Below are 123,050 nucleotides of genomic sequence, written 5' to 3'. Positions count from 1 at the left end.
GACGGGCTGTGCTTCCAAGAATGACAAAGATAAATAATGTGCCTTTTTGGCCTCCTAGAAATATTCAGAGTACGAGAAGTGATTGAAAGCTATGAGAATGCTTACCACAAAAGGAGTCCAAAGATAGGGTTGTGCGTGTTTTTTAAAGTACCAGAGCAAAGGGGTTAAGATGAAAATCCTCTTAGGTGATTTGTAAATATTTCCTCTAATAAATGGTTGAGATGACCCCTGAAGGATGAGTTTAAGGAGGAGACACTCAGAGTAGTAACTTTTTGGCAAATGTGTGCTTCTTTGAAGTAAATTAGTACTAGAAAAGTTTTCATAAAACAGTCTGAAATAGATATGAACAACGTTAATACTTAATCTCTAATCTCATAAAGCATAATGTCGTAAAATTTCAAGTTAGATATATTTAATACCTTCGATTATATCCAGTAGAATTCCTATTTCCTCAACTAATAGGAAGTCCCTCCTGGTTACCATGGACTCCTTCGCCTTAGATCAGCCAGGATCCCACCAGAGAGACGTTAAATCAGGATCTCTGGAGTGGGGCTCAGGCATTGCTATTTTTGTGCACGTTCTCCAGATAATTTTAATGTGCAGCCAGGGTTGCAAACCACCAGGCTAAATTGCAGCTAGGCAATCTTGGTCTTCCTGATAGCTGACTTCTCTTTTCTGGTTCAATAAATAAGAATGTTCCAATATTATTTTTTATTAGCTTCCACTTTACTAAGTATTTACTATTGTGCCAGGCACGGTGCCAAGCATTCTTTTTTTTTTTTTCATTATCTCATCTAATTTTCCTAGCTACCACTGTGGTAGGAGCTAAGTTTCTAAGTAACTTGCCCAGTTACCGCCCCATTTGGGAGCCCAAGAAATTACCCACCGCGCAACGCGGCTTCTCTCCTGTAATTCAGTCCTGATATGGAACGTCTGGGAACACCGATGTCCCAGCAGCTATAAATAAACGTTATCTGAAAATAGCAACTGCGAACAGGTGGCAAAATGACATCGGAACACGCAGGGAGGACGCCGGGAGCTAGAAGCGACAATGCAGGGTTGACCTGGCAACTCACCATGCCCAATTCCTGGGCCCTCCAACCCTCCCCCCCCCCCCCCCCCCAGCCTTTTCACCACCCTTAGCCCCACTTCTCAGGCTCGCTAGTCTTTGCTGGCCAATTTCAGGGCTAGAACAACCTTGAAATCCTAGGCGGGGAAAGCCAATCTGGGCACTTCTCAAATCCGTAGCTGAAGTTGAGCGATTCAGTCATTACAGGAAACGGGCAAAAGCCCTTCTGGAGCCATCAACCCACCCAACTCCCCCGGAGCCGAGAACAAGTGCGCTCTCCAGAGCCTCAGGCGGGAGCTCCCGCCCCTGCAGCGAAGCGCCAGAGGTGGGACGCGTGGCCGGAGGCGCCCAACCCGCTCCTGCCCGAGGGGGCGGGGAGGGTGATTGCAGGAGCGGCACTTCAGATCCCGGGCGCGCGGTCGCCTGCCGCAGCAAGGGCGTGACCACAGTGTAGCTGTCGGGGAGGAGGCGGCCGGCCCCACCCCGGTGCACAAATGCCGATTTCACCGAAGGCACGGAGGCGGGCACCGCGGCTCAGGCCGGGGCGCGTGGCTGCCAGCGCCCCCTTTACGCCCAGCGCCGCCGACCCGGGAGTTCCCCGTCGGTGCAGGTCTGGTGCAGCCTGCGCGCGGCACGCAGCGCCCGGTTGCCATGGCAACCCCACGCGCCCGGCGGAGCTCGCCGGCGCCGCGGGACTCGGCCGCGGCCGGAAGTGACGCGTCTCACCTGCGGAGCGAGGGCGGGCTGGCGCGGAGGTGCAGAGGTGCCGCAGCTGGCAGCCAGTCGGGAGCGCGCGAGGCGCCGGGAGACCCGCAGCGCCGGCCGCAGCCCCTACCCCTGCAGACGCCGCGCACCGCCCGGCCGCCACCATGGCGCTTCTGCGGTGCTTCCTGCTCCTGTGCGGAGTCGCTGGTGAGTGGAGGCGGTGCGGTGCCCGCTGTCCCCCTGGCCCGGCCAGCCCCGGGGCGCTCGTGCCGGCGGCCACCCGGGAACAATGAGGCGTGGGGGAGGGGGCGGGCGCGATTTGGGGGCGCTGCGGCACGGGTGGCCGTGCGGGTGGAACCGCACCGGCTGATTTTGCCGGGCTGGGCGCGCGAGCCGAGAAGGTGGAGGGGCTCCGGAGGGGGCCATGCGGGGGCGTGGGGTGTCTGGCGTGGAGGCGGCGTTGGCGGAGCGGGGGTCCGAGCCCCAGGATGAGGGGCGCGGTGGAGGGCCCCTCCCCGGGGGGCGCGCCGCGAGTGGGTGGGCGCGGCGCGCTGGGTCTGCGCCCGGCATTGCTCCGGCTCCATTCTTTGTGGCCGGTGCGGGCTCCGCTGTATTTGCTCGTGCCCTTCCCTCGTTGGCGGCCGTGTCGTGTCCGTCCAGGGTTAGCCGATTTCAAAAGCCCAGGGCGGCGAGTGTTCAGGTGTGGACGCGTCCAAACGCCATGATTAAATGGACACGGAGCCCGGGATCGTCCAAGGGGGTTCTTCTAGGAACGAGGCGCTGAGTGCACGGGACCCCTCGGCGAGCCCGGCGCGCGCTGTGCACTGGGCGGTAACTCCACGGAGTCGGCGGTGGGAAATCAAAAGCAGGTTCCTGCGAAAATGCGGTATTGCCTTCCGCAGTCTCGGGGCAAAGTGCGTAGGGAAATTCATAACCTCATGATGAACCTCATTTTGAAGATAAGATGGGGTGATGACCAGTACAGGCAATTCCTAAAGGGTTTGCCAAGTATATTTTTCAGCTGTGCCTTTCTCCGGACGGAAAAGAGAAGAAGGCATTTAAAAAATCGTGTGCCATTAAGAAACAGCATTATTTGGTACTGGAAAACACGGATCTATTTCCTTGTTAGTGTTTTAACCGACTGATGTCAAAATAAGCATTTGTCTCATTTTGTAACCAAATGATTCATTAAAAAAAAAAAAATTTAATGGGAGGGACCCTAGGAGACGCACGTTGTGTAGCCTCCGGAAGGATAATTTTTGTAAGTGCTCGAAAGCAGGGTCAGGTGGCCTTTTCTGTGGGGATGGCTCTCGACTTCCTGCTGAAATGTTAATTCCATTGTTGGACGCCACAGCTGTGAGCATTACTCATGGGATCCACGTTCTATTAACAAGTCTAATCTTCGATGTGAGTCTACAGCACTACCTCCACCTTTTTGATACATATCATTTAGCCTTGTCTGAAATTTCCAAAGCAGAGCTTTCTGGAAAAGAGGAAGGGTCGGTAACCAGTTTACATGGTCCGTTCCCATTTTTGTTTTGTCAAGGGCTAAACTGCAGTTGAAGCTGAGCACACGGTGTTTGTGTTCTCTGTGGGGGAAAAGATATTACAGGCTGCATCTAAACCAGAAAACTGGAAGAACATTTTTTCAGGGGTATTTGGGTAATTGGATTTTTCTGGATGCCTCACTTTGGTAGGCACAATCTCAACCAAGGGTATTTTGATACACATAGGCCATTCTGCTCATCAAGTGTACAGTAGGGTACAGCGAACATCTAGCTAAACTGAACAACTTTTTTTTTTTTAATCCTCACCTGAGGATATTTTTCCATTGATTTTTTTAGAGAGAGTGGAAGAGAGATGGGAAGACAGAGAAGGAACATTGATATGAGAGAAACACATTGATTGGTTGCCTGGCGGGGGAGGAGTCTGCAACCACAGTATGTGCCCTTGACTGAACTCAGGACCCTTCAGTCCGGGGCGGGATGCTCTATCCACTGAACCTGAACGGCGAGGGCCAGACAACTATTTTTTTTTTAAAGAAGAATTCTTTTTTGAAGGGGGCAGTAAATATATTTTATTGATTTTTTACAGAGAGGAAGGGCGAGGGAATAGAGAGTTAGAAACATCGATGAGAGAGAAACATCGACCAGCTGCCTCCTGCACACTCCCTACTGGAGATGTGCCCGCAACCAAGGTACATGCCCTTGACCAGAATTGAACCTGGGACCCTTCAGTCCGCAGGCTGATGCTCTATCCACTGAGCCAAACCGGTTAGGGCCAGACAACTATTTTTAATTTTCCACCATAGGAGACAACTCAGAAACTATGTAATTGATGTATGGTTTTGTGTATTTCTTCAGCTACTTCTTGCTACTTCAGAAATTTATTGTTACGAACTCAAGTTGAGTGGTAGCATAATCCTGCAATTGACAAAACAAGATGGGGACTTAATATGTTGTAAAAATTGCAGTGCTGTGAGTGGTAGAGCTTCCTCTGGAGCTAGCTGTCTGTGTGGGTTGTAAGGAGTTTGGTGCCAAACTCTGGCTGCTGGTAGAACTCCTTTTGATGCATTTTAATTGCCAAACTAGCAACAAGTCATACTACAGTACTGGTAGTGGCAGTAGTAGTAGAGCAGTAGGAATGAATGGTAGCAAAACTAAAGCCTTGATTGAGCAGTTATTAAATATCAGGCATTGTTCTAGGGCAGTGGTCGGCAAACTGCAGCTCGGCAAACTGCGGCTCGCGAGCCACATGCGGCTCTTTGGCCCCTTGAGGGTGGCTCTTCCACAAAATACTGACTTCTGCGCACGGGCCACGAAGTTTCAATTGCACTGTATGTGTGCACCCACACGTGGTATTTTGTGGAAGAGCCACCCTCAAGGGGCCAAAGAGCCGCATGTGGCTCTCGAGCCGCAGTTTGCCGACCACGTTTCTAGGGGCTTCACATATATTAAATCTATTTAGCAACCGTAGAGGGTATGTATTATAATGATCCCTGTTTACAGGTGTGGAAACTGAGGCACAGAGTGGTTCTGTAACTTGCCACAATCACAAATTTCCTTCTTCATTCTTGCTCTTATAACTATGCTTTTCTGCCTCTAAAAGCAGCTACTTTCTTCTTTTAAAAATTTTTTATTGATTGATTTGAGAGAGCGAGAGAAATATTGATTTGTTGTTCTACTTAGATATGCATTCATTGGTTGATTCTTGTATGTGCCCTGACTGGAAATCGAATCCACAACCCTGTATTGGGACGATGCTCTAACTACCTGAGCTTCCAAGCCAGGGCATACTTTCTTCTTTGATTACTCTAATCCACATCCTAAATTTCTATTACTGGTTATTAGTCATTTATTAAGAACGTGCTGTTGGCTTGGCTGTGTGCCCAGTATGAAGGTTTTTATTATTAGCCCTTTAAGTCCTTTATCTTTGTTGAAAGCATGAGGATCCGGGGCTTAGACTGGTGTTGCAGACTAACGTGGCTCAGGCACCTGCAGAGCAGCCCCTGGGCATCTTGTTAAAGTTTGGTTGCCGCTGTTTTCCACCCTGTCAACGTGAGTGGAACAAAAATGTGCTGGTCGATGATTCTGGTCTCCCAATCACTCGTTAGCCATTTGATGGAGCAGGCCTCTGTCCTCCTGTGTGCCTCAGTCACTTTATGTGTGAAGAATGGGGACCCCACTGCCCTAGCCGGTTTGGCTCAGTGGATAGAGTATCAGCCTGTGGACTGAAGGGTCCCAGGTTTGATTCCAGTCAAGGGCACATGCAGGGGTTGCGGGCTCGATCCCCAGTGTGGGGTGTGCAGGAGGCAGCCGGTTAATGATTCTCATCATTGATGTTTCTTTCTCTCTCTCTCTCTCTCTCTCTCTCTCTCTCTCTCTCTCTCTCTCTCTCTCTCTCCCCCCCCTTCCTCTCTCTGAAATCAATTAAAAAAAAAGAAGAATGGGGATCCTACTTAGAGTTGTTGAGGAGCAAAGTGAAATGTTTCTCTTTTTTTTGTTTTCCTGGCATCTTTTCTTTCACATAAAAAAAAAAAAAAGAGATTATTAGATGTGAACTTTACATTTCTGCCATTATACCAACCACCACAGCAAAAGTTGCCTCTTCCTTAAGGGGAGCCACCCTATATTGGCTCCTTAACCTATGTGTTATGGGATCTCCATCAATGACTCCATTTATCTCTCTGCACCAGGTCAGAGGGCAGGGGCATTACCTGTGTGTTCATTGTTATAGTCCCAGGGTTAGCCTGTGGCACGTGGCAGATAGCCAGTGTTCAGCAAATGTTGCGTGACTAAGTTTTTAACCTCTTTGCCACTAGGCTCATGTATATGACGTAGCTCTCATCAGTTCCATTTCTCTTTTTCTCCCTTCTTATCCAGTGGTCCTTGTGGTGATCATTTCACTAGCCCTGAGTCATTCATTCAGTTATTAGGCTGAAGAAGTTAAGCATCTGCTTTCTCTCTGCCCTCATTGTTCTGTCCCACTTCCCCACCCCACTCCCAGCCCCACCCCAGCTTCAATTGCCAAAGATAACAAGGGGTGCCAGATCCATTTATTTTTGTGGGGAGCTCCTTGGCACCTATTGTGGTCCTTTCCCACCCTGCTAACCTGATTTAATCTGCCTTCTACAATAGGTCCCTTCAGTGTCAGCCTTCCCATGATTTGGCTCATGGTCTTCTCAGTCTCCATCTTAATCCGGGGTGACCTTACCTATTCATTACCGTGACCTCTGAAATAGTTTGCTGCTGACTTTAAAAGATTGCCAGCTCAGCCCACCTCTCCTTTGAACTCTGGGCCTCTATTTCCAACTACCTGACGTTCAACTTCCACCTGCATGCACTTCAGAACCCGAGACTCATCTGTTAATTGATCAAATGATCCAATCAGCCACATATTTCTGGCCTACCATGTACTGTCTTGCGCTAGGGGCTCTTACGTTAGTGTAGGACTGCATGGTGTAGAAGGTTTGGTAGGACCTTCCCAGCAGATGGTACAGCTTTTGAAAGACATAGATCTGAAATGGTACGGTGTGCCTTGGGAGTTGAGAAATTCAGTTCATGTAAAGCATCTAGCCAGCACTTCTCAAACTTCTGATGTGCACTTGAGTCATTCTTATAAGGGATTCTGCATTTTAACAAGTTCCCTATGATGTCACTGCTGACCACACTTTGGGTGGATGAAGATCTAAAGGCTTTTCCAAGAGCTTTATTGGGAGATGAGAAATGCTAGACATCTGTCAAGATAAAGTGCACCCCTCACCCCTGACCCCCCACAGCGGCACCAAGAAGCCTGTGGAGGCATTAAAGAAGTGAGGTTTACACTGACATCATTCTCTTGAATGATGCAGAACTCTGCAGCAGTTCCCAGGCAGGCAGACCCGATAGCGCCAACGCAGGACTCTATCTGGGATGACCCGGACATAAGCAGCCTCTGTTGAAACACAGCAGCGTGGTGCCTGGCTTCCTCTTTGATCTGGAAAGTTGTTTTGAGGGAATTGCAGTGGAGCTGGTTGCATGAGTGGCAAGAAGAGGTTGGAGAGAAGCAGTCAGATTTTTGGCTTGAGGGAATGGTGATGTGGCTAGCCTATAAAGAAAAGAACAAAACGTTTTAGGGAGGTGACAATGAGCTTATGTTTGAACAGGTTGTATTTGAGGTGCCTGAGGGGATGAAGGTGAAAAATATCCAGTAAGGAGATGTAAACAAAGGTCTGGATCTTAGGAGAGAGGCGAGCATTAGTGAGAGAGAATTGGGAATCACCGCTGATAGCTGGCATCAGTGTGAGGTTAATCAGGAAAGGCAGGAAGGACTGACTAGAGGAGGTGAAATGGGACATGGGGGAACACCAAGGGCTGGCAAGTCGACACAAGGTGAAAGATGAGGAGTGACCGGGAATGTAGGAGAACTAGAAGGTGCGGGGTTCTCAGACACTGTCACAGAAATAAGGCCAGTGGGTCTTACTCTTAGGAGATTATTAAGAACATTCAGGAAGTTAATCAGTTCCACAGGGAGGACAGTTTTTGTAGGGTTGAGAGTAAAGGCAGATTGTGATAGATGCTGGAGTGGCCTCAGGCGAGTGGAGTGAGAAATGTACTTTGCACTTGCGGTTGCTTTGACAGTGTAGGGCAGTGACTCATGGCCATAATGTCCTGAGTCAGTAGCAGACCCAGGGGAGAAGGTAGAAGAAGCCAGCCCATAAGGACCCCTTTAACTTGCAGCCACCCAGACTTAGAACCTGGTTCCTCATTTCCCTCCGTGGGCCCAGTTTCCTCCTTGTACCTTCAATGTTGGGGTTTCTCAGTTTGTGGCTTCAGCTACCATGTGAGTCTCCGCAGCCTCCAGCCTATTTCTAGTCTGTTCCCAAGCTCTGCCCATCATTTCGAACCACCCACTGTTGACATCTTGGCTTCGACTCCCCACAGGCACCTCCAGTTGAACCTGTCTACATACCACTGTGGCCTCTCACATTCCATGGCATTTGCCGCCACCAAGATGGCCAGGCAGAAATCTGGGTATCTTACCTGACTCTTGCTCTTCTTCTACTTGCTTACATCCAGTCAGTTTCCAAGTCACATGTATCTCTCCAGCCACTGTTCCAGGTTATATCAGTATCTCTGAAGATGGTTGAAATAGCTTCGTCATTGGCATGCTACTACGGGAGCTTACCCTGTGCTCCGGGCACTTCCCACTGCTGGGCATGTGGTGGCATCTGCCAGGTATGCCTTGATCGTGATTGTTTTCCTTTGCCAGGCTGTACATTTTATGAGATCAGGGATTGTCTGTTTATTCTCCCTGGCATTCCCAGTACACGGCACAGTGCATGTTAATTGAATAAACAGGGAAAGGTGTACTAGGCAGGAGTTCATGTTTGTTGACTTGAGAAAAAGACCTAGAGGGGAAGGGAGCATTTGAAGATCAAGAATAGGTATGGCCTTAACTGGTTTGGCTCAGTGGATAGAGCGTCGGCCTGCGGACTGAAGGGTGCCGGGTTTGATTCTGGTCAAGGGCATGTACCTTGCTTGCGGGCACATACCCAGTGGGGAATGTGCAGGAAGCAGCTGAATCGATGTTTCTCTCTCATCGATGTTTCTAACTCTCTATTCCTCTCCCTTCCTCTCTGTAAAAAAATCAATAAAAAGATATTAAAGAAAAAAAAGAATAGGTACATGGAGGAGGTGAGCAGGGCTGGGCCCAGTGTCCTGCACAGGCAGCTTGCTGTGCCAGCTTTGCCACAAGCCACGCCCTCAGTGGTGGGCGAATTTATATCACCTCAGTCTCATTTGTATCTCTCGTTTGTAGCCTGTTATACCCCCCTCCTTGTTTCTACCTTTCCTCATCCTATACAAATCATTATCAGGTAGAATTAAATGAAGTTGAGCATAGAGACTTCGAATTCTTTTTTTAATCCTCACCTGAGGATGTGTTTTCATTGATTTGAGAGAGAGAGAGAGAAACATTGATGTTGCCTCCCATACATGCCCCAACTGGGGATTGAACCAGCAGCCAAGTAGGTATGTGCCCTGACTGGGAATCGAACTCCACAACCTTTTGGTGTATGGAACATTCCAACCAGCTGAGCCACCCAACCAGGGTGAAACTACGAATTTTTTATTTGGTTCAGTTGGTAGCCAGAAAGTTATGTATGTGAACTTTAAAGTAGTTATTAATGCCCGGCCAATGTGGCTTAGTGGTTGAGCATTGACCTATAAACCAGGACGTCATGGTTCAATTCCTGCCTGGGTTGTGGGCTCAATCCCCAGTGTGGGGTGTGCCGGAGGCAACTGATCAATGATTTCTCTCACTGATGTTTCTCTCTCTCCCTCTCCCTTCCTCTCTGAAATCAATAAATATATTTTTTTAAAAAACAACTATGTTTAAAAATAAACGTTAGTAAAGTAATCCAGAAAGTAATTAAAATTTATCTAACTAAAAGGAGCTTATGCTTTTATTTTCCTGTCTTTCACTTATCTGGTATTGTTTAAGGAAACACATCTAATATTCTAGAACAGAGGTTCTTAACCTGTGGATTGCAACCCCTTTGGATGTCGAACAACCCTTTCACAGGGGTCGCCTAAGACCATCCTGCATATCAGATATTTACATTACGGTTCATAACAGTAGCAACGAAAATAATTTTATGGTTGGGTCACAACATGAGGAACTAACTGTAAAGGGCCAGAAGGTTGAGAACCACTGTTCTAGAATAATTGTTAGATTGGTATTGGACTTACATTGATTTCTATTAATGAGTGTGGTGCTGAGTGGAAGTAAAAAGCAGTAAACTTTTCTAGGACTGGCTCCCTACCTTACCGTCTACTTGGTCTCTTCAGTGGTCCTGAAATTACAGGGGAGGAGTGTGAGGGGATGGAGAAGGCCACCCCGGCATGGCGAAGCCGTCTGCACAGGAAGCCAGCAGAGTTCAGGGGCTCTGTTAGTGGTATTTCTTTGTAATTTATACAATTTGTTGAATCCTTCCCTATCTCCATGTAAAAGAGAATGGAAGGAAGTTGAAAATGTTTCTACGTTCAGTGGCAAACTTGTGACTTAAAGAGACATTTTATTTCTCTTATGCTTTCCCATCTCATTGACTTTCTTGACTCACCCATGGCTTCTAATAAAGAGTTAGCCAGCTAGAGTTTAAGCCTTAAAGGCCTTACCTTGACTCAGCAGTGTTTGCAATTTATTTTCACTGTTAGGACGCCCTTAGAACAAAAGACTTGAGGGAAGAAGATAACAGCCTGTTTTTAGGGTAGGTGTGAGATCAGTGGCATGGTTTAGTTTGCCCTTCCGATAGTTGCTGAGAAAAAGGATTAAAGGTCAAATTAACCAGTGTGTTTACATACTGAGACAGTGCGAATTTCTTTGGAAACTGTTAAATCACTTTCATTCTTTTGAAGATTTTTTTTCCCCATTGATTTTGTGAGAGAGTGGAAGGGAGGGGGACAGAGATAAACATCAATGTGAGAGAGACACATTGATTGGTTGCCTTCCACTTGCACCCAACCAGGGCCAGGATCAAACGTACAACCAACCAAGGTACGTGCCCTTGACCAGAATCAAACCCAGGACCCTCCAGTCTGAGGGTCAGTGCCCTGTCCACTGAGCTAAAACGGCTAGAGCCTTTTGAAGATACTTGTTTCCATTTACTTAATTTTTAAAATATTTTTATTGATTTCAGAGAGGAAGGGAGAGGGAGGGAGAGAGAGAAAAACATCAATGATGAGACAATCATTGATTGGCTACCTCCTGCACATGACCCACTGGGGTCTAGCCCACATGTACCTGGACAGGGAATTGAAACATGGCACCTTCTAGTTCATAGGTGGATGCTCAACCACTGAACCACACCAGTCAGGTCCCATTAATGTGTATAGATTTTGAGTAGAAACAACATAACTAATCGTGGTTACTTTTCACCTTCCCATAGGGTAGATGAGAGATTTTTAACCGTGTGCTGCAGGAATCTTTAAAACATGCATCATACCTGACTCTTTAGTCAGGGACACAATCTCTTTTCCCTTAGATTGTCAATTTTTTAAAAAATGGCAACAGACAACACAACAATATGAATGAATGAATCAAAATTATACCTTTTTTTGTCAGACTGACAAAAAATATATATATTTTTGGGTGTGCTGGAGAATTTTAGTAATTAGTTGGTGTGCCATCAGACTAGAAAGGTTGCAAATCACTGGGGTCGACGTATGTTCTTTGTGGGTTTTATAGGTTCCTCCAAAGGAAGGATGCTTTGGCTGCACAGGTGAGATGCTCTCAAGGAACATTCAGATACACGGAGCCCCATGTGCTGAGCCCCGTCTTTGTTAAGTTGTTACAGTGACTCTGCCTGACCCCCCTCAGTCTCTCCATTCCCCAGGGAGAGTGCTGTGAACTCCTGAATACCAGAGGGTTCCCCTGGGCGTTCTCTCTGATAGACCAGACAAAAACTCTCCAGTGCTTTGTTTTGGGGCACTTCTCCAGTTAGAATTGAGAAGCCTTTTTAACCTACTTGGTTGTACAATGTGAAACCTGATTCTTACGGTAACCCTGGGCCAGAAAAGTGATCAGACTTTAGTTTTTAAGACAGTTTCACGTATGTCACTTGAATCCACTCTCCTGACAACATTGGGGTAGGAAGAACACTTCGTATTACTTTTTTTATTTAAAATTTTTTTTTTCTGGTCTTAAGCACCTCTGCAGATGTTATGTAGCAGTGGGATTCAGATGGAATCGGAGCTCTCGGGCTCCTCCTCAGCCCCAACAAGTTATACCTGGTAGGAATATTGAGGCCAGAGTTGTGAAACATTCTATTTGTTTAACCCAAATAAGCTAGTCAGAGAAAGATAAGCATCACACAATCTCCCTCACATGTGGCATCTAATTAAACAAAATAAACTGATGAACAAAATAGATCGAGACATAGAAGCATGGAACAGGCTGTTGAATCTCAGAAGGTGGTGGGTGGGTGGGTGGGAAGAGATCAACCATTGGTTATATGCATAACCAGTGGATACAGACAATTGTGTGGGAAAGGCTTGGGGCAAGGGTGGACTAGAATGAGTCAATGGGGGGAAAAAGAGGGGGACATATGTTATACTTTCAACAATAAAGATGAAAGAAAGAAGAGAAGAATATATTTTGTTTAACCCAAAATAGTTTCATGTGATCTAATTAAACATTAATGAGATTAACTCTTTTTAGAGATCTGTTCAATATTTGACCTTCATCTCAATTTGATCTTCATCTCAAGTGCTCAGTAGCCATATATGGCTAGCACCTACTCTTGGTCAGCATGGGTCTCTAGAACTTGGAGCTTTAGTTCCAGTTACATCCCACCATATCTAGTCTCGGAACATCTACTAACTGAAAAAAGCATGGGTGTGGTGTGCTGCCGAAATAGCTTTGTCAGATGGAACATGCCTTTGGAATTGCTTTCGTGAGATATAAACTAAAAAATAATTATTTGTATTACATGGTATTCCTGTTGGCAACTAGTTAAATAAAATCCCTTGTTTTTTATTTAGTTTCTTATACTCATTAGAGCATTTGTTACTTATATACAAAATTATATCAGCTGTCCTTTTTCAATAGTTATATGCATTTACATTTTAGGCATAAGGCAGAAAAAAACACAAATATATTCACAAAAGTCACATTTTTAGCTTGCCTATGGGGGAATAAATGCATTTATGGAGACAATAAGAATAGAATGGCCCCTGGTGATGTTGCTAGGGAAATTGGAATTCATTTTGGGATATTAGAAAGGAATTAATGCCAAGATTGAGGCAATCAAGTTAGACATGCTTATAACAGGGATGATTTTCTTATTGTAATTAACCCTTTCTTTATTAACTTTGGGATTTTCCATAGAGATAACATTATTTACTCATTTTGGTATTATGTCTATTTCTTTGCTTTTTTATTTTCTGTGATCTCATCTTTATAAGGCACTTCACCCGAGTTTTTCTTTTTTTGCAGCAAGTACTCAGTTATTCCTGTCTCCTGCTAATTAAAGGAAGAGAGCCTGAGGTTTTTATGAGCAAGGAAGCAAAGGCAGATTTCTTAAAATGGAGCGATATAGATTATTCTATGAAGGTGGTGAAAATATTCACCATGGCAACGGATCTGTTTTACCCATAATGCAAAATGCCCTATTTGCATTTGTTTTATCAGAGAATTCTGAAACTAGTATCTCTGTATTAGAGAACACGGGGAAGGTAATATGCTACACAGTTGAAAAAGGGCTGAGACTTAATTTTGATCAGAATGAAAATCTGACTGCTTAAAAAAAGAAGAGAAAAAAGAAATATAAAAATAAATAAGAACAAAAAATTTTGAATTTCCTGAGATGAGTGTGTGTGGGTGAGGGGAATGGGAAGGGCAACAAATACTTAAAATCTGTCTGCATGTCCACATTCTGAACTCCCCTTGTCTGGCTTTCAATTATAATTTACTAGAGGCCCAGTGCATGAATTCGTGCACGGGTGGGGCCCTGGGGTGGCCTGTGGAGATTGGGGTCCCAGCTCACACCCCCTGCCTCACAGCCCCACCTGGCACCCCGCCATGGCCTGGCACCGCCCCCTCACCTCCACCATCCCGCCTGCGGGGGCGATCAGTCAGGGCCGGGGCGGGGGCCCCCCCACTTAGCTCCGTCAGCACCTGGGAGCCGGCTGGCAGTCCTGCCCCCACTGCCGCCGCTGGTTGAGGGGCAGTTGGGCCTTGCTTGCACCCGCCTTGGCCTGGCGCCACCCGCTCACCTGCTCCACCATCCCACTCTGGTCCTGCTCTCGGGGCCCTGCCATATTCCATGCCACCCCCTGCTGGTCAGCATATGTCATAGCAAGTAGAGCTCCTGGTTGAACGACTAGGGGGCAATTTACATATTAGGCTTTTATTATACAGTGGGGCCTTGACTTACGAGTTTAATTCGTTCCGAGACCAAGCTCATTAAGGAGCTCGTTAACTCAAATTACTCTGTCAACTCAATGCAAAAAATCGGCCGAGAGACAGCTGGTATCTCAAAAAACTCGTTAGTCGGGCGACACTCGTAAGTCAAGGCCCCCCTGTATAGGATAGGATTTTTCCCTGGTTCTGATTTATAAATTATATGTTAAATATTTCTTATAGAAAACCTCAATCTCTGTGGGTGAAGTTTGCAGCCAAATAAATAATGTGTACCTATGGGTGAGGTGTTGAAGTAGGTGCTTTGAGAGATATGAGGAAGACATCATTGTGATCCGCTCAGCAACCTTGCACCTGGAGGAAGGAGACAGCTGATTGGGCTGGGCGTCAGATGGTTGCTGGTGAAAATGGGTTCTTGCGGTGTCACAAGAAATTAATGTCAGAGGGCACACGCCTGAGAGAAGTTTAAACGTAGCGGTAAGATTTACTGGGGTGAAGGGAAATTATACACCCTCGGGGAGGGAGAGGGCAGACAGGCTCTAGCAGCAACAGCCCTGAGAATCCCGAGAATCATCCATGTATTTTCTTGGTTTTCCGAATGAGTGAGCTCTCTTTCAACTTATCCAGTCTACCTCCTGGGGTTTTCCCAGGCTTGTGCTGGGCCCTCCCCTTAACCTATCCCTTTCCTAGACCTTCGGGGTGCCATGTCTGCATCCAATCCGACCCTTTTCGCAGGCCAGGCTTCACCCCTGTTTGTTGCCACTTTGGCTGCTACTTTAGGCACCTACTACACATGCCTAGGTAGAAAGACCTTCCCCTGTGCTCTTGGCCTCTACTCTGCTGCACATGTGCCCAGCAAAGGAATTTCCCTCTCTGTCCCCTTCTCAGACTACTCCCGAGGGTGGAGGATGGGGTGGTCTCCCGGGGAGCCTGTGAATACTGCAACTTCCTACTGAAGTAGGCTTAATGTATACAATTCAGCTCCCTGGTTCATTAGGCTTAATGTCTGATTCCCTTTGCTCCCTTCCTTTATTATAACTAGCTAACCGCGCTAGCAAGATCAGATGTGCTATGCAATATAAAGATATATGGTGTTCTGATTATTCTCTTCTCCAGACCATTTTCCCTCCACCTTGTGTACCAACCCTTCAGCATTGAGTCTCCTGCTTCTATCAGACTTCTGGTTGCTTCTCCACATTGACCAAGAAATGTCTTGCCACTGTGGGGGAGCAGGAAACTTTCCTCTGTCCTCAGAGGTTTTTTTCCGGCTGGTCTAACCATTATATCAAGAGAAAACCAAATTTAATACATATGTGTGCATAAGAACCCCACATATGTGAGAGTCAAGAGAGCCCACATACATGAGAGTTCCAAAGACAGAGCGTTAAAATGATGTATAGATGGCAATCTGAGCGAAGGATGACATAAGGTGCCTTGTGGCTTCAGAAGGTCATTGCAGGATGACAAGAAGAGCAGATACTCAGTAATGAGTAGTTTGCTGTCCTATAGCTTGGTATGGGCAAGGCCCTTAATTCAGATTCTTCTATTCCTCTGAGTCCAGAAGGTCTTGGTTTCCTTAGCTCAAGATAATTTGCGTACTACAGAGGCACATCTTGGGGTGACTTGTTCTGAACCTCTATACCTCATGCTCCTGTCTCCTCCCCCAATTCTCCAACACAGCATATCTTGGCATTTTCAGATCTACACTTGTTTACAATTCATTTTTCTAACACCCTTACACTACAGTTTCTTGACCTTTAAAATACAGCGACTTTCTATCCATTTCACTTAGGCAGCTCTCTCCTTACACTTCTTCTTCCTCAGAAATCTTGAACTTCGTTGTCACTGTCTCCTGGCTTTCTTGAGCTTTTGCCACTTTTGCTTCAGTGAGATCTCTGGGCCCTTACTCCTTCCCACAGGCTCTGGTCTCTGGTTACTTTAAAACCAGGATTTCTTCACCAATCCCAGCGTCCCCTGGCCAAACCGCAGCTCCCATCCCTGATGTGGGTCAGTTCCTAATGTTCCTGCCCAAGGACGGGTGCACAGCTGGAGAGAAAGAGCTAAGGCACAGCTGTGGACACTGGTTTCATTGTAATTTGAAGTACATGTATAAAGCACCAGAACAGTATGTTTTTAACAAATAAAAATAACTTACTCTTTCAGCTTTTTTAAACCTTATTTTTAATAGACCTTTTAGTTGAAGTATGACATTTATACATAGGAAAATAGGCAGTCTAGAGCGCTCTTTATACGTGTACAGGTGACAGCATTATCCCAGACTGACACATCTATGCAGTTATCACCCAGATCGAGAAATAGAAATAACCCGCATTTCAGAAGTCCCCTCAGACTCCTCTCAAGTTACTTCCTTCACTCTTCAACAGCATAGGTTAGTGCCAGTGCCGTATAGAAGTGGAATTGTGCAGTATATTTTTTGCGTGCCTTTCACTTACTATCATGCTTGCAGATTATTCACATTGTGTAGCTCTGGTTTACTCATTTTCATTGCTATGTGGTATTCTGTTGTTGGACCCATACCACAATTGATTTACCTATTTTGTTGATTGACATTTTTCCCTCCAGTTTTTCGCTATTGTGAAAATGCTGCTATGACATTCTCATGCATGGGTTTTAGTGCACATGTATGTGCACACATTTCTTACCTATGAATTGAATTTCTGGGGTCCCATAGGTTATATGTTTAGCTGTGGTTGATACTGCCAGTTTTTCAAAGTTAGTCATTCCAGATGACACTTCTACAAATAGTCTATGACAGTTCCAGTTGCTCCACATCCTCAAAAATATTAATATTTTATGTCCTTCTGTTCTAATCTATTTATTTTATCTAATTTGATTTACTGATTTTTGAGAGAGGAAAAGAGGGAGGAGGAGAAAGAGAGAAAGAAGCATCTGTTTTTTTGTTCCACTTACGCATTAATTGGTTGCTTCTTGTATATATGTGCCCTGACCGGAGCTCAAACCCACAACTTTGGTGTGCCAGGATGGCACTCTAACCAAATGAGCTACCCGGCCCGGACCCCTGCATTCTAATTAAAAGGTGTCTAACCTCCCATTTCCTAAGTATCATCCTTTTCTGGGATCTTGATCCTTAAGTCTCCGTTCTATATGTGTTCTGCTATCCTTTTATTGCTCTCTCCTTTTGACTTAAAACATGTTCTACATTTCTCATTTCAGAACAAACTTTCTTTGATCACACATGACACTCCACTGTGTTCTCCTGTCCTTGAGAGCCTCGAAAGTTCCGCAAAAACAGTAGTCAGTCACTTCTGTTTTCACTCAGAAACCTCAGCCTCTGTACTCAGATAAATCCCTTTGCAGCACCCCGCAAAGCCCTCAGTCAATCAGCTTAGGCCTGGGTCACCAGTGATTGCGAAACCTAGCTGATACATTTCAGTGTCATTTATTCCCTAACGGATTCTGAGTTCTTCCTCTATGGACTAAGTGTGAGGGATAAAAAATTGAAAGTTACCTTCCCAATACTACAGGAGTTTATTTCCTAGTAGGAGTGACAGGGTTATAAGATGTCAGTGAACTGTCATACTACTAGACACTGTTTATTGAAAAGATCATATCCGGTCATGCTGGAACTGTTCTAATGCTTTACATGTATTATTTTTACTTAACCCCTACAATGAAAGACGCACTATTACTCTTAATTCCCATTTTATTTTTTTAAAATATGTTTTTATTGATTTTGGGGAGAGGGAGGGAGAGAGAGAGAGAGAGAGAGAGAGAGAGAAACATCAGTGATGAGAGAGAATCATTGATCGGCTGCCTCCTGCAGATGCCCTACTGGGGATCAAGCCCACAACCCAGGCATGTGCACTGACTGGGAATCGAACCATGACCTCCTGGTTCATAGGTCGATGCTCATCCACGGAGCCACACTACACTGGCCAGGCATTAATTCCCATTTTAAAGAAAACATTAAGACTTTAAAAAGATTAGAAACTTGCATGTGGTCAAGCAGTTGGAAAGCTCAGTTTGAAATTGAACCCAGATCTGACTTTTTAAAAAATGTTTTTATTGATTTTTAGAGAGAGAAAGGGAGAGGGTTAGAGAGATAGAAACATCGGTGAGAGAGACAAATTGATTGGCTGCCTCCTGCACACCCCTACTGGGGACCGAGCCTGCAGCCTGGGCATATACCCTGACCGGGAATGAACCAGGAACCTTTGGTCATGGGTCGATGCTGGACCACTGACCAGCTGGGCCAGATCTGACTTTAGAGCCCACACTATTAATGGGCACGACTGCTTCCCGAATTCAGTGTGCTACTGGTTCAGAAATGTCCGCACTGGTGAGGTGAACTCGGAACTGCTGCTCCTGCCTTTTTGAGTTGTGGTTGGGAGAGGAGGTGGTGGATGTCAGGGGAAGGCTTCTTGTGGGTTGATTGATGGGTGGTCTAAAATCAGGGCATATTTAGATCTGCAACAGATAATTGAGTTCAACACCCTTAATTTATGTCTAGCCCTAGAGAAGCAACGTGTCCAAAAGGATCAAGCTTTGACAGTGGATTCCTAGTCTAGTATTTATTTCTCTGTTTAAAAAAAGGTTCACCCAAACTCTTGAGCCACGTACTACCTAAAATGCTCTCTCTTTAGAAATGTGTAAAGGAGAAGAATAGTATAAATTCCAAGCCCTCACCCACCATGGTGATTGGAATGGGGTCTGATGACACACTGTGTTTATAGTGATTTTAAAAATGAGTCCTCTGTGCCCGGGGGTGTTTACTGGTGGACTGCTACTTACAGGGTGAGTGCGGCTTGCGAGCCAGGCTGCCTGCATTTGTGTCTTGTTCCCCTTTCAGTGTCTCCGTTCCTTCATTTTACAGCGGGGATAGCAGTAGTACCTCCCTCAGAGTTGTTATGAGAACTGGAATATTAATATGTTTGAAGTATTTTGAAAGTGCCTGGCCTCAGTCACTCTTGGTTACTATTTATTGTCAAGATGATGATTTCCATTTCCGTTTATTTCCTGGGTGTCTGCTTTTCAATTTCTCCTAGTGGGTGGAGAGCTGGGAATTTATATTAAAAAAAAATGCATAGAAAAGCAAATAAGTATACTTAGTAATGTTAACGTAAAAAAACATTGAAACCTGTAAAAAATTTCTGTGAGTTTATTTGAGCCAGACTGTCGACATATGCCAGGAAGCAGAACCTCAACAAATTGAGATAATGCTCCAGAGAATGGCGGGTTACATCTATGTTTATACATTGCAATCAAAGGAAAGGGACGTAGGTGGGTTACATGAAATCCATTGGTGATAGACTAGAGAGGCAGGAGAAAGCAAAGTTGGGGCGGGGGGATGCGGGGGAGAAGCCCCTGGGATTGGATAAAAAGTAAAATGATGGACACATACTTAGGTGGGTGCAGGAACAATGAACATGATAATGAAGGAATTTGTGGTATCTGTCCTGGCGCCTAGCACATTTGGTTGTGCCCCAGGGGCTCCAGAAAAAGGGAAGTTACAAGTTGTGCAGACATTTCAAAGTGTATGTTATCATAGATGCAAAGACAGATAGGTTCCATTAAGGTAAAGGTTGACCTTTTCAGTGAAGATACAGGTCTAGGATGAAACCACACACGGTAACTGCTTTTAGTTAAAGTTTAATTTCAGACCATCCTTTGTGGTTACTTTAGGTCTCTGAGTTTGCAAGACTGCCATGCAGGCCTCCCCTGAGCTTGTCAGGTTCGTATGTGGCCCCTTTCATCCACAATGTCATTTCTCGTTTTCAACGTATCTGACTATTGTTAGCTCTGTATACATATTAACATACTGTACTGAGTCGCAAACATGGGAGTTAACAACCAAAACTCCTACTGGATAGCAGAGCATAATTTCTAGTGAAAGGGCGAGTCGTCGCGGGGCCTGACCACGCTGCTGGCGGCCTCGGGCACCGACTCCCCAGCCCACGGCGGGAGCCCGGCGCAGGCTGCCGCCCGCCCGCCGCCCCCGGACCAGACCCACGTGGCAGCAGCGGCGGCGGGGCGCGGCTCGTGCCCTCGCCCGAGGAGATGGAGGAGGAGGCGATCGCCGGCGCCCCCGGGAACGAGATGGAGGAAGTGGACTTCCTGTCTGGGCTGGAACTGGTGGATCTGCTGGACCCCCAGCAACCGGACTGGCCCCTGGAGCCCGGGCTCAGCTCGCCCTGGGGGGGGGCTAGGACTGCGCCCTCCATCTTGCCCTGGGTCCTCCATTTTTGGGGCGGCCGCCATGTGCTCAGGAGAGTGCCTTCTTCCCGGAAGCCCAGGCCCCTGCTGGCCACGCCCAGGATTTCTTTAAACTAACCAATGACAATCAAGGGACGTGCGCGCCATAGAGATGACCACATCCTGTGTACCAAGACCCGACTCGCGCCTGGCCAATCGGCGGGGCCCACAGTCCCCTCCCCTGCCCTCACTCCACCCCCCTGTAAAACCCACAATCCCATCAGGCCTCTCTCTCTCGGCCACTGGGCTACCGTTGCATTGGTGAGTGTGGCAGGGGAGCCAAACCTAGGTTTGAAATGAATGACTCTTTGCTTTTGCGTCGGACTCGCTGGCTCCCTGTGGGTTCTTGGGAATCATGAAATCTGGGCACAACACTAGCTTCCTTAAGTGTTTGTTTGTTTGTTTTTAAATCCCCTAGCAGTGTGAAAAGCCTAGCTGGAGTAGGGAACTAGAACTAACTGACGTAAAGCGTTCTTTCTTTTCGCTTTCTAGAAACACTATTTAGATGACGTTTTAAATATTGCTAATCCCAATGTTACTTCCTGGCGAGAAGGAAGGCGGAAACTGGCACAGGTTGGAACTAGCATCTGGTGAGGAGGGAAGGGAAATGATCCAGATTACCTGGTGGTTGGGTTGGCGGAGGCCAGAGTGGCACCAGGTGCTAGACTGGCACATGGTGTTAGACCGTGGGGGTCAGACCCAGACCTGGGTTCAACAGCCTCGGTACTTGAGTTCTGTCTAAGAAAGAATTCAGAGCCCAGACTCAAACTATAAACGGCATTTTATTTAGGAAATCACAGAGATCGAAGGAGTGAGTGGTAGAAGAAATGGGCTCAGGAAACAGGTGTCCTTGGAGGTTAGGACTAAGGAAGGTAAAAGTAATGCTCCGGGAAGGGAAGGAGAGAGGAAGGCAAAGTTAAATCCCCAGGACGGGTAGGGGAGGGAAGGGCATGGGTGTGCTCCTGGAGGGAGAGCACAAGGTCCTCTGGCCTAAGGGCTTTTAAGGGTGGGACTATTAGGGGATGTGATTCTCAACCTTCCTAACGCCTCTTTAATACAGTTCCTCATGTCGTGGTGACTCCTAACCATAAAATTATTTTCGTTGCTGCTTCATAACTGTAATTCTGCTACTGTTATGAGTCATAATGTAAATATCTGATATGCAGGATGTATTTTCATTGTTCTCGACCCACAGGTTGAGAACCGCTGCAATAGATTCTCAGCTTTTCAGGTGTGTCCTTTGAGGGTCATGGTCTCCGATGATTGGTCTGCTGGTCAGCAACAGGGCAGGGGCCATCAGTCAATGCAGCTGGTCTTAAGGCAGCCACAGCATCCCTTGTCTGATTTTGCTGCTTTTCTGAGCCTGGAGCTGAAATACAACTGAGACCCATCTCTTATCTTTAGAAAGGAAAAGGTCGGGGACTAAACTGCATGACTAGCGACATGAAAAATCAGAGGTTACAAACTACGTGATCAGTGATATGACAGGAGAGGATAGGTTATCCTGGGGGCGAGGTTCTTGTTTTCCAGTTTTGTCCCTTGCTAATAGGCATCTGGTGAGTTTCTGTACCTGGCCCATCGTCTTGGCTCTGCTCATGTCTAACTGTCTATATAACACTCTGACTGGGAATTGAACCCACAACCTTTGGTGTATGGGATGATGCTCCAACTGACTGAGCAACCCAGCTAGGGCTTAAGCAGTGTTCCTATGCAAGGTTTCTAACTTTTGTGATCTGAACTCAACAATCTGATGGAATGAACGTGTCCTCTCTGTTTAAAATAGTAAACCCTTAGGACATTCTTTGACATTTCTCAAAAAAACTCAGTGTCTAATTCTTCATCACAGCTGATGTTAAGGTAGTCATAATATACCCCATTCCAAGAAACTAAAGAAATATACAGGACTTTAGGAATTAAATTTAAATTTTCATTTCTAATTTTTCTTTTTGTTGTTGTTGTTATCTTTGGAATGACTCCAGAAATTCTGAGAAGCCACTTATCAGTGGTAATCATTTTCTGCTTGATGTTGTAGAGATAGCTCAGAAATAGCCAGGCAGCTTTTCTTCATCCATAGTTGTGATTTTAGAATAGTCACAACTAAAAGTTTTTCTTAATGTTGTATTTCCCTCATAATTGTATATAATTGTACATAAAGTTGCATATAAAGTTAAAATCATATTAGTTTTTTAATTTATTTTTTGTTATTCCTTACCTGAGGATATTTTTTCCATTGATTTTTAGAGTGGTACAAAGGGGCAAAGACAGAGAGAGACATCGATTTGAGAGAGCGTGCCCTTGACCAGAATCGAACCCGAGACCCTTCAGTTTGCGGGCCACTGCTCTATCCACTGAGCAAAACTAGCTAGGGCTGATCATGTTAGTTTTTTTAAAACCAGATTTGCTAACATCTATTGTAATATGGGTAGTAAAGTAATAAGCAATGGACTGCTCCCATCAGCACGTGACAGGCTGGCTCAGCTCCCTCCCAGCTCTGTCTCCTGTCAGCTTCATTGCTCCACCCCTTTGCTTCCCTGGATACGGGTCTTCCCATGGCCTTCCTGCTTTCCCCACAAGGTCTGGCAGGGCTCTCCTCTCCACCCTCATCACTCCTTCACCTTCCCTCTTCTCTGAGCTCCGCCCTCCATTCTCAGTTTTGTAGTTTTGTGAAACCACAGGGCCAGAGGGCTTACTAAATAAGGCTTGGGGATATACCCTCCAAAGAGAATCTGTTGGGGGAATGAACCTATTTGCTTAAGGGCAGGGAGTGTAAACAGCTGCCTATGAGAGTGTTGTGTAATCTCGGAGGAGGTGGTTAACTCTGCCTGTGGGGATGGGGATAGCCTTTGAGAGGAGGTGAAAGGTGGCGGTTCTGTGATAAGTGGCTGGAGGTGCTCTCAGTGGGAGAAAGTGGGCATTTCAGACGGGAAAACAGGGAAAACATCCACACACACGTGCTCCACAGATGGGGGGGACTTCACACTTCCCCCAGTGCTTCCTCTCATTAACTGTTTTTAACTCTTTAAAGATAAAAGTGTTTTTTATGTATTAAATAAGAATAAAAGGTACTATTACAAAAACAAAGTTGTATTTTATTCTAATTTGAATTTAGAAAAATTTATATGGCTGATGTCATTTAACTTTTAAATTTAATTTAATAAAATAAAAACCCTAAAAGCATAGAGTAATCAGGAAGTTTTAATTGTTGTTGTTTTTAGCAAATTTTCATTCTCATAGTCTTACCTCTATATTTTGGTGCTGTGTCTTGATTCATTTGGGAATGGAAGTTTCATTCTGGACTGTACTCAGATTGTTTTTATCTTACTCAATGCATAAAGTATTACTACCAAGATAAATACAGGCAACAAATTGTCATGGCTATAAAAAGGAGATCTTCAAGTAGCAGGATTCAACTGGCAGATTCATTAATCTTTCAGCATTTCTAAAATTGGTCAACTTTATAATCTAGTCATCGATTTTTTTTCTTCTAATGTACAAGGAACTACAATGGGACATAGAGGTGTCCATAATTTCTCCCAACTGTAATGGAACTAATGATTTAATGATAAATCAACATTATAAAGAATCAGTTAAAAGCACTAGGGAGTATGGGCAGAACATAAGCTCATCTAGAAAATGTGACAAAACCATGTGAGTCAACTTCACAATAAAGTTTACCAGGGAAAAATCTCCAGGATACCATATGCTAAGGCCAGAAGGGTGATACAGATAGCAGAAAGTAAAGTACTGTGAGCACTTGTAGAGAAACAGAAAAAAATCATTCTAGGCTAAGAGGTAGAGGAGTGCTACTTTGGTGAATGAGGTAGGTATGGAACACAGTTTATTAGAAACTAGAGGCCTGGTGCACAGACTCGTGCTGGGGGTTAGGGGGGAGGGCTCAACCTGGCCTGCACCCTCTCACAATCCGGGACCCCTTGGGGGATGTAGCAGTGCAGCCAGGGAAGAGCCTGAGCCAGCGCCTCTCCGCTTGCACTCATCCCGGCCCACTGCGCCTACTGACTTGGAGTCGGGGGAAGTGGCTCCCGCTGTTGCAGCTACGCTCACCAGCCCAGCCCTCAGCCTGGCTTCTGGCTGAGCGGCACTCCCCCTGTGGGAGCACACTGACCACCAGGGGGCAGCTCCTGCATTGAGTGGCTGCCCCCTGATGGTCAGTGCACATCATAGCGACTGGTCGACCGGTCATTCCAGTTGTTCGGTCGTAACAGTCACTTAGGCTTTTATACATATAGATGATAGAAAGTGTGTATTTGGGGATTGAATATTAATTCAGGAGAGACATTTGAGATCATACACATAAATATCAAATCACATAATTTTAAATAGAAATGTTAGATATGAAATGCAGATTGGAGTAGTATGGATTTCTTGGAGGCAATATTAAGCAGTCTATTTGGGCTGAATTAGTGGATTTGGATGGTGTATCGTCATCAATCTTTGCCCAAATTCTAGAGACTTAAAAACAAAAATATGTGTTAGTTCCTGATCCTATGGGTTGCCAGTTTAGGCTAGGCTCAGAGGGGAAGTTCTGGGCTCACTGCAGCTGCCTACAGCTGGTCTGGACTGCGGCTCAGTGTTCTAGGGGGCCTGCATTATGGGCAGTTGCAGCTATTGGTCAGACACCTCAGTTCTCTTCTATGTGATTTGTTTATTCGGTGGCAGATGGCAGGGATTTGAGAGGGCGAGATTGGGAGCAGCAAGGCCTTTTGGGGCCTCACCTCAGAATAGCCGCACTCATGCCGTTTTCTACTGGTCAGTATTAGGCCAGCCTCTGACTTACGGGAGTAGAGAGCCTGTGTCCAGTTTTAATCTGCTATTTAAGGAGTGCACTTAAATGTGATAAAACGCTTAGGATGGCTCCTGAATATAAATGGTCTTGAATGTAATCTGGCTTTTCTTTCATTCTCAATCTTTTGGCTTCTTCAACTTTATTAGCATCTTATTACAAGTGATAGCCAATGTGCTAATGGAAAGGACCATGGGATGGCTAAATCCTCATTTTTGGTTTCTTCTCATTATGGAGAATTAGGATTTGGATTTACTCTAATTTTTCTCTCATGTGTTTATTTTTATGGAGGGAGCAAGGGAAGAGATGGGGAGGAAGCCAGGACCCATGGACAGTGCATGATTTTAGTGCCTTGGGCCTCTTCCAGGTCATAATCCAGCCACGGAAGTTAGTGTGGGTGATGGAGAGTCCTAAATGGGAGAGCTGCTGAAATCTGCTGTTCAGTTGAAACTTTGGTTCTGCATACATTAGATCAGGGGGCCTCAAACTACGGCCCGCGGGCCACATGCAAATACAAATATTGTATTTGTTCCCGTTTTGTTTTTTTACTTCAAAATAAGATATGTGCAGTGTGCATAGGTATTTGTTCATAGTTTTTTTTTGAACTATAGTCCGGCCCTCCAATGGTCTGAGGGACAGTGAACTGGCCCCCTGTTTAAAAAGTTTGAGGACCCCTGGATTAGATGTTTCAAACGTCCTCACAAGGGAAACATAGATTGACAAACTAGTGCTATGCAATCTTTTACATTGTAAATAATAAAAAATTAAGTTTTGTGTGATAGTTCATTTACAGACTAAATCTGCATTTTATACCGAATTGTTAGGTTGTTCAAACTTTGATCTTTCATAAGACATGAGTAGTGAACAGACCTATTTTCATGTGTGAATTGATATGAACAAAATTGCTTTTTTTAAAAAAACAACAAGATGTGAACTGATTGAACTTGGTATTTTTACTCTTATATAGATTAAGAAGTGGTGCCATTTTGCTCAGAGGTTATTTCTACCTTTTATGTGTGTAAAAGATAGTTTTGTTGTAAACCATTCGCAGCAAGAAGGAGACTTTACCTTTATTTTTATTGAATTTATTGGGGTGACATTGGCTAATAAAATTACAGATTTCAGGGATACAATTCTATAATACATCAGTTGTATATTGTATTGTGTTCACAACCCCAACTCAAGAAGAAGGATACTCCTTTTTTAGTACTTACAATGTTTCAGTGGGGTTAAGCTATCTCTTTATGACAGACTCAGTCAGCAGAATCTCTTGGACATTTGTTTGGGGCTCATCTTATTTTGGTGGATTCTTTTCCAGTTTTGTGCGATATAATTGACATACAGCACTGCATAAGTTTAAGATGTACAGCATGATTTGACTTACACATAGTGTGAAATAATAACCACAATAAATTTAGTTAAGATCCATCGGCTCATAGAGATACACAAAAGAAGAAAGAAAAAGGAAAAATAGGTTACTTTCCTTATGATGAGAACTCTTGGGATCTACTCACTTAGCTTAGAAATATTTTCAAGCATTCAATAAAAGTTATGGAATCAAAACAAAAAAGAACACCTTAGAATTAAAAAAGAAAAAAAAAGGTGCCAGAATTCATCAGCATGCGTCCCAGCGATAAGGAACCCCATTGTGTTGATGGCACCAAGGCGAGCATGGCTAATGTCGCCTTGAATTGGCACGACACAGCTGGCCTTTCAGAGACTCCAGCTCAGTTCAGTTTTAAACACCTGCTTGGATATAAACACCCTCTATCCCAGCGGTTCTCAACCTTCTGGCCCTTTAAATACAGTGACCCAACCATAAAATTATTTTCGTTGCTACTTAATGTTATGAAGTAATATTGCTACTGTTATGAATCGTAATGTAAATATCTGATACACAGGATGGTCTTAGGCGACCCCTGTGAAAGGGTCATTCGACCGCCCAAGGGGTCGCGACCCACAGGTTGAGAACCGCTGCTCTATACAGTTGGGAAGTTCTCCGAGCTCTTAAAGGAAATTATATTGAATAAGATATGTTGCCATTCTAATTTTACAAAGGCACAAACTGAAAGCCGGGCACCGTTGAGTTTGAACTCTCTTACTCTGGCCCCAAATCGCATCTTGTTCCCACCGCATCCTCTGTCCCTTCTGAACGGCTGGGTGGGCGGAGAGTTCAGATGCTTAGTTTGTGTGTTTCCTTCTCCAGATGTCACCAGAAGTTTGATTATCACCAGTCCTGACCACATGATTGAAAAGGCCAAAGGGGAAACGGCCTATTTGCCCTGCAAATTTACTCAAGGTCCAGAAGACCAGGGACCGCTGGACATCGAGTGGCTGCTGTCCCCAGCCGATAATCAGAAGGTGGATCAAGTGGTAAGTTGGCCGAGTGCTTGCTCGTTCGCTCAGCAGCTGTCTGTGGAACTTGTCTTCGGTGCCCGTCACTGCGCTGCCCACATAGGCTAGGGGCACGGGAACTTCTGAAAATCAGGATTGTAAAGTGTGGATGAGTCAGGAAGTAGTGGAGCAGACATGATGGCACGGCAGAAATGTGCATAGTGTGTGTTAAGGGTCGGCAAGCAAGTTAGACTTGGTGAAAAGTTGATAGGGCTGAGTTTCTAACTTTTAACACAAGAGTTCTGATACCAGTATAAGGGTCATTAAGTGTAGCAGGGTATAACAGTTACATATTATGCAGAGTCTGTTCTCCATATTTATTTATTATATATTTTAATCCTCTCTGGAGGATATTTTTCCATTGGTTTTGAGAGAGAGAGAGAGAGAGAGAGAGAGAGAAACATCCATGTGAGAGATACATCGATTGTTACCTCCCACAGGTGCCCTGACCCAGGCCAGGGATTGAGCCCACAACTATCAACATATTGTTATAGAAAAATCTTTAATTATAAAATAACTAGAGGCCCAGTGCACAAAAATTTGTGCACTCAGGGGGGAGGGAGTGTCCCTCAGCCCGGTCTGTGCCCTCTCACAGTCTGGGACCCCTCGGGGGATGACCACCTGCTGCCTTAGGCCCGCTCCCCGGGGGATTGGGCCTAAGCTGGCAATCAGACATCCCTCTGGCAGCCAGGCAGCCCTCGGGGGATGCCCACTTGCCAGCGGGGAGCAGACCTAAGCTGCAGTTAGACATCCTTAGTGCTGCTGAGGAGGCAGGAGGGGCTCCCACCACCACTGCTGTACTGGCAGCCATCAGCCTGGCTTGTGGCTGAGCAGAGCTCCTCCATGTGGGAGCGCATTGACCACCAGGGGGCAGCTCCTGCATTGAGCGTCTGCCCCTGGTGGTCAGTGTGTGTCATAGTGACCAGTCATTCCCAGTCTTTCTGCTGTTAGGGTCAGTTTGCATATTACCCTTTTACTATATAGGATAGAGGCCTGGTGCGCGGGGGGGGGGGGGGGGGGGTGGTGCGGCTGGTTTGCCCTGAAGGGTGTCCCGGATCAGGGTGGGGGTCCCGCTTGGGTGCCTGGCCAGCCTGGGTGAGGGGCTGATGGCTGTTTTCAGGCTGGCCACACCCCCTTCAGGGTGGGGGTCCCCACTGGGGTGCCGGGCCAGTCTGGGTGAGGGGCTGAGGGCCGTTTTCAGGCTGGCGGGTAACTGAAGCTCCCAGCCTCTTTTTTTTTCTTTTTTTTTTTTTTTAATTCTGGGATTTATTTACCTTCTATAGCTGTCACTGGAGCTGAGAGCCAGCTCTGAGGCTGTGGCTGGCTGAAAGCAGGTATCTGGGTTTGTTTAGCTACTATAATTGAAACTCTGTTGCCATCACTGATGCTCTAAGCGCTGAGCCCACTGGCGGCTGAAAGCAGGTTTCTGGGTTTGTTTAGCTTCTGTAATTGTAACATTGTTGCATCTGTAACATTGGAGCTCAGAGCTGAGCTGCGGCAGGCAGGGAACCTTGGCTTCCGTCACTGGAGCAAGCAAGCCTCATGCTCGCTTCAGCTGCCTGGCTGCCGGCCGCCATCTTGGTTGGCAGTTAATTTGCATATCTCGCTGATTAGCCAATGGGAAGGGTAGCGAAGTTACGGTTAATTACCATGTTTCTCTATTATTAGATAGGATAAGAGCCTAATGGAAAGCCAAAAGTAGCACAAAGGAGGAAAATTGCCCAGTAATCTCATCTCTAAATAAATATATATGTATATCAATCACCCTTTGCCTTTTTTTTGTTTTTAATATATTTTATTGATTTTTTACAGAGAGGAAGGGAGAGAGATAGAGATTTAGAAACATCGATGAGAGAGAAACATCGATGAGAGAGAAACATCGATCAGCTGCCTCCTGCACATCTCCTACTGGGGATATGCCCGCAACCCAGGTACATGCCCTTGACCGGAATCGAACCCGGGACCCTTCAGTCCGCAGGCCGACGCTCTATCCACTGAGCCAAACCGGTTTCGGCACCCTTTGCCTTTTTATAGTACCAAAATATTTCACTTAATTTAGAATATTGCATATTAGCTTCATCTGACACGTTTAATAAAAAATAAAGTCAATGTTAATAAATTATATTAGACCAGGGAGAAGGAAATAAGTCCACATATTTGGAGGAATATGGTAATACATTTAACCCTTGAGCAACACAAGTTTGAACTGTGCAGTTCCATTATACATAGATTATTTTAATAAATGCTCTAAATGTATTTTATCTTCTTTATGAATTTCTTAATAACATTTTCTTTTCTCTAGTTTACTTTTTTTTTGTAAAAAATACAGTATTGAATGCATATAACATAAAATATGTCCTGATTGACTGACTGTGTTATTGGGAAGGCTTTCGGTCAGTGGAAGACTGTTAGCAGTTAACTTTTTGGGCATTCAGAAGTTATATATGCAGCCCTGGCTGGGTGGCTCATTTGTTTGGATCATTGTCCCGTACACCAAAAGGTTGCAGGTTCAATTCCCGGTTGGGTTGCGTAAAGTGAGGCAACTGATTGATGTTTCTCTCTCCCCCTTCCTCTCTCTCTAAAATAAATTAAAACATATCCACAAGTGAGGATAAAAAAAAAGTTATACGCAAATTTTCTACTCGGTGTGGGGTGGGTGCTGGTAGTCCTAAACCCTGCATTGTTTGAGGGTCAACTATGTACATATTTAGAAGAGAAATTTTATTTTTACTTATGATCCATGTAAAAGAAGGGGTGGGTTATTCAGCCAGTTAATGGCTGAACCAGGGCAGTATGGTAATTACTATTTTTAGCAAATCCAGGCAGTTTGCCCGTGATGTATTTGTGAAGGAAATAATTAAGGTACTTTCCCAAGTTGAGAATGACTAGGGCCACTCCCTCCAAGGACACACCTCTGTCCTGGTTCTGCTGCTGGAAATTCCTTCTCTCTCCCTCAGCAAAGTAAATTGAAATGGACTCATTCTGTCTGCTCAGCCCAGATGCCCTGTTTCCTTCCTCCTTGCCTTCCTCTTCTCACCCCACCCCCCACCCCTTTTCCATGGAGGGCCAGCACCGTTGAACACAGGCTTCTTTCTACCTGAGGCCCTGCGTGCCATCGCGGCCCTGGCAGTGCAGTGCCCATCTCCCTTTCCAGCCCAGGACTCCGCCCTCCTGGTTAAGATGAATGGATGGAGAGTGCGGGTCTTACTTAAATGCTTTTGGCTTAAGACACGTAAGTGAAGCCGTAACAAGGTGCTTCTAGAAACCAAGAAGCCCGGTGTGTGTCCATAGTCTTGTGTGTCTATTCCTGGGAGGGGTGGGAGGCACAGCCTTGCTTCCTGCAGGACTTGTGAGATAGCAGGAAACCAGGGTTTAAGCGTCTACTTTTGGGTTACAAAAATGAGCCTTGGAGTGTAACTCAGTACAATTGGGGCCAAAGAAAGCTAGAAGGGTTAGGGAGAGATGGGTGCAGAAGAGGATGCCTTCATAGAACTTAGCTACATTATATATTAGCTGTGCCCTTTTAATCCTGTGTAATAAAAGCCTAATATGCTAAGTGTCCAGTTGACCGGTCGGCCGTTCAACCAATCCAGGTGTAATATGTTAATGATATGCTAAGGCTGCTCAACTGCTCACTATGATGTGCACTGACCACCAGGGGGCAGACAGTCGATTGGACGACCAGTCGCTATGACGTGCACTGACCACCAGGGGGAAGATGCTCCAACCAGTAGGTTAGCTTGCTGCTGAGGCCCGGCTGATCGGTACTGAGCAAGATGGACTGGACATGCCCTGGAGCCCTCCTGTGGTCCCTCCCCCCGGCACGGGTGGGGTCCCTCAGCCTGGCTTGTACCCTCGCAATCCGGGACCCTTTGGGGGATGTTGGAGAGCTGGTTTCAGCCCAATCCCGCAGGCCAGGCAGAGGGACCCCACTGGTGCACGAATTGGTGCACCAGGCCTCTAGTTTATTTATATTAGCAGGCAGTGTGGTGGGGCACTGGGCTGGAGAAATTTGCATCCTTACTCCTTATATAATCTCTTTAGGCAGTAGACAGCATACCATGGACTGCGTACTTACTCTGTGCTCTGTGGTATTTCATATGCTTTAATTATATGTATTTCAGCCTTAAAACAACACTCTAAAATGAGAATTATTGTTGTACACACGAGGAGGAGAAAACGGAGGCCCGGAGATTTGAATGAACACTCTCAGGGTCACACAGCTGGCAACATTGCCGCTGGGGTTTAAAGCCAGGTCTCTCTGACTTGCCCCCCTTTGCACCTTATGATCCTTTGCACCGTCCTGTACTGCCTCCCATGTTCCAGAAGCCTCTGTTTCCTCAAGTGTGACATGGGAACAAATAAACCTACCTCTCAAGATGGTAATGAGAGTTTTCTGAAATACTGTATGCATAAGTGTTGCAAGCCTACCAGTCATATGGAAATGTTAATAAAATACTGTGCCAGCTCAAAGGGATCTGGTTTGCATCTTAGCTGTGTGACTTTGTAAAAGCTGATCTGGGAGAGTCACAGCTTCCCTGCAGCTAAAGGATCACCGTGGGTAAGACCACCATCCTGCAGGGTTGTGAAGAGAAACCAAAATTGCCTAGTAAGTGTTTGTTAGTTCCCCGTTTCTTAACTGCGGTTCATAACCTTGTCTCCGTGGGAAAAGGCTGTGATAGTTTACAAAGTCGCTACCAGTGGGGACACATCTTATTTGTCAGGCCCTCGTCAAAAGACTACTAAAGTGTGTGAGTAGCAAAATGGGGGATTGAAAGTACTGTAGATTGAACTTTCTGGGGAGCCCATGGTTAAATACAGAGGAACATAGGGCAGCCTCCTTGGAGGAGTTAGTACTGCTGTTGACACATGGGTGTGGCGAGAAGATTGAGCAAATAGAGTAATGGCCGTGTTTACAGAGTAAGTCGGCTGTGCACTTTTCAGCTGTCTACTGTGATTGAGGGCTTCCTCAAAGCAGACACTGAATATATAAATAAGAGATCTTGAGTGAGTTAGGACAGAGGTCAACATGGTAGGAAGGTGACAATACAGAAAGGAACCCAAGTCCCTGCCCTCAATAAATTCCTACAGGAGACATTTCTTTTGATTGTACTCTTTTCCATAATTAACATTATTAAAATTATTTGCTGACTATAATAGACCATAGTCATGTTTCTGGTTATTATTTGCGTTTGGCACCACCGCTCTTTGGCCCTTGGGTCTCAGATGACCCGAATGAAGGATTTCTTAGCACATGTGAAAAATTACAAAGTGTGTTGAATTAAATTTAGTTATACTTAGAGAGGACTATTATCATTCTCTTCCAAGCCAGGTTTAACACAGGATTTTATTTTCCCACTGAGTTTAGCCTTCAGGTATTTCCATTAAACTCAGAAAACACAGTGGAATTAGGAAAGGGTCTTTGCTCTTCTAACAGAAGATTTAAAAGATCCTGTTACCCTGGGCACACATCTTAAGAGGTTTATTTTATGACTTTAACCTATTAGAGTCTAGAACCCTCAGTTATTAAATATTAACCCTCTAGCTTAGTATTAAGACAAAAATGTCTTTTTTGTGTGTGTTTTTGTTAGATTTCACAGGTAAATGATCATAAGCCCTCTTTGGGGGATGGTGATGGTGTGTGCTTGCTTTTAGACACTTGATTGGCATACCTACTGCAGCCTCTGAGCAATAGTTACAGAAATTCACAATTCTGTGTTCTTGTCCAGTTTCACTAACTTCTAATCCAGGGCCATGTTAATCATGTTCGGTCTTCGTGTCTACACTTACAGTGAGAGTGAGTGACCACGCTCAAGGATCATATTGATCCCTCTCCGTTTCCTTAATCTGTGCTTTGAGTAGCTGTGGTTTCCTCGTCTATGTGTTCTTACTGTTTTGGGGGTCCTGCAGTGGCATGGTGTACCTAGAGCTCCTTCAGTAACACAGCTTTTGCTTCATTGTTGTGTTCCTGTCTTATTTTGGTTTTCTTTTAGATTATTTTATATTCTGGAGACAAAATTTACGATGACTACTATCCAGATCTAAAAGGACGAGTACATTTTACCAGTAGTGACCTCAAATCCGGGGATGCTTCAATAAATGTAACAAATTTACAGCTGTCAGATATTGGCACATATCAGTGCAAAGTGAAAAAAGCCCCTGGCGTTGGAAATAAGAAGATTCAGCTGAAAGTTCTTGGTAAGTTATTTTTATTAATGTTACTTATTAACGGGATGAGTTGTCACGGTAGGAGAGTAGCATTTATGTGAGACAAAGCTTAGTTTTTTAGAGTAATAATTTGAAGCATCTGAAGTAACTCTGTCCTCAAATAACATAAAACTAGCCTTTTTTGGATAGAAAAAGTAAGTGACTAGTTTCTTGGTGAAATTCATAAAAGGGTTTGAAAGTAAGTGAAGAGGTTCTGTGATATAGGAAAAGAACCCTGAGCCAGGAGTTAGGGGATCCAGGTTTGTTTTGGTTTTTGGTTCAGATTTGTCCTGAGAATTAAAGAGCATCTTCATTTCCTGGGCTCTAGCCTACCTTTGTGAAACATGACGAGATACGAGATGTACTTGTCATTAAATCTCTGTTTGATCTCATTCAGTTCAAAATTGTTATGTGTACTGTAAACGTTCTCAAACTACAATACCCAGCAAATAAATGAGGTTTCTCTGATGACAAATTAGAGTACAGTGGGGCCTTGACTTACGAGTTTAATTCGTCCCGAGACCAAGCTCATTAAGGAGCTCGTTAAGGAGTTCGTTAACTCAAATTACTCTATCAACTCAATGCAAAAAATCGGCAGAGAGACAGCTGTATCTCAAAAAACTCGTTAGTTGGGACACTCGTAAGTCAAGGCCCCACTGTATTTAGAATGGAGGAGATGGAGTATGGTAAAAGGAATATTGATTTGGGATTCGACCGTTAGACACCAGAGCCATTTAACTCCTTGAGCCTCTCAGTTTTTTCATCCTCAAAAGGAAGGGATTAGCCACACGGTCACTTGGATGTCTTGTCTCGCTCTCTCTGATAGTGAAGAAGGAGATAAGTGTAAAATTTTTGCAAGCTGTTCCAGACTGCAAAGTTTACCGCCCTTCTCTAGATTATGTGATCATGCACCAGCACCCTTAACCCTTCCCATGAGAAACAAAATTCCCTTTGTTTTAAAGAACTAGTAGGGGGTTAAGCGTTTGGGGTTCCAGACTCTTTTGGACATCACTCTTCTCAGAGCAGGAACAAGAGCGCAGGTGTCCGTACACTTGGTGGCAACGTAGGGGCTGTCTGCTGAGTGGTCACACGGCGGGTGGAGGGTGGGGGGTGGGGGGTGGTAAAGGCACTTTGTTCTAAATGGCACCCATTCTCTGGTATGAAAGCAAGTGAACCTGAATGAGGAGCCAGGACTCTGGCAGCGTTGGAAATTCTAACTTTCTGTGTCTACATTCAGAAACATGGAATTACCTTTCTCTTTTATAAATGTGAAAGCAAGCCCTGACTGTTTTGGCTCAGTGGATGGAGCGTCGGCCTGGGGACTGAAGGGTCCCAGGTTCGATTCCGGTCAAGGGCATGTGCTTTGGTTGCGGGCACATCCCCAGTGGGGGATGTGCGGGAGGCAGCAGATCGATGTTTCTCTCTCATTGATGTTTCTAGCTCTCTATCCCTCTCCCTTCCTCTCTGTAAAAAAATCAATAAAATATATTTTTAGAAAAATGTGAGAGCAAGTAAAACTTGAAGAAATCTGAACTCATGTCTCAGACCCAGGCATACCCGGGATTATAACCCTGACTGTGTATCTTCTTTTAGCCCTCCTCTCCAGAAAGCATTGAGTTGAGATAGATCTGGAATTTTAACTGGTTCGAGGTGTTCCAAGCAGAGTATACCAGTTAATCAGACTATCAGAATTTTTTGTTGTGAAGCCCCTGTTTGATGGGGCAGGTACATTGGAAGGGATGTGATTGGCATGTATTCCCAGAAGAGGTGTGGACAAGCTCAGTGTGTGTGTGAGTGAGTGAGAGAGAGAGAGAGAGAGAGAGAGAGAGAGAGAGAGATTGAGATTGATTCTGTAGGACCAGGTCCTGGGTTGAATTTGTAGGTTTCCACAGAAAGTATCCTTATAGACAGGCTGCACGTATCCCAGAAGGAGCCCAGCTTGGACAATAGTGTGGTCAGGCACACTGAGGGCAGCAGCCATGGCTGCGGGGAAGGAGGAATGACACTGTTTCATTAAACGTCACAAGCTGGACATTGAATTCCACGGAATGGATCAGCGGGAGGCACTGACTCAGTAACCTCTCTCCTTAGCTGTGTGGGGAGTCACCAGGGCCAAGTAGACCCTGACTGCAAACCAGGGAGGGGGCCGGGGTTAAATGCAGGGTGAGGGGAAGAAGCAGGAAGTGCGTGCTAATTAATGACTAGTGCTCCGATCCCGTGAGGGTGTCTCTGAGTCAGAGGACAGCTCCTTGCAGCGCTCCCTCCGTGTTGTCAGATGAGTCATGCTGTGGGAGAAACCACTACAATTTCCTTTGAGAGTGAGAGTTGGACAGATGTTCGTCTGTTAGCTTTTCCTGAAGTTCTGCTGAGACAACCTGTGGAGGAAAGACAAAGTGAAGTGCTCTCGAGGGACCAGACCAGTGGTAATCCAGTGGGGTTCTTGCTTGGTTCCCTGTGAGAGGCTCTTCGTAAACGTTGACACGTTTGTGGGAAACCTGGAGATGCCCTCATGCTGTTTGCAGCGTAACCAGAGCTGCCTCATGAAGCTCCATGCGCTGGGTGGACCTGAGCCGGGATGACTGTCGGCTGCCTGGGGGTGAGGGGCGCCATGCTGTGTTGGCAGGGCCCGCCCTGCTCCGTCAGATGCACCAGCCGGGCGTGTGGATGCAGCTCAGTCATGAAGCTGAAAGGGGAATGAATGGAGAACCCACAGCGTGAACCAGTGCTGTGGCCACACCAGAGCCTTTCCCCACAACTCCAAAAGGGCCTGTTACCGAGACCTTTGGGGTAAGCAGGCTGGGTTGTGAAGAGGAGAGCATTCACAGTAAACAGTTTCCTGGACGTGTGGTGGCTCAGTCAACGCTGGAATGTGGAAGCCATGAGTAGAGGGCAGGACTTTTTCTTTTCATTCTTTATTCTGAAATCACTTTAGTTTTATAGAAAGTTTCAAAAATACTAAGGAGTTCCTAAAAGTATACCCATCATCTAATTTCTTCTAATATTGACATTTCACAAAATCATAGTAGTTATCAAAACCAAGAAATTAATGTTGGGACAATACCATTAACTAAACTACAGACCTAATTTGAATCTCACAGTTTTCTACTAAAGTCCCTTTGTGCTAGGACCAAGTCTAAGATCCACATGCGTGTATGTCTCCTGAGTTTCCTTCGGTCCTGTAAGGGCATGTGATGTCATGTCTCATTGACAATCATGATCACTCGGTTTAAGTTTTAGCTGATGGATTTCTCCACTGAAAGCTTACGATTTTTCCTTCTGTAATTAAAAAATCTTGGGGAGCCACTTTTTAGAGTATACACATATCTCTTTTCTCCTCAAATTTTGGCCAGTGATTTTTAGCATCTTTGCATGGATTTTGCCTGAAATTGGTGTTTTGAAGCAAGCAAAATGAGCTTTTTTGGATGGATGACATGGTGATGAAAGTATACAGGGTGGGGCAAAAGTAGGTTTACAGTTCGTATGGAAAATAATGCGATAATAAGTTATATAAGAATAAACTCTGTCCCACATACTCACAACTGTAACCCTTTTGCCACACCCTGTATATCCTGTTCCTTACGGGGACTTAGTGTGTGTTTCATATAGACTGAGATAGGCCACTAGCATGGAGGGATAATGTTGCAAAACCTATGTGGAATACAGTGTCACTAAGTTGGTGGGGCACTGGCCACCTACAGGTTGATGATGGTCATGTGCCCTTACCTGAGAAGAACTAGCTCTGCCAATGATCGCGGATGCAAATGTTCTGAGGAAAATGGCCAGGGATCCTGGAATCCCAGACCAAAGAAACATTAGGGGATAAAACTTTATCTCTGTCCCTGTGTGGTTTTCTTTCTTTCTATCCATCAAGTGTCATGGGTGACGAGTTCATCTTCCCTGTGGTGTCATGGTTGGGGTCAGAAAGTAGGTGGGCCACTCCTAGGCGACACTCAGAAACCATTGTTGGTAAAACCTTGTTCTCTTGTGGATGGAGGATGTTGAGATCTCAAACCCAGTGGGGCCTTGGATGCCCTGATCAGCCACTTAAAATAACTGTTCATTATGGGGTATGTTTGGTCCATGGGAAAGGGCCATCTTTAGCAGAGAAGATGAAGGTTGGGGTTAGTATGCTGTATTACCAGTAGATATCTGGTGTACAAAGCATTGCTTTCATGTCCCACTGCGAGTTTATGTAATAAAGGATTTATTGGTTGTTTGAAGAAACGAAGAACAAAGCTCATCTTGTTTAAGACTCACAGGATGAAATAATTTGCAAAACCTCTTTCAATGTCCAATTCATGTGGTCTCCAGGGCAACAGATCAATCTGAAAAGGAGACAGATTTGCTTAGGAAATCAGCAATGCCATCAAATGCATCTGTTGAGCCTTCGAAAACAGTACAAGTAGTAACGGATGAAGGAGAGAAATACCACCAAATTGAAGAATTATCAAGAAGTGATAGATCTTGTTGGCCAGATTGGAGAAACGGTTCCATTTAGAGTTAAAGATATTCATACCATAGATGATGCAGCAATGACTGAGAAAAGGAAGGCATACCAGCAGCCACATGAGCGTTCGAGCAGTGTTCTTCACCATTGTGCGCCGCTGTAAAACCCATTCACATTTATTCGTAGCCGTGAAAGAGTACACACCCACCCAGGACTGGAAGAGTGAACGTCGGCTCAGAATAAGAAAAAAGAAAAGAAAAAAGCAGTCCTGCCATCTGTCAGGCTGGGAGGACAGGCCCAGCCAGCCAGCTGCAGAGCCTTAGAGGGGCCGTTGTTCTCCCAAGGCCGTGGAGCTGCAGTGAACTCTAGGCTACTGCTGCCTCCCCAGTGTCACCCCCAGCCCCTGTACCCGTCCTTTACTGAGCAGGGTGCGCAGTTGCTAAATGGCCCTCGTCACCAGTGTCACTCCCGGTTCTCCTAACCAGCCCCAGAGAAGGCATCGGACTCGCAACCGATCTCTCCCCTTTGAGCCTCCCCTGGAAGCCTTCAGAATCCCTCCTCTCTGGTCCAGCGACCTCCCACAGCTCCTCCCAGCCCCTTCCTCACTGGCCGGTCCGTCTGATTTTGACCGCCGACACCCTGCCCCTGGTGAGCTTAGGGAGTTAGGCTTTTACAGGAGCCCGGAAGCTGGAATCCGTGTTCACCGACAGGAGTGGATCACTACGTTTGTTATAGTCCGTGGAATACAGCTCAGCAGTGAAAAAGAATGGATTTTTAAAACACGGATCAATGTCAAAAGCTTTGCAATGAATAAAGAAGCTAGACCAAAGCACATACTGTATTATTCCATTCACATGACCCTAGCAGCAGCAGAACTAACCGATCCTGATAAAGTCCGGCCGGTGGCGCCTGGGGCCGGGGTGGTAGAGTGAGGTGACTGCACCCAGCACAAGGGAACTGGCTTGGGAGCGGATGGGGGTGGCGCTCACAAGGTGTGTGCATGTGTGTGTGGGGGGGTGCATGTGGGGGAGGGTATGTGTGTGTGTGCGTGTGCGTACACATGTTTTGAACATGATCAACCCACGCTATTAAAATGTGTTCCTTTTATTGTGTGTGTGTTTTGCTTTAGTAAAGTTCACCAAGAGAATACGAAGCACTAAGGTGTTAATTCAGTGTTGGGGTGAATTTCAGGAAATGGGGTTAGCAGCTTCTCTAAGCAGTTACCCAGGGAGACCTGGGATATAGCCTCAGCTTTACCTTTTTATCTGTAACAGTGCTCCCCGGGTGGTTTGGGGTTGATGTAATGTACCAAGTGAATTGGCCCTGTGGCCAGCATTTTTTATTATAATCCCCTGATCGGGACAGTAATGGCACCAGAAAGGTGTGACATGACACGTACTCCCATGTCAGGCGTGGGGTAGAGGAGGAGGTTAGGAATGGGGGGGGGGGGACGCTTCCTTGAGTCTGAGGAGGTGCAGCCCACAGCGTGCTTGCTTTTCCAGGTGTGCCCGTGGAATAGGGGACACAGAGCCGGGCCTGAGATGCTGCCAGACCCCCCTCTGCCACGGCTGCTTCCTGAGCCCAGTCCGGCCTGTTTGGTGTTGCATAACCGAGTGTAGTTATTCAGTCTTGTCAACTCCGAACCAGAACGTGTGATAATAGTCGGCATGGTTGTGCCGCATGCTCCGTGTTGAAGAATCATTGTAAACAGAAAGTCTGTTTTTCTGTATAAAGTTGTAATTTATTTTCTCTTCTCAGTTAAGCCTTCGGGTACAAGATGTTATGTGGATGGATCAGAAGAAATTGGAAATGACTTTAAACTGAAATGTGAACCCAAGGAGGGTTCACTTCCATTACAATATGAATGGCAGAAATTGTCCAACTCACAGAAGCTGCCCACAGCACTGATGTCAGGTACCGCCGATTAGACAGTCTGTACCGTGTGCCATAGATATGGACTTAACTCTAGTGTGTGTGTGTGTGTGTGTGTGTGTGTGTGTGTGTGTGTGTTTTACATCCCCAGATACCCTCCCTTTTCTATACAGAACAATCAAGATTCCAGGACAGTTTACTGTCATGCAGTATAAATAGGTATATTTTAATAACAGTTTCACTGTTTGAGATACTATAATTGGTTTCTTTGGTATATGTTTTTTAATGATAATACTGTCAGAAAATGTTCATGATCTTAAATTAATGACTAACTTAAAGGGAGTTGGATCTTGAAAGTTTCATGAGCCTACCTTAGTGTTGAAGATACTGCGATTTACCCATGGTGTGTCTGTTACAAAACAGACCAAAAGCACCCATGTGGCACTAACTGAAAAGTTATAAACTGGTTCAATCCAATTGCTCACTTTGTTATAACTCAGTGGTCGGCAAACTCATTAGTCAACAGAGCCAAATTATCAACAGTACAACGATTGAAATTTCTTTTGAGAGCCAAATTTTTTAAACTTAGACTATATAGGTAGGTACATTGTTATTAACTTAATTAGGGTACTCCTAAGGCTTAGGAAGAGCCACACTCAAGGGGCCAAAGAGCCGCATGTGGCTCGTGAGCCGCAGTTTGCCGACCACGGTTATAACTGACCTGTTATTCAAACTGGCCTCCACCTTCCAGGTAGGATTTCTCTGAGCCTCCATTTCTTTTTACAAGTTAAGAGGTTAACTGCATGGCCCCTTCTGACTTCTTTTGTATGTTTCTTCCATCTGGGGGGCGGGGCGGATGGGATGGGTTTTGCAAATCTCACTGCACAAATGAACCAGAGCACAGTGGTTTGCCTTCTGGAGACCTGCATGTGTCTTGCCTGCCTGGCGTTGGTTCCGCACCCAGCTTCAGCCTCTCTCACTTTTGCCTGGACTGTCAAGCCTAGCAGGGTTTGCCTTTACTGCAATCTCAGCAGTCCTGTAAACATGGGTTCCCCTCTGCCCCATCTCTCTTTTCATAGAAATGACTTCTTCTGTTATCACTGTAAAAAATGCCACCACTGAGTACTCTGGGACGTACAAGTGCACAGTCAGCAACAGAGTGGGCTCTGACCAGTGCCAGCTGCGCCTGGATGTTGTTCCTCGTAAGTACCTTCCGCCGGCGGTGATAATGTTTGCTCCCCTGTATACAGCACCCCGCACCCCACCCCCCCATTCAGTCAGCAAGGGTGTATTGAGGCCAAGTGGATGCAAACTGTGAGCAGAGCACTCTGTGGCTTGGTTAGTAGCTTTCCTGAGTCACGGGAAGAAAAAAACTGTATTTTATTAGAAAAACCTTCATTATTGTAGCAACATGAAGAACATGAGTGTTGTCAAGTCAACTCTTATACCATATTTAGCCATTGTAAGGATAAGCTATTTGGAACATTCTTATATGCCAGCTCATATAGCTGGGAACATTAAACTCTTTTAATCTGGTTTGATCACATTTATGCTAAATATATATTATACAGCCCAGCTGATGTGGTTCAGTGGTTGAGCATTGACCTATGAATCAGGAGGTCACAGTTCAATTCCTTGAAATTAATACATAAAATAGATTATACAGTTCAAAAGAAAGTTCTTTTAGTGGATTTTTTTCCTTGGACCAAAAAGCTAATTAGTTTCTTATACAGACAGTCTTCGGGTTACATCAGACTCGACGTATGTTGTTTCATGGTTACATCGCCATCTCTCATTTATTTATTAAAAAAAAAAGTCCTGTCATTTCAACGTATGTACATGTGTGCTTTATGTTTTTTATTATTTATTTACCACAGTAAAGGTCAGGAATTGTTATCTTTCTTTTAAATTTGTTTTACTGTTTCACTCCATTACGGCTGTGTGTGTGCTCCATGTGAGTGACGTAGGTGCTTATGTAGGTGGGTTCCTACTTAGGGCGAAATTGCATTACATCGCCCAGTAGGAACGGATCTCCGCCGTAACCCGAGGACCTGCTATAGTTAACGTATACAATGAGATCAGTCTGTCAGTGTGTATCCTTACCTCCAATACGACTAGATAGAGTGGTGTTGTTTTTTACCATTATTTACTTATGAACATCTTATTCTAGCGTCAAACAGAGCTGGAACAATTGCAGGAGCTATTATAGGAACTCTGCTTGCTCTCATGCTCATCTGCGTGATCATCTTTTGCTGCCATAAAAAGCGCCGAGAAGAAAAATATGAAAAGGAAGTTCATCATGATATCAGGTAATTCAGTGACACCAGAGTTGATTGACGTGTAGTGTACTAAACTTATTATGTCTAAAGCATTACTTCTCCTAACCATCCGAAACATTTGCCCCTGTGAGAACTGGATACAAGCTAAAGCTCTTCCCGTCAACACATTTGAAAGCTCTCACTTTCCCTGGCAAGTGTGTAGATCCAATCAACCTCCATTAGGCTGTGCCCTCAGTCCCTCTCCAGTTCTGGATCCTATTTTAAGAACCACTACAAAATAACTTATCTCAAAACCATTTGCCCTCTCCAAATCAAGTACAGGTATGGCATATTCCAAAAAAAAGAAAGAAAAAGGACCTAATTACATCAAGTGACAGAACTATTAGTAATGTGATTTTTAACAAAATATTCTAAACCAGAAGATCTTAACTAGAAGTGTATGTTCGATTATTGAGCTTTAAGAAATAACATGTGACTGAGTAACACCCAAGAAATTGACATTTGGTAGGTATGAGGTAGGATCTGGGCACTTGCATTTTTAAAATGCACCAGATGTAACTCAGTCCTTGGTGTGAAAATTCTTCTGCCTGAATTCCTGTTTTTTTTGCAGACTGGAATCTGCTGTTTTCAGCTAAGGTCTTAGATCAGTAACTTTAGTAGCAAAAAGGATTTTTTTTTCTTTTTTGGTAGAAATATATCTGTAGGTGATAGTGCTTTAGTAACTACTAGAGGCCTGGTGCACGAATTCATGCACAGGTGGGGTCCAGCTGGCTTGCTCCAATCAGGTCGATCGGGCTGGGCCAGCTAGGGGGAGGGGACACTGGTGGTTGGCCAGCCGGCCCCACCCCCTGGTCAAACTCGCAGTCAAACTGGTCGAGGGGACAGTTTGCATATTAACCTTTTATTATATAGGATAAAGTGTTACATGACCTTAATGAGATTATCTTGATGAGTTGTACTAGAATATGAACATATTTGAGGTTTGTTTCTTACAAGACATTATAAAATCATAAATTTTTGTAAATACTGCCTTTCAGTATATGAGAAGTTCTATATTCTGTAAATGATAACTAAGGGACAAATACACAGTTTGTGACATTATACTTTACTAGAGGCCCAGTGCACGAATTCATGCACAAGCAGGGTCCCTCGGCCTGGCCAGTGATTGGGGCCACCAGGGCCAATTGAGGCCGGCCAACCGGAAGGGACTGCGGGAGGTTGGCTGGCCACAGGAGGTTGGCTGTGGGAGTGCACTGACCACCAGGGTGCATCCTGTGTTGAGTGTCTGCCCCCTGGTGGTCAGTGCATCGTCATAACGACCAGTTGAAACAGTCACATAGGCTTTTATATATATAAATTGTCTTGCTTTTTTGTATGTCACACACCTCTATATACTTCATGCTTAGATAGCCCCCACGCATGATTCATAGGCTACACAATTGTAGGTTTCTAGAAACTCATTCTTTCGGTTATTTTGGGATCTTTGCTTTCCAGGGAAGACGTGCCTCCCCCCAAGAGCCGGACGTCCACAGCCAGAAGCTACATCGGCAGCAATCACTCATCCCTGGGATCCATGTCTCCTTCCAACATGGAGGGCTATTCCAAGACTCAGTATAACCAAGTACCAAGTGAAGATTTTGAACGCGCTCCTCAGAGTCCGACTCTCCCGCCCGCTAAGGTAGCTGCCCCTAATCTCAGTAGGATGGGAGCGGTGCCGGTGATGATTCCAGCCCAGAGCAAGGACGGGTCTATAGTATAGGGCCTCCGAACCTCTCGCCTCCGTGCTCCACACTTCTCTTCTTCTTTTGAAATAGGAAAACCTATTTTGTTCTAAATTTTGCTACCAGCCTCAATAGATCAAAAAGTGAACCAAAAACTGTAAGAAACATACTTCAAAAAGTTGTGTTTGTTTTTATCGGAATAGTATAGGCATTAAAGTTACTAAAGACAAATTTGCCATCTGAAAAGGATTTCTTAAAGAAGTTGATTTTGCCAGTTTCTAACTACCAATACTTAATATGTAGCACTTTGGATATGAAATCATAGGAGAAGATATTGGTGAACTTACATGCACACCAAGTTGATACTTGAATCATCTTAAAAAGTAGTACTTTTTCATTCCTGCCATTATTTTTAGGATGCCTTTCTCAATTAATTTATGACCCAAAATTGGCAAAGAAGCATTCATGGCAAAAAATTCTTACAGTCCTTTATGTTCGTTCTTTGAAAACTCTAAATGTGTTTGGAATAGCTCTAGTAACATAAAAACACTCTACAGGGTTCTAGAAATTACTAGTTCTACTTTCAGGTCATGCATAAGCCTTGTCTATGGAATGATTGCTTAAGCATTTGATTGATGGACTGTTGGCAACAGGCAACAGAGGCATAGTAAGCTCTTTTACATGCTAAAGTAAAGGAGCACCTATGGATTTATTTAGCAACTTTGCTGTCACTACATAAGAGCGATGACACTAGGTATGGTAGTGAGGGTGGATTTCAGCGATGAGCAATCTGGGGTGATCTCCAGAACAGAGACCGGCCAGAGCAAGGATGGGGAATCCTGCAGTTCCCAACCACATACTGGCTCTCTGCGTTAGGTGATATTTTTCTACTAAGAAAAAAATTATAGCATTTATTATTGGACAGATACAGATTGAAATTCCCTAATTATTGGTTCCAAATTTTAAAAAGTTCAGCGTTTTGTTGTTGTCGTTTTTGGATGGTGTTGCATGTTACACATCCCAGAAACAGGGAATCCTAAGTCTACCTTCCTGAATGCAGTTTCTGGAGGATGTTCCTTCATAGGCTCGGAATGACGGAGCGCAGTGTAAGCCCATCCGTGTCCTTCGCAATTCTGCCTTCCAGACTTGGGAGGACGCAGTTACTACTCTACTGCCAACCTGTCTGTGCAGTTGCAGAAAATCCAGTTGAGTTTTGAAAAGTTTGAGTCCTAGTTTTGTGAAAGTGATTTATTCTTTAAAAAAAAAAAAAGAAGAAGAAGAAGAAAGGAAAGGGAGTAAAAGGAATACTCCCAACTGCCAAATGTGTTAAATACTGTTTTAGTAGAAAGTAAACTTATTGTATTTCCCTTAAGATTGCAAGGGAGTGTGGATATAGTAGAATGAGCCAGCAGTTTCTTTATAGTAAGTAAGGTCTGCAATAAATTATTTCACTAGCTCTAAAACCTGTTCCCTCAATTTTGTAGGGAGTTGGTTTCTGTTCATCTCTTTGGGTGCTGTGGTGGTTCATGCGGCATTAGAAATTAATGTTGGCATGACTTTCTGATTAGTAAGAATATTGTGTACACTTTTTAATGGTAAATTTAAGCGGAATGTCTGTGTAATGAATTAGTGTACGGTTTTACGTATTCGGAAGCCTTTTTTAAATAGGGTTTTAACCTCACACAATATTGCTTTTATACTTGTGTTAACAGTTTCATTTGTGCCTTTTGGGTCATTTAATTTCTATTATGAATTTCTGGTGCCTATGAGCTAGCTATCACCTGAAAGGTGCTTAGAGGTGAAGGTACTGTTCCTAAAAATGCATCACTGTGACACCTTTCTATCCTCAGACTTCAATCTTGCCTCCTCTTTTCTGTTCTTTTTTGTATGCAAATTAAAAGACTGTGTTATCCATAAAGGCTAACATTCCAACATCCCCAACACTCTGGCTGTGTTTCTGATTTTATAATAGTAACTATTTTTGAACTCCAGATGTCTGGTCTGTTTTATATGAATACAAATGTACATACAATAGTACTAAGAAATACCAGCACAAACGCTAAGAAACAGCTTTTGGTCTTTATTAGTTTTCATGCACTGAAGATTATGCTATCAGTCTAAGTAGAAATCACTTCAAAAAATGGATGCATGTAGTAAGGCTTTCCTTGCCTGAGACTTCATAGCTGGTCTAGGATTTCGCTACAAATAAGCCAGACTCTCTTCCAGAAGCACCTGTATCCTGAGAAACAGCCTCACAAGAAATCAGTTGTGTATCCTGTACAGACCTATTGGGCATGATGACATTTAGAGGACAGAATTCAGGTTTAGGCCACGTCTTCAGCTACTCTCATTGTAAATTTCAGTTAATCCAGAAGTCAGGTAGTTCTGCTTGACCCATTAAGGGGGGGGTTCTCACTGATAATTTCACTTACACCAGAGATCAGATATCTGTTCTGGAATTATTGGTAATCATCAAGCAATTCAACAAAACTTGCTATTCAAGCATCGCCATTGGAGCTTAACAGCATCAGCCAAAGATAGCACTGCGTCTTTGAGGCAAAAGCAATTTTACACCTTACAATTCCACTTTACACCTAAGAGACTCAACACCATTTTGTTGAGTTACACAGGATAACTTGAGAAGCAGTGGGACCTTAGAGGACATAGTTCTGTGCTTTAATGTGTAGTTTACGGTGTTCTTTTATTCTAATATTCCCCTGTTGGAAGGCCAACAAAAATAAAAATCTGCCCTGGAGTTGTTACAATGGAAATACAGCCAGAGTGTGTCGTAGGGGGAGGTTAATTCAAGAAACACAATTAGATTATTGGTATGAACTAATATCTGGTTTTTATGAAAAAGATAATTTTCAAAATTGAGTTTCATAAATTAGGAGCAAGTAAAGGGGCAAATAAACATTTTGATTAAATATAAAAAGAACTCGTTGCATGAAGTTAGACATCAAATTCTATAATGGATGGCTTTTTAAAATAACCATTCTCTGTCTTTCTGTGTGCGTGCAGCATGTAAATCTGAAGTTATGTGAATGTTTCAAGTTGTTCCTAATCTCTTTTCACCTCCACAGTGTTTAGGGCCTTCAGACCCCTTATTCCAGTGTGAACAGAAAAGGTCCATATTATGTGCTTAATGCTTTGACGTGTCGTGTAAGGAGTAGTTTGTAGAAAACGTTGACACCATTTTAACTTCTTAGTGGCTTGTGACATTATATATTATATATATATGTACATACATCTTTGTAATATTCTGTGTTTAGGAGTATAAATGTTCTGGGCAAGTTTTAATATTTCAAATGCCTTTGGATAGTCTTGCAATAAAGGCAACATATTCTGCAGTTGGATTTTTTACTTGTTTGCCTATTTTGACACTAACATATGGTCCATAACTGAGCACAGATTCTGCTTATTCATGTTATGGAAACAGGGAAGAATAATAAATTTGTGAATTGCAGTTCTGCTTATCCTATGGATAGTAACACCAGCAAATATGTTATCTTATGAGTAACACCAGCAAATATGTTATCTTATGGATAGTAACACCAGCAATATTTGCTGTATCTGGCTTCTTACTGTTAATCAAGGTTGACAAAGTACCCTGTTTTGTAATTTGAGGGGAAAGTACCTGTTGGGATTGGTGTTGGTCACGAACACTAAACGCTCCCATCAAGGAAGAACTTTGCATTTTTCTACTAACGTATTTAATGACACAAGTGTCAAGAGAACCACAATTCACTGATTCACTTATTCTCATCCCTTACTGTGAACATTTGTAATAAATAAACTTGTACTACTGAGAAAAAATATTTTGACACTTCACATATGCAAGTAGAGAATTGATAGTGTCAGTTTCAAAAGTGATTTTTGTATTTAACGTTTCTGGCTTAAATATCCAATGGTGCAGATTTTGAACTTTGTAAGAACAAATTTGGTTAAAAAAGCAAGAACTTGCTCTAGCTTTGTGACCTTGTGTACTTTTCAAATAAAATTAAGAAAGTAGTTTTCTGCCTCATGGTGTGGCTTCATTGTGCTTGAAAAAAAAAAGTGTCTACTTATAAAGTTTCAATATGATGTTTCTCCCTGCTTTCTGAGTCAGGGCTTCTTTCCCCACACCCTTTGCATCCGTTATTAAACAGAACAAAGATCAGAACAATCACACATCAATGGAAACATGAAGCATACATGTGTTTCCCCACCCTACATCTATATGCAGTATATACCATAATATTTGAGGTTGAGACCTTCAAAGTTCTGTGATCACTCCACAGTGATTTACAGTATAAACTCAAAGCACTTCTCAGCTGCATTAAAAATGTGCATGCATGTATGTGTTAAACACATCTGGTTCTGGTTTAAAGCTATTTTCATTGACCCTAAACATTGATTTCAGAAAACAAAACAGAACAGGATGGGGGTAGTAATAGGTCTGTAAGACTTTTTGAGGAATGTTGTTTACCCTCTAGTTTCTCCATCTTGGCACTTTTAACACTTTGGGCTGGGTAACTCTTTGTTGTGGGGGAGCGTCCTAGGCATTATAGGTTGTTTAGTATCATCCCTGGTCTCTACCTACTGGGTGCCAGCAGAACTCCTCCCTCCCCCAGATGTGACAACCAAAAACCGTGTCTCCCAATGCGTTTCCAAATGTCTACCACCCCCCACCCAGGTTGAGAACAACTGGTTTATACTAACAGGAAGTTTTCTACTCGGAGGCTTAAAGGAGAAGAGCGTAGGCCTTGGAGTCGGACGTGTTTGAACACCACTCATTACCAGATGCTTTACTTGGCTTCAGGTTCCTAGTGCTTTAGAATGGGGATACAAATACCTACGTCCCAGGGGGTGTTGGAGGCTCTTAAAGAACTAGAATTGATTCAATGAAAAAGGCTTTGCATTTGTAGCTGGGATGCTGATGATGATACACGGAGTTTTAAGGACCCAGGATTACAATAAAATATCTACTAAGTGACACTACTGAGTATAATTTTTAAAAATATATTTTTTTGTTGTCTTTTTACAGAGAGGAAGGGAGAGGGATAGAGAGTTAGAAACATCGATGAGAGAGAAACATCCATCAGCTGCCTCCTGCACCCAAGGTACATGCCCTTGACCAGAATCGAACCTGGGACCTTTCAGTCCACGGCCCGACGCTCTATCCACTGAGCAAAACTGGCCAGGGCCTACTGAGTATAATTTAATGCCTTTCATTTAGACCATATTTTAATCTTGCAGCTGTAAAGGCCAGATCCTATTTCTGGTTAATTAAATACCAAATGGCAAAACTGATGAAACAAAATTTAATATAAGTCAATTGTTATTAAATAAAAGTGGTTTAAAGTCTAAGGCATAAAAAAAAATGTAATTTCTAAATGCAATGAAGGCAATAGTGAGAGATTAGAAAGGCAGTCCCAACTCAGCTCCATTTTTCTTGCTGGTATTTCTGAAGTATAAATCAAATGTGATTTGTTATTTAAATTACTTTTCTAAATTTAATAACTTTGGGGGGGAAATTATCCTAAAGTAACTACAGAAAAAGAAAAATTCCTGGAGTTAATGAAGATCCAAGAAATAAATTTCGGTCTAGTGAACCAAGAATTCTAACTAGCTCCTTGATCAGTTTGCTTCTCATTTCACTGCTGAGCTGTGAATATTCTGACTCGGATGGAGAATGGAGGGGGTGGGAGAAGGTGCAGGAGATCACAGGAGTAAAACCTGATGTCAGTCCCCAACAAAGTACCAGAAGCCAGTGTGATCGTGTCTTGCCCTGAGTCATTGACCCCAGGCCTAGTGGATTGGTTCTTAAAATGTAACTCTGACCATATTAAAATCCAGGCCATCATAATCTCATCTAAAAGGGACCTCGTGGTCCATTCCATTTCTCTCTGGTTTATTTTCTCCACACCTTTAGGTGCACCTTTGCACACCTGCTGGGGGCCTGGGGTTTCATACCGTGTAAATCCAAACACTTGTCCTTTGAGTAATTTTTCCTGATCCGCACCCTGCCCCTCACTCACATGCTAATTTAGAGGGGTGTCTGGGCCCTCAGTATGGCCAGTGCGTGTCTTTTATGGCACAAAACCTTTTGTGTTCCAATTATTGAACATGCTTACTAGATCCCTTTGTGAGTATAAACTTAGTTTCTTCCCCAATATCCTCAGTTCCTAACTCTGGCATATTGCTCAGTACATACTGAGTGAATTTTTAGGAAAGAAATGGCACTAGGGGCAAGTATGCATTCAATAAGTTCACGTCATATGTTCTGCAAGACAACTTGTTTGTTCCCCAAAAGAAAAAGTGAGTGGGCGTGTGTGGTGAGAAAGTCTGCACATGACACGAAAAGTTAATTTGCATAAATACAGGATGGGGCGACCTGCCTCCATAGGAGTCAACTTAAAAAACACCATCTCCTAGTTATAAAAACCTGGAGAAGTAAAAGAAATTTCTAAAACCCTCAGATTCTGAGTAGGTCTGGAGTGAAGTCAGTAACTGTTTCTCTCTTAGGTTTTAGACTTTTACAACTGGCCCTCCACTACCATACTTATTTACACTGGTGTATACATACTGGGGTTTTTTTAAAAATAGGTTTTTATTGATTTTAGAGAGGAAGGAAAGGGTGAAACATCGATGAGGATTGGCTGCCTCCTGCACACCCTCTACTGGGGATCGAGCCCACAATCTGGGCATGGGCCCTGGCTGGGAATTGAACCAGTGACCTCCTGATTCATGAGTCAGTGCTCAGCCAATGAGCTACACCAGCTGGGCTACATGATTTTTCTAACTTAACAAATCCTCTTAGATTATTCTGTATCTATGTTATCTGTTTTCTGTCATCTATACATCTATCTAACTTACTTGTTTTCAAAACTAATATTTACATCACAGTGATACTCTGTAATATATTTAAACAGTCTCCAATTGATGCCCATTTAAATTGATCCCATCTTTTTAGATATAATGAGTAAAATTACAAGAGTTGTGTTCCTGTGTACATAACGATATGTGTGTGTGTGTGTGTGTATTTTAATATATTTCTATTGATTTTTTTTACAGAGAGGAAGGGAGAGGGATAGAGAGTTAAAAACATCAATGAGAGAGAAACATTGATCAGCTGCCTCTTGCACACCTCCTACTGGGGATGTGCCCGCAACCAAGGTACATACCTTTGACCGGAATCGAACCTGGGACCTTTCAGTCTGCAGGCCGACGCTCTATCCACTGAGCCAAACCGGTTAGGGCTGTATCTTTACATTTCTAGAAAGGGAGGTGCTGATTGTAGAGTATTGTGATAGCTTTTATTGTAATAGCTTTGTACATGTTGTAGCAGCCTATGCTTGCAATGGATGAGTGCTTATCTCACCCCCAATCTTCACCAATACTCTTATTCAACTTCTTGATCTCTGGGAAGAAAATTATTTCATGGTTTAAAATTCTCTTGTTATTTGTCCAGTTGATCATCTTATGTTGAAAAACTATTTGAGAACTGTGTTCGTGTGCTTTGCCCATTTTTCTTTTATATGACTCCTAGAGGCCCGATGCACGAAATTTGTGCAAGAGTAGGCTTTCCTTCCCCTGGGTGCCGGCACCGGCTTCCCTCTGGCCACCAGGACCCGGGCTTCCCTCCGGCCGCTGGCAGGCACCCGGGACCTGGCCTTCCCTTGCAGCCCCGGCTTCATCCGGAAGGTCGTCCGGAAGGACATCCAGTCTAATTAGCATATTATGCTTTTATTATTACAGATTCTGCTAATTTGGAGCTCTTAAACATAATAAAATTAGCCCTTTGTGATATAAAATAAAAGGTTTGGGTTTTTGGGGGCCAGGTTACCATTTTTCTTTGACTCTGTGTATGGTCTTTCCCTACTGACCATGCAATCCTAATCCCTCCTAAACTGTTCCTCAAGGGGACCTGAGGACCACCTGTCTGTTCCCGTGCTTGTCTCCTCTCCTCCGCAGGTGTGATTTCTCAAAGGCAGGGGAGCATCTTTACATCTCAATGTTGGACACAATAGGTTCTCAGGAGTCTTGGCTGATCATTACAGCGGCTCTGGCTGTGTTCCAGCCCAGCCATCGCCACATGTGTTCCCATCACAGTGTGGTTCTTAATTTATCTTTGTTTTCTTCAAGTTTCTGGAGTTCTTGCCCAAAGCAGTTTTATGGAATCAGCACAAACTAAAGTAATGAAGACAATTAGTTATCTTGCACTTGAAAACAAGATGTGTGTCTAGGTCATGTGTTAGGTCAGCTGTCACGCACTATTCCAAGTTGAATGTTGGCTGCCGGCAGTGTGCTGTTTGAATGTTGCTAAGTAGGGCATTTTCCCTCTCATGTAGGCCCAGAACTGTCAACAGCGAGAACATTTCCAGGGAACAGTAGAATGACCTTGCAATTCTGAGAGGAGAGAGTATGATAACAGCACATACTAATGATTTGCAACCTGGTGGGAAATCAGTCCTCATCCACTTCCACCAGTCTTTTCATCTAGTGACAAGGAAGGGACATTTTATTTGTTCATAGAAACAACACAAAGTGAAATAATTCTGTGAAAGGAAACATCATCTCTGCCCTTCCAACTAAAAGATACTATCTGCGCCCGGCCAGCATGGCTCAGTGGTTGCGTGTAGACCTACGAACCAGGAGATGACAGTTCGATTCCTGGTCGGGGCACATGCCTGGGTTGTGGGCTCAATCCCCAGTGTGGGGCGTCTAAGAGACAGCCAGTCATCATCATTGATGTTTCTGTCTCTCCCTCTCCCTTCCTCTCTGAAATCAATCAAAATATAAATAAAATAAAAGATACTATCGCTATGTCCAGGACAAGATAAAATGCACTCACTATACAATAGCCCAGTAGGGCTTTATGAGTATGTTTATGTGATTTAAGCTTCTTGTAATATTAGGGGCAAAAGATTTGTGATATTTTTAAGTGAGAATGTATAAGGCAGTTCAAATTTTGTAAAAAACAAAACAAAATATCCATAGGCTATGTTATCTAGTTCAATATCGTTTTATGAAACAAATCAAGATCCAGGAAGGTTTTGATTTCCCGAGGCCCCCGTTAGGAACAGAACCCGGGTCTCCTGCTTCCTGGCCCAGTATTTTTCTATGAACCTTGAGTCCTTGGCAGTCCCGGCCTTGAGTGAACTATAATAAAGGAAAGAAGGGAAGCCGAAACCGGTTTGGCTCAGTGGATAGAGCGTCGGCCTGCGGACTGAAGGGTCCCAGGTTCGATTCCGGTCAAGGGCATGTACCTGGGTTGCGGGCATATCCCCAGTGGGAGATGTGCAGGAGGCAGCTGATCGATGTTTCTCTCTCATCGATGTTTCTAACTCTCTATCTCTCTCCCTTCCTCTCTGTAAAAAATCAATAAAATATATTTTAAAAAAAAGAAGGGAAGAGTTAGAGTGTGGGGCTCTCACCTCTCCCTCCCTCCCAGCAACACCAACTTGGGAGGAGGCCAGTGAAACAGAGCAGCCTGGCCTCCCAGTGCCTTCAGCTCCTTCTGCAAAGTGCTCACCAGTGCCCAGGGCACACGGAGCATCGATAGCTGCGCTCTTCTTAGGGATGCCCGTGGTGGCCCCAGTGGGGTGTATGATGGACAAGAGTCTGCTTTGTTTGGTGCCAAGCCTGTTTAAGCTAGTTAGGTTGCTGATTGCATAATTTGAGTAAATTGTGCCTATCAACTGTCCTAGATATGGTAAAGACAACATATCTGAGGAAATTATTCTGCTGGCACATTGCTTTAAGAATATATTGTTTCACTCGCTGCAAAGAAAGCACAGTTTAAATCAACATGGATATATTATGGATGGATGTTATGAGGAAAACAAACACTCCTAGCAATAGACCCATATTCTAAGAAAAATTCTTAATTCCACATCAAAAAGTTGGTGACTGAAAGTATATTGAGTAATGTTAAACACTTAAAAATGTTTAAGGGATATATAATTTTTAATGGTTTTCCATCTAAACTTGTTTGATTGGCACTCCTAATTGTGTCAGGGAAGAGGAGTTTTACTATAAATTTGCATACCAAATCACTATTCAAGATCCTGTATTTGTGTGTCCTTGTGTGTGTGTGCGTGCGTGTGTGCGTGTGCGTGTGTGTGTGTGTGTGTGTGTGTGTGTGTGTGTTCCTCTCCAGATTTCACAGTGAGTATCAAGCATCACAACTAGTATTTTTTTAAATATGTTTTACTGATTTCAGAGAGGAAAGGAGAGGAAGAGATAGAAACATTAATGATGAAAGAGAATCATTGATTGGCTGCCTCCTGCACATCCCACACTGGGGATCGAGTCTGCAACCCAGGCATGTGCCCTGACTGGGAATCGAACCATGACCTCCTGGTTCATAGGTCAACACTCAACCACTGAGCAACACTGGCCAGTCACAATTGGTATTTTAAAAAAATTATTTACCAAAGGATCTTACTAGCTAGCAGTATCAGATTTTAAGTGTGGTCAGTCTTATCATTGGGCAATATTAGGAAACATGAAATAGTGAGGTTTCACTTAGTAATAACGCAGATGACAAAAGTGAATTTTACATTTTTCATGTTAGTCCCTTTAGACAAAGTTCAAATTTTTTAAATTTACTCTAATTTTTAATGAGTAAATTTTATTTCCTTTCTTTAGAAAAAGCATTTGATGAATGATCTAAGATACAAAAACAATTTTTTTCCACTGAATTTAGTGAAACAAATAGTCAATCATGCTAGCTGTTTTCTGTTGAACTTTACAGCTTTACTTATCAATTTGACCCTAAAAAATGTATCATCTATAATTTTCTGTGTATAATTTCAAAAAGTTGGCAGTTCTGTCTGTCTATTTATGAACTTGAAAGGAAAATTATCCTTCTCCCACCCCACCCTCAACAAAGGTAGTTATATTTAGATATATGATTGAAGACATTTCCAAAAGAGATCTGTAGCTTAATATCTAATGATAAAGATGGGTTAAATCAAGGTATATATGTATGAATAGTATGAAACTATTAAAACCATGTTTAAAACAAATCAGTGACATAATAAAATGGTCCACATTTTCCAATTGCATAACCATAAAATGGATATATTTCATGTCATAACACAGTATGGGAGAATATAAATTAAAAGCTCCCTCTTTTAAACATTCCCCATCCACTAAAATATTAGCAGTGGTTATCTTTGCTAGAGGGGTTACGGGCGATTTTAATGATCTTTCCTCTGCTTTTAGCTATTTGTTTCCTAAATTGGCATTAGTTTTAATAACAAAAATAATTCTAATCAATATCTTGTGTATAATAATTATGGCATAGTTAAAGTTCTTCATTACCTATGGTAATTTCCACATGTAGATCCATAGACAAAGCAGTGATTTAAACTAACTGTTAATGCTTTTCATGGAGAAGGGAAATTATTTTCAAATACAACTTGCAGCTGGAAGTTGGAAGATTATCTGATGCCCTCTTGTGGCCAATAATTTTTTCAAAGGTGATTTGTTTCTTTTCATTGAAATCCTGTCTAAACCAAGAAAAGAACAAAATATCTATTCTGTTGCTTTCCAAATGACAAACAAATAATGCTCACACACTATTACTAACACTTTAAGGGTAAGCACTATTAAGGGGTTGTCTATCTCTCTTGCTTCTAAAAGCATGCTTCTTGGATTTGAAGATGTTTAGATCACCTGGGGCAACTTGGATACTCAGACCCAGTTTCAATGATAGCCCTGTTAGTTCTACTATTATGCTCATTTTTTGCACCTATTTTCACTGCTCACGCAATATGGTGGACAGCTTTGCGCATCAGTAGTCACAGGTTATTCTTGTATTGGCCTTACTCTTACGTAGTATGAATTATGTTTATTATGGCAAATAAATGCATCAATTGCACAACTGATTTATAAATTTGCAAAAGTATTTCCAATTATCTTCTAGATATATAGAATTTGAATTTTTTTGACATTATAAAATTGCCTTCCACAATGAATGCAAACCACAATCTTTTCAATGTTTGTCACTTTGTTAGGTGATAAATGATTATTTAATGGTGTTAGCTTTTGTTTCCTTTAGTCATTAGTGTGCCATTAGCACATCTTCTGTTTTTAGCCATTTGTATTTCTTTATATTTGGCTCTGCTAAATAATTTAACTACATGTAGGAGTTTCTCTGTATAAAGAATGTTAGTTCATTTTCTTTTAAACATTTTGTGGAAATTTTTCCCCTCTTTGGAGTTTGTCTTTTAATACGCAGCTTATCTTTTTCTTCAATTCCAAATCACCAAATCTTTCTGTCCAGTGGGGAAGATTTTCCTATGCTAAGGCTTGTAAATATCTCATTTATTTCCTCAGTACTTTTATAGTTTTATAATTTAGATTTTATCTTTATCCAGAATTTTTATGGTTTGAAGTAGGAATTTAACTTTAAAAATTGCATAGCCAAATAGTTCACTATTAATATTTTATTAGTAACTTATTTCCAACTTGTAAAGCCACATTCACCATACATTAAACTTCGGTATAGTCATTCACCGCCTAACATTTTCATCAATGACAGAACACATATACGACAGTGGGATATCATATAGCCTAGCTGCTTATTAGGTTATACAGTCTAGGTTTGTATAAGTACACCCTATAATGTTCTCAGGACAAAACCACCTAATGATACATTAAGTGGCACGTGATTATATGTTTCTGGTTCTGTACTTGTAATTCTATCATTAGTGTATTAGTTCACTCCTATATTATACTTTAGAGCAGTGATGGTGAACCTTTTGAGCTCGGCGTGTCAGCATTTTGAAAAACCGTAACTTAACTCTGGTGCCGTGTCTCATATAGAAATTTTTTTGATATTTGCAACCATAGTAAAATACTTATATTTTTGATATTTATTTTATATATTTAAATGCCACTTAACAAAGAAAAATCAACCAAAAAAATGAGTTCGCGTGTCACCTCTGACACGCGTGTCATAGGTTCGCCATCACTGCTTTAGAGTATATTGATAAGTTATATAAAAGGAAGAACATTCCCCATCCATTGTTCTTTTAAAAATATTCTTGGTTATTCTTGAGAATTATTCTTACATGTAAACTTAAATCAAGTTTTTGAGTTCCATTGAAATTTCATTGGGATCTTAATTATGATTTATACTGATTTTACATATTAATTTGGAAAGTAATGTTTTTATAATATTGAGGCAATTTAGAAATATGGCATTTCTTCTATTCAGTTCTTTTTGTCTTTTGGCAATTTTTTATAAATTTTCCCCCTCTATAGGACTCACACTTTTCTGTTGTTGTTAAAGCTTAACTTTAGGTATTCAATACTCTTTCTTAAAAGGATTTTTTCCCCCACAAAGTACTATTTAAATTTTTTATCACAAACTTATGTGATATATAATTGGGAACACTAACACTCTATCACAAGCATTTATTATTTTTGAATATTTCCTTCTAGACACAGTATGATCAGCAACAAAATTTTGTAACCACATTGCAGTCATTTAATTCAGAAATGTAATAGATATCCTCTACATGGAATTTGATTATCAGTGATGTACAGTATTTGTATTCAATAAAAATAAGTCCTCTGAACTTGTCTTAAGTGCTTTAAAAAGTGTTTGTGTTTTCACCCCTCCAGTTACAAAGTAATGATGCTCAGTATAAAAATCCAGACTGAAATGCACAATGTAGAACAATTAAGTTCTCTGTATCTGCCCCCTTTTCACTGCCTCTGAGAATACTACTAACAATTTGGTATTTTTTTTCCAGACAATATTGACACCATTGGCAATATTTCCCCGACTTGCAGCATTTTATTCCATGTCACTACAAATCCATCTTTTGTGGCTACATGGTATTTTTTAATGTTTTTTTTTAACTAGATGTTTCTTTTTGTTGTTGTTTTTAATATATTTTATTGATTTTTTTATAGAGAGGAAGGGAGAGGGATAAAGAGTTAGAAACATCAATGAGAGAGAAACATCGATCAGCTGCCTCCTGCACACCCCCCACCAGGGATGTGCCTGCAATCAAGGTACATGCCCTTGACCAGAATCGAACCTGGGACCCTTCAGTCCGCAGGCCGACACTCTATCCACTGAACCAAACCGGCCAGGGCTAGATGTTTGTTTTTTAAATATATTTTTATTGATTTCAGAGAGGAGAGGGAAATATCAATGATGAGAAATAATCATCGATCAGCTGCCTCCTGCACAACCCCCACAGGGGATTGAGCCTCCAACCCGGGCATGTGCCTTGACCCAGAATTGAACCTTGATCTCCTGGTTCATAGGTTAACATTCAACCACTGAGCCACACCAGCCAGGCAGCTTTCTGTTGCTTTAAATCAGTGGTTCCCAACATGGAGTACACACCCCACAGGAGGGCAATTCGATTTTTAAGGGGGAGCAATTTGAGAGTTATTAACAGTGAATTTTTTGCACTTATGATTCTAGGAGCCTCATATCTATAATAATAAAAGTGTAATATGCTAATTAGACTGGACAGCCGAATAACCTTCCAGATGTCATTCCGGACGTCCTTCCAGACAAAGCCGCTGCGGCAGGGGCCGAGGCAGAGGCAATTAAGGGCGATCAAGCAGGCAGGCAAGCGGTTAGAGGCGATCAGGCAGGCAGGTGAGCGATTAGGAGCCAGCGGTCCCAGATTGCGAGAGGGATGTCTGACTGCCAGTTTAGGCCCGATCCCCCAGGGATCAGCAACAAAATTTTGTAACCACATTGTAATCATTTAATTCAGAAATGTATCAGGGATTGGGCCTAAACCAGCAGTCATACATCCCCCGAGGGGTCCAAGGTTGCGAGAGGGTGCAGGCCAGGCTGAGGAACACCCCACCACCACCACCACCACCACCACGCACAAATTTCATGCACCGGGCCTCTAGTACAGTATATAAATATATATTGTGACATATTTATGTATTTCCGTTCTCTATTATGTTTTGAAACTTTATTTGCTATTTTTTGCTATCACTTATTTTTTTAATTTCTTAGTGATTTCTTCTTCAGTACTTCAACTGTCCTTTCATTCTTTTATTTTTCTCTTTCATGGATGCCATGTTCTGTGGAAGCTTGTTTAGACCATTAATGGCCTTTTAGGCTTCCTCCACGTGAATAGTTCACTTTTTGAATAATAAGAATTATATGAGGAGAGGGTGGGCATCAGAATTTTGAGATGCTTAGGTGGGGCATGGCCAAAAAAAGGTTGGGAACCACTGCTTTAAATGTATTTTAGAACAAGGTGGGAGGTGGATATCAAGTCAGACATCTTCTACAGGTAGTTCATCTAATATACAAATTCAAAATTAGCATTTTCCCCAAGGCACTCTGCCATTTAGTTGTCAGGAGGAATGAATAAGAGATTTAGGTGATTGTATAGTAACCTAATGTGGAAAGAAAGGTCCAATTACCAGGGGGATGCCAAAAATACTTCCTTGTCAGTATGGCTAGTATACTAGTACTTCGACTGATTTTCCCAACAAGCTTATAACTACAACTAGAGGCCCGGTGCATGAAATTCATGCACGGATGGGGGCCCTAGGCCTGGCCTGCAATCAGGGTTGATCGGGGCCAGGTCGATCAGGGCCAGGCCAGAGAGGAGGCAATGGTCACCAGGCTGGGTGCAGAAGGAACGGACACGGGACACTGACGCCATCGTCGGTGCTCTGCCAATGTGCAGTTCCACACCTACACCCCCTCGTCCTTCTCTTGCCACCACACTGGCCCTGGGCGGGTGGGTGGCGGGCCGATTGGGGCCTGCTGGCCAGGGTGAGGGATGGGGCACAGGAGTTTGGCTGCTGGCCCAGAGGAGGAAGCCGGCCCTCGACCCCCCTGGGAATTGGGCTACATCCACCGCCACCCACCCTGGTTCCCCATCCCAGCCTAGGGCCCAACCCCAATTAGGTGATCAGGGCCTGCCGGCCAGGTGGAGGGCCAGGGAGGTTGGCTGGGGAAGTGCACTGACCACCAGGGAACAGCTCCTGCATTGAGCATCTGCCCCCTGGTGTTTAGTATGCATCATAGCAACTGGTCATTCCGGTCACATAGGCTTTTATATATATAGACTAGGGGCCCGGTGCACGAAATTCATGCACTGGGTGTGTCTGTGGGGGGGAGTGTCCCTCAGCCCAGCCTGCCCCCTCTCACATACTGGGAGCCCTCAGGCGTTGACCCCCATCACCCTCCAATCACAGGATCGGCCCCTTGCCCAGGCCTGACGCCTCTGGCTGAGGCGTCCGGCCCGGGCAGCGGGGACCCACAGCGGCAGCGGCCCCGCGATCGTGGGCTTCGCTTTAGGCCCAGGCAAGGGACCCCTAGCTCCTGGGACTGCCAGCTTCGACCGTGCCCAGCTCCCATCGCTGGCTCCACCCCTACTTCCTGCTATCACTGGCCAGGGCGGAAAAGGCACCTGATTCTCCGATCATGGCTGGGGGGCAGGGCAGAGGCGGCCCCAGCTCTTAGCTTCCCCCTGGGTTTCCGATCACTGTCAGTGGCAGGGGGCTTCTTCCTGCTTTCCCTTTCGCCTCCCTGCATTGTGCCTACATATGCAAATTAACCGCCATCTTGTTGTCAGTTAACTGCCAATCTTAGTTGGCAGTTAATTTGCATATAGCCCTGATTAGCCAATGAAAAGGGTAGCTCGTACACCAATTACCATTTTTCTCTTTTATTAGTGTTGATGTGAGCAAACTAAGAACAAACACTAACTCCCTGATAAAAATACCTGAAACCTGTCACCTTTACAATTGACCATGAATTTCCCTTTGTCACACAAAATAGCAAATTTTTAAAAATTTTAGACTAAAATAAAACTAATCTCTCTTGTGATGCTAGTTACCCCTAGAAAAATAAACTGAAGTTTGAATAGGTATTCACTATTGAATAGGTATTCACAGGGGCAGGCAAAAGTAGGTTTACAATTGTACAATAATACAAGAATAAATTTTTTGTGTACAATTGTAAACCTATTTTTGCCAATCCGTTTTTCAGAGGAAAAAGTAGAAAGTTTGGAAGTATGTTAAAAGTTGTATATGGTTTATCAAAGAATACAAAAACATTAAACTAGAAAAATATCTAATGTTTAAAAATGTTTTATGCTGAGATCGCAAACACTTCAATTTCCATACTTTCAAATCTGAGTTATGATTATGACAATGTTTGTGCACTTCTCTGGTATTCTATGTCAACAGAATTTATCACAAAAAAATGACAACAGGAACATTTAGAATAGCCAAGGCTATCCAATGATTTATTAGCAAGTTATGACTTTTTCTGATGTTAAATAATTTAAAGATGTGGAAAATGCGGAAAAGTATTGACCTTAATTCTTTAAAATGTATCCTGGGGAGAAAAATCCAAATTCTTATTTCTCCTTTTCTCTTTTTGTAGTTCAAGTACACTTACAAGACTGATGGCATTACAGTGGTGTAAATATGAAGGACTGCTGAAGAATCTGAAGTACTGTTCTATTTGACTTTATTTCGGACCTCTAGTAAAGACTTTAACATGTTGCAAAATGGGCACAGAAATTGAGTGGCTGAAAGGACATTTCTGCTTTATGCACTGGCATTACGAACATAAGTCAAATGTCATATGAAAATTAGTACAGGCCAGCCCTGACCAATGTCACTCAGTTGGACCACTGTCCAGTGCACCAAAATGTGGTGGGTTCTATTCCCGGTCAGGGTGCATACGCAGGTTGCAGGTTTGATCCTGGTAAAGGAGGCAACTGATGAATATTCCTTTCCCCACCCCCATCCCCCCTCCCCTCCAAAAAGGGGGGGAAAAACCCAAAACATTAGTATAGGCCAAATCCTTGGGTAGGAAAGTCCTATGTATAGTGACTTTAATAATTTGAAAGATGTTTTATTATGTTTATATTTTCAATGAGCTACTAAACAAATTTTATTCTTTTATATGCATATTTTGACACTGTAGACTTTGGGAAAAGTATGGTTTTTAAAAGTTGATTTTTAAAGGAAAATTAAAAATTTTTAGTTTTTTCTTTGCTAAATATTTAAACAGTGAAGTGAAACATGCCCTTTACTCTCTCCCTTGTTTTTTATGCACAGAACAGAAGCACACATTGTCATGCCTCAAACTACTTTTTATTTGCAACTACATGATTTCACACAATTCTTCTAAACAATAACATAAAATATATTTCCCTGCGTATAAATAACTTACATACTCTCCATAAAGTAAATGCTCAAAGGTGCTATTATAACAGATCGCCCACTCCTACACTGTTCTCGTATGCAACAGAGTTGATGCACAATATATAAATACTCAAATCCAATATTAAAAACTCAGGCACTTGACTAACTTTAATAAAATTTCTCAAACTATACCAACATATCTAAAGTGCATATATTTTTTAGAAAGATTATTCTCAATAACTTCTCTATAAAAATAAGTTTGATGGTTTAACCCATCTAACTTTACTACTATGAGTATGAACTTTTAATATGCAGTCAGGCTTATTCTACCTTCTCTCAACACCAACAGAATCAAAAGCAGCTAGTGAGGTGCTAACATGTGAGGATTAATCCAGTGATTCCGGTCACAATGCATTCCAGGAGGAGGCACCCATGTTACTGGAATTGGGCGGTATGGTTTATTATTCTTCCTTCCCTGATGTGGATAACCAAATGGAACAGGCGGAGGGTAGTGACACTGATGGCCATTCCCTCGGTACATCCCTGGCTTTTTTCTGGGCAAAGGATGCCACATTGGAAGAGGTGGGAATATCAATTCTGAAATCTGTAGGAAAGAAAAAACACTAAGTTAATTCAGAGGAAAAATTAGTCATGTGTTATGTAAAACTAATTGAGTTTCTAGATTCCTCATTAAAGAAAAACAAAATCACTCACCCACAACCCTAAGAATGATATTCCTATGGTCAAGTCTAAATACAGGGTGGGACAAAAGTAGGTTTACAGTTGTGAGTATGCAACCAAGTTTATTCTTGTATTATTTATTAACTAGAGGCCCGGTGCATGAAATTTGTGCACAGGGGTGTGTGTGTGTGTGTGTGTGTGTGTGTGTGTGTGTGTGTGTGTGGTATGTGTGTGTCCCTCAGCCCAGTCTGCACCCTCTCCAGTCTGGGACCCCTTGAGGGCAGTCTGACATCCCTTTCACAATCCAGGACTGCTGGCTCCCAACCACTTGCCTGCCTGCCAGCCTGATCATCCCCCTAACCACTCCCCTGCCAGCGTGATCAATGCCTAACTGCTCCCCTGCCGGCATGATTGCCCCCAACTGCCCTCCCCTGCCAGCCTGGTCCCCCTTAATTGCCCTCCCTTGCCAGCCTGGTTGCCCCAACTACCCTCCCCTACTGGTCTGGTCCCCCCCCAACTGTCCTCCCCTGCCGGCCTGGTTGACCCCAACTGCCTTCCCCTGCAGGCCTGGTCCCCCGCAACTGCCCTCCCCTCCTGGTCACCTTTGACCACATGGGGGCAGCCATCTTGTGTGTTGGAGTGATGGTCAATTTGCATATTACCTCTTTATTAGACAGGATTATTGTGTTATGTTCAGTATGAACACCTGTTAACCTATTTTGGCCCAACCCTATATGTTAAAAAACCTTATATATGATAAGTAATAATCAGTGTTTTCTGAATAAATGAGAATTAATAAACACAGCACTCTGAGGCAACCAAAAAAAATCAAAACACAGAATGAATGGAAGCTTGTAAGGAGGTTCCTTTATTATTTGGGGTAGGCAAAGACTTCTTCCAGGGGATAAAAAAAACACAAGAAAAAACTTTGATAAATTTGACTTCATTAAAATTTAAAATCTCCCTATATTTTCTTCTAAAAACAGAAGACATTTAACTTTTATGTTTAGGTCTATAATCCATCTCAAATTAATTTTTTAATGTATGGTGTCAGGTAGCAGTTAGCTTCTTTTTAAAAAAAATGTATACATTACCCAATTCTTAAATACTTTTCCTATTGAATTGCTTTGGCACTTTTATTTGAAAAAGACTGTACAACTGTTGGTGTATTTCTGTACTCTCTATTCTGTTACATGAATATATCTATGTATCTTTAAACCATTACCACACTTTATTGATATATATAATGGCTTTATGTGAGGCCTCCAAGTTGATTCTCTTGTAAGTTTTAGAATCTATTTTTCTTTTGGGATTTTGATTGATATTGAGTTGAATCTATAGATCAATTTGGGGAGAAATGACATAATCTTCACTTCTTAGTTAGTGGAAAGCTATCACTGAAGGTACCTTTCAGAAAATACAGACTCCTCAGAAACAAAGACCCCAAGCTAAGAATTATTGTCCTTATTTTGATAAATCTTTTAAAGTTCTTGGCAATGCGAGGTTCAAGATGAAAAAGTAGATAGGGCCCTGGGCAGGTAGCTCAGTTGGTTAGAGCATCATCCCAATAAAACAGGGCTGAGCACATAGGGTAGGCTCAGTTGTCTGGAGGAGCCTACCGATGCGCCATGGTGCAGGTCCAATCACCAGTCAGGGCACATACAAGACTCAACCAATGAATGTATAAGAGTAAGTGGAACAACAAATCAATGTCTGTCTCTCTTCTCTCTTTCTCCCCCTTCTTCTCTCTCTCAAATCAATAAATAAAAAATTAAATTTTAAAAAAGGTAGATAGGAAGGAAAGATTAAAATTGACCACTTGCACCAACAGCCTACACAATGGCATACAAACAGGCTTCTCTGTTCATGAAATTTTTTGTTAATGGCTACAATGTCAAAGAGAAATGTTTTACTTAAAATGCAAAAGAGACTTTCATTTCCTGATACAGTCTCTCAACATAGGGGGAAATAAATACAATTTTAAAATAAAATTTAAAAATTAAAAGTCAACTTACTTATAAATATTAGAAGCAATCAGTTAAATTTGAGACTTACATTTTTGCTTTGTTGAGTAACAACAAAATTCTGATATAAAATTGCCACATATTCAAATGAATCCCATGTAATTTAACAATAGTAATTTACAGTATATAATATATATCATGCAGAGAGAAAAAAAAAGCCCAAAATATTTAAAGCAAAGGTCTTAGAAATGATCCCTGAAATACAGCTATTACATTTATTTATCTATATGGGAAATCTCTCAGAAAAAATATAAAAACTGGTAATGAGTTTCTCCATGGGAGGGCACAGGACTAGTGGTTGAAGGAAGACCTGTCACTATTATACTCTTATACTGTTTGTTTTTAAAAGCAGGTGCACATGTTATCTATTACACAGGTATACATATGTCCCTAAAATGTAATAATCTTCAGAACTATTCTTCCTCTTAAACCTAGGAAGGATAATTCAACTGAAAAATAGAGTAAGAAATTAAGTTATACTGAAAGAATGTTCATTATATAAGTGTATGCTGAATTTAAAGGTTTAGTTTTTCAAACTCAAAACTCTGATTTCTTACTCTTTAAGGTCTAAATTTTCATTTTAGTCCAAATCTGACTCTACCGTGAATCTGGTATGTTTCATTAAGTCTAATTAAGACCAAATTAATAAAAATATGTGTATTTAAGAGCATACAGTTGCCCTAGCCGGTTTGGCTCAGTGGATTGAGTGTTGGCCGATGGACTGAAGGGTCCCAAGTTCAATTCTGGTCAAGGGCACATGCCTGGGTTATGGGCTCGATCCCAGTAGGGGGTATGTAGGAGGCAGCCAATCAATGATTCCCTCTCATCGTTGATGTTTCTATATCTCCCTTCCTCTCTGAAATCAATAAAAATATATTTTTAAAAAATAATTTAAAAAGCATACAGTTAAGCCCTTAAACAACAGGGGTTAGGTGCACCGACCACTCAAAAATCGATTTAGTAACTTTTGACTCCCCAAAAGCTTAACCGCATCAGTTACCCTTGGTATCTGCAGGGGATTGGTTCCAGGACCCCAAGAGATACCAAAATCTGCAGATGCTCAAGTCCTCTATCTAAAATAGTGCAGATCAATGCATAGTGAGCCCTCTACATCTTCAAACTCCCAATCTCGAATTGAAAACAGTATGGGCATTTATTGAAAAAAATCTACATGTTGTTCAAGGGTCAACTGTGCTCAAAATTAGAAAATGTTCATGTATATAATAAGGCTCAACTCAAATGATTTAAACTTTTTTTTTACTTAAAAATATTTTTTCTGTTGAGAAGTACTGTTGTTAACAATTTTTATAAATATATTAAATGTTCTTTGGCATCAACACTAATAAAAGCGAAACATGCAAATTAACTATCACTCCATCACTCCGCTATACCCACCAGCCAATCAGAGTGACTATGCAAATTAACCCAACAAAGATGGTGGTTAATTTGAATACACAGGCACAGAGCAAAGACTGAAGACAACTGAAGATGGTGGCAGCCATGGAGCTGGAGTGAGCAGGAGGCTTGGATTGCTTCCGGCAACGGAGGAAGCCAAGCTTCCCGCCGGCCCTGTACTCTGCTCAAGGAGGGGCTGGGGGTCTGGGTCCCCGGGGACAACCCAGGCCTCCAGCCCACCCAGGCCTCCACTCGAGGAGCTGGAAAAAAAAAAAAAAGGAGGGGCTGGGAGCAGCCGGGGCGGAGAAGCCAAGCCTTGCTGCTGCGGCCGGACCAAAGGCCTGGGTCCCGGGTGCCGGAGGAAAACCGGTAACTGCAGCCAGGGGAAGGAAGGCCTATTGCGCGAATCTTCGTGCAATGGGACACTAGTGTAGAGTGTAAACAGTAAATAGTTAAACATGTTATAAGTGCAAGCATGGTAGCTATGTAACTGTTCAACTTAAAGCAAAGGAGATATTGTTTTGGCTTGAATGAAAAATTAAGTGAAATATAATTTAAATTATGGAAAAGTAGAGAACAAGGAAGTTGAACCCAAAGATACAAATCGGAAGTGTTAAAGACTACAAAAAATGAGTTGTTATATTTTAATAAAAGTATTTTTAAAATATCAGAATGTTTTATCACCACGTTCTTTTTTTCTCTTCTTTGCCACACTCCTTGAAACATGTTTATCCGACTTATTGAATAGTAAAGCAGACCTTTGATAAAGTGACTCAGGATGCCTATTTATATCTCAGAGGAGCCACTTTGTGTGGAAAGGCAAGAACTGTAATCCAGAATCTCAAATCAGAGAAACCAGAGCAACATGGATTGATTTGGCATGCCCTGCTCAGGGACCTTCAATATGCTATTTCATGATTACCTGGTACATGGGACTTGGAGTTGCAGTCACTGAACTGGATTTCACCTCTACTTCCTTACTTGTTTCTTCATCTGAAGAAGACGATCCTGAATGATAATCAGAGGTAACCTTATCAAGGGCCCTGGTAACTTTCTTAGAGATCTCATCCTTGTTCTCATCCTCATTTTCAAAGCTGGCAACAATAAATGCATTGTTTTTTTCTCCATACCTAAGAATTAAAAAAAAGTAAATAAAAATCTTACAAAAGCTTGAAGTCATAGCAACAAAGCAAGAAATATCCATAAAAACAATTAAACTAGTCTGGGCATGTCAGTGGTCCAATGCAAAGAAGGAACCCTCCCAGAACTTGATCCTACATATATATAGCATCCTAATCCAGCTCCCTGCTCACAGGCAGGCCACAATTCTGTCCCTGGTCTATTCTCTTTCCCAATTTTCTTTTCTATTGTCTAATAAAAATAGTTAAGAGAAATTCATTGTTTTGATTTCATTTTGTATGTACCATTAAAGTGGCAATACAGTAAAACCTTCCAACGTATTTTTAACTGACCCCTGTAATATAGTTCCCAATAATTCAAGTCACAATCAACTAGACATTTCCTATGAGTTTTAATTTTACCATGATTAATAAAAAAGGGGCCTGTGTTTCCTATATCCACACTGACAAAAATAAGAACTGAGGCAACTGCTGAGGTTAAAAACAACAACACACCTATTGTTGAGGAAATAAAGGGGTTTTGCTTGAATTATACTACTTACCTCATATAGATTCCTATGATAATTGCTCACCACCCATTTTCATGTTTTTTAAAAAGCAAAACAAATAAGCCTTTTTATCCTTCCAAAGCATGATTTTTAAAAACAAATTTCCTTTATTGATTGGTTTTAGAGAGAGGGGAAGGGAGAGAGAAATATCAATTTTTTGTTCCAGCTGAAATAGAAATTTTTAGGGGTGAAAAAGACAGGTTCTAGGAAATTTTAGAAATCAAGGGGACCATGGAAGAAGCACAGGGCTACAGAGCAGCAGAAGGTATATTTCCATAGATTAGGGGGACTGAAAAGCTGCAACAGGTACATTTCCATAGAATGAGGGAGCTGGAACAGCAACAGGTCTATATTTACAAAAAAAAGGGAAGGAAGCCCTACATCCAGGAGAAGAAGAAAGCCCAAAGGGAATAGGAAAACAATAAGAAAGGAGGGGGGAAGAACCTTATATGTCCCATGTGAGGTTCGACCTTTGAGCCCAGGAGTTACTATAGTAACCAGTCCAAGGGAATTTTGTGCACCAGACTTCTAGTCTATAATAAGGTAAAAGTCCTAACTACAATAAAGCCTTTGAAAGTCTGTATAGAAATTAAGTAGTCTTATAGGTAAGTTTTGTGTCTTTATGTAGTTGTTCTATCTTGTGTTCACACAGACTAAGTTGAGCTATAAATGCTACCTAAATATGGTGGATAACTCCCTTTTCTATTCTTTTTCAGTTTACCTCATAAAAGGAGCTGCTACAGGATGGCAGAAAGAGCATTGGACATGTTCTGGTTCTGGCTCTGCCATTAACTAGCTCTGTGGCTAGGGGCAAGTCATTTAGTCTCTCTAGGCCTCAATTTCCTATCTGCGGGGTCAGGAAACTGGAGCTGATTGGATACTGGCTAGTCTTGGGCTGGTGATTCTTCTTAGTATAAATACTAGAGGCCTGGTGCATGGATTCGTGCACCGGTGGGGTCCCTCAGCCTGGCCTGCACCCTCTGGCAATCCAGGACCCCTTGGGGGATGTCAGAGAGCCAGTTTCGGCCCAATCCCTGCAGGTCAGGCCGAGGGACCCCACTGATGCACGAATCCGTGCACCCAGCCTCTAGTATGCATATAAGATCTTTGGTTAATCTCTTCCCCCACTGCGCCTCCCCCCTTCCCTCTGAAATTCATCCATCTGTTCCATGTTTCTATGCCTGTGGTTTCCGCTCCTGTGTTGAGTGTCTGCCCTCTGGTGGTCAGTGCACATCATAGCTACCAGCTGGTTGCTTAGGGTTTTATATATATAGACTAGAGGCCTGGTGCACAAATTCATGCACAGGTGGGATCCCTCTGGTGGCCTTCAGGGATTGGGCCAAAACTTGCAGTACAACACCGCCTGCAGCTCCTACCTGCCGCTCCCACTCATCCTAGCCCTGTTGTGCCTGCCACAGACTCACGCCCAATCAGTCCCAACAGGGAGAGGCTCATGTTGCCACAGCAGCACTCACCAGCCATGAGCCCTGCATCTGGCGCCCTCCCAAGGGGAGTGGCCTGCAGTATCAGGCTGTAACCGGCTTTCTGACCTCCCCCGAGGGATCTCTGATTGCGAGAGGGTGCAGGCCAGGCTGAGGGACCCCACCGGTGCACCACTGGGCTGGGCTTGGTCAGTCCCAATCGGCCAGACCCCAGCAGCAAGCTAACCTACTGGTCGGAACATCTGCTCCCTGTGGTAAGTGCACGTCATAGCAACTGGTCGACCAGTTTGACGGTCTGCCCCCTGGTGGTCAGTGCATGTCATAGTGAGCAGTTGAGCAGCCTTAGCATATCATTAGCATATTACGCTTTGATTGGTTGTTCTGCCATTTGGTCTATTTGCATATTACCCTTTTATTATATAGGAGTATGCCTGAACATCTGGGCCAACTTCCTCATGATACAGAATTCATGTATTATAATTTCAAGTTTACCTAGCATAGAGTTTTAGCAATGGAAATTTACCCTTCTGTCCTCTCAAGCATTTAAAGATTAAGTAAATCTTGATACAATAAAAGGTTAATTCATATGTTAATGTAAATATTAACAGTGGGCTTAGGCCTACCCTTCAGTTTTGCCCATTAATGGAGTCAAAATTCAAGCAAAACAGAAAGGCAAGAAATTGGAGAAAAATCTGTCTTTGTAGAAGCAGAAACCTAAATCAAGGGCACACATCTAACGATTGAAGGATCAGCTGTATTAACTCAGATTTCTTTGACATGCAATTTCAATTAGGTTCTGTAACTTTCCCTTTGTACTATTTTGAATGTGTAGTTAATTCCTTAGAATTAGTAGTGAACTATTTTTAAACTTTCCATTTTTCAATGACACACTACTAAAACAATAAGGCCAATTTAGTTAATTTGAAACAAATCAATAGTATCTAATGCTCTTTATCAGGTAAAGAAAGGATCATAGAAATTATTATTATTTTTGCTTCTACCCCTATCTCATCACCAATTTAATTTAAACAATTCTTTATTGTTGAAAGTATTACATATGTCCCCCTTTTTTCCCCATTGACCCCTCCAGTCCCTCCCCTGCAGCATTCAGCATCCTATTGTCTTTGCCCCTGGGTTATGCATATATGCATACAAGGTCTTTGGTTGATTACCTCCCACCCTCCTCGACCCTCTGAGATTCCACACTCTGTTATTTTTTAAAGGTATAGAAATATACTGAGTAGATAATAAAGCTGCTAGATTCTCCTTATTGGAAAGATCTGTTATCTATTCTGTATCCTCTCAAATATTTCACTAAGTAATAAACTTTTTAAGTATATAACACTTGGCATCTTTCCAATACTTTATCCTGATGGAGTAACTCTGAAGAATGTTCTCTTTCAGTGCACTTCAATTTTTTCATAATCTTAGCTAGTCTCTAGTTATTAGTTATTTAGTAATTATTTTTAATGACTCTCATATATTTATTCAATTCTCTAACTGCTAGATCACATTTATTTTAATTTTTAGAATAGTTCTTTCCAGTTTTGATCCACAAACACTAATCACTATCTCAATCTTCTCTATTAACTTACAGTATAACCTCTACTCATCTTTCGTTTTGGGGAGTTCTATTGTCATTGAATCACCACATTCTGAAGGTGATTGTGAAGAAAAAAAAAAAATCACATCACAGCCAACATTTGGCAAAATTTTAATCACATATAAATTAGAAGGCTACTGAATATGAAGATTTTCTTATATTAACCAGATGAAAGCACAGTAATTTTTCATTATCTGGCCAAGTAATGAAGTACCACTTAAGCAGAATGTCCACATAACTAAAGCTTTTATCTTCAGGTGCCAAGATTTAGTTTAAACATTTCAAATAATTATGTCCAAAATGTTTATATAATTACAGAACTTCTTAAACATCTTTGGACATAGAAACTTTCCCCTAATGATATAAGATCATTGTATTAAACATTAATTTAATACACTTGTACTAACTCTTCAGTTTTCTTGCTTCCACCTCTATGTTAAACTATATGACCTTTTTTATTTTGTAGCTTGAATAGTATGAACAACCTTTCAAATGATGCTTATAATTTTTTATTAGTTGAAAATTACACAACTACTTAAAGAACTGTGTTAAAATAAGAGTCAATCAGGATCTAAATGTGGGCCTAATAAAAATGCAAGCAATTCAATATAGTAACTTTGTGAGAGTTATTTCTTGTATACTGAGCTCTTCTACAAGGGTCCAGTGGCCAGTCTTTAAAGTCTGACCCTGGTCTCACTTGAGTCCTTACTTAGTCCCAGAATCTAAATTGTTTGACCTTCTTGGGTCAAAAATTGAGATGTCTTGCTCTTCCTTTTCCTAACTGAGAAGAAGGGAGTGTCAGAGAATCTACTACCTATGCCTGATTTCCCAAAGCAATAGCTTATAAATAGGCAGCTCCAGGGCAGTCCAGACAATTCAATGAAAGAAAAACCATGTATTTTTTTGGCACATGTCTTTACCTCCACTTTCATTGTTGGAGATCATGTTAAAGGTATTATTAATAATATGCATCTTTGAAATTTATTAGGATTGCATCCTAAAGCATCTCTACTACAGTCAACAGGTGAACTGTACCTCAAAATTAAAGAGAATACCCTAAAGGAACAATTGTAGAAAATTATTCACAGAGGGTTCCAAGCATCTGTTCATCGTGTTCCTCCTGCCTGGAAATGTCCTTCCCATCTTGTCATCTAGTCAACTGCAACCCCCTCTTCCCCAATCAGCTCAAGTATCACCTACTCAATAGTCTTCTCAGCACTCAGCAGAGCAGTAATTTTCTCTATTGTGCCATCAACTGACTGCATTTTGTACATATTTCTGTTGTAGCACAAACCATACTGTTGTAAGCTGCTTATTCTTTCTTCTAATTTATTACATTTTGAACTACCTGAAAGACAAATGCCACTTTCATTTTTAAAAAAACACCACTAAGAATGCCTGGCTCACAATGAATGTTTTTAGAATGAACAAAGTACAATTAAATTTCAGACCTAACACTCACCTTTACAATTCTGCTCATTTGGGTACAAAAAATAATTTCCATTATGAAAAAAAAACCATGAAAATATCACTTAAAAATCAAAAAGGGAGGCAAGGGTAGAAACAAACAAAAACAGAGACCAACCAAAAGTTATCCAGTATTATTTAGGATTAGCTTCTTTCCGAATTTGAAGAGGGAAAATACAAGAGCACCACCAATGAAAGACGATAATTAACCTTCAGGAGTCTAGGTCTCTAAATTTTACTTCTTGATCCATAATAAACTTGTTGGCAAAGCTTTAGAAAAACCCTGTCCAAACAGTTTATGAGTTTCTTTAGCTACAAAACAAGAAGGTAACCAGTCCTTCACTATCACTCACTATCACCTCCCGAAAAGTACTTTACAAAATCCACATCTGAAAAGTCAAGCAACCAACTTCTGGCCATAAAAATACACAAGCAGGCAGTATCTGAAAGAATTTCATTATGTCAATTCCAGCATGGTAATTAGTTCAGCCACCAAATTCAAAAACTCACCGACAGCACACCTCACATGGGTCCACCCACAGAGTGAGTTCCTTTGGCAAGCCCAGGTCACTGTACAAAATGCAGCTATTCTCACAGGCTTTCAAGACATCAGGATCAACTCTCTGAAACTTATTGACACGAATGCACCTATAACAAAGTGGAATAATGTTAATAGCTTTACTTGAATCATAATCATAAGCCTTGTTATATCTTTCAGTATTTGCCAACATGAATTACAAAAAAAAAATACCCTAGCAGAGAACTCCAGAGTGTATCTATCCTACACAGATAATAAATATGAACTAAAGGCAAAGAGGCAGCATCAATAAGACTACCCAGCCTGGTAAAAAGAAAAGGGCATCCGTGTGAGCCCAGGGAAATCATTAGAACTGGCTCTACTTCATTTTACCTAGAAAACACTAATCTAACATGTACATTAACACGTTAAGCGCCAAGCCTGTTTTGTCTTCCAGACAGAAGGTATAGTGTCAGTAACCCGCAACTGACATGGCGCTTAACGTGTTTAAATGAGTAAGGAGTATTAAAGTTGCATGAAATTACTTAGAGCTCTGAAGGCAAAAGTTTTAATAGGCCACGTTTACATATTAGCAAAACCTATCACAACAAAAGACCTCAACCAGTATTTCAAATAATATTTAGAAATTTTTATGACAAATTTTGATCTGTCATGACCTTATACATCCCAGGTAATAAAATAAGTGTTAAAAATTATGTCCTTTGCCTTACCTATAACTTTTCTAGAAAAATAAAATCAGTCAAGGACACTGAACCATTCATATCACATACTTAAGATTAAAATATAACCCAAAAGTGTTACTGGCTTATTTCATTTAACTTCTGTTATGCAAGGGTTTTATTTTTAATAGCTGGCAAAATAAGTGAAAAGATTTCTAAAACAATAGAGCTTCTGTTTCATTATTTTTTAACCTAACAAATATATCTACTGGACAGAATTGTTCAAAGATGGCTCCTAGTACAAATACAAAAATACATGTTAAAATAAGCATTCTGCTTACAGAAAAAAGGTAGCTACAATGAAAGTATTTATTGCCAACAACTAAGAAATCAATTAAGATAACCCAGGTTTTAGTATTAGTGCCAGTAACTTATTTATTGGGTGAATTTAGATTAAGTCTTTTTACCTCTTCCTCAGACCCAAAGTTCTAAATATGGAAAATACACCTGGCTGGTGTTGCTCAGTGGATAGAGTGCCCACCTGGGCACCAAAGGGTCAAGGTTCAATTCCTGGTCAATTCCCCATACCTGGATTGCAGGCTCGATCACCACCCCAGGATTAATGTGGGAGGCAGCCAATCAATATGTCTCAGATCGATGTTTCTCCCTCTCCTCTGTCCCTCTCTTCCTCTTATCCTCCCTCCTTTCCACTCTCTGAAGAGCAATGGAAAAAATAACCTCTGGTGAGAACTAACCAAAAGTAAATAAATAAAATATAGAAAGTACAATGTAAATGACAAATAGTAATTATACCATAAATGCAATGACATTAATAGAATAATGTGCCATTTAAAGTTTTTAAAAGAAATTATTAGTTGATTTGTATTTCCCTTTAAAAAGTGAAAAAATTTTGTTGGTAACAGCTAATATGCATATCTAAATAATAATACAGTATAGACCCTAGAACAAAAAGGGTTGGAATTGCTCGTGTCCACTTATATGCAAATTTTTTTCAGTAAGTACCTGTACACTATTTTCGATCTGTGGTTGGGAGTCTGTGGATAAGCGGGCCAACTGTATGCTATGATCTATGCCATTTTACATAAGGAACTTGAGCAACTGCAGATGTTGGTATCTCAGCAGGGTCTTGGAACCCCTCCCCCAGGGACACTGAGGGGCAACTTAAAATTTTGGGGAAGTAAAAAAGTATACACAGATTTTTTGACTTTGCATAGGTCAACACTCCTATCCCCGCCTGTTATTCAAGGGTCAACTGTAATTAACAACTCTTTCTGAAGGTTTACTGTGCAACAATTTCCTAAATCCTTTGCACGTATTAACGCTTAATTTTCATAATTTCCCTGAGTTAGATACTATTTTCCCCATTTTAAGAAAGGAGGCAAAGAGAATTTGAATAACTTGCCCAACATCACAGCTAAAAATGGTTAATCCAGACCACCAGACTCCAAAGTTCATTTTTATTAAATAGCACCCTATTCTGTCTGTACCTATCATAACATCATTAACAATTTAGCAAATTTAAAGTGAAAAAAATTATTTTACAGCATGTAAGATGCTCTTTGTTCCTTTCTATAAGATGGTCTGTTATACATTCTAATGTTGTTTAGGTTGATTCAAAAGTCCCATGTGCCCTAGAATCAAAAGGAGTTAAGGGTAAGGAGAGATCTTAGATAATTATGTGTTTTTGTTATGTACAAGGAGAGTGATGTAGGTTCTAAGCTTAAAAAAATATATTATGTAAATATAGTTTAGAGATTCTGCTTCAACAAAATTAACATATCTTAGATATTTTTTGCTGTTTTTCACTCTCTATATACTGTGACTACTTATCCATTAACCACTCTTCAAATACAGGATTTCCTTTTAAAGTTGCATAAAAATAGTCTATCAATTACTTATTGTTACCAGTTTAGTTTCCAATTATAAAGTGTAAGAAACATCCATATTCATACATATTTGTATGCATTTCTGACTATGTTTCTAGAATATATTTTTAGGAGACACTGTTCAAGAGTGTGAATATTTTTCCAGATCTTGATAATGCCAAATTGTCCTCCAAAAGCATCTTACTTGTATATATTGCAGAGAAACAATTTTAATTTATAAGCACTTTAGAAGAAAAAGAACATGTCCAACCTAATCTATGGATTGAAGAGTATACAAACTCTGGTTAATCCTACAATCTATTCATTTTTATAATAGTAACGACCCACTATTAAGTCTAATAGTTTTCTACTTCAAAGATGGCTTAAAAATGACTTAATAATGACACTTCTGATCACATGCCAATTTAATCCTGTTTGGCTAACTTTTCCCCCTCAAGTTTTTAGAAGTAATGGAAATGAAATTATACACTGTCTGACCTTTAAGCATTTACTTGACAGTGTCTCCTTTTTCAGTAATAGTACGGTGGCTTAGCACTTCCATATGCCTTCATCCAATGTCAATTACATCTGTGTAAGCCTCGATAGCTCTAACACACAAAAACTGTTCACTCTATCCATAATGAAGATGTGCAAAGAACAACTAAGAGAATCAAGTGACAAGATAAAAAATAACTTGAGTCTACTTTATATGGAACATCCACATTTCTACTTTAATTCACCACATTTTCCAATTTACCAGGAAACCTCTTTGGGTAAAATTGAAAGAGAAAATACATCGATCACTTTGATTCTTTTCTTTTTCAATAGACACAGGCTCATTTGGCTTTTAGCAAATGAGAAATAAACAAATCATATTTTCACTTCCCTTGTTGATTCTTTCAATAGTCTTGTACTTACAAGAACTCAATTTTTACATCACAGAAGTGCTGATTTGTGGAAGAAACTTTGGGGGCAGCAATATGCATAAGTAAAAGAATTTCTGTAATCATGATAGCCACAACTGTTCCACTTTTCTTTTTTGTGGCCACAAATGGGGCAAGTTTTGACAGACGAGTTTAGCAGAACATTCTCAACCTAGGTTCCTGAGCGGTCACATCAATACTAGGGAGTGAGCATGCTAGGACATGTTCTGTAGGAATCTGCTCTTCTTTACTTTAAGCTGTAAATGTAACTTCAAACCAAAGTACAAAGGACAGCTTCAAGTGAAAATTACCTTCTCCCTCAGAGCCAAGGTAGTGGTCACACTGTGGTATAAAGGAAGCCCATAAGGATTTAGGGTCAGTTAGACCTGAGTTCAAATCTCAGAGCTAATATTTACCAGTTGTGGATTTTAGGTAAGTTACCTTCATCTATAAAATAGTTACACTGGCTTCTACAATAAAGAATTATGTCTAGTATAAGTGCAATTCTTCCTGTGTCAAGAACGAATTAGGTGTCTAATAAGTTTAGTTCCTGTTTGCTATAAAATTAATTTTTTGAAAAAACATGTTAACATATAATTTACTTTTAGATTCAAGGAGACCATTTCCCTCAACTCCTACCATGCACCTTTATAGATGACAGTTTTGGTGGTCCCCCAGAATTTTGAAAACCCCCAAGTACCTGTGATATAGAGAGAACACACTCAATCAGGAGTCAAACTATAACTACAAGAAGACTAACTCCTGGTAGACTAACTTTTGGGAGCTCCCAAGTCCAGGCAGGGGGACTCCACAACAAATACATGTATTTTCAAATAAGTAAGGAAACAAATACCAAGACACCCCAGAATTCTGTATTTTGCAGATAAACTATGAAAGGCATGGACTGGACACCCTGCAGTCCTTTGGCTTTGTACTCATTTCAGGAGCTGATCAGCTTCTTCACTTAGTCCAATCTAATCCTTTACCTGTAGGCCTGTCCTTTTGATGGTTTTTCAGGATACCAGTGATTTTTATATTTTTCTTGAAGAATCAGAGTCAATTTCTCAGCAAACCTCTCAACTGCTTCTTTTTTCAACTTATCATGTTTTCGAACGAGCCTTGTGAAAAAGAAGACAACGGCAGCAATTTCGTTCTTCATCTTTCCTGCAAAGATAAAATAGTTTTTCTCGAAACAAAACACAAAAACTGGGAGATAAAGCTCTGCAAAATATTCCTCCTTGCAGCTCCCCTTTGTCCTTCCAATTTTATCTTGTTTCATTGGCTCATATCTGGAGTAGAGAACAATCACTACTTTATGCCATAAAGACCTTATAAAATACGGTTAAAAATCTTATCACTTAGCTCTTTGAAAAAATTCAGTAAAGAGAACAAGTTATTCCTATTGGTTAAAATAAAATCAGAAATATCAAAGAGAGGTACTATAATACCACTATATAGTTTTTACTCAATGTGTCAACATTTAGTTGCAATAACTTAAGTTTAAAAGTCTGTGAAATAATTTGAATTTTAAAACACAATACTTTAAAATTCGGTATTGTAGAGCCATTATAGAAAAGTTTGGCATTCCTAAAAGGTTACACATAGGGTTACCATATGACCCAGCAATTCTACTCCTAGCTACATACCCAAGAGAAAGAAAACATATGTCCATGAAAACTCGTACAAATGCCCACAGCAGAATTGTTCATAACAGCCAAAAAGTGGAAACACGTCCACCAACTGATGAATGGACAAAGTGTGGAATATATATGCAATGGAATGTTATTCAGCAACAAAAAGAATGACGTACTGATATACATTACAATACGGGTGAACCTTGAATACATTATGCTAAGAGAAAGAAGCAAGTCAAAAAGAACAAAATTGTACAATTCCATTTATATAAAATGTCCAGAACAGGTAGATTAGTGGCTTAGGGGACTGAGGGAGAGGAGTGATGTCAATGAGTACAGGGTTTCTTTTTGAGGTTATGAGAATATCCTAAAATCAACTGTGGTAATGGCTGTACAACTCCCTGAATATACTAAAACCAACAAACTGTATATTTTAAATATAAGAATTGTATGTGAATTTTATTTCATTAAGCTGCTATACTAAAGAAAAAAATCCAGTATGGAGTGTCTGTAAGCATTCTTTCAGGAATCTAAATGATATGCAAAACAAACAAACAAAAAGTGTGTCTATCAGAACATATTTAAGTGGAAGAGAACTCTGGGTCATCTATAGAAAATCAAACTAAAAGAAATAGTCAGAAATTTAGCTGCATTTAGGAAGTGCCTCAAGGAGGAGTCTTTAAATGGCAGCTCTGATTTATCATTGATTAATCCATAAAGGCAAAAACAACCTTGTCCTGGGTTGTTTCGATGTATATGCTGTCTATGCGATGAGCTCATTCATTTGGCTGCTGTAACTGGGAGTTATTCAGCTGCTGCATTTACTAAGTAGCCAATTATTAAAGACTTACAGCCTCTGCTATGTTTCGTATAAACCCGACTAACCTGATAGTTTGTGCTCTCACACATTCAAAAAGTAAAGGTGATTCTGTTAGCTTCCTTTTCTCTTTTCTTAAACCTACTCCTAAAAGTCCCTCTTCATAATATGAGTCCTTTGCTCCTTGTGCACATTCAAACAAGGGCTCCCACTGTAAAATAAATGCTATATAGTTATCTGAGAGGGGTGCTGGCGCCATAGCCACCCTGATCCTGGACGGGAACCCTAGAATGCCAAAGCCGCTCTCTGTGGCCAGCCACCAGGCCCAGGTGCAGGCACACACCTCCACCCAGCCCTCCACCACCGCTGGCAGCTCCTCCTCAAAGAAATATATATATGGGAGCCACTTCCACTGTATAAAGTTCTATTTACACACAACCCATGTCATGATGGAAGGGAAAACCCAACACAATTTATTTATTTTCTTAAATGTTTTATTGATTTTTTTTTACAGAGAGGAAGGGAGAGGGATAGAGAGTTAGAAACATCGATGAGAGAGAAACATCCATCAGCTGCCTCCTGCACACTCCCTACTGGGGATGTGCCCGCAACCCAGGCACATGCCCTTGGCCGGATTCGAACCTGGGACCTTTCAGTCCGCAGGCCGACGCTCTATCCACTGAGCCACACCGGTCAGGGCCCCATGCAATTTAATATATGGTTTGGGGTAAAAGTTGCTGATGGAACCCTCTTAGCCTCTGGTCCCACCAAACAAAACCAGGAACCACACTCGGGAAACGTGCCGAACTGGTAACCAGATCCTCCGCCTCATTCATTGAATTGGCCGGCTGGATGCTGCCTATCAGAGCCGGGGATTTTTGTTTTCCCCTTTTATTTTCGCTCTGTTCCATATCAAAACTAAAAGGAAGGAAGGAACCACTTAGTGGCTGCTGTTGGTGGTAACACGGGATGAGTCATATGGAATTACTTTTTTTTTCGGGACCGGCTTGGAGGAGCGCTGCCTGGAAGAGCTGAAACGTGAGCCTCCCCACCGGGCAGTATTCCGGGAGGACCGGGAGGCCGGCGAGGGCGGGCCGGTCGGTCCGGGAGCGGAGGCCGGCGGCCGGCAGGGCCCCTCCGGCCCGGGCACCTGGAGGCGGCGGCGTGGCGGCCGGGCCTCCTCCTCCCACCCGCGGACGCAGAGCTCCGTGTCCGAGGCCGCCCGGTGATGTCACCCCGGGACGTCGTCGCCGCGAGTTGCACTTTGTTCCGCGGGGTCCGCGGGGTCGGTGGCGGGGGCGTGCGCGGCCCTCCCCGAGCCGGTAACTTCGTCCGGGTCCCTCCCTCGCAACGAGAGGCGCCTCGCGACCGTTTCTGGACCCCGTCTCTCCCGCCGGACGTTCCCCAGGTGGAGGCGGCGGCCGCGGGGGGGCGTGGGAGCGGGAGGCGCCCGGAGACCCTGGGAGCCGAGGCGGCGGCGCGGGGCGCCCCCCTCCGGCCCGGGGCAGGGGGCGGGCCGGCCCCTCGGAGCCCGCGGCCGCGCCCCCCGCCCCCGGCCCGAGTCCCCGGGGTGCGCGGCGCCGAGGCATCCGACACCGCCTCCCGCTCCTCGGGGGCCGGCCTGCGGGCGCGTCCAACTTCTGCAATCGGGGCTTTCCCCGAGTTCGGGGGGCCGGGCCCATCCCCCCCAACCGCCGGGCAGGGGGCGCCCCCGGCCGGGTCCGGTCTCTGAGGGGCCTGGCTCGAGGGCCGGGCTCCCCTCCGGCGCGACCCTTCGGACGGCCAGGGTCTCGGGCTCCAGAACGCGGGCCGGCGGGCGGGCGCGGGAGGGGGCGGCCGGGGGTGCGAAGGGGCAGGGCGGCCGCTCGCCCCGAGGAGGAAGGCGCCGCGCGGTGGAAACGTGGCAGCAGCCGGGAGGCGGCGTCTCCTCCGGCCCGGTCCCGGTCCCGGTCCCGCCGGGGACCACCCCCCCCGCCGGATACCTCGCCGGCCACCCCCGCGGCCCCCGCCCCTTGCTTCGCGCCGAGCCGGAGCCGATGCAACCCGGCTCGACCCCGCACTCCTCCCGAACGAGCCATCGACGTGGCCGCGGGGGCCGCCCGGGCCCCCTCACCCCGAAGCCCTCAGCCCCACCAAGCCCGCCTCCCCCGGCCCGGTCTCCTCACCGCCGCCGCCGCCGCTCTGGGGCCGTAGACTCGGCGGCCCCGACCAACTGCGGGCGAGGAACCACGGGCTCCGCCTCAGGGGGCGGCTTCTCGGCGGCCAGAAGCGCAGCAAAGCCCGGAGCGGCTCGCGCGGCTCCCGCGTCGTCGGGCGGGCTGACGGGCGCGAGCGGCGAGCGCAGCCCTGAGGTAGCGCCGGGGGCTCGCGGGCCGGAAGAGGGGCGGGGCGATGACCCGGGAAAGGGTTGGCGCCGCGCGGGATGGGCTCGCGCGCCTGGGGGGCGGGGCCTGGGGCGGGGCTTCGCGGAGACCACGCCCCCGAAGCCCGGGCCGTGACCGCTCGGCGCGGACCTAGTCCGACGGCGAGGACCGCCCCGCGCCCCGGATGAGACCTGTTCTGGGGGCCGAGCTCATCCCCGCCGCCTTGCTATTTGCTGTAGAGGCGACAGGGGTCGTGGGGCCCCGTCCCTGTGCTGCCCGGGCATCGGCTCCCCTCTTTCCGGGCCCCCTGCGCCCTGACATCCTCCACGTTGGGTGTGCGAGTTCTGCATCCAGCTCTAGGGCTCCATTTCTAGAGTCTCTAGACCCAGGGCTGGCGGGGGGCTAGGGGGGCACGGGGACCTGCCGGAAGGGAGACCGCGGTGATGGGCTCTGGTCCTCGCCCTTCTCGCCGTCGTAGTAACTGCAGGCTCGTCGACTGTGCGGCCGCCATGCTGTATTTCAGGGCAGCCGGGCCCTTCCCTGGCTGCACAGGTGCCCCTCGGAGCAGGGACTACCTCTGACTGATGGATTCTCTTCTTCCAATAGTAGTTGTTCTGCAATATTTTAACATCCTCTGGCTGACTGGTGGGTCCCTCCGGACCTGCCCTGAGCCCAGGGTCTTGCATGAAGGAGGGGCTCCTGGGATGTTGGCGGAATGAATGAATCCTTGAGAGTCCAGGCTTTTGGCTAACAAGGTATTTCCATGCAAGGACTTCCCAGATACAAAGCTTAAGCTGTGAGCAAATGCAAAGGTGGAAGCGGAACGGTAACTTTCCGAAGAAAAGGAGGCACATCTTGTCAACCTTGATTATGGAATTGGCAGCATGGTATTCGTTTTGTGAAAGAACCGTAATACAGGCCCCCTCCAAATACAAGGGTATTTCTACTTTCTAAAAATGATTATCGAAAGAAAGCCAGTTTGCACTCTTTCCGACTGAAACGTGTACATTACTCAAGAACTGATTGTTCAAGTTATACGTTGACCAGATTCCCCAGGACCAGGCGGCCTCAGAGCATGTTTTCAACCCAGTTTTTTATGAATATTTAATTTTTTTATTGGTAATATTAGTGATTATAGCCTATTCACAATTCAAAACAGTATTTTTTTTTTAAGCAAACGTACATAGGCAATCCCAAGACCGAATAAACTTTATTTTTTTAAAAAGTATACTCTAATACCTAGGGGTACTAGACTGGTCAATTTAAAGAGAGTGCTGCTATTTATGCCCTGGAATATACTGGGAGATGTGAGGGCGTTTTCATTCTAAACTCATAACCATCTGATTGAGGTTATTTTACTGATGAAGCCTTTTATCGCTCTAATGTCATAAAATACCCAGGAAGCCACAAATATGACTCAAAATTTGTTCTGAAATTCCTATAGCTCAAGATTGCTATTTTGTGTAAAGTTTAGAAATCTGTGGTCCAGAATTAGAGCAATACCATATCCAAAAAAACCACAGGCAAGCACCTGAAATCTAATTATGAAATAACTTTTTAAAGTTCTCATACCCTGAACGCTATGAAACAGATAAATAACAACACATCTTAATCACTTCTCTTTTTCCTCCTCCGCTGTTCTCGCACAAGGTCACTGCTTGTGTGCTTTCCAAATGTGGCCAGTTCTCTAGCCCTGGCTTCTGTGCTTCAGATCTTTCCCCCCAGCTCTCTTTCCTTCTGAGTCAGAATCACAAAAGCCCCAAAGAATCGTCCTATCAAGGCCGGACCCTCCTCTGTAGGAAGCTGGAAGAGAGAAGCAGATTTGATACAAACAATTACATAAAAATATGTACTTTTCCTTTCACAGCTGATTCCTTCTAAATGTTCACTAAGATCCTGTGTTAATAGGTCTAGTTGGCTTTTAGCATATAAGTGGTTTCTTTCGAAAGTGAGCCACCTTAAACAGGGCAGGGGCTTTACAATCACACACATCTTGTGGTTGTATCCCAAAGTCACAGCAGACACGATTCACACACAATCTCCAAAACTAAGAATAGCTTTCTATAACTCTTTAACATCTGTTATTCCTTTAAGTTTAGAGATGTTCAATATTAAAAACAATAATCTCAGGTACCATCTTCTTAATCCACATGTCAAGTTGGAATCTGGACAGAGTCCTGTTATGTAACATCAGGGAAAAGTGTGCCTTTGGGGATCTGAAACCTTTTCATTCTAAAAACGTTTCCAAATATTTCTTCAAAATTTTTCAAGACTTAACCAATTGTCTAAGTGAAAATAAATTGAATCTATTTTCTTTGTTTCAATTTCTTAAATACCCATAAACTGGCAGTGGTTAAAAAAAAAAACAAAAACAAGCATAAAGAAAATTTGTAATCTCCATTATTTTCTCCATTACATCATGCAATGAAATGACTTCCAAAAGTCAAAACACAAACTCTCTTGATGAATGAGGCAATGGAAATTGGACACACTAACTTCCCATTTTGAGTTGTATTAACCGGTGAAACTCCGTCCTGCCCCAAGTGTGCCCCAAACATGTCCCATCTCTTTCTGAAAATGTGTTGAGCCAACTTCTCAGATATTTTCTTGGTAGTTGGTTAGGATTTGGTCATTTGTGCGATCTAGGTTGGGAAAATGTATAGATGGGCCGAACACTCAAGTAGAGCTTCCTATTAAAAACTGGTATAAAATGTCCCTGCTGGCTAGGAGAGGTACCACTGTTGTAGAATTCCTTTGACAAGACTCTCTTGTGCTCCAAACCAGCAGAGAAACTGAATTCTATTAGCAAGTAGTGTCCTAATTCCTACCCTTATTCCATGGAACAAAATTGGGAATAGAATTGTATTCAATTAGCAAAACTTTCACAAATATTATAACAAGAAGAACTGTTTTGAAATATACTGGTAACTGTTAGGCTTCTCCAGAGAAACAGAACAAATAGGATGCATATATGGAGAGAGAGATTTCTTTTAAGGAATTGGCTCGTGAAATTATGGGACCCGGCAAGTCTGAAATCTGTAGGGCAGGCTGGCAGGCGGAAAACCCAGGCAAGAGTTGAAGTTGCAGTCTTGAGTCCAAAATCCATAGGAAGGATTTCGCTTACTATCTTAATGAAGTAATATTCATTCTACTCCAGAAAAACCTCAGTTTTTGCTTTTAAGGCCTTCAAGAGATTGAGGCCTATCCTCATTATTGAGGGTCATCTCCTTTATATAAAGCCTATCCTATATAATCCTATATCATAAAGAGGTAATATGCAAATTGACCATCACATTCTTGCACAAGATGGCCACCCCCATGGTCACAAGATGGCCTGCAGGGGAGGGCAGTTTTGGGGACCAGGCCTGCAGGGGAGGGGAGTTGGGGGGACCAGGCCTGCAGGGAGGGAAGTTGGGGGGAACCAGACCAGCAGGGGAAGGCAGTTGGGGGTGACCGGGCCTGCAGGGGAGGGAGGGAAGTTAGGGGGGATCAGGCTTGCAGGGCAGGGCAGTTAAGGGTGACCAGGGTGGCAGGGGAGGGCAGTTGGGGGCGATCGGGCCAGCAGGGGAGCAGTTAGGCGTCGATCAGGCTGGCAGGGGAGTGGTTAGGGGGTGATCAGGCTGGCAGGCCAAAGTGGTTAGGGGCAATCAGGCAGGCAGGCAGGCAGGCGAATGGTTGGGAGCCAGCGGTCCCAGATTGTGAGAGGTGTCCCAGATTGGAGAGGGTGCACAAATTTTGTGCACTGGGCCTCTAGTTGATTATAAATGTCAGTTAGCCGAAACCGGTTTGGCTCAGTGGATAAAGCGTCGGCCTGCGGACTGGAAGGTCCCAGGTTCAATTCCGGTCAAGGGCATGTACCTGGGTTGCAGGCACATCCCCAGTAGGAGATGTGCAGGAGGCAGCTGATCGATGTTTCTCTCTCATCGATGTTTCTAGCTCTCTATCTCTCTCCCTTCCTCTCTGTAAAAAATCAATAAAATATATTTTTAAAAAAATGTCAATCACATCTACAGAATACCCATTACTGCAACCTCTAGTCTAGTGTTTGGCCAAACAACTGGGCACCATGCTCTAGCCCAGTGATGGCGAATCTATGACACGCGTGTCAGAGCGAACTCATTTTTTTGGTTGAGTTTTCTTTGTTAAATGGCATTTAAATATATAAAATAAATACCAAAAATATAAATCTTCATTTTACTATGGTCACAAATATCAAAAAATTTCTATATGTGACACGGCACCAGAGTTAAGTTAGGGTTTTTCAAAATGCTCACACGCCGAGCTCAAAAGGTTCACCATCACTGCTCTAGCCCAAGTTGACACATAAAATTTAACCATCATCCTTCATGCAATAGTATTTCCTCAGAGGCACAAAATAAGTAGGTTTAAATATATAAATCCCCTAGTGAACAACATATAGCATGCTTTCATTAAGAAAACAAGTCTCCTTGTTTTTACTTTTCTTCAGGTGTGTGGTGGTGGGAAGTTTGGGGATGGGAATATAGGATTGTATGTCAGTTTTCAGGAGTCCTCTTCTGCATAACCATGTCAAATATTTGTGCTACAGCATTGGGAACAGTGCATCTATTAGGATCAAACAATGATCAAATATTGCTCACAATCTTTGGAAGGTAGAGATGTGAATGACCTGCATATTGTAAATTGTATTATAAATTAGTGCCACAGGAAGATATAAAGGCAATAGTGTTGTCCTATATAATAAAAGCCTAATATGAAAATTGACCAAATTGCGGAATGAACGGTGGAACAATCGATTGCTATGATGCACACTGACCACCAGGGGGCAGACGCTCAACAAAGGAGCTGCCCCCAGCCCGCAGGCCTCAGGCTGGCCAAGGCGGGTGCCAGCGGGGATCCCCAGATCGCCCACCAGTTGCCCTACAGATTGGCCCTGATCACCGGCCAGGCCTAGGGACCGTACCTGTGCACAAATTTTGTGCACCAGGCCTCTAGTAGTTATATAAAAAACTTTCTGTCAGCTGAAAGGAAGTTTCCTAAAGTTGTGAGTGCAGCATGGCAAACCTTCCTTAGTACTTTTTCAATACAATCAGGTAGAGGGGGAGAGGACATAAGCATAAGGAAATTGCTTCGAAGGCAGAGTCACTCCTTTTTATGTGGGCAATGTCAGTTGCACCACAGAGATGGCTAGAATTACTGAAATTCACACAGCAAGTCCTGACACTGGATGGCCTAATTAGGGTGATTATGGATAAGGTTTTAAAAATCTGCTTTGTCAGCAGATGATCCAGTGAAGTGTTACCATAAAGAGCATGTTCCCACCCCACACCTGGCCCAAGAGAAACTCAAAACATGGAGCGAAAGTTACCACATTAATAATTATTTGTGATGTGGTTGGCAAAAATAGTTTGTCATTGTATTTATAGGAGTACTCACTTTAAGCAGATGATTGCAGCAAGTCAAGTTTTTCTCTACCTTGTAGGAAGGTTTCAACAACTCTTACTTTTTTGTGTGATACAAAAAGCATATATAGAGAGAGATTTATGACACAGAGGTGGGTTTTTTTTCTTAGTGTTTTTTTTTTTTTTTTTTTTTTTACTAGCCTAGAACAGTCACAAGTGCTTCTTTCTTTTCAGACGGAAAGTTAGTAAGAATAATAAACTAGCTATGGCTCATATCAGTAGCAACAAATGAAACACAATGGGGCAGTATGTGTGGAAGGAAACAGAGTAGAACAAAGTTCTTGTATTCGTATTTTTCTGTTTTGTTTTGCCTTTGTTTTACATTGCAGACATATAAATACTGAATTTTCATAGTGTCAAGGAACCAAAGTGAATTGGAAGAATAATACTCCACCAGATGTTCAGCATAAATGTCATATATATATATATATATATATATATATATATATATATATATTTCTAGGATGTTAAAATATATCAGAACAACTACTATTGGAAGAATAGAATTCATTAGTCTTTTGATATGGGTGCATAACTTATGCAAATTTCAATGGGCTTTTTCAACTATATGATCTCTGTTTAATTTGGAAGACCTTACATTAGTGATAACTCTTTACTTTGGATTTTCAGTGATAGCATGGATTTCATTCAATTTTATTATTTTTAAGACAGGTAACTCATTAAGCTCATAAATAAATATTTTAAAACTATTTGGTTAATGGGATCCTTCAGAAAAAAAACAAACAATCTAGGAGAGACTTTCAAAAAGGAGCAAGCCCCAAAGCACTGGTCTTCTCTCTTCACACTCATTTCCTCAGTGTTTGAACTAATCATCTTCTGGCTTTGAACACTTGATGTGAGCGGACTTCCTAATTAATAGTTCCAGCTCCAGATAATTCTCCGAACCCCAGACTTGTGCATCCAACAGCTTAATGCACAACTTCACTTAGATGTCTAATAGGCATTTCATTCATAACATGTCCCAAGATGAACCCTTGTTTGCCCCCGCCTCTCAACCTGAACTACATTTACTCCTTAATTGTTTGTTATCTCATCTCAGTACAATTCTTCTACCCTTGGCTCAGGCCGATGATTTTGGAGTCAACAGACTCCTTCCTCTCTTTGCCAACATCCAACAGGCCATCGCTGAGCAAATCTTCTTGACTCATCTTTTGATTTTCAACTGTTTTTGGCCCACTCCAATGGCCATACAATGTTCTGCAGGCCACACAGTAGTTGCCACCTCATTTACCTTCTTCCAACCCATCCTCCTCATTTCTTGTCATAGTCTCCTATTACACTCTCCTCTCATTTCAATCCAGTGTCATGATCTACATTAGTTTCCTATTGCTACATAACAAATGACCACAAGTTGTCACAAATTAAGCAGTTTAAAACAATACAAATTTATTATCCCACAGTTCTGTAGGTCAGAAGTTGGGTTGGCTTGGTTGTTTTCTCGTTTTTTGGGCAAAATCCCATGCCTGATTTTTATAGGACGGAGGTCCCTGTTCCTTGTTGGCTGTCAACGAGGGCCTGTCCTTAGCTCCAGAGCCCTCTCCCTGGGCTCTGCTCATGGGACCTTACATTTCAGTCAGCAACATGCATGGTATTCTTCTCACACTTGGAATCTCTGATTTTCCCTCCTGCTGAATCTGAAGTGAACTGAATTTGAGAAAAGGGAGACATCACGTGTAGACATGAAGACATTTGTTGAAAAAGTAATACTATATTAAGAGCATAATATAAATATGAACAGTAAAATGTATCAATCCACTAAATAGATTTACATTGGCGTTGTAGGTTCTTTAGCTGAAATATAGAACTGACAATTTTTTCTTAAGGAAAAGAAGATTATGACACGTAAAATCATGCAGAATTCAGTGGTAAATGGTTTAGTATAGTTTAATAGTTTGTTGCTTTTATAATCTTAAGTTATAAAAGAGTTGAACTGAAAATGTCATGCTCTTACCCAATTTCATTGCCCCACGGCTTTCCACGCTCTTTTCTTTTTGTTGGCCAGCACACTACTTCATTTTAAGCCAAGTATTTGAAAGTGTCAAATGAAAGTACTGCCGTAGCCAGGTGGCAGCTGCCTTTGTTTTTACTTGAGTGTGAGTTAGCTTCACAGATGTCAACTTGTATTCTTGTTTAATGAAATAATTTCTATGAATTCCAAATACACTAAAATATTGCCAGAATTACCTTGAAAAACTTAGTGTACAGTAATAAATGCAGACTCCAGCAACAGTTCAAGTATATCAAATATCCATTCTCAAAGAGCTTAGGGGATCAAGATGACAGTATTAACAATTTTAGTTTTTTTAAAAAATTCACTGTTGGTATTGTTTTTATTTTATCCAGTTCTCTACAGGTTATCATTTTACATATTTTTCCACCTTACTGCCATCTATGACACGCTATAAACTAAGGACATTTGTTTGTGTTGCCCAGCCACCCCCAGGTACAATAGACTAGACACATTGAATATGCTAACAACAATGGGAAGATGAGATTTATTGTACACTATTTCAAAAATGTCTGAATTTTGGTTAAAATAACTAATGTATTTCCAGAGTCAGAGTGGACTATTCGAAGTTAACAAAATTCACACATCCCTCCAAGAGTAAAGGGTCTGTAGGTTAAGGTTGGGGCCTGAGTTAATAAATCTATGAAATATAACGTTTAAGGGTTCAGAGGGAAACTTAAGAGAATACAATGTGAATTAACAGCCTTAGGAAAGTTCAACAGTGGGAAGAACCATGAAAAGAACTATTTAAGAAAAAACACAGATAGGGAAAGAATGCAGAATTACAGAGTTGCATATTGGTGTTGGAGGCTCAGCTAAAAAGGGCTTAGGACAAACTGGTCAAGGTTTCCCAAGGGCAACATTTAAGGGACACAAGCCAAGTTGGCAATTCAGTTGGTCATTAGTAGTATAACTTCTACTTAAAACTAAAGGGAACAGATTTGGGTCAGAGTCTGTGTCTATAGGTAGGAAGGGTTTGAAGAAGGGAGCTTAAATTCTGGCTTGAACAATGGTCAAGATGGCTGCAAGGTTTAAATCTAATTTTTTAAACCTATGCTAAAGTATTTGTATATTATGAGGCTACACCTGGAATATTCTTTAACTCTATGAAGCTTATATTTCAAAATGTTCTCACACACACTAGTAAAGATTAGTGGGTCTTTTGGACTGATGGTATGTTCTGCGATAAAGTGAACAGAAGAGGAAGAAAATGTCAAAAGTTCATGAACCCAAGAGTATTATCTTCAGAGGAGAGATTTTATCTCTCTAAAACTCAGCATCATAGTGGAGCCCTATAAGGAGGATCTGCCATTTGGAACCTGCCTGGGGCAGAATAAGGTAGGGGCGCCTCATTCTATCATAGCTAAATTTATGATATGCTACTTGTCTTTTTCTCTCTGACTTATTTCACTCAGCATAATACCCTCTATGTCATTCATGTTGTTAAATGGCAAGATTTCTTTTTTTTTTTTTAATCACTAAGTCATATTTCATGGTATATAGGTACCACTTCTTCTTTATCCATTCATCTATTGATGGACACTTAGGTTGCTCCATATCTTGGATATTGTAAATAATGCTGTAATGAACATAGGGATGCATATGTCCTTTTGATTTAGTGTTTTTGGTTTCTTCAGATAAATACCCAGAAGTAGAATTGCTGGTTCCTTTGTCATCTCTTGTAATAGCCTTTTTTTAAAAAAATTTATTTATTGTCTAAAGTTTTACATATGTCTCCTTCCCCCAGCCCCGTTTGAATCCCCGCCTCCTCCCCCCGCCCCCCCGCCCCCCGCAGCCATTCCCACCTCGGGCAAGGCCCCACTGCCCCAGTGTCTGTGTTCATTGGTTATGCTAATATGCATGCAAAGTCTATTTTGTCTGGTATAAGTACTGCTACTCCAGCTTCCCCCCCCCCCCATTTTTTATGCAATATCTTTTCCATGTGTCTTTGGAGCTGAAGTGAGTCTCTTGTAGACAGCATATGTGAGGGTCTTGTTTTGTTATCCACTCAGCCATCATATGTCTTTTAATTGGAGCATTAATCCATTTGCATTTTAAACTAACTGTTGACAGATATGTATTTATTGTCATTTTATTATTCATATTTTTAATCTTTTTTTGTTCTTTTTCTTAAAGAAGACCCTTTAACATTTCTTGTATTATTGGTTTATTGATGAACTCCTTCAGCTTTTTCTTGTCTGGGAAACTCTATCTGTCCTTCGATAGCTCTGCTGGGTAGAGTAATCTTAGTTATAGGTCCTTGCTTTACATCACTTTGAATATTTCGGGTCAATCCCTTCTGGCCTGCAAAGATTCTGTTTTCTATCTTCATTTTTATGTTTCTTGTCTATTTGTTGAAGTTCTCAATGAGTTCATCTATTCTTCCCCGAAGTTCATTGAGCATCCTTATAACCAGTGTTTTGAACTCTGCATCTGGTAGATTGTTTGACTCCACTTTATTTAGTTCTTTTTCTGGAGTTTTGCTCTGTCCTTTCATTTGGGACATGTTGTTCTTTTGTTGGTGTTATTGTTTTTGTCACCAGGATGGGGCAAACAGTGTGAGCCAGGTTGATAGAAGACTTATATGGGGCACACCTGCTGGCTCTGTGTCGGGGGGAGAGCTCAGCAAAGGAACAACGGCCTCTGCCAGCACTCTGTCTGGGAGAAAGCTGCCCTTCAAACCTCACCCCAAAACCAGACAATTCTGCTCCTTCCCGTATATCCCTGGCACCTTCTGACATGCTGCCCCAGCACTGGACCTCAGAGCGAATGAGTTCAAATAAGTCTGTGCATGGGCCCTTTAAGAGAAAGGTCTGAGACTCCAGCAGCCTTTCTTCTCACTCAGTCACAATCCTCGCTGATTTTTATAGCCAGAAATTATGGGGACTTCTCTTCCTGGCCCTGGAACCCTGGACTGAGGGCCTAGTGGGGGTCTGGGACCCCTCACTCCTCAGAGGGCCCCTCCCAGCTGATATATCCCTCCTGAATTTGATCTACCACATGTGGGTTTGGGACTAGCCCATTCTACATCTTTGCCCCTCCTGCTGTATGAAGCTTCTACTGTATACCCTTTGTTATAGGATTTTTGTTCAGCTAGACTTCAGGGAGTTCTGAATGATGGTTATTCTGTAGTTTAGTTGTTTTGATATGGTTATGGGAGGATGCCAGTACCATATTTACCTATGCTACCATCTTGATCAGAGTTTCTAGCTATAGGATTTTCATACGTGCTTTTTATCTGGTTGAGGAAGTTCCTGTCTAGTTGTATTTTCTGAGGTAACATGAAAACTACAAAAGTAATTGCTTGGCACAAATTGAATCATTAAAATATTGTATCAATTATGTTCTTCAATCTTGATGTATTATCTTTTCAATAAAATGTTCAATAATACCTGAGTCCTTGCCGAAACCGGTTTGGCTCAGTGGATAGAGCGTCAGCCTGCGGACTGAAAGGTCCCAGGTTCGATTCCGGTCAAGATCATGTACCTGGGTTGTGGGCACTTCCCCAGTGGGGGATGTGCAGGAGGCAGCTGATGGATGTTTCTAACTCTCTATCTCTCTCCCTTCCTCTCTGTAAAAAATCAAGAAAATATATTTTTTAAAAAAATACCTGAGTCCCTTCTTGTTTTGGACAGAAAGAAACCACATTGGCTAAGGTAAAAGGGAGATTATTTGATCATGAAATGAGAGTTGTGCTCAGAGACTTACGATGCCATCAAGACCCAGTTTCTATCTCCCAGGATCTCTGGCCTATAGTTCTGGCACCATTCTTAGATATCGTCTCATCTTGTTATGGCAAAAATAGCCAGCAGCTCCAGGTCTTATGACTTCTCATACTAAAGGACACCAGAAAAGAGTGTCTCTGTCCTGGAAGTCTCAGCAAAAGTTTTGTGGTGCCCCGGCAGTGTGGCTCAGTGGTTGAGCATCAACATAGGAACTAGGAGGTCACGGCCTGGTCAGGGCACTTGCCCGGGTTGCAGGCTCAATCCCTGTAGGAGTCGTGCAGAAGGCAGCCTGTCGATGATGGTCCCCTCTCATCAATGTTTCTATTTATCCACCTCCCTTCCTCTCTCTCTAAAAATCAATAAAAAAAATACAAAACAAAACAAAACAAAACTGCTCTCTGGCAATCTAATTCTAATCTCTACAACATTCTCAACCTCTTTTCAGAACTCATTATGTTCTTGTCTCAATGTAAACTTGGCTTTTCCTTGACATCATTACTTCTCAGGCAGCTTTTTCTAGAAGATGCCCACCATTCTTTCTTCATCTGTATCAATTGGCCAGGAGATGGTATTCACTTAGACCTTCATTGTCACTTCCAAACCTTGACTTTCCAATCATATAAAAAAATCTCTTTCTTTGAGTTGTATGATACCCAACTCTAACACCCACAACTCTGTCTTTACTAACCTGGTCACTTTCACTATCACTGGGGATGATAAGTATTTTCTCAACAAGAAAATGTGAAATGAAAATGATCCTCCATGTCTTCCAGTCTCTCAGTACCTCTTTCTGGAAACAACTTTAATCACCATTTTTTAAAAATTTCTTCCAAAGATATCTTATGCAGATATAATCATGGGCATATAATTTATTCATATACATAAATGGTAGAATATTCTATACACTATTCTGAATCCTTTCTTTTTTTCTTTTTCTTAACAAAATACTTAGAATAATTTTTCTTATCAGTACATACAAATCTTCCTATTTTTAAAATATGTTTTTTATTGATTTCAGAAAGAGGAAGGGAGATAAACAGAGAGATAGGAACATCAATGATGAGAGAGAATCATTGATTGCCTATCTCCTGGACGTCCTTTACCGGGAATTGAGCCCGCTACCCAGGCATGTGCCCTGACTGGGAATCAAACAGGCGATCTCCTGGTGCATGGGATGATGTTCAACCAATTGAGGCACACTGATGGGGCTCAAATTTTCCTTTTTTAAAAAAAATGTCTCTGCCATTGTAAATAAGGCTGCCTAAAATAACATTTTACCTATGTCAACCTTTATATTTGCAAGTTATTTGTGGCATCAGTTCTTAGAAGTGAGATTGCTGGGTCAAAAGATATTTACTTTTTTTACATTGTAGTAGATATTGACAAAATTGCTCTTGGTAGGCTGTGTGCTCATTTACACCCATCAGCAAAGTTTGAGTCAGTTTCCAATTATCCTTGCCAACACCATATTTTATTCATTTCTTTCACTTTTGCCAATTTGATAACTGAAAAATGTTTCATAGACATTTTAATTTGTGATTTTCTTCCTTTGAGTGAGGATGCTCATCTTTTCAAATGTTTAACACTGTATTCCCTTTCCTGTGAATTGTTAGCCATCTCCTTTGCCTATTGTGATATTGTGATTTATAACAAGAAATATATACTTTGGTCTTGGTTCCTGTTTTTGGCTCTGAGCTCCTAAAATCTTTGGAATTTCCTAAGCGATAAGAGCAACATATGTATTTTTATTATGTTAATGGTGACTTTTGGCACTTAAGATTGGGGGCTGGTTGCCTGGAGAACCAAACACGTGATTAGAGGGTTGGATCTTTCAGTTTCACCCCCTCCAGGCCTCCAGGGAGGGCCAAGGAAAAGGACTGGAGATTGAATCAATCAGCGCTTACCAATGATGTAATCAATTATGCCTATGGAAGCCTCCACTAAAACCCAAAAAGGACAAGGTTTGAAGAGTTTCTGGGTTGCTGAACCAGAATTCTTCCAGGTGCCGCAGTGCTGGACCGTAAACGCCACAAAGACAGAAAAAGCTCCTTTGCCCTATGTATCTCTTCATCTGGATGCTAATTGTATCCTTTAATATCCTATGTAATAAACCCATAATCTAGTGAGTAAACAGGTTTTCCAGGTTCTGTGAGCTGCTGTCGCAAATTAATTGAACCCAAGGAGGAGGTTGTGGGAACCTGCTTTATAGCTTTTTCGTCAGAAGCATGAATAAAAGCGAAGCTTGTGATTGGCATCTGAAGTTGAGGGCTGTTTTGTGGGACTGAGCCCTTAACCTGTGGAATCTGATGCTCTATCTGGGTAGATAATGTCAGAGTTAGTTGAACTATGGAACACACAGCAGATGTCAGAGAACTGCTTGGTGGTGCGATGTGCCACATGATAGAATTCAGAGCAGAGCCCTTACCTATTTCCTCATTTTATTGCAGGTCTTTATATAATAAAGAAAATAGACCTCTTCTGAGATGTGAGGTGCAATATATTTTTTCCTAGTTTGTTGAATCGCCATTTGGTTTTGGTGTTTCTTGTGTAGAATAATTTTATTTAGATATTGTTTCGTTGATCAATCTTTCCATTTTGCTATCGCTATTTTATATTATACCTATACTTCCCCTATTTTGAGATGATTTAAACAACTTCTGTACTCCATGGTGACTATCTATACTAATAAAAGAGAAAAATGGTAATTGGCGTACGACGATACCCTTTTCATTGGCTAATCAGGGCCTTATGCAAATTAACTGCCAACTATGATTGGCAGTTAACTGCCAACTAAGATTGGCTGTTAACTGCCAACTAAGATTGGCAGTTAACTGCCAACAAGATGGCGGCTAATTTGCATATGTAGGCACAATGCAGGGAGGTGAAAGGGAAAGCAGGAAGAAGCCCCCTGCCACTGACAGTGATCAGAAACCCAGGGGGGAGCTAAGAGCTGGGGGGCAGGGCAAAGGCGGCCCTGGGGCCGCCTTTGCCCTGCCCCCCAGCCATGATCGGAGAATCAGGTGCCTTTTCCGCCCTGGCCAGTGATGGCAGGAAGTAGGGGTGGAGCCAGCGATGGGAGCTGGGCACAGTCGAAGCTGGCAGTCCCGGGAGCTAGGGGTCCCTTGCCTGGGCCTAAAGCGGAGCCCACGATCGCGGGGCCGCTGCAGCTGCGGGTCCCCGCTGCCCGGGCCGGACGCCTAGGCCAGAGGCGTTAGGCCTGGGCAGGGGCGGAGCCTGCAACCGTGGGGAGCTGGGGGTCCCCTGCCCAGGCCTGACACCTCTGCCAGAGGCCTCAGGCCTGGTCAAGGGGCCGATCTGGTGATTGGTGATCGGAGGGTGATGAGGGTCAACTCCTCTGGCCAAGGCATCAGGCCTGGGTGGGGGGCGGAGCCTGGGATTGGGGGGATATGATGGTCCCCTTGCCCAGGCCTGAAGCCTGGGTCAGAGGCGTCAGGCTTGGGCGGGGGGTGGAGCAAGCGATCAGAGGGAGATGGGGGTCCCCTGCCCAGGCATGATTCCTGGGCCAGAGGCCTCAGGCCTGGGCGGGGGCCAGAGCCAGTGATCGGTGGGGGGGGGGATGGGGGTCCCCTGTCCAAGCCTGACACCTCTGGCGGAGGCATCAGGCCTGGGCAAGGGGCCAATCAGGCGATCGGAGTGTGATGGGGGTCTACGCCTCTGGCGGAGGCATCAGGCCTGGGCAAGGGGCCGATCCTGCAATTGGAGGGTGATGGGGGTCAACGCCTGAGGGCTCCCAGTATGTGAGAGAGGGCAGGTTGGGCTGAGGGACACACCCCCCCCCCCGCCACCCAGTGCACGAATTTCGTGCACCGGGCCCCTAGTCTTATATAATAAAGCCTAATATGCTAAGAGCCGACCATTAGTTTGACCATTTGACCAGTCGCTATGACGCACACTGACCACCAGGGAGCAAATGCTCCGACCAGTAGGTTAGCTTGCTGCTGGGGTCTGGCCAATTGGGACTGGGGGAGATGGACCAGACAGAGCCCTGGAGCCCTCCCGCGGTCCCTCCCTGGCCCCAGTGGTGCACCAGTGGGGTCCCTCGGCCTGGCCTGCAACCTCTCGAAATCTGGGACCCCTTGGGGGATGTCAGAGAGCCGGTTTTGCCCCAATCCCCACAGGCCAAGCCAAGGGACTCCGCCAGTGCATGAATCTGTGCACTGGGCCTCTAGTAATTAATAATACTGTATTGCATATTTGAAAGTTACTAAGAGAGTAGATCTTAAAAGTTTGAATCACAAGAAAATAAAATTGTAACTATTTATACTGATGGACATGAAGTGGACTTGTGGTGATCATTTTGCAACAAATATAAATATCAAATTATTATGTTTTATACCATAAATTAATGTTATACTCCATATGTGTTAGGGTTTGACGGGGACAGGGACTGTGAAAGAACTCACAACTATAAGAAGAGATGCAGAGAGGAAGTTTACTGTCCTTTCCACAAAGGGAAAGGGCTAAGTGGTACTGCTAATCAATACAGGGCAAGAAACAAAAAGTGGCGTCTCTTTTTAAAGAGTCTTGGCTGCTGTTTCTAGGTGACAAAGAAGGGAGGAGGATTGGGTGCTGCAGTTGAGTTGTTTGTTTTTCAGGAGATAGTCCTGAGGATGTCCTAGGGAGGTGTCTTATCAGGATTTTTCCCAAGCCTGTAAAACATGCTTAAGAGCAAAAGTTATGAAGAGTTCAAAAGAGGCTTGTCTGAAGGGGTGGGGATGAGGGGTGGGGAGGGAACTTTCTACTAACTAGAGACTCCTTGGTATGAATTATCCCTGAGTTCTGAAAATAGCAGGGAGGAGGTGGATGTAAGAATGTAGCCTTGAGAGTAATTTATCTTGTCCCTCAGTTTGAACCAGAAGAGCTAACAATCTTGGGGTTTAATTACTAGGTGGCCTTCTCACAAATTGTGGAAGGCCACAGCAAAGAAAAAGGAAGGCCTTTTTCCTGTCCTTATAATATGTCAATTATATCTCAATTAAAAGAAAAAGAAATTCACATTAGTTTTGGTAGAAAAGAAGTACTTAAAATTTATTTCATTTTTAAAAAACTTGATTAAGGAGCTTCTCAAAATTCCACTTAATGTGAATTTTGTCAGTGAATGTCAACTAAGAAAAAAATTTATTTCATCTATTACTTCCATTTTTATGTGTTTAATTATAGACACAAATCTTTGGTCCATATAGAATACTAGTCTTTCTAACTCTTGCCACTATGGGGGAATCACTTCAGTGTAAAGGACCTTCTCAACTTTCTACCCACTACCGTCTTTGACCTCCTGTGCTCAGATAGCCACCTCCCTTCAGACCTCTCTTTAGCATATCTCAGAACTTCTCATCACCTATGAGACCCTTCTCCTTTTCCAAAACCTTAAAACTCTCACATTCCACTTCCTCATTATGATCTCTTATCCTTCTAGGACCCTTGCTCCCTTAATTTGATTTCAAATTTATAATAGTTTTATCAAGATCTCTGACCCTTAATAGCTCTCTTTTTTTCTTATATGGTCTGCCCTTCCTAGGTAGGACCGCATAATGATTTTCATGAGCCCTAACCATTTTTCCCTCCATTGGCTTCTTGCTTAATAAAAAACTAAGTTGTATTTTACAATTGCACTTATAGAAAGATAAATATATTTACATATATATTTAACCTTTTCTTTGCCTTAGTTTATTTTTCTTCTGTTTCTAAAAGAAAATTAAAACATTTTTGTGGGCTCTGAAGCTCTGTGGCTTACACATCATTCAGCCCTGCTCCTGGGACTGATTTATTGCTTTGCTCACTTTCTCAATGGTCAAAGCAGTAAACCAACACCATCCCCTGCCCTTTGGCCCCTTGTTTTCCTGTGTATTTGTACTGCCAAACCTCAAAGCTATGTGAATCTTCTGAGCCCTACTAGAGAAAAATGATAAAGGAGATCGGTGCCATCACAGTTTAAGGGTCCATGGCATGAACTGAGCCATCAACATGTTTAACTATTTTTCTACATGTTCCTGATCACTTATCTGTTCATTCCTCATGTTTGCGATGCCAAATCATTTAGCATTCTATTCAACTAAGAGAAAATAAAGCATGCACTCTTTTAACTCTCCATTCTTCCATATTCTGATTAGCCTTGGCTGGGTAACAAAACATTCCAAGATTCAGTGGCTTAAAACAAAAATTATTCTTCTCTTAAGATTTTGTGGATTGACAGGCACAGCTGGGCAGTTCTCGTTTTGGGTCTCTCGTGTGATTGCACCTTAACCTACAGTCAGTTTGACCTATAGACAATTGAAGATTTGACTGAGTTGGATGCTCAAGATGTCACTCCCACATGGCTGGCAATTGCTGTTAGCTGTAAGCTAGGAGCTGGGGTGGGGCTGTCAACCAGAGCACCTACATGGGCCCAGCCTTTCTATGTGCCTCCATGGTGGCTGGGTCTGAAAAGGAGAGGCCCAAGAGCAAGCATTCCAAATCCGGGTCATAAGCCATGGAAGTCCCAGAATGTCAATTCTACTGCATTCTATTGGTCAAGAAAATCACTAAGAAAAACCTACATTCAAGGGTAAGAGAAGGACTCCATCTTTTGATGGAGGAGTGGTACAGTTACGTTACTGAAGAATATATGGATGAAAAATACAATCTGCCATATGTAAAATTGGTTGCTTTTATACCCATTTTTACTTTCTTCATTCCCATCTCTGAGGACATGGTATCTATCTGTTCATAGCTGATTTTTAACACAACAACTAGCTCGTGCTTAGCCTTTCAGAGACCTCATTTTATCAAATATCTCTCCTCTTATGTGTTCAGTCTTTTTCCTCTACTGGCTATTTTCTTATGAATATCCTCAAGTCTCCCCTTTAAGAATAAAAAAATTATCTTTGTCTAGTATTCCACGCTAAATAATTGCCTTATATTTCTCTATGTACAAACATGATTTTTGAAAATTGGGTCTGTCATTGATTTTATCTTTCCCATTCACTACTCAATCTACTGCATACTAGATATGGACTGCCATCCCTAACACATATTGAAACTACCCTTGCGGTTACTGAAGACTTCATAATTCCCTAATCCAACAGGCACTATAAAATCTTTATCTCAACACTTTGGTAATATTTAAAGATTTAAATATTTATTTGGTTACTACCTTGTACTTGAAACGATGTATAGGCTTTTATGAATCCACTTCTGATTTTTTATATGACTTCTTGGCTTTAGAGAATGAAAGGAAAGAATAGGATAGTATGTTAATTCCCTATGGCTCTGTAATACCACACACTTGGTGGTCTAAAACAATAGGAATTATTTATTCTTTCTCAGTTACAGAGGCCAGAAGTCCAAAATCAGTAGCGCTGGGCTGAAATCAAGGTGTCCGCAGGGCTGTGCTCCCTTCAGAAGTTCTAAGGGAGAATAAATTCTCTTTCACTTTCAGCTTCTGATTGCTACTGACATTCCTTACCTTGGGATCACTTCCATTTTCAAGTTCAGACTCTGTAAATCTCTCTGTTCAGTCTTCACGTTGCCTTCTTCTTGGTATGTATGTCAAACCTCCCCCCATCACTTTTTTCTTATAAAGACATATGTCACAGCATTTAGGGCCCACACAGATAATCCAGAGCAAACTCCTCATCTCAAAATCCTTAACATAATCACAGCAAATCCTTTTCCAAATAGGATAACATTTACAGGTCCCAGGTATTAGGGCATAGCTGTATTTCGGGGGTCCCATTTCTTAGCATAAAAACTAAACATGAAGAAGAAAACTAAACATGTAATTCAAAATGTTATGGAAGGTCATGGATAACTGGCTGAGGTTAGTGTAGCTAATATAAGCTAAAACATGAATTTCAAATGAACAATGGAAAGTATTATTATTATTATTATTATTATTATTATTATTAAGGTCAATTTGTTATTCCACTTACTTATATGCCGGGAGCCGGTCCATCCTTGCTGTTTCAAGGGACCTGGCATATATGGCATACGGTTCTTAATATGTTTGCTCACCTTCTTGGCGCTGTGTTTTAACCAAGGTCACCTCTCCGAGAAAGGTTGAATCCCCAGGTAGGGATTTTCCCCTGAAGTTAGGGAGGGAATAAAACCCCTCAACTAAGTGCCAAGCGGGTAATTAATCACTTTAACTATGAACAATCATGCTTAAGCTACATAATCTTTACTCCCTGGAATGGAGATAAGAAACACCCTAACTTTTGTAATAGAGATTGATAGGATTGAATCAACTGGTATAAATACAGATGTAACAAGACAGAAAGAGACAGAACTTAGAACACAGAGCTTAGAAGACAGAACCAAGAGAGACAGAGCCTAGGCACGGAACCTACGGGAGCGTTCTCTGGAGACGGAGGAGCTTCACTGGAGAGAGCATGGCAGGGGATCCTGGACAGAGGCTGGCCTCAGAGCCTAGAGATGGAGAACCTAGCGAGGGAACATGGTGACTGAACCTCGCTGGAGATCCTGGACAGAACCTGGCTGGAGATTGTGGCTACAGAACCTGGCTGGAGATTGTGGCTACAGAACCTGGCTAGGCTGCTGATCAACTGAACGCTGTCTCCATGTCATTCCTTCTTCACCGACTCCGTCCACACCTTTGGGGAACCCCTGGACCCGCTGGGGTTGGACCCCGGCACTTATACATTCATTGGTTGATTCTTGTACAAGCCCTGACTGGAGATTGAACACACAATCCTGACATATTGAGGCGATGCTCTAACCAACTGAACTAAGCTGACCAGGGCAGCAGTGGAAATTATTGAGATACTTTTTTAAAAAACCTTTTTAAAGGCTGGAAAACTCAGTTCAGAAGAATAAAAATGGCAACTCTTGCAGCTCGAAGGAAGAAGCTGTCGTGGAATGGGCTGCAAGGGAAGGAATCAGGAAAAAAATATATTTCGGGTAAGATAGAAAGTAGCTTAGATGAGTACCTATCTTGACATAGCAGTTATAATGAAGTCTTATTAGTAAGCACTAAAAATCAATCTGAAACATAACTTGTTTGAACTAACAGTGATTGTACAAATCATTTATCATGGTTTCCAAATCACTATCTTAGAATAGATACTGTACAGTTAATGCATCATTAATTAATTAAAAGACTACTAAAATTCCAGACACTAGTGCTTGAGTATGCTCTGATTCAGGAACTTTAATTAAATAGAATCAATTGAATTAATGATCTAATGAAGGAAATGATCTTAAGGAAAGACTTGCAGTCTGATTTCCCCTCGCCGGAGAAAAATTGTGCCAGGAGACTCATTTGACCACTGACCTATCAAGATAAGCACACTTGCTTGTGTAACCAAGTAGTCATTCAGATATGGAGCTCCATAAGTCTAATTTATATACCTTTTTTTCTTCTTTAGTTCTCATCTAAAATGATAAAAATTTAAAAAGCAATCAATTGTTAATAACAGTAAAATCATATTTCATATTACGTATCATGAATTTGCTTTGAAATGTGGGGGAAAGATTTTTAGTGTTGACCACGACAGACTGAAGTTCAAAAAGAGAAAAAGCCAAAAATGTACCATAATTGCTCCTGAAGTGGAGTCTATTATTGATTTCTTCCCCATCATCTCATCAAACAGAAAGGGAAGAGAGGAAAATACAAATTCAGGGGGACTAGCTGCTCAGGTATTGGGCAGGAGCGTTGAGTGAGAATTTCTGGCTCATTAAAAACATTTAAAGGAAGCAGCTTGTCCTCAGGTAGGAATCATTATTCTCAGTTTGAGTTCATCCTCTGGAGTTTTCACCTCTCCAGCAGGGCGCATTCGGGGCAATTTCTAAGAAGTGCTTCTTTAATGGGAGGGATTTATGTTAAGTTGGTTCAGGAGAGGTAGACAATTGTGGAGCCTTTTTAATGGACTAAAAAAGACTGTCGAGTAATTAAATAGATTTCTTTTCCCTTAGACTGTTCCATGGTTTTTAAAAACACTCCACTGAGCATGTAAAATCAATTTCCATTACTGGCCTTGACCTTTGCAGTTTTATAAACATGTTTTTTTCCTGGGTTTGGAATGTGGCTCAAAGGCAATAGTAGAAGACTAGATGAAATAAGTCGTTGTCATAAAAGTTACTGCTTTTACAGTAAAAGTCTTTTTCTCACACGGGCATTCATTCAACTGTGTATGTTATAAATATCATTACATAAACACCTGCTTCTTTATACTACATATGTATATGTGTATTTATATTGAAGGCAGGCTTTTTAATTTGTATTGCTCTATAATGAAAAAAAAAGCACTTGGTTTTCTCTGCTAAAGGTATTTTTTCCTTTTCCATTGCAAGAAAGTAGCCAAGCCATTATGTTCCTTTGCCTCAGGGACTTTAGGTTGCTTGAATGCAAAGCAGATATCCCCAGAGGACAGCATCATTCCTTTTTGTAGGTTCTGTTTTGGAACACTAGCCCACTGTGGGGATTATGCCACGTCACCCAGAGTGGAGGAAAAGAAAGATCAGGGCTGGCTTTGCAGCCGCCACCACCACAGAGCTGCCCATGGCCAGCCACAGTGAACCTCACCGTGTTCTTCGACATCACCCTGGACAGCGAGCCCTTGGGCCGCGTCTCCTTCGAGCTGTTTGCAGACAAAGTTCCAATGACAGCAGAAAACTTCTGTGCTCTGAGCACTGAGGAGAAGGGATTTGGTTATAAAGGTTCCTGCTTTCACAGAATTATTCCAGGATTTATGTGACGCGGTGGTGACTTCACACGCCGTAATGGCACAGGTGGCAAGTCCATCTATGGGGAGAAATTTGAGGATGAGAACTTCATCCTGAAACATACAGGTCCTGGCATCTTGTCCATGGGAAATGCTGGACCGAACACAAACTGGTTTCCAGTTTTTCATCTGTGCTGCCAAGACTGAATGGTTGGATGGCAAGCATGTGGTCTCCTGCCAGGTGAAGGAAGGCATGGATATTGTGACAGCCATGGAGCGCTCTGGGTCCAGGAATGGCAAGACCAGCAAGAAGATCACCATTGCTGACTGTGGACAACTCTAATAAATTTGACTTGTGTTTTTATCTTAACCACCAGACCATTCCTTGTAGTTCAGGAGAGCACCCTTTCACCCTGATTTGCTTGGAATCCTATATAATTAAAGGCAAATATGCAAATTCTCCCCTTGACCGGGAGTTCTACTGGGAGTTCAACCTGGAGTTCGACCCAGGGGTGGGGTCCACTGGCCAACTGCCCAAGTCCCCTCCTCCCGGCCAGCTTGGCCCCAATTGGGCCGGGCCAGCTAGACCCCACCTGTGCACAAATTCATACACCGGGCCTCTAGTGTTCTATAATCTTTGTGCTCTTGCCACAGTTCATCGGGTTCTAAAATTTCCTTACCCCTTTCCCAGTCTAGCTGGATTGCAGAGTTAAGTTTATGATTATGAAATAAAAACTAAACAGTTGGCTGTGAGAGAGAGAGAGAGAGAGAGAGAGAGAGAGAGAGAGAGGAAGAAGAAGAAGAAGAAGAAGAAGAAGAAGAAGAAGAAGAAGAAGAAGAAGAAGAAGAAAAGAAAGAAAAGAAAAGAAAAGAAAAGAAAAGAAAAGAAAAGAAAAGAAAAGAAAAGAAAAGAAAAGAAAAGAAAAGAAAAGAAAGATGAGGGCTTTTGGAGGGTGGAGGTGGAAATAAAACTGTCTAGGGGCAATCAATTCCTTTGGAAGAGCAGAAGGCGGGGAGTTTGGGTGGTTTCCAAAGAAGGAGGTGCTTGTTACCTTTCAGTTGAGTAGATTCCTACAGGACATTGAGGAGCCGTGGTCTCGGGAATTTAGATGACAGAGACCCTTGCTCAAGTTTAGCTGTGAGTACAGTTTCCCTCAGGGACCAGATCATGTGGCCTGGACAATGAACAAGGCAGTAGGCATGGTGGAGGCCACAAGCCTTCCTTTCAATATTTTAGAATGCAGAAGACATCCCCATCCCCAACCTTTGTATCGCCTGGAAATGAGAGTGGAGGAGGGCAGTCCAGAAATGACAGAAATGGAATTTCCCGCCAGGCAATTTCCGCTCTAAGAGCTCAATTTGATTTAAACAAAATAAAGAAATGTGATATTTCTTATACCCAGAGTTATGGTGAAATTTTCATTCTTGATTTTTTGGTTTCAGTCATTACCTATTCATATCCCATTTGGAAGATGGTTTTTCTTTAGTCCTCATACTTACACCGCACCCCATCACATGCATCCTTTTTTGCTCCCCATCTTTCTAGTATAGTTATTTTATAATTTAGATTAGAGAACAATTGTTGTGTTACTGTGATGATGTACTGTATTTTTCCATGTATAAGACACTATTTTTTCTAAAATCGTTAGACTGAAAATCGAGGGGTGTCTTGTACACGGAAGTCAGAAGTCAGCCGAGGAGGGAGCCTTGCAGGTGTGTAGCTGCCCATACCTTGTCAAACAGGCTTCCTCCAATCACGAGCCTTATTGTTACTGACATCAGCTGTTGCCATAATTGGAAGTGGAGGTGGAGAGTGTGCAGATACAACAGAGACCAGAGTGTTCGAAGCCCCTATAAAGATGTCAAAAAATAAAAAGATAAACACTGGTAAGCAATTGTCTTACTCTGCAAAATCCAAACTGAATATAATCAGCTATGCAAAAGAGCATGGACATAGAGCTGCAGAGAGACAATTTGGACCTCCTCCCACTGAGTGTGTGATCAGACAGTGGAGAAAACAGGAAGAACAACTCCTTAAGATGCCAAAAAAGAAGAAGGCCTTGAGAGGAAAACCAGCAAAATGTTTAAAATATTGATTTCTTAATTTAGGTTGGAAAAGTGGGGGGTGTCTTATACATGGGTGCATCCTATACATGGAAAAAATATGGTATATGCTATTCATAGCTATGCCTTGTAGAATGCAGTGATTTATACAAATAAGATTATTCCTCTCATTTTCAACTGTGTTTTTCTTGGATTAAGTAATTGTCCTAAAAATTTTTTGATTAGTTTTCTACATATTTCTAATTGAAACTTTTTGCCATTTGCATAAATATCTTCTTGCTGTGTTCAGACACATAAGGCATTCTGTCGTTTGCTGAAGCACGCTAAACTGCCCTACTCCAGAGAGGCTATCCTCAGCGTCCCCACACGGCTGTGACCATGGACTTGCTCTTGGCCAGAGTCCTGTGGTTCTCTCCACCTTGTCTCCCTGGTAGAGTTCCTGTCTCCAAGGTCTTGTCTTCCTCTTTCTTGGTTTAACCACTGTGAAGCACAATCTCCAAGTGGCCATCTGAGAGGCTTCAGGTGATGTAAAAATTTTGCTACCCCAAAAGTGTGAAAATGTCCTTATTCTTCCCTCATACTTACTTGATAGGCTGGCTGAATATAGACATATATGTTGAGAAATACTTTCTTCATAATCTTTAAGGTATGGCTTTTCTCTTTCCAGCGTGCTGTTGAAAAATCCAAAGCTATTCAGATTCTTTATCTTTTCGGGTGACCATCTCTCCACCCCCCTCCTGCATCCTTACCCTCAAGCTTGCCTTCATCCCAGTGTTTTAAGATTTCACAATGATGTGACTTTGGTGTGGTGCATTGTCAAACATTACCTGGGAATTCTGGACACAATTTCACACTGGATATGAGGTCATTTTTGTTCCAGGAAATTACTTTAAATGTTTTTCTCATTTTCTCTTTTGTGTTTCTTGGGGAGTTCTTATATTTGAACGTTGAACTTGTGAACTTGTCCTCTAATTTTCTGATTTTTTTCTCCTCTTTTCCATTTTTTGAATCCTTTTTTTTTTTTTTTTTGCTTTGCTTTCTGAGAAATTTCTCCAGTTTTATCTTCTAACACTTCAATTGACATTTTCATCTATGCCATTGCATTTTTAACATTTCTATTGATTGATTTTTTTTTACAACAGGCTATACTTGTTTCATAGAAACAATGTCTTCTCATACCTCCATAAATATACTAATGATAGTATATTTTCTTCTCTCTGTATTGTCTCTGGTTCTTCTAGTTTGCTTAAACTGTAACTCAGTTCTTTATTTTTTGTATTAAATGATAGCTAAGATATCTGGTGATCCTCTGTGCTTGCACATATTTAAGAGTGTGGCATGCTTAGAGTATGAGAGTGGATTTTGTTGACTTGGCTGTATGTAGGGAGATCTATCTAGGTCAGTGTTAATATAACTGTATGCAATGATGGGCATGTTATATATTGACACTGTCCAATACCATAACCAGTAGCACATGTGTCTGTTGATAATTTGAAGTGTGGCTAGTGCTACTGAGGAACTGATGCGTCAATTTTAGTTAATTTAATTAATCCAAAATTTAATGTAAATCACTACAGGTAGCTAGTGGCTACTGAAACATAGGGTTTGGGGTGCAGATTCTTCTCGTGGGTCCTTGTCCAACGAAGTTGAATAAATTCGTGGACGAAAGGCTTCTTTAATAAAAATGTGGAAGTTTATTGTAAGCGTATAAAAACTCTTTCTGGAGAGGGGTCCCCAAATGGGAAAAACCTACTCTCTCTCTCTCTAATCATTAGAGTCTAATGGGAAAAAAATCTAAATCCACAAAATTTTCTTTGTCTCTTTGTCTCCAGGTTTATAAAGGCTGTAGCTCTTTGTCTGAACATGACCCTTTCTAATTGGACCCTTCCTTAATTTAGGATCCCCATGCTTTCCTCATTGGTCACTCTGCTACATAGTATCAGTTTCAAAGCTCAAAACCCATGTGGTGCCCTCCTCTTTCTCTCCCCCTTATCTTGCAACATTCCTCTACCCTCTGTGAAAATGTTTCCCTCTTCCCGGTATCCTGTGACTTTTCTTTATCCTCCGTGAAAATATTCTGGCGTCTTAGAGCTATTTTTGCTTTTCACATATGCATTCCTCTCCCATGAGCCCTCCTTATCTCCTGATACTGCCTGTCCTATCTCTAAAATTCCTTTCACTACTATATTGAACAATGCAAGTCCAGGCTTTCTTTTTGAAGTGTGTGTGTGTGTGTGTGTGTGTGTGTGTGTGTGTGTGTGTGTGTGAGTGAATTTGGTTGGATTCATTAGAGAAATCGCTTTGAGCTGCTTTCTGGACAAATTGCTAGCATTCTGAGAACCAGGTAGAGGAAGAGGATAAGGGGGCAGGGATAAGTTTTGTTTTCAATATGCCAACACTCACTAATCTTAGTTTTCTGCCCTGTATTGCCGCCCCTCAGCTCTCCTAGAGCCCTCTGTTTTAGCTTTTTCAAAAAATAAACTTCTAGGCTTTTGCTGGGAGTAGAGAGGAGATCTGGGGCTCTAATTGCTTCATGGTTTCTGTTCTACCTTCAGTCCACTTCCTGAGCTGCCTAGTACGTCCAGCTCTCAAGACTTGTGTGTAATCAAATGCTTCTCAGCTTCTCTGCCCTCTTGGGACCCATCACTCTGGGATCTGGCACATCAGTTACCTTTCATTAATCTTCTCAACTTTCAAATGTTGAGGCTGTCATGCCTTTCCTCATTCTTTGTCCTTATTATTTGATGTCCTGGGGGCAAAAATTCTTTACCATGTTTTCATGGGGTTTCAGAAAAGTATAAAAACAAATGAGTATTCTTCAGTCACTCAGTCACCTTTACTCCACAGTTAGCTTATTTCATATGTGTGTTGTTTCAGTTTGTTCAGGCTGCTATAACAAAAATATCATAGACTGAATGGCTTAACAGCCAACATTTATTTCTCACAGTTCTGGAGGCCAGGAAATTCAATAACAAGGTGCTGGCAGGTTTGGGGACACTAATCCTGTTCATGAGGGCTCATGATCTAATCACCTTCCAAAGGCTGTACCTCCTAATACCATCATGTTTAGGGTTAGGATTTAAAAATATGAATTTTGGGGAGACACAAACATTCAGTCCATACCATGGGTTTACATTTATAATCTTTCCAATCTAATCACTTACTACACTGCCTTTTTAAAAAAAAAATTATTACTCATTTTACAGAGAGGAAGGGAGAGGGATCGATCAGCTGCCTTCTGCATGCCCCCTACTGGGGATCCAGCTCGCAACCAAGGTACATACCCTTGACCAGAATCAAACCCGAGACCCTTCAGTCCTCAGGCCGACGCTCTATCTACTGAGCCAAACTGGTTAGGGTTACTATACTACTTTTTAAGTTGATCTTTAAAAGAATTATTAACAGTGACTGTTATAATTTAGAATTCATACCTCTAGCAATAATTTCAAATCTATATAAAATATTTTTGCCTGTTTTTTTTAGCTGACTTTAACAAGTATTTGAACTCGCACTTATTGAGGCTGAATCTGGATAATTGAATAGGCCTTTCATAACAGGAGAGATGAAGTACAGGTTCAAATATAAGGTGAGCCTTTTTAGCTCTAAGAAAAAATTGGAGAACAATTATACCTTTTATTTAGATATATGCAATTAGCTTTTCTTTATTAATTAAGTATTACATATGTGTCCTTATCCCCCTATTGCCCCTCCCACACACCAAACCCGTTCATGCCCTCACCCTCCCAGTGTCTGCGTCCATTGGTTATGTTTATATGCATGCATACAAGTCCTTTGGTTGATCTCTCCCCCTTGCCCGCACTGCAATTAGCTTTTCAAAATAATTGAATAGACCTCCTATAATATGACTTTATAAAGACTCAAAAATAAGGCAATTATTTTTATTTCTATGGCATAACTTTTGGAGAAAATATCATTTATATTCAAGTTCAGATGGTATTTAGGCAAATCTGTACAAAATATAAAGCATGGGTGTAACTTAAATACATAATCAGTGCTATTGTGTTTTCCCTCCTTTTCTCAAACTATGAAGGTTGGATTTTCCTGGGGGTGCAAATTCAAATTACTATGAATTACAGAAAATGAGATGCTATTTATTGTTCATCCATGTTTAGATGGAATTGGGCATAAGTCCAATATGTATTTAAAGGAATCTATGACAAGGGAGATCAACAGAGTCATGGGCAGAGTAAGCCATTTAACTCATTTATAAAGTCATACATTTTAAACTTGTATTACAGTTTGGACTTTTAATGGAGTTGGATGGTTTATTTCTGCTCCTCATTTCCTAAAAGTAGGCAGCTGACTTTTCTTCCAAATAAAGATGGCTCCTCAGGTGAGCCTAGAGAGTCTTTTGGATGCTAAAATGAGTCTCTTCTCAGTGGATTGGTTTTCTGTTTTTATTAAATCAACAGTTTGATTTGTGTGTAAATCTTAGCGGCTGGGAAATCCCATTTGTGTCTATTTTTCTGTTCAAGTTCTGGTTGAAGTTATTGCTCCACCCACATTGTTCTTCCTTTTCCCTGAACTCCTCCCCCACGTGGAATTTGCACTGCGTGATTTAGAATCTAATTCTATAGTGTTTTGCTGCTGCTTGCCTCAGACAGTTTTTAATTCCCCTCCACCTCCACTGCCCTCCTCATCTAACTGAATTGTGATGGTTCAGAAGACAAAAGTCATGTTCGGTATGTCTTTTTTTAATCCTCACCCGAGGATATTTTTTCCATTGATTTTTTAGAGAGAGTAGGGGGGGGGGGCGGTGGGGAGAGAGAGAGAGAAACATTGATGTGAGAAAGACACATCAGTTGGTTGCCTCCACATGCACTCCTACCCAGGGGCCGGGAATGGAGCCTGCAACCGAGGTACGTACCCTTGACTGGGAATCAAACCCAAGATCCTTTGGTCCATGGGGACTGATGCTCTAACCACTGAGCAAACCAACCAGGGCTGGTCTTTGTAAACTGCACATGGCCACTCTTGTAGAGGCACTCAGGTTAGGCTTTCTCATTGAGAGCGATTTGGGACATATGCTACCATTTATCTTGTACATCTTCTGTCCCAAGTGCCATGTAGACACTACATATTTCTCATCCTTACATAGATACTGCAAAAGTACTGATATTTTTATCTCATTTCTCAGTCGAATCTGACACTCAGAGAAGGCAAGTAACTTACATATAGCTGTTAAGCATCTGAACCCAACTTAAACCCGGATTTAAACCCATGCTCTTCCTCCTACCCCAATTCAACTCGCCTCGTTCTCAGAACTCACATAGAGTCCAAATAGACACATTAGAGCATCATTACTTAGCTTTCATCTAGGTTTGTCATTGGTCTGCTAACCTAGATGGAATTCAAGTTCTATCCTGCTGACTTCCAATGTTAGCGCTGCACTTTTGAGAATGCGGCAACCAACTGTCTGAACAGACGTACTTGTCTCTTTAGGGCCATTGGAGCCTGGCGAGAGCCCTGGAGTGTCAAGATATCATCAATGAACAGCCTGGTTCTGCAACCCAGTACTTCCCCCTAGTCTAATGCTGGCAGGGCTGTTGTAGTGACGTAGGGCCTGGAATTTGTCTCTTCCTTTTCTTCTCTGCATTTCATCACTCCCACATTTTTTAAAGCAAAACTTCCTCTATGATATAATAATGGGTAAGCACTCAGAGTTTCCAAGTGACAAGTGAGTGCCAGGACTATTTTCTTTGCCTTGGGAAGCTATAAATTCCCAGGTCTACTCAGATTCCAGCGACTTTCAGAGACACAGAGCCGCCGCTCTCCTTAAGAAAGGCCACCAATGGGAGTGATTTCTGGTGACGCCATGCTGATATTTTAGTACCACCCTGGAGAGGGGAAGAGGGGGGTTTCTCCGGAGCCAGATGAACTCATAATTAGTTCTCACCCAGGCTGCTTAAGCAATTATGGTGAAACCAAATCACATTACTTTTTTTTTCTCCTGCTCTTGATAAAAGCCTCAACCCTGCTCCTTCTGCCCCGCAGGGCCGTTGGCGGGCCATTATTTCTCATACCACAGATGCTATTGCTCACTTTTGTTTCCAGGCTACAACTGTCACTGGGTAAAATAAGAAGTGTGGGGGGATAATGTACACCTCTCGGTCTCACTACTCCAGAGGCACCTAGCAACCCTGTCTCCAGGCAGGCAGCACGCATCTCCCTGGTAGTTTATTGCCCACTCACAGCAGAGGCGGCGTGCTCTCTGCAAATAGTCTACATCTTTGCCGGTGCCAGCGTGGCGGTGGGGTGCCGGTGTCATTTGGTGTCCTCAGGGATGTTCGGTTCTTGTGCTGGGAAGACTAAGGCAAAGCAACGACGATGTCCCCAAAGCTGTTGGTGGAATCAGAAATTAGGTTAAGCGGTTCCGTACTCGTTCTCAACCGTTGTTTTGTCCAGTCTTTGACACATTTCGGACCTGAACCTTCCAGAATGTTCATGACATTCTCTTCTAAAGGGCGTTTCCCAGGTATGTCTATGTGACGAGCCGCCCTTCTGGCCATTTTGTCCATCTGCACCCCTGCCCATCCATCCGCCTGTCAGCCAGCCCCACGGTTTTCGGCACATCCGCTCTGTGCCTCCGAAATACCAACTGGACAGCAGAGAGCCCTGAGCTGGCTCACCAACCAGCCACATGGACATTTCATTTTAGGCTCATGTACCACGGGGCATTAATATGTGCATGTGGAGACTTGCCATTTGCTTTCTGTACATTAGTGAATTGTTAAACAGTTTTTGTTTCTTTACTACTTATATTCTTTATCACATTTTGACCCTCCCCCAGGGTAAAAGCCTTTGGAGAACGAAAGCCACATCTCTTGTGGAGGGAAACCAAGCTTTTCCTGGGATGAGTGATCAAAAAATGGAAGGACTCCAAGTCCTGGGTATGTACAGCTGGAGTTGGGAAACTGTGAGTGCGGCTGAGTAGAGGGGTAATCCCAAGGTATCAGGAAGGAACTAGGTTTTAACCTCCAAGAGTCATTCTCTCATTCACTCATCAAACAGTTATTGAATTCCCAATGAAATATCTTACTGACAAGCTCATAGTCTGGGGATATTTTAGTAAAAACAAGAATTCGGGACAATGTCAGATGTGTTGTAATACAAGTACTTACAAAGTGCTTTGGGAGCTTGACTGGGGATGGCGAGGCTCTCCAGGGAGATGGGAAGTGATATTTATATTATTTAATTTTTAATAAGAGCCACGCTTAACAACTGGCTCACAACATTCCTAAAAATCTAGCACTTGGCTCTCATGAGCTGGTGTGCACTGGCTGCAGCACATCATGGGATGAAAGTGAAACTGCGAAGTGTAGCTATGTCCTGTAGCCATGCTAAGGCATTGGACTCTCTCCATGAAGCAGGATAATTTGAAATATTACCTAGTGGTTTTGTGTCTCTTGTTTTACATATATTTTTAAACTTCTACCACTATAGAAGGCACCTAACTTTTCCTTTTCCTTATCTCAGCTTCTTTTGCTTTGCTGGCCAGAAACCAAATATTTCTAAAGAGGCAGGCTTGGCATTATCTACTTTCATAGAACCACCTGGATACAGTCAAGGTGGGGATGAGAGGTAAGCATTGTAAACTAAGACCAGAGAGCCCATTCTTGAATATCCTGTTATAAGATTCTTCTAAATTTCAGAAGATCGTTGGTGGATGGAAGGAGCCCAATAAAAAGACTGAAATTGGGTTTTTCATGGACTAAATAGAAGGGGACTCAGCATAATTTAACTATTCTAGAGAAGCTAAGAGAAGTGTTGTCTCCTGCACTCTGTTGTTGCAGAACAAAACTGATACCCACTACAACTGTGGGTCATATACAATTTTTAAACCAGGAATATAAGCTGGTTCTATCTAAATTTTAAAAGGCTAACTATCAACTATGTAGAGGAGGAACTGGAAGGGGGAGACCCAGTTGAAAAAGAATCAAGTTAGGTGTGATCATCTGACATGATAAGGAGAGTAATCAGGATAGTCTCTGGGAATAAAGAGGAGAGGACAGGCTCCATAATATTTCAGAGGCTAAATCACAAAGGATATGAATACAAGTTTGAAGATTTAAATATGAGCCATTATGTCTTAGAGGCATATGCAACCCCATATCCATGTTGGTTACTTCATGCCAGGCACAGTGCTCATACTTAGCAGGTGCTTAATAAATACATGCTGAATGAATAAAAGAGCTAGTAAATGTATGTAAGTTCCATACACAAGCAAATATATGCATTTTCACTTCATTGAAAATTAGTCTTGCCATGAGAGTGACAAGAAAAGACACAGGCTGGGAGAAAAATCTTTGCAAAAGACACATCTAATAAAATATTGTTATTCAAAATATACTCTTAAAACTGAACAATAAGAAAATAAACATCATGACTGAAAAAAAAAATTGCAAAAGACCTTGTAGACACCTCACCAAAGAAGATATACAAATAGCAAATAAGCATAACAAAAGATCCTCTACTTTATATGTTATTAGGAAAATGTAAAGTTAAACAACAAGGAAATACCACTACATATCTATGAGAATGGCCAAAATCCATAAAACTGACAACACCAAATGCTGACGAGGATGTGGAGCAACAAGAACTCTCATTCATTACTGGTCAGAATGCAAAAGCGTACAGACACTTTGGAAGACAGTTTGGCAGTCTCTTATAAAACTGAATAATAATCTTACTATATGATCCAGCAATCGAATTTCTTAGAATTTATTTACCTGAGGGAGCTGAAAACCCTGTCCACACAAAATTCTGCACATGAATGTTTGTAGCAGCTTTAGTCAAAATGTCAAAACTTGGAAGCAACCAAAATGTCCTTCAGTAGGTGAATGGAAAAACAAACCATGGTTCATTCAGACAATGAAATATTTTTCAGTACTAAAATAATATGAGCTACCAAGCCATAAAAAGACATGGAGGGACCTTAAATGCATATTACTAAGTGGAAAAAAAAGTCAATCTGAGAAGGCTAAACACTGTGTGATTCAAACTACATGACATTCTGGAAAAGGGAAAACTATAGAAACAACAAAATTAGTGGTTGCTAGGGTGGGGGGTCGGGGGAGGTCATCCCCTGTCCCAATTCATATGTTGAAGGATAAATAGGTGAAACACAGATGATTTTTGACCACTGAATCTAATCTATTCTGTATGATACTGTAATGGTGGATGTGTCATTATACATTTATCAAAACCCATAGACTATATGACCCCAAGGCTGAACCCTAATGTCACTGTGGACTTTGGATGATAATGATGTGTCAATGTAAGTTCACCAACTGCAACAAATGTACCACTCTGGTGGGGGATGTTGATAGTGGGGGAGGTTGCATATATATGTGAGGACAGAGGGTAATGGGAAATCTTAGGACCTTCCGTTCAATTTTGCTATGAACCTAAAACTGCTCTAAAAAATAAAGTCTATTTAAAGGAGGGGGGGGGGGGCGGACACGAATCTGGGAGCCAGCATGAGGATTTATGACTCAGTACCTGAGTGGTGGTTATGGAAACCAGAGCATTTCCGCATTGCCTGAACATGGTATTCTAACCAGTAGACTGCACTTGTATAAAGGTCAATAAGCCTATTAATGAAGAAAATGCTGGTGTGGCAGGAGGAAATTCAAGTACACAGGATTGTTATGAGGTATATGCCAAAGAACAGAGGATGAGAATTTGAACCAGCTTAACCCAGTTTGCCATTCCATGAATGTCAGATCACTTGAGACTTCATTAGAATGCTCCAGCACTTAGAGGGGATGACAACTCTGTGTTTCCAACTTCCCATCTTTCTATCAGGCAGTTGTAGCAAAAGCACATTTCAGACCATAATGTTCTAAGCAGACAAATATTTGTTAGCAACCAGGCACAAAACAATCATCCTGCCTGTATATACTTGGAATATTTTCAGACTCAAAACTTGACACAAAATGCCGAAACCGGTTTGGCTCAGTGGATAGAGCGTCCGCCTGTGGACTGAAAGGTCCCAGGTTCGATTCCGGTCGAGGGCATGTATACCTTGGTTGTGGGCACATCCCCAGTAGGAGATGTGCAGGAGGCAGCTGATCGATGTTTCTAATTCTATATCTCTCTCCCTTCCTCTCTGTAAAAAATCAATAAAATATATTAAAAAAACAAACAAACTTGACACAATGACCAGCCCTTCATGAAAGGCTCTCTCCAAGATGAAGACAGGCGTGTGCTGACAGAAGGAGCATCAGGCCTTTTAGTCAGACCAGATGACAGGATTGTCCACTGATGGGGAGAGGTACAGAGTCTTAGGAGCTGTCCCCATGGTATGAATTACTGGCCTGGACATGATAAATAATGAATTTCTGGTGTTGATTTTGACAAGAATACTTTTGAATGCCACCTGGCCATTTGTTAGGGTGTTAACTCTATTAAGCCACTTCATATGCTTATTGATTCCTAGGGTATAGATTAGAGTTAAATTGTAGGTACAAAGTTCACAGTGTTTACATACTGTGGTATTGTAAAATATATTACGACAAACGATAAAACCAAAAGAAACATCCAAAAAAAGATTTTAAGAAAGCTCCAACATCAGAATGAAACTGTACCTCTGCTTTGTGTTGTACTAGTAACTATGAAATCTAATTGTATGTTTCCAGTTATTGTCTGGAGAGAGTGAGAGTATATAGGGCTTGATAACATTTACACAAGAACAATTGAAAGCAATTACTTCCTTGGTTGATGTAGCATTATGGATCCTTTCTGAGATTCCCCATGAACAAAACCTTGATATAAGGCTTTATTTGATGGATTTATTTATTTATTTTTGTAACAAGAAGAGCCATGAGTACTATGGATGAGCAGAAAAATATCCCAGAGACAGGTTGTCATAGAAACTGTGCCAGGAGAGCAGCTACGCACAGGATAGAATAAACCATCCAAAGAACTGAGGAAGGAAATCATCTTGAAGCTACTCTTTTCATTAGTTTGGGGGAGCAAAGCTCTCATGAATATCCTCATGGAAATTGTCATCACTGATAGTAGGAGTAGGTGGGATACAGGGAGGCTGTGGGGCTGGCGATAGTCCTATAGTCTCCTCATAGGACTTTAAAAAAATATTTTATTGATTTTTTTTACAGAGAGGAAGGGAGAGGGATAGAGAGTTAGAAACATCTATCAGCTGCCTCCTGCACACCCCCTACTGGGTATGTGCCCACAACCAAGGTACATGCCCTTGACCAGAATCGAACCTGGGACCCTTCAGTCCGCAGGCCAACGCTCTATCCACTGAGCCAAACCGGTTAGGGCTCATAGGACTATTTTTAGGAGATTAAAACAGATAAAATATATAGAACACCTACTATATGTAGTCCCTGAAAAATATTAATAACAATAATCTTTATGATCCTATCCTCCTCACTACAACCCTCTAAGGAAGACATAGTCATTCAAATTTTTCAGATGAGAAATTAAGGTGCAGAGAAATTGAATTGTTTAAGGTCACATGGTAAGTGATCTCTCACTCTAGGGCCCTTGCCCCTAACTTCTCTGCTGGACTGAACAAGTAGGCAATCGATAACTGATAATAATTACAAAATGATTATTTGGTGGTGAAATGATAGTAGGAGTTTCAATTGCTATGAAATACATATGGCATAATGCTATAACAATTGTTGATGTTTTTACTTTAGATTTATTTTTCCTAATCCAAACAGAAGTGTCATCCTACAGGATGACAAACAAGTACTTTGTTCCCTTCTCCCCACCCAGGTTTGTCCAATCAATCTATGTTCTCTTACAGGAATCTCTCTATCTCTATCTCTATCTCTATCTCTATCTCTATCTCTATCTCTATCTCTATCTCTATCTCTATCATCTCTATCTCTATCTCTCCCTGTTTCCTGAAGGAGAAGCTTATGGCTGGAGCTTCCTTACCATACCTTCCCTTAAGTTTCAGGATCTTACTTTATGGTCTGAATTCTGTCCCCTTCCCCAAATTCCTATGTTAAAGTCTATTAAAGAGAAATTATTCTCTACACTTGATAAACAACAGTAAGGCAGACTTTATTCAGGGGGACTATCACAATAGGTATAAGGACCACTATGATGGGATTTTGTATTAGGGGAGAGAGATTGCCTCAACCCCAAATACAAGGAAATATGGGAATTTGTAGCCAAGAAGTAGGAGTGGGGAGTCAGTGGATGGAAAACTAGTAAGAGGAAACATCATGGGTAAGGGAGGATTCTGCCTAAACGGAGCTAACAGGACTCTTGCTAAAGGCAGGCCAGGTTGATCGTTTCACCTGAATGATGACAGGTGATTCTGGTTAAACTGACCTACCAGGATTCTTGCTAGAAATGGGGTTTACTGGAAAGAGCATGAGAGCCCAAGGTCAGGCCTAGTCCAAAGAGAGCTCAGAAGAGCTGGATCAACGGTTGGTCAAGGAAAGAATCATTGTCAAGTCTAACCTCCCAATGCCGAAAAATGTGATTGTATTGGAGATAGGGCCTTTAAAGAGGTGATTAAGGTAAAATTAGGTCATATGGTTGGATTCTAATTCATTATGACTGGTGTCCTTCCTTATAGGAATGGAGGTTAAGACACAGAGGGATGACCATGTGCAGACATCAGAGGAAGACAGCCATCTACAATCCAAGGAGAGAGGCCTTTAGAAGACACCACCCCTGACACCACCTCAATCTTAAACTCCTAGTCTGGAGAACTGTGAGGAAATAAATTCCTGTTGTTTAAGCCCTCTAGTCAGTGGTACTTTGTTATGGCAGCTCTAGCAAACAAATGTACCTTACAGTGGCCTGAGCATCAAAAGTTTACTCAAACCCCTGTCACCATTTCCTCCTGGCATCTCCACTCGGCATTCTGTGGCTGTGGCTGTTTCACTGGAGTTAAGCAGCACTATGGAATGTGAACCCACATGTGTCCACCTTGGAAAGGCTCTGGGGAGGCTAAGTCTAGGAAAATGAATCAAAGTACGTGCTTTCCTTTGTGTTCTTGTGCCTGCCTCCCACACATGCAGGCTTTCCCAGAGACCAGCATCTTCCTCGGAGCTAACAAACACTTTGTTCATATCTAGATGCAAGTTGTTACAGGACTGCACCACCATTAATTTTTTATATGTCTGTTTACCACTCCTACCGCACCCCCTGTTAATTTCTGGATACTGAGATTATGCCTATGAATTATTCATTCTGTATTTCCACCCCCTTCTATAATTCCTGGTTCAAAGAAGGCATTAATTCATGCTTAAACTTCTTGAGTGGATATATATATTTTTAAATCTTTTCTTCTTTCTTTACCTCTGATGGAGGAGGGGGTTTTGTAATATAGACTTAAGTGAAGGAAATTGTAAGCACATTGAACACGATGCTATGAGCAATAGTCAATCTACATTATAAAAGGCCTGTGGCTGTAACACTGTAAGGACCAACGACCAGACTCACCAGGAGGTGCATTGATGGGTCCTGCAGCAGCTGCGGCGGGAGGGACTCCAGGGTCCCGCGGCAGCAGCGGGAGGGAGTCCGGGGTCCTGTGGAGGAGGCAGGAGGGAGTCTGGGGTCCCGTGGTGCGGGGAGGTGGGGGTGGGAGGGGGGGGGAGGGTATGGGTCTCGCGAGATTTCGCGCACTGGGCCTCTAGTATTATAACAAAAGGGTTTGTTTTTGTTTTAAATGCTCCAATACGAAGATTCTGAAAGGCCTAAGCCTCTTCTTATGAGGGAGAATGTAAGTATAGCCGAGTTTGAGTTGAGTAGGAGAAATGGTCATCATGAGTTCAAGGAATCTTACTACCTTCTGCACATCCAAGATGGAGCCAGCACCCCACCAAGGGGATTAGGTGTCATTGGGGAGGGAAAGAAGCCTGCAGAGAAAAGGGATTCCTGGCAACTCATTGGAAAATGAATATTTCACCTCTGGACATTCTCTGGATTCCTTGTGGGTTTGGACTAGTTACTAGAAGAACTGTTTCTCTTTGGTAATGAACTATACCTCATTCTCCTCAGACTTTTGGGCAGAAGAGAGGGGGATGTATCTTCATTGTTATGAACTGTATCCAGCTGGTCATGTTGGAACATGGAAACACTGTGCCTCTCACTCACTCCTCAGTCCAGACAAATGGGAGGTGCCTGGTCTATCATGGGTTCTGGTTGGAAGCAAAATGCAGTTTCTTCCAGAGAACCAATCCAAGGAAGGTCAACTTATCCTGAAAGTTTTAGTAGAAAGCTGAGTCATGAGCATTTGCTATTTTTAGACAACAATAGGTGATGGACAAAGCAGGACGTGTAACTAACAACACAAACTTTTGTACTACTTGGAACGGAGTCCTGGAGTTTACCGTTGGTGAGACAATTGCCAACACCCCACAGATTTGTGCCAGGAACACCAAAGAAGCAGAATCAGTCATTTGTGAAGAAGTAGAACAGTGCTTCGTTAGACTTTGTGACTTTGTGTATTACTAAAAATGAGCACAAGTGAAGGTCAAATCTCTCCTCCAGGTTCCTAATTATAATTCAGAGAGAAAGTCAGGAAAGAGAATAGAGAAAAAGAAAAGAAAAAAAAAAAAAAAAGGCTGCCTGGAGTTTGGGAACACAAAACAGAGATGGAAGATATTTCTGTCTTTGATGTCAAAGATATACAGGCTAACTTTTTTCTCCTAAAGGCATTTAATGTTGTGGGATTGAATTCTTCTTTCTGACGCCTAGGAAAATCCACTGTTTGATCTCATCTGGGTCTTTTCAAGGCTGTTTGTTTGTGGGCTGGGAAGTTAATTCCACAAAAAGCACTGGAATCCTATATCACGCCAGCTCTGAGTGATTCACAGCAGTCACAATGCAGGTCAGATGGTACATTTTTTGTATTAAAAAAAAATAAAAGGGTTTCTTGAAAGTGTATATCTAGAAAACACAAGACATTTGTACTATTTATGATCCAATGAAAGCTAAATAGCATTGGCACATGATTAAATTATAGTTTGAAAAAACAAAAACAATTTTTTCTTAACCCCAAAATAAATTATTTTTTGCTAATTTAAATGCTTTTGAAAATTGGCACAAAGGAGCAAAGAGGGCCTTTCATGTGATGTGTAAGGAAGATCTGTTGAAGAAAATTAGCACCTAGAAATAGGATTGATAATGTGACGTATACTCACTTTGATCTAAATTTAACGTCTTCCCACATTTCCAACGTTCCCGTGTCCTTCTAGTTACTATAGTGATCATCCCTTGCAACTCAACATTTAATTCCTAGGTAATAGACAACAATCATGGATACCAGGGTGGGCATAGGTAAAAATTCTATTTATTAAATATTGTCTGTTTGAAAAGCTCCCACCCCCAGCATATTTTAGGCTTGCTACAGTGAATGAGGAGATTGAAACGCCTTCAAATACAAGGAGAATCAATACGCATGTTTAGGCCCTAATTTGGAGTGTAAGAGCCTTGACATGATGTCACGGCATTGCTAGGGAAACAAAAAATGAGGATTCTAAAATAAGTACTTTCAGCTGGATTTGACCCAGAAAATCACTCTTGATGTTTAATGAAGCTGTGGACAAAAAATACCCTCAGTAGTTGGAGCATCTGTTCTGTCCAATGGATCATAGTCAGTGTTTATTCTTTTTCTAAAATGGACAGATCCATGATTGGGAGTTGTTGTTTTTTTTCTCATGAAAGCAACTTGCATTCAAAACTTCCAGATAAGCCCTAACCGGTTTGGCTCAGTGGATGGAGTGTCGGCCTGCGGACGCGGGGGTCCCGGGTTCGATTCCAGTCAAGGGCGTGTACCTTGGTTGCGGGCACATCCCCAGTGGCGGGTATGTAGGAGGCAGCTGATCGATGTTTCTCTCTCATCGATGTTTCTAGCTCTCTATCCCTCTTCCTTCCTCTCTGTAAAAAATCAATAAAATATTTAAGAAACAAAAACAAAAACAAAACCTTCCAGATAAATGCAGAAGAATTCCCTGACCACTGAAAGGACAAGCAATAAGTATAGCACTTCATTATATTGTTCTTCAGACTTTGTAAAAAACATCTTTTTCTGGAGGCCTATTTCAGCTCTCTAATAAAAACAGTGTCCAAAGATTCATACCTGAGTTCCACAGAGATAGTCCACTATTTACATTTCTGGGTATTGGCCCTGTAGTGCCGTCGTCCTATGTTCGAGATAGTAATGAGTCTGTTGACATGCAGGGTTGTGAAACAGCCCACACTTTCAAACCGAGCTTTTCCATTATCACACAGTAAGCAGAAGTAAACATAAATACACAAAAAATGTAATAAAACAGGCCAAAAATACACCAGAGAAATGGGGAGTGGCTAAAGGAGAGAGGGAATACTAAGAGACCATAGTGTTGGAGTATGTTAAGGAACTTAAGAGTCAAACTGATGGTGACAGCTCTTCCTATGTGACCAGTCATGACAACTATATTAAAGTTGTCATTATTCACCTTTCCACTTTACAGACTGATAGCATTCAAGTAACTTGCTCAGGGGGTCCCAATTAAGCTAGTATAGAGGTGGGACTAGTACATATTTCAAAACAACCACCACCACGACATGCCCAAGAAGTCAAGAGGATCTATAATGGGTAGCTGGTCTCACAAGTGCCAAAATACAAGCTAGGACATCCATGGGGCTTGCACTGTGGTCTAATCCAATGAATTCACAACGTCAAGTGGCCAGAACGGGCACCCAAAGCTCCCCTGGAAAAGAGACAACCAGTTTTGGGGATGCAGACTTGATTTTCATAAAGCCTTTTTGTTCTATGTAGGGGAGTTTTCATGTGCCCTTTGTGTATATCCATATCCTCAAATTGGAAAGCAGAGTAGGTAGAAATTCTTGATAACACCATATATGCAAGAATATGGTAATGTTAGACTTTATGTTTTTCTCTTTTACCAGGTAGTCCTATGAACCAGAGATGGGTGGCAGATTTATTACTGCTCCTGGGAACTCAACCTGGGTGTCAGACAGTGATAGTCATATTTCATTACATTCCAGGGCAATTTTAGCAGTTCATTCTGCAAGTCCCAGCATATATTATTGATTATTGTTCCATATGAATCAATCACAGATGAAATGGAAGACAGAGTGGGCTCTTGTAAAATGAATTGCATAAAATGTAATGGTCGGATCCAAACTCCTAAGTTCTCAGTAGAAAAGAACAGTAACTGCAATGCACCGCAAGAGGGCACGCTGGTACTTTTAAATATCAATGACGCTGCCGGCACAGTGAGCACAATTCAAGACAGGATGTGGATCTCAGCTACAAGCCAGTTGCTTTCCCGCAGTCATTAAATATCAGATCCGGGAGGTTTTCTTTAGTAGCTTTTGTGGAATTTGAAAAGAGTAATGAGGGGTTTTTCAGGCACATTGCTTCTTATTTTCTTAGCAAGGAAATTTTTCTAAAAATTTATTTTTTAGAAAATTTTTTCTAAAAATTTATTTTCCTGGGTTAATATTCTATTAGATATATACTTTGTCCATCACCAATTATTATGCTGATTTAGGGAAAATTACAAGAAAAACTTTTCTTACCAGCAATAATGCAAGTTACAAATTGGTGAAATTAGGGTTCATTGTAGCAGCTGGAGAAAAAGTTAAGTGGAGAGAATTATGACAAATTAATAGATTCAAATAATCTCTGTACTTCATCCCCTCACACATGGAATGAGTTAATTTATTATATAT

At 42.3% G+C, this 123,050-nt stretch overlaps 2 protein-coding genes, 1 long non-coding RNA gene and 1 pseudogene across 4 annotated transcripts; 3 read left to right on the top strand and 1 right to left on the bottom strand.

Annotated features, from left to right (window-relative positions):
* Positions 1–1,807: 1,807 nt before the first annotated feature.
* Positions 1,808–61,909, top strand: CXADR (CXADR Ig-like cell adhesion molecule). Of its 2 annotated transcripts, XM_059686810.1 has the most exons (8): positions 1,809–1,981; positions 27,415–27,581; positions 33,596–33,800; positions 40,015–40,170; positions 41,208–41,330; positions 42,299–42,437; positions 43,902–44,085; positions 61,518–61,909. In XM_059686810.1, exons 1-8 carry the CDS (start codon positions 1,939–1,941, stop codon positions 61,557–61,559), a joined length of 1,059 nt encoding a protein of 352 aa, XP_059542793.1. In that variant the 5' UTR covers positions 1,809–1,938; the 3' UTR covers positions 61,560–61,909. The 2 variants fall into 2 exon arrangements, with proteins under 2 accessions (XP_059542791.1, XP_059542793.1); XM_059686808.1 differs by lacking the exon at positions 61,518–61,909 and having other exon boundaries at positions 1,808–1,981; positions 43,902–46,872.
* Positions 61,910–62,220: 311 nt separating this feature from the next.
* Positions 62,221–81,341, bottom strand: BTG3 (BTG anti-proliferation factor 3). The gene is made up of 5 exons (XM_059686811.1): positions 81,209–81,341; positions 77,579–77,756; positions 73,097–73,234; positions 67,310–67,517; positions 62,221–62,891 (listed from the first exon to the last, which is right to left on the bottom strand). The coding sequence occupies exons 2-5, from the start codon at positions 77,749–77,751 to the stop codon at positions 62,649–62,651; spliced, it is 762 nt and encodes a 253-aa protein (XP_059542794.1). The 5' UTR covers positions 77,752–77,756; positions 81,209–81,341; the 3' UTR covers positions 62,221–62,648.
* Positions 81,342–101,259: 19,918 nt separating this feature from the next.
* LOC132229209 (peptidyl-prolyl cis-trans isomerase A-like) lies at positions 101,260–104,033 on the top strand (annotated as a pseudogene).
* A 3,823-nt stretch (positions 104,034–107,856) lies between these two features.
* On the top strand, positions 107,857–118,344 carry LOC132229208 (uncharacterized). The gene is made up of 4 exons (XR_009451653.1): positions 107,857–108,933; positions 112,159–112,258; positions 112,845–112,949; positions 117,937–118,344. It is a non-coding gene; the product is annotated as an uncharacterized LOC132229208 (long non-coding RNA).
* Positions 118,345–123,050: the final 4,706 nt, after the last annotated feature.

This window comes from Myotis daubentonii, chromosome 3, assembly GCF_963259705.1.
Source record: "Myotis daubentonii chromosome 3, mMyoDau2.1, whole genome shotgun sequence".
Classification (NCBI taxonomy): domain Eukaryota; kingdom Metazoa; phylum Chordata; class Mammalia; order Chiroptera; family Vespertilionidae; genus Myotis; species Myotis daubentonii.
Note: the sequence above shows the minus strand (reverse complement) of the source record. Positions and strands in the feature narration are given on the sequence as shown.

Excerpts from the sequence above, each read along its gene's own strand:
- BTG3 (XM_059686811.1), bottom strand. The coding sequence starts at position 77,751 with ATGAAGAACGAAATTGCTGCCGTTGTCTTCTTTTTCACAAGGCTCGTT. Across the intron at positions 73,235-77,578 it reads TCAAAAGGACAGGCCTACAG|GTGCATTCGTGTCAATAAGT; the intron begins GTAAAGGATTAG and ends ACTTTGTTATAG. Across the intron at positions 62,892-67,309 it reads CTCCAAGTCCCATGTACCAG|ATTTCAGAATTGATATTCCC; the intron begins GTAATCATGAAA and ends TCTTTCCTACAG.
- CXADR (XM_059686808.1), top strand. The coding sequence starts at position 1,939 with ATGGCGCTTCTGCGGTGCTTCCTGCTCCTGTGCGGAGTCGCTG. Across the intron at positions 1,982-27,414 it reads GCTCCTGTGCGGAGTCGCTG|ATGTCACCAGAAGTTTGATT; the intron begins GTGAGTGGAGGC and ends TTCCTTCTCCAG. Across the intron at positions 40,171-41,207 it reads GCCCACAGCACTGATGTCAG|AAATGACTTCTTCTGTTATC; the intron begins GTACCGCCGATT and ends CTCTTTTCATAG.